At 47.6% G+C, this 144,179-nt stretch overlaps 1 protein-coding gene across 1 annotated transcript; it reads left to right on the forward strand.

Moving 5' to 3' along the window:
* The first annotated feature begins 2,404 nt into the window (after positions 1 to 2,404).
* LOC119392981 (uncharacterized) lies at positions 2,405 to 60,540 on the forward strand. Its single transcript, XM_049416058.1, has 4 exons — positions 2,405 to 2,461; positions 3,796 to 3,891; positions 5,253 to 5,445; positions 60,183 to 60,540. Exons 2-4 carry the CDS (start codon positions 3,834 to 3,836, stop codon positions 60,538 to 60,540), a joined length of 609 nt encoding a protein of 202 aa, XP_049272015.1. The 5' UTR covers positions 2,405 to 2,461; positions 3,796 to 3,833.
* The last annotated feature ends 83,639 nt before the right edge of the window (positions 60,541 to 144,179 follow it).

Genomic DNA, 144,179 nt, shown 5'->3' on the forward strand with positions numbered 1-144,179 from the left:
ATTCCCTAATGATCTATTCCGTCACGCTGATGATAACTTCCAGGCCGACTGCATCTTCATAGACTTTTGAAAAGCATTCGAACGTGGCGCCTTACAGAAAACCTTTCATGACGTAACGTAGATTCCTTGTCACCCATGGCTTGTCCTTTCGCAAACGGTCATCGACGACACTTCATATTCCGTTACTGGCGCTTCGTCCGGGTGGGTATTGCGTCCTCCATTACTTCTCATATTATTAAAGACTTGTCATCCCAGATGGCTGTGTGTTGTGCGGGAAAATCCATTCAACATAGCGCGCTTAAACGTGACCTCTACCGCATGGAAAATGAGTTTGAACAATAGCAAATACAAAACCGTGACTTTTAGCCGAAAGCTCCGAAACTCCATCTTCACATAGTCGAACGATGCACTCTCAACTACAAATTGCTACAGACAGCTTGGTATTAATTTAAAGCCTAACCTATCGTGGCCCGTGTACATATATAGAAAATATAAGCGCCAGAGCAGCGCAAGACATTGGACTATCTGAAACGTAATCTTCACAGCACAATTACTCGCAAGCTCACCTATACCAAACTTTCGTGCGCCCTCAGCTAGAAAGTGCATCTGCCATCTGGTCACCTCACCAGGATTATCTCACCGAATCGCTTTAATCTGTCCTGAATAGTGCCGCATGCTTCATTGCCCATAACTATAACAGATTATCTGGCATAACAAAAATAGAGCAATCACTTCCATATCTTCAGGCTCGTAGGGATACCGCTCTAATCAGCTTACTACACAATTATATCGTGAGTCCAACCGAGCTGGCCTGTCTCGTACAAGACTTCCATTGTGGTATCTCCTGCCATACTTCTCAGGATTGGCAACGTGCGTCAGTTATTCTGCGTGGTGCATGCCTGTGTTGAAAAGACGTTTTGCAACCATTCATCCGCTCGTCACATCAATTATTTCAGTCCATCTTTTTCCAAAATCAGTTTTACCGGCTATGCTTGAAAGTCCGCAGATTTCTTTCTTTCTTTTTTTTGCTGTTCACTGATCTCAAAAACATTTTCAACAAATCTTCTTTTCTGATATGTGCCAAGCGATACGAACGTAAATCATTCGGTTTTCCTGAAAATGAATTCTAAAGATTGTTAGCCGGAATCACGACTTTAAATGCAGGCCAGCCTGTTACCACACCGTTATTTCGCGCGTCGGTGGGTCAAAAAGCAAAGGGCGATCCTTCAACGCTGAAATTGTCGCTGTCTAATTCCGAAAAGCCGACGCAGCTCGATCCAGCGTCGGATTACTTGGCCAACTTTTCTTTTATAATGGCACAATTACACGTATTATTTAACACATTGTTTTCGGTCATTTAGAATTGTTGACGAGTCTCTAAGCAAACTGAACCACCCTAGCAGGACTATCAGTACAATTTGAAAACTACAATACGGTTAAAGCTCGATCTGACGAAACCCAATTTTACGAATTGCCCGATCTAACGAAGAAATTTCCATTCCCCGGCAGGGAGCCGTAGGGTTAAACGCTGTCATCAACTCGACTTAACGAATCTTTCGTTGCAGTCAACTCGATTTAACTAAGTTTTTCCGTAAATAAGTGAGCAGGAATGCAGTGATTTCTTTACAATTTTCACACAGCAGGCTTTTCTTTGGATGTGCGCTGTAACACTATAGCGTTTAAACATCTAGCCCACCAAGTCACGACACTAGTTTAAATTTGACGAGGCTGCAAGCCGCAGTCGGTAGAGCTTTTACATATCAAATGGCGCTGGGCGGTAGTGGTTTCTTGCCCCTGCCAATACTCTCACAGGAACACGGCGTTTGCTTTCGTTATTTAATGGTTTATGCCACATCTGGTACTGATCGTCTGCTTGGAACTTTCTTGCTCTGCCTGCTCGCACATTAACTGCATTCGTTCTCGCTGTGTTTGAATATCGGTAGCTTGTCGTAGCTTCGCGTGACCGTCTACCTCGCTTGTGTCGCCCGGACACGGGAAGAATTCATGCTGAGTTGCCCTCGCGGACATCTCAGACGCGCAGGCGCGTATTAGTGGGAAATAAAATGCCGCGGTAGCTTTCCGGTTATGCTACGTTACAATTTAATTCGAAGAACCCAAAAATCTCTCCCCCAATTTTACGAACTACCCGATGTAACGAAATAATCGAGCGCCTTCATCACTTCGTTAAATCTAGATTAAAACGCTATCCTAATATGACCAAAAATACGCCGGAGTTCTTCTCTAAATGCACGCGGTATACCGAATAGTAATCCTGTTACGAAGGCTGCAAAAATAAGGAACAACGAGAAAGAAGCGGCTTCCTCGACCGATAGCGGAACCGGATAGAGTGTAATTCACGCGACCTCCACGCTGTCTGGTGGCGCTGCGATCGCTCGCCTCCATCGGTCGAGGAGCGAAAGAATGCAGGCCGACGTCGTCGTGCGATGCAGGGCAGCGGTCCGTAAGTACGCTTGCTGTTGTCTACTGAGAATGCCAATTAATACTTGGCGTGCCACTGGAAAGCGAGCGAGTGATTTTTCTGGATTCAACTCCTGATGCTCCCCCCCCCCTCCCAACGTGTTCGTTACGTGCGGTATTTTCGTGAGTTACCTATATCCGTCAGGGGCGTAGCCAGAAATTTTTTTCGGGGGGGGTTCAACCATACTTTATGTATGTTCGTGCGTGCGTTTGTATGTGTGCGTGCCTATATACGCAAGCAAAACTGAAAAATTTCGGGGGGGGTTTGAACACCCCCAACCCCCCCCCCCCTTGGCTACGCCCCTGATATCCGTACCAGAACCGATGTTTCGTAATAACATTAAACTCAGTGGCGTAGCCAGAATATTTTTGCGGGATTGGGTGCGGGAGGGGGGGGGAGGGGTTTAAGCACTTTTTATGCAAGTTCGTGCGTGCGTTTTTATGTGTGTGCGTAGACATACACCTGCCCAATTAAAAAAATTCGGGGGGAGGGGAGGGTTGAATCAGAGCTTCCTGCAAGATTTCATAGAGGGAACTGTGGAGCTGCGATCATTCAGACACCATGAGAATTATGGGTAGTAGGTACATTAATTTGCCTAGTCTTCGTGCTTGCGGCTTCGAACACACTTGTGGATTTGTTTATTATTGTGTTTTTGCTTTTGTTTCTGAAAAAAGAATGACTCGTTGTGAACCTCGTGAGCTGATTGGAACTAGTGAGCCTAAAAGGGTCAATGCGGTGAAGTAGAACTGCTGAACACCTTCAATAATTACCAGTTTTAAAAGTCAAATAGCCTCACGGAGCCGGTGGAACGCAGCTTAGGCAAATCTAGGTATTATATAGCCATCATTCCCATGCGGGCTTAAGCGCCATGCGTTGCAGCTCTCATAGACACTAGCACCAGATTTCCCTCTAGTGTATCATTAGGTAACTCTTATGGTCTGGGCCCCAACCCCCCTCCCCCTGGCTATGCCAGTGATTGAAATGTCTAGTTGCATGAAATAATCAGGACGCCATGTCTTGTCGGTACAGAACTCTTTTTGGGCAGCCGACGTGTCCCGTTTCGTACGATTTCCCGGTGCCAACGTTCGCGATATCGTTATCAAACGGGTTAGTGAATTCGGTGTTTCCCCGGATAGCAAATTTTTCCCGCGTTTTTTTTTTTTTTTTTGCTGGCTCGTAAACGTATGAACGAGGTGTAAATGGCGTCTTCCCGAAAGCTCGAGCAGGCAGAAATTGTTCCCGCAATCGTCCGTGACGTAAAATAAACAGAAATGAACAAAGTGCGTATACTTGAGCGACTTTCTCTGTCTTTATAGGTGCTTGGGTGTGAGCATCGCAACTGCGTCAAGTGACGATGAAGCCCCACTCGAAGAGAGCCGCAACCTTGTGCTACGCATGCGTACTCGCCCTCGGTCTGTTCCAGAAACGTAACGTACTCGTTATTGCATGGAATGTGAACCTCTGCTTATTTCACTAGCTTGCTAACATCCCAAAGGTTGCGGGATCGAATCCCGTTCGTGACGGCTGCATTTGATCACAGTGTGTCTTAAAATTCCTGCCGTCACAGAAAAAAATTATTATGAATGCAGCGAGCAAATATCGCGTTTCCCTTGAGGATTTATGGACACATGACCAAGATTTTGGGACGTATGCACGTACAGCCATCTCTCGTCAGTGACTGCGGTGGCCTGCCGTAACTGAATGGGAAATAGGCGAAAAAAATGATATCTAATGAAAAAAGTTAGTTATCAAAAACGACTCCCGGTTCTATACAGTAGAGACCTATTTGAACATTCTGTTAAAATTACAGTGTCGCACTACAAACCGCGTGGCTTTCCAGAGTGTTCAAAATTTTACACTGGGGTTCCATGTGTTTCTTATGGGCGGTATTAAATTGTCCTGGGAAGCCACGCGCTTTGTAGTGCGACACTGCAATTTTACGGAAACGTTCCAGTAGGTATCTACTGCATAGAATCCCGAGTTGTTTTTGATAGCTTGCTTTTTTCAAGAGATATGGTTTTTTTTTCGCCCATTTTTCATTCAGTTATGAGTTCAGCCAAGAGATGGCGCCACGCACAAATGTCCCTAAATCCTGGGAATGTATTTTTTGAAGCACATTGTATGCATGCTGCTCGCTATTCGCATTGTTTCTAACACTGCTACTTTACAAATTTTATGACCGCCAAGAAAACCTGCAGACTTCAGTGATCCCCATAGGAGAAGTATTACATACATTTTACATATAGCATAACGTCAGTACATCATGACTGCGGTCATCCTTTGCCGCAGACAAGATATGCATTACACGCATAGCAACCAGACATCTCGGCTGCGGTCGTCTTTTGCCGCGAATTACCTGCAAGATAACAGCAGGAAACAGAAATACTGAAAATCATGTCGAAATATTTTACTTGCATCTGGCTCATCACAGCACACAACCAGTAAAGGGATACATATTAGCGCAAACTAGGACACAAAGACTTGCGAAAAAGGTAGGAGGAAGCAGAAAGGTCGGGCGCTAAACTTCAACTGTTTAGTCGAAAGATGAAGCCAGGAAAAGACATCAATTTTCAAATCAATTTGTGCAGCGGTTTGCTCAATTTGCGCATCAATATACCCCACTGTCACTGCTGTTCGCGATTCTTTGAAGACAACTAACCGTGCGCGTTGTGTTTGCAGTGTAATAGTTTGGGAAGGCTGGGTGATGGACGTATCCATGGAAACATAATGGCGACACGAAGGTAGTGAAAGAAATGACACTCGCGCTCTGCAGGAGTGACTGAGGCTAGCATCGTTCAGACGGTGCTGGACAAGAGCCATCGGCTACTGCTGAACATGGCGGCCAAGATGCCCAACCTGGTGCCCCGCATGGACGCCCAGGAGTGCCTCAAGAGGACCGTCTGCGAAGCACACAACAAGCCCGGACGGTACGGGCTGATCGGCATCGCGCTGCAGCTCTTCTTCCCGTGAGTCTATCTTCGTACAGTCACGTAGAAAAGGACAAGCCAAAATTTTATTCGTGATGTTCATGAGTATTAAAACACGCGGTGGTCCTGACACTCCCCTTTAAGCTTATGTGCACACGTCCAAGCCTTATCCTTCTTTCCAGTTTCGTTAATACAACGCTCACTGCGATGCTGATACATTTCTTCTTAACATTATTGACAGTGAGAGTGACCCCAGCAATCACCATTTTGAATATAGACCTGAAAGACACAAAAGAAACTGCGCGCGACTGATGTGTTTTTAGCGCCGCTACAAGACCCGTGAACGAAATAATGCCGAACCGCGGCGGAACGTTTGCAGAGCTGATGTTCGTGCTGGTCTCGGCCCCTTTCCTTTGCTCGGGAAGCCGCCGCTCCTGCAGTTAACGAGACACTGGTATAGAAACAGCCCTGGGTTTTTTCACGCTCGTGAATATAAGCGAAAGGGGAGAGAGTGATAAAGACTCGAGGGCTTGGCCGTTCCGTTCATGGATTTCACGCACGAGAGGTTTCTTCAATCGTGTGCAGTGACGTAGTTCTTGTGGTTACGCTTCTGGGGGCTCTCGGAAGCGCAATTGGTCCCTTTGTTACCCGGGAACCTGTTGTAGAAGGCTTCGACAGGTCGGACTTATCACTTGTTTCAAAAGATAACGCGAGGCGAATAAAGCAAGCAAAAAATCAAGTTTGCCAAACAAACATGCCTTGGCAGTTGGCACTATCTGCAATGTTCCAGTTTGCGGCAGTGATTGCGAGCTTTTTATAGCTCATTATTATCGCTGTGTGTCGTCATACATTTCTGTCTCGTGTCCATGTCCTTCGCCGCGCTACAACGAAGATTAAGAAAGGACCCACTACCAGCTAGCCTACGTATACAGCCTTACTAAGCTTATTAACGCGATAGCGTTAAAGAGCTCGTTTCGCAGAACCTCCTGTGTCGGCACCGTTGTTTGGGAGCGAAAAATCAGGATTGTCCATGGCCGAAAAATCAAGAAAGATGCAAATACCTCGGTTCTAGTAAGAATTGAACCCATGCCTTCTGTGTGGCAAACAGGTGTTCAACCACAGAGCCGCGCCATTACCCGAGACTGCTTCGAAAAAAAAAAAAAAACACTATATGGATGTCATGTAGTGGGAGGCGCGTCTCTTTGACGCATGTAATAGTGCGTGGCTGCAGAAGCGCAGAATCGCGCCAGGCGTCAAAACATGTGAACTGCGCAACGAGCGGGTGTTTTAAAGGTCTACCCATTACAAAGCCCTCAGGCATATTTAATAAGCAAGAGCAAATAGACAACCACTCATTCGTAGCACGAAGCCACAAAGAAATCCATAAGGATTTCTCAGAAATTAAGCCTCTTAGTCGACGAAAAACTCGTCCTGGTCCGGGGTTCGAACCCGGGACCAACGCTTTTCCCGGGCGGTCGCAGACATATTTTCAAGTATGAACTTGTCGGCTAGTTGGTTTAACATATCGTTAGGAAACCAGCGCGAAAGACCATGGACAGTAAACGTGTGGTTGTGTGTGTGTCTTTACTGTCCTTTTCGTTCGCGCTGTTTCCCCTACGACAGATGTATTTAATCATGATCATTAGCAAAAGCCTCAACAAAAGCAGCAGCTGCGTAGGTTCACGTGTTGCCTTACGGACGCGTAGTGCGCCCTTCGTTGATTCGCAAAACGAAGGATTATGGAGTAGTGGGCACTTCGCAACTGTACTTCCACTAGGCGTACTTGGACAATTTGAAACGGCCAATTTTACGGGCGCAGAGGTTCGTTTCCTTACGGCATGGTTGGGGCACCCACCGAAAACCCAATCGAGGCTAGCAGTTGAGAAAGCGATGGGCACGGGGCCCGATTACGCTATCGCGTTCTAATCTTGAAGGCTAAGCTCAAGCGTCCTCCAAGATTTTACTTAGTACAGCGTGCATAAGCGGTTGCGGCGACTAACCGCTACGCGAGCGTTGCTGGCGTAATTTGGGCGTACGTACGTATGCTGCTAAAGCTCATTTTGCGAGCGTTGCTACGCTATCCACTATTCCGCTGCGGCGTTGCGTATAGCGGAATACCGGACAGGCTCAACAATTCTATTGGGTGTCGGCCCCATTTTCTGAACGGCAAGAGAAACTTACAAAATGATATGACAACGCTTTAGAAGGCTGTGATCGAATGCACCTTTCAAATTATTTATAGCTAATAAACAAATTGTAAATGTGGCGAGCACTCCGTGCAGCACAACTTAACCAAGTGCCTTTACGTCGTGGTGATGAGCGAGACTCTGTTTGTAGAATGTGGTAGCTTTCTTTTTTTTATATATAGCAAAAAAACGTACAAAATTGGCTTGAGCACACCTAGATCTGCTGTCGGACTAAATTAACATGTCACAGTTATAGTTACTACCGCTATGAAGCCTATGAAGTGAAAGTCTGTGCACTACTGTCACGAAAAGGACACACCTAGGAAATCGAACGAGTAATTAAAACGCACATGAATTTGACTTATCCACAGCCACACTTCAAGATTTTACGTATTTCAAGCCGGAGCTTTAAAAAATTCACCGACGATTACGATACTCCCTAACGCGAATTCTGAGCGCCGCTTCGTTTTGGTGCAACGACAACTATGTTTGAACTTTTGACTATCCGCAATCGTAGAGAGGTAACATTCGTTACATATTGACACAGAAACTGCCAGTGCTGGAGTGCTACGCACACCACTCTGCATCACAGGCGTCGCGAACCAAGCGAAACGCCGACATTCTACGTTACGAAAAGCGAAGCCAGCCGCAGTGCACGTGCCAGCCGTGCATGCGCACGTGCTGCGACCGAGGGGCCAGCGCGCGTGGCGGAGGAAGAAAGCGAGGCTAGAGGCCAGTGGCTCGTAACATCGACAAACTCCGCGTTCGCTCTCTTTCGTCCTCGTTCGCTCCCTTTCGCACTCTTTCGTTCCATCGATTACGCCCACAACGCCAACGTCAACGGCGACGCCGCTCAGCGCAGGATTGGGCGCCTAAGCGCTGAGCTCTAAAAATAGCAGGGAGAAAACATATTTCAGCTTTCAAGCACAAGTATTTTGAAAAAGTAAATAACGCAATAACAATTATGTTATATATAAGACTTTTACTTATCCAGCATTGGCACAGGTTCGCAGCATGCCTCAACAGTTAATTTCGTGGGTTTTCGTTTGCATTAGAGTGCATAAGTTCTATCGACATGTCTATGCAATACAAAGATTGTGCTCATGGCTGAGAGGTCCTTTAGTGTTCTGTGCGAACACCGACAAAGATGTATAACGCATACCTACATGCATACAAAGAACTTTATTGAAAGACCAGAGGGACTAGTGTAAGGAAGTGCTAAGGCCCCCTCAACCAGTCGGCGGCGCCACCAGGTCGTCACCGGAAGGTGAAGACCCTCCGCGATAGCCCGGGCCCTCCGGACAGCCAGAAGTTGCAGACCCAGGTCCGAGCTGTGTAAACTCCGCCGCCACGAGTCCTCATCACATAAACCCGCCCCACATTCGCGGGGCACTGCCAAAGCATGTGAGTTAGCGAGCAACTCTCGAGGCCACAACGAAGACACTCGTCTGGAAAGTCCGGCTCTATCCTACGATACGTTCGCGGGCAGAGATATGTGCCCGTATGTAGGAGTCTAAAAGTGATTCCCTCGGCTCTGTTGAGCCTAGCATTGGGAAGGGGAAAACGCATACCTAAAGCTTATTTTCTAAAAATTGTGCTTCTTGAACCTGTAAGCATTCACCTTATATCTATGTTTCTTTATCATTCATCTTCGGTGCATACTTTACAGAATATCTTTTGTCAGTTATGTTGCCTTCATAACACAGTTCGTCTCGCCAGTTCAATTCCCGCTTGCGCCAGGAAATGCTAGCTGTAGAAATTGTGTATCTGAACTATAACGAGGAACAGAACAAGCCTTAAATATTCTCTTCCACCTATAACCTACATACCTAATACCTATGGGATGGGCTCCCGGCCGAGAATTAAAATTTCGCGCCTATCCTGTCGACAAAGCGCGATATTGCTTCAGTCTGCAACACATCCAAAGTGACATCGCAGAGGGACACAGACGCAGTACTTTTCGCATGCGCGATTATTTGCGCGAAAAATTTCGCGAAACTGCATTGATCTTACTGTGCCAGCTATCTGCCGGCATCAATTGCTTACATTTTATTTCGGATTCCACATTGTGCACACACTTCAACATCAACAGACCTGGAAAGCGCCAGAATAGCTAGCAGGAGACCGTAACGGCAGGATAAGGCCTTTGTCCTAAAGCTACGCTGTTAAAATCTGACGCCACAAAATAATGAGAGCAACGTTCGTTCAGCGATCTCGGTGTTCAGTTATGTGCACATATTTGGCAGCTTTCAGAGTGATTATACACGGGTTGAAAGCTTTCGATATGTATGAGTGACTTGTTCGGACCTGACTGTATACATTGCTTGTACCCGCTTGGGCACTCACAATAAACTATGCAAACCTTACTTGATTGACGTTGCTTTTGCCAGTCGAGGCCAGTTTGGTCACCTAGCGATAACTAGACACCCGAGCCGCGATTTAGCAACGAGCGCTACTCGATCACGGTGAGATTTTGTTTATTCTCGCTGCGATTTAGCAACGACGATAAACAAAATACCACAGGGAGCGAGAAGCGCCGTAGCCCGACCCGCGCGAACGAGTACGCCAGCCATAGGCGTGCGCAGGGGGGGGGGGGCAAGGGGGCGAGAAGGGGGGGGGCGCAAAGTCAGCCCTATACATTGTAGGGGGGGGGGGCGAGAAGAGGGGCGCAAAGGCAGCCGCATACATTGACATAATAGGGAAGGGGGCGCTGCGACGAACCTTCGCCCCCCCTGAAGGGGAACCCTGCGCACGCTTATGACGCCAGCAGCAAGAATGCGGTTTGGCTGGAGGAAACAACTTTATTAAGTAGTAGGGAAGGGGGGAAAGGGAGCCAGGACATGGGGGGATGCTAGGTCGGGGCCCAAGGGGCCGCGGCTGTCGCCGTCCATTCCGCCAGCCTGGACTGAGTGGCCTGCTCTGGACATCGCAACAATGATGATTATAGTACTTGCAGCGCCATCTCTCCTCGCGTTATTGCAGCTCAGTGCGCGGCCACTACCCTTTACATTGAAAGGTACAGTTTCCGATTTTGTAAGTGGTTGTAGATGTTTTGTGTGTTCAGAACAAATGCTCGACGATTTAGAATACGATTCAAGGAGGTTAAAGGGGTCATGAACCACTTTTCCAAGTAATGATCTAATGGCCTCAGTATCGGAGTGTACTGCCTCCCGAATCGATTGCCACAAAAATTTCTCGAATCCGTCAAGAATCAGCGGAGTTACGGGGGTTTGGCGCACGCTCCCAGCGCTTTCTCTCTTTTCTCGTGCCGACGAGCGCACTGGAAGCTAGACAGGGAGGGATGGCATGGGGGAAAGAAGTTACGCCAGCGCGAGTCATGAAACGCGATCGCTCTCCCGCTGTGATTCGCTTGGGCGAGTGCGGCTACCGTGTACGGAGGAGTGCGGCGCCGGCAAGTGGCGGCACCCCGCGGCAAGAAGCGCATCTGATCCGAACGCCGCTCTCGATTTACGTCGGCTATCGGCCAATAAGCATGCTATGTCTCTTGCGACGTACAGCGGACAGACTCCCCGCCCACCGACGAGAGTGAGAACCGGCCTCTGTTTGAAAAGAGGGTGCCTGGGGAAACGGCAACTTCGCGCTCCGCTTGTGGCCATTACGCGGCGCGCACGACTGTAATATTTGGCAGAGCAGTTCATAGCCGTGTCAGCTTTCCGCAGGATGTGTTTTTTCAATCAGCCCAAGGGGTGCTTCATGACCCCTTTAAAAGAAATTGCTGGAGTGGCAATCATTGCTCAAGAGTGAAGCCGTGCGTATTAAAAGATGGCGCCTGCGGCCGCCATCTTAGTAGGGTACGATAAACCATCGGCGTTTTGCGAAAGAAAGGTAGCGTTTTCCTCGCACGCCGGACGAGTTTAATATGGCAACTTTTACGGGTCACATACTGCTTCAAACTTTTTGTGTGTTAATAGTTTTCATTTGTAAGCCTCGAAGCCATGGCAAATTTTATTGCAGATCAGTCGCCAATCTCCTCTCGATGGGTTGTTTTCGTCAGCAACAACGATCTTTTATTTTATAATTAACGCAGTATTCACACTAACAGATCAAAGCCATTTGATCTCTAAGTAGGCACCACCAGAAAAGAGCATGTTTCCGTGATTTTTGGTGGGCAAAAGCTGGCTTCACTTTTGCTGGCAAGGCTTTGCGAGAGCTTCCACTCAAGATTTTTTTTAAAACCTCCTTGGTACAATGTACTCGACTATGGGAGAGCATTAAGCTGTCCCGACGAACATCACTGTACGGAGTCACTGTACGGAGTCGCAGTGTCGGTGGAGCCAAAGTTAATGGCAACACCTCGCTTAAGTGGCTCTCAAATGCCTCCCTGTTTGCTCTGGTTACATTTCAGAGTTCGGCTGCTTATCCGAATAGTTTTAGTGTAATCTAAACCATTAAACGTTTCGCAAAAAAAGAAATTAAGTTTTAATTTTATCCTTTAAGCAAACCACAAGATAAAAAAAATGCTTAGAATGGTGCTGTTTGAATGTCTGCCATGAATTCCTCACCAAGCAAAAAACCGTTTCAACGAAAACCTAGCGGTCGCCAGCGTCGCAAATTCCTGACACGGCTAGGTATACCACCATACCCCCAACACTTAGACGAGGAACTGATAGGCGTGCCAGAAATCATCCGTCGCATGATCTCGGTCGCGCCTTTACCGAAAAATATGACGAGAGAGGAAAACACAAGAAGGAGGGAAGAACGAGTCAAGTGGCTTAAGAAACAATTAACAGCAAAGACAAACGTCATATACGTTGACGCGGCCAGATACAACTGGGCGAAATGCGTAGCCACAGCAGTTGACTGGGATTTTAAGACGGTCACGAGTGCCTCTCTATGCACTTCCTCAATTGTCAAGGCGGAGTCCTTTGCCGTAGCCTTGGCCATTAGAGAGCAAGAACATAGAGAGGAAGAACAATCAATCATCATCTCAGACTCCCAAGAGGCGTGCCGACTTTATATGATCGGACGCTTACACGCAAACATAATTAAACTGATTGGACCTAACTTAACCAAGAGACACCGGCTAATCTGGTGCCCCGCACACGCTGGCCTAGATGGGAATGAGAGAGCGGACGCTTTAGCTCGAGATTTGACGAACCGAGCGGAGCATCAGCCCCCCGCAATCGAGCCCCATTTAATGGCCCCAAAAGACATTCTCGCTTACCACCGGAGCACACGGCAAAAATATAGTGCCCCCCATAAATCGCTTGAAGGGGAAGACGCTACGGATCTCCGCAAGGTGCAGACGGGAGTCTTTTCAAATTTATCGCGGCTCAGTAAAATACATCCCACGTTGTACCATAACACTTGTCCGTGGTGCGGCGGTTTGCCAACCTTATACCATATCTCGTGGGAGTGTGACCGAAAGCCAGCGAATTTAAACTCATTTTTAGGCAGCAACATTGTAGGACGTTCGGAGCAGTGGGAGGCACAACTTGCGAGCTCGGACCCAAAGGTGCAATTAGCGCTTCTGAGTCAGGCGAGCGGCGCAAGCCAGTGGGGCCCTGGACTTGGGGCCCCAACCAACAGTCTCCTGAGTACCCCCTTTTCTACCCATTCCCTCAAAATAAAGTTTTGTTCTTCTTCTTCGTATCGCGCGGATCCCGAGAAGCTGTATCTCGCGACCACCGAAACGCGAGTTTTGCATTAAATTTTCACAAAGTCAAATTTTTCTGATGTGTACAGTCATCCATGTCGGCTTTACATCTTGTCCTCGACGGGGCTTGTATTCCACTGCTGGGTGATTCCACGTAAATCGAACAAACGATGGCTGGTGAACCTCTTAAATTTATTTCAAAACGTTATCTAATATTGCCTGATGAGTGGAAAGAAGAGAGCCGCAATTTATTTTTTCGCCAAAAGTTTCTTCGAAGCACAGAAAATCAATAATGACGAAGAGGTGGAGTGGAGCGCTCATCCGCTTTTTTGTTTTGGCCAACTTTCGTTATGAATTGCACAAACTCTATTAAAGTTAGGTATCTGAAATTTCTTTAACTAAATATATGCATGTTTTTGCTTCTGCTCAGGTATTTTTAGTTTTTATGTGTAGTGTAGATGTTTTTATAAAAAACCTCAAAATTGGCCCAGCAAGCGTTATTTTCTTTACTTTGAGGGTCTTTATCTCAAAAAAGCCTTGTATCAAAGCGACAAAAATTCTGCATTACGTTCTGCGCATACTTATCTACCAAACTGCCGAATGTTATATTTATATAGCTTTTCACTAAAGAGATACGATCGGGCTAACTTCAAGAAAACACCAAACAATGGAAACTACTGACGACAATTAAAAAAAAAAGCATTTTTTTATATTTCTTAAGCTTTGGCCGCTTATTCTCCTCCACATCAGCTTTCACAATCATTGAAAACATATTGCATAATTTCGTTGCACTAATAGTTACAGCACCTCCTATGAGACCCTTAGGCAAGCCTCAGCGCACCATGCATGTCTGAAGATCCGATGCGTCCATGCTTAAAAAATAAGCTTCTTAATCTAATTTTTCGCTAGTGTGGATGCAAGAGAGTGAGGAGTTGACAGCGTTCTCGGGGTCCCGTCGTTGCTGCATGAACTTGTCGAAAGCTTTCGGTCCAATGCGCTCGGAACCAGCACTTTCCTTCAGCTGAATTTCCCGATGCATTTACGCCCGCCGTATCTTGCAGCGAACATTTTCGGCTACCACCGTCTGCCACCTTCTGCACTTCAGTTTGTTTTCTCTTGATGTAGGCTGGCCTGACCCGACTTGTAACTGTGCCAGGAGGTTTCAAAGAGGACACGCCGGTAGTCACAGTGATCTGGTTAATGACGTCGATTTCTTTTTCAGGGGGCATAAGAATGTCATTGTTCAACTGCGTGTTCGGTGAAGATCTTTCATTGCAGTCGTAGCAAAAGCACGCGTACCAGAAGTAGTCCGTCATACCACGGCCGCTAAATAAAAAAGAGGTGCGGCCTGCCGAATGGGTGCGTTTTCAATGGGGTAACGCGTGATATGCAGAGTTTTGAGACGCTACCGCGGGGGCGCTGTACATCGGTAAACAGCGGCCGCTAGTAAGCGAACGCTCGGGGCGTTGGCTCGGGTGAGCGCAAGCAAACGCTCTTGCTGGAAATGAGCAGCCGTACGCTTGCTTACGAGGTAGAAAAGGTGCGGGTTTTTTGTTGCGTTGGCTCTATCAGTGAGAGCTTATTGCGATTGGACATTTCACCATAACTGCAATGTCCAAGACCTGTCGCTTTGGTGGAGATCGGTAACTGCGAAGAAGTCGCACATTCACTTCGTTCACTTCAAGCAGTACGACTTCAAGGTAGTGCGCAGGGTGCTGCGACCCACAGCCGGGCCGACCATATTTTCATGTTTTCCAGCTTACAAGCTAGCCGCGTCCTCATTGAAAGGTAGACCACTTGTTCGTGTTTTGCCTACTCCTTCCATATCGAACAGCAAACAATATTACGAAGACGAGTGTCAAAGCTCAAAAGAAGTTGTCAATCCCTTGCGTGCAGAAGTTGCTGAAACAGAAAGCGTCGTGAGTGGCATGACGTCGAACGCGGAAGGATTCTCTGGACTGGACGGCCGCCTACACAGCCCTGCCGTGGAAGACCGCGTTAAAAGCGAGAGTTAAAACCCAATGAACCTCCAGTTCGGTGTGCAGCGCTGTGTGTCCTTCCGCCATTTCTCGTTTTCGTTTTTCATCTGCGCTGTTTCTTCAGGACGTGAGTACGCGCCAACTCGCCCAACTTGATATTTTGGTACAATATGTAGGCAAGTCGTTTGCATTTACTCTGCTTCAGTAATGTAGTTCAGTGGTAATAACTCATGTTTGACTCGGGTGTCATTTAAAAATGGCCCTTATTAGTGCAATGCGAAGCAGATATACATCGGATTCAGCCATTATATACGTGGGAGATATTCCATGTCACGCTAGTTTATTTTGAAGAGCAGAAAGTAATCACGCATCTCTAAAAAAGCCCCCGTAATGAGGAAGTCGTCCACGCAGATAACAGAAGTTAGAGCATTCAAACGACTGAGGACACCAACGAACAGCAGTGGACCACTTTTGTTCCCAGTAGAAGAAAAAAAAAGAATAATTGTTCAATAAAGTTTTACATCCATCCAGAGCCGCATATTACGCTCTGCATCCATCCATCTATATTTTGGCAGCGGCGCTCTACAGCACGCTTATAGGTGTGTCTTCATGGGAGCATGCCCTTCTCGCGTATAGTAGCAATAACCGCAAAGGAAACCATACTTATACGTCATCTGGCGTGTCTTGCGCATAAACAGCCGAAATTAAATCACAGGTCAACGTGAGGCCACTGTAATGACGACTAAAACGAATGCACGCAGCCGGCTGGCCGCCTGTTCGAGCGGGTTTTCTTTACCGTTGTGCAGCGCTGCGGCGGCGGGAGCAAGAACTAGCGCTGTCACCGGCGCAAAAGAGCGTTCGGCAGGCCGCACCTATTTTTTATTTAGCGGCCGTGGTCATACTAACAGTCACTGATTTTTCGTGTGTTAAACGTTCCTTCAAAGCATTGATGTCTAGGTCGGTAACTCTGCGAAATTTTGGCTTCTTTGCAATAAATAAGCTTCTTGTGCTTCGAAAGGTAGTCCCCACAATAAACTCATTCAGAGCTATACTTTCTCGCCATGAGACGCATAGGAGGAGTAGAGTAAGAGCATAGCGCAAGCACTATCGGCGTCGAATTAAGTGTGAATAGCGGACCGAACGCGCGGCCAGTTCAGGCCGTCTGCTGCCGACATCTAAGATAGGCAAGCGCATCCGGTTACCGAGTTTTGGTTTTCTTTCCTTTGACATTCCATATTTTGCTCTGCCACTGCAGCGCCACGTTCACCCTTTCCACTGATCGCAACTGGCACAGCGCAGTTTCTCTGGGAGCAGCGTACGTGCAGCGAGAGCTCATAGCACCCTTAAGGCCGAACCATATAGAGCGTTTTGGCCGGCGTTTTCTGACGTTACGTCCCTCGGCGTCGTCACATCAACGCCATCAGAGAAGGCGGCAAACCATATGAGGAGCGTTAACTCAGCGTTGCACAGTGTGACCAGAGGGAATGAACCTGACACCTCGTAAAGCAGTGTACAGTTTCCGTCAATGGACCAACAAGATATATTCTTGATTATAGCTTTTATGTCTCACTTGCAGTTCTGTGGTGCAAAAAAAACGAGTCACAGTGCCGCCGAAAAGTCTTTTTTTTTATTTGACTTGTAGCGCCAGCTATTGGCACTGAAAAGAACCACAAACCCGTAATATATGGCCTCTGAGCTTGAAGCTGCCGCGCATCTTTGAGGCCACGTATTTGGCCAATACACTCATTCCTGCTAAGCCTACCGATTAACTTGAGTACGGCTCTCAGAAAGAGTTCAAAGATATCACGAGCGCTTTGCTGTCGAAGCTTCTAGGGAACAAGCTAAGTCAAATGAAAGCATCCGTTGAGAACTTAAGGGCCACACAGCGCACGGCGACGACTAATTAGATTCGAGGCGGGCGGCAGCCATTTTGGCAGCAGCAACGACGCCGTTACGTAGCGGAAGTCGCTGCCAGCCGCACGCTGATTGGTTCTGCGTCCATCGAACTGCTTCCGGCGTCGACGCTGTCGTCCGTGATGTCTGGACCGTCCAGAGGTGGACGTTTCGGCCACCGTCACCGGTAGCGTCGACGTCGAGGTACGCCGGCGTACGAAACGCCGGGAAAACGCCGGCAATAACGCTCTATATGGTTCGGCCTTCATAGAGTTTTCATCTTGCTTCCATCTCCGCCGTGTTATCGGCGCCTAGCTGCGATGCGAACAGAGGGCGGATAGAATAGCGAAGCTCCAGTGCACGTGCGTTCAAGTCACCCGAGAGGTGTTGCTGTTTCGAACTCAATCGGTCTCAGGACGCGAAAACGAGCTCTCACTGCACCGTCTCTTACAACGAGCATCTCGGGTGCGCGCGCACCTGCTTGGTAGCTCCGCGCTCGTGGCCGCTGCAGTGACCAAATAATTTCAAAATTAACGTCTTCAGTGCCACCGACACCTCCTTCGGTACTGCTGGCCTTTTAATAAAAATAAATTCAATCCTGCCTGCATTTTATACACTTGCTGGGCAAGAAGTCGGAATTGCCAATCCTTGCCTAAGGGTCTCCTTGGAGGGGCCGTAACTATTAGTGCAACGAATTTATGCAATATGTTTTCAATGATTGTGAAAGCTGATGTGGAGGAGAATAAATGGACAAAGTGTAAGTAATATAAAAAATGTTTTTTCTAATTGTCGCCAGTAGTTTCCATTGTTCGGTGTTTTCTTGAAGTTAGCCCGATGGTATCTCTTTACTGAAAAGTTCTGTAAATATAAGATTCGGCAGTTTGGTAGATAAATACGCGAAGAACGTAATGCGGAATTTTTGTCGCTCTGCTACAAGACTTTTTTGAGATAAAGACCTTCAAAGTAAAGAAATAACGTTTCCTGGGCCGATTTTGAGGTTTTTTATAAAGACATCTACGCTACATATAAAAACTAAAAATACCTGAGCAGAAGCAAAAATATGCATATATTTAGCTAAAGAAATTTGAGATACCTAACTTTAATATATTTTGTGCAATTCACAACGAAAGTTGGCCAATACAGCAGAGCGGATGAGCGCTCCATTCCACCTCTTCGTCATTATTGATTTCCTGTGCATCGAAAAAATTTTTTGCGGCAAAACAAATTGTGGATCTCTTCTTTCCACTCATCAGGCAATAATATATTTTCTTTCTAAGTCTTCGTACATATCGCGCTTGTTTCATCATGAACCTATGCCAACACGCCCAACTGGCAGTCATCCTAAATATATAAAAATTTGAAATAAATTTAAGAGGTCGACCAGCCATCGTTTGTTCGATCTTACGTGGAATCACCCTGGTACCAAATTCGACAAACCCTTCATAAAAAGGTGTTCCCCCTTTACATTTGTTTTGAGCAGCGTGTACAGCGCATTCGTACGGTTCAGATATATTAAAGGTGACCTGTAACACTTTCCCAAGTATTCACAGAATGGCTTCGTTAAAGGAGTTTGTTGCCTCACGAATCCACTGCCGCAAATATTTTTAGAATCCATCAAGCAGGAGCGGGGTTAAAGCTGGATTTGTTGCATGCTTTAAAGGAGTCCTGACACAAAAATTTTCGCCCCGCGTTTTTTTGCTGCAATGTGTTGCTGGGGGCCTGTTAGTCATAACACGGCACATCGTTTGCTGCAGCGCGCGACAGGTAATTAACTATAAGCTCCTCATTACCGACACAGCCTCAGTTTCGGTTTGACAGAGCTCCAAAAACGACAAGCCACCGGTTGCAACTATCACCACCTAGCGAGTGAAACGCTCGGTCACGTGAACACACACAACAGTGACGCATTTCCGCGCGGTGTGTCGTCGTCGGGCTCATCGTCGTCTGATGGCGACGATTTTCTTGCGGCGGGGATGGAAGAAATTTTCGACGTGGCGAATCACTTCAGGTTTGACCCGCTGGCGAGGAGCGATTCCTCGGGAAGCGCGTCAAGACAGAAATGGCGGCTATGACGTCATCATAACTTGTACCGGCTGCAACGGTTACGTAGGGGAAGTAGGGGGGTCACCTCGGGTCACCTCCGAGGGTGTCAATGCACTAGGTGCGGCCTATAATGCTGGATCGCGCTCGCGAACTTCAAAATTCATATAAAATACCTTCCAAGCTTTATTCGCTGTCGATATTTTGCAGATGGTACACGCACGTACATGGGAATCGATCCAGCAGGCTATCTCGGCCGCGAAATTTTGTGTCAGTACCCCTTTAAGCGCTTTCTCCCTCTCCTTTCGTCCGGACGAGCGCGCTGGAAGCTGCGCACGGGAGAGGCGGGATGACAAGAAGGCAAGAAGTTACGTCCGTTCATCAGCGCGCTTCATGACCTTGAGCACTTTATTTTTTTTTGTTCGAACGCGTGGCTTACTTGCTTTCACTGTGATCGCGAGCGAGCGTGCGGGCACGTAGCAGCGTTGTTGGTGGCTATGTTGGTTTGTCCATATCAAGGAGGTTTTAAAAAAATTCTGGAGTGGAAGCTGTCGGAACGCCTTGCCAGCGAAAGTGAAGCCAGCTTTTGCCCACCAAAGCGCTCAGAAACATGCTCATTTCTGGTGGTGCCTACTTGGAGATCAAATGGCTTTGTTCTGTTAGTGTAAATGCTACGTTAATTATAAAATAAAAGGTCGCTGTTGCCGACAAAAGTAACTCGTCGAGAGGAGTATTGGCGATTGATATCCAATAAAATTTGCCATGACTTTGAGGCTTATTGGCCCATATGCAGAAAGAAGAGCGTCGGTGGAGGCGTTTCATTGTATTTCAGAAATACCATGCATTTCAATTTGTTAAAACGCATGTGTTCACTTCATACCGTATATGAACTGTTGAGGTGAACGGCATTCCAAAGTTACTGGTGCATTGAACCACCCCCCCCCCCTCCTCTGGCATCGTAAATAATTTTGTTGCGCATATCGATAGCATACTTGCTGATGTAACTGGAACGAAATACCTGTGGCAATAATTGGTGATTTAAATATCGATACGCAGACTAATTCTTCTTCAAAGAGAAGGCTTTTCGACGTAATGTCTAACCATGGTTGTGCTAAGACTAACGATGTTCCTATTCGAATTACTGCTGACGGTTCAAATGCAATAGATTCGTCTCTCGCTGATGTCTTGCCTTCTCATGTGCACTCTGGCGTCATGGTATCTGATTTAATGATCACTTACCTTTCTTTGTTTTTCTGCCGAATATTAACACAGTGCCACCTAAAAAAACGCCATTCTTATTTAGGAAAATTTATGACGATGCATTGCAAAGCTTCCGAAGTTTGTTACAACCGGGCAGACGTTTACAGTGAAAGTAACATTAGTTATAGCATTTTCATAGACAAAAACTTGGAGGACGCTTGAGCCTCGCTTTCTAGAGTAGAACGCGATAGCGTAATCGGACCGTGTTCATATCGCCTTCCCAATCGCTAGCCTGGCTTTGCTTCTCGGTGGAGACCTCAACCATGCCGCAAGTGCGGACGCCTTACTAAAAATTGGCCGCGTATCTGCGTGCTTCGCTGCAAATGTCGTCTAAAGACGATAGAAGAAGCGCTGCGTGAGATATGGACGCCATCTGGCAATACGTGGGGAAACATCTGTGCTGTGCTGCGGGCTGGTAGTCCCGGCGCAGCAGCAGGCGAAGACCGGCGGTGACGAACGCGACCGGCGGGGACGCCAGCCAGCCCGAACACGCGGTTTGGCGCGAAGCGCTGAAGCAGAAGAAACGTCCGCACTCAACGAGTACTCTCCACACACTCTTTTATTTACACGTCGCCTGGGTAAAACAGGAAGGCTAGAGCGGCGTCCAATGGCATTCGTACAGTGCAATACAGAACCGAAACCGAAACACAACGATGAGCTCGTGCAGAGGGCACGGAGGAAGGAAAGTTTCAGCGCAGCTTAAGAAACCAGGGTCTTTAGAATTACGTATGTATGTATTTCCTATTAAAGGAACACACCACCTAATACTTACCTAGTGATGTTGCGCCTCGGATATGCGTAATGTTCGCTTTTTGATCGACAATGTACACAAGTATGAACCTAGTCGGCCGTTCAAGATGGCTGGCCCTTGGGCAAGTGGTTCAACTTTGGCCGAGTGGCTGAATCGAGTGACGTGCCGACAAACAGAAAGACAGACCAAAATTTCTCCGTTTAAGTATCCCAAGAAAGACTATCGTCTTAAATATCCATGCATGCGGTGCGACGAAACATTCCCACATGGCGGGGCAATTCCATTTAAAAGTGCGGCCGTGGGCCCCTTGCGCGATCTCGCGGGTGTTGTGTCAAGCTGTTGAAGAACCTTCGAGATGGGCATACTACCAACGATTATTCACCATGTATGTATAAATAGCTGTATAAATAACTAATATAAATTGCCATGTGTGTATAAGTAACTCACTGTTAGTACAGGATGTATTGTGGTGGCCCAGCGGCTAGACGCATCGCGCCACGGCGCAAGGGGTCGCATGTTCGCATCCCCGGTCTCACTCGAACTGAAGAAATTGAAAGACGATAGTCTTTCTTGGGGAACTTAAACGCAGAAATTTTGGTCTGTCTTTCTGTCTTTCTGTTTGTCGGCATGTCACTCGATTCAGCCACCCGGCCAAAGTTGAACCACTTGCTGACCGCCCACCCATCTTGAACTGGTACGGCTGTTCATACTTGTGAACGTTGTCGATGAAAAAGTAAATATTACGCATATCTGAGGCGCAACATCATTAGGTAAATATTAGGTGGTGTGTTCCTTTATTAGAAAATACATAGGTACGCAATTTTAAAGACCCTACTTTCTTAAGCTGCGCTGAAAATGCGACTGCGCTGAAACTTGTCTTCCTCCGTGCCCTCTGCACAAGCTCATGTTGTGTTTCGGTTTCGGTTCAGTATTGCATTGTACGAATGACAGGGGGCGCCGCTCTGGCATTCCTGTTTTACCCAGGCGACGTGTAAATAAGAGAGTTTGTGGAGAGTACTCGTTGAGTGCGGACATTTCTTCTCCTTCGGCGCATCGCGCCAAACCGCGTGTTCGGGCTGGCCGGCGTCCCCGCCGGTCGCGTCGGTCACCGCCGGTCTTCACCTGCCGCTCCGCCGGGACTACCAGCCCGCAACACAGCACTAATGTTTCCCGACGTATTGGCAGATGGCGTCCATATCTCACGCAGCGCCTCTTCTATCGTCTTTAGACGACATTTGCAGCGAAGCACGCAGATACGCGGCCAATTTTTTATTCTTTCTTTATTTATAATCTACCTTGAATTTTCGCTCACTGACAACTCTGCTTTTTCGCTCACAACCAAAGACGCCGCCGCCGACGCCGTTGATGCCGGCACCAACAGCGGGCTTTCTGCGAAACGAGCTCTTTAACGCTGCCGCATTAAAAAGCGCTTGCGCACGGCAGCCTGAGAACGGCGCACGGCGAGCTGCCGTACCGCTAGCGTGGCCAGGCTGGCCAGGCCTTCACTCGGTCTTTACAGTTGCGCGTTCGGGTTCGATGCGCACCAGTGACGGGGGATGTACCCCATGCGAGCGCATCGGCCAACTATGGAATGCGTAAAGTACGCAAATGAAAGAAAGAACTTAGAGAACAAACCATCAAGTTTTCACAGATGGCCTCTCAGACTACAAAAATTATTTGGACCCTGGCCTGAAGAGCATCTTCAGCAAGAGGCGAACATCCTTGTAAAAGACTTCTTAGTTGACACTGGACTAGTTGAGCGCTTGTGATGAAGAGCTGCGTGTTGATATAAACGAAATGATGTGTTAGACCATGTAGTCTGGGTAGAACTAGTATAGAAATGTGTGCGTGTGAACGTTATATTGCAGCGTGAACTTTTGCAAGCGAACTGTACATTACCATGTTATTTTCTTCACTTGTTTCAGTTTGTTATATGTTTTTTCATTACTTGTTCATTTCAGTTTTTGGATAACCACTTCTTTTCTCCGCAGAACCTATACAAATGGAAATGGCCTCTCCGCAGCAATCCAGTTAAAACAAAACAGAACAAAAATATTGGAAACAATGGTTATCCTTTGCTTGCTATTTCATCCACAATGATCAGAAAAAATGATGGCTGATCCCTCCATCATAGGAATCGGTATAACACGAAAGTGACACGTGTCTTCACAGAAGTAGTGCTTATTGTGTGGTGATATATGAGGGCTTGTACAATGTCTATTGGTGTTTGGCAGCTTTAGCCCCGTTTGACGTGGATGCACCCACGTTGACGCCAAGTGGCACATCTCCATCGCGACGACTAACGCCCACAATGATGATTTAACCGTTGTGGTAGCTGAAATGTTAACATATACATGAACACAGCGTATCGTGAATCCTGCACAAAGATGACATCAAGAAGCACATAATAAACACTGGTACTCAATATGCACTTCTTCAAAGCGTCGTCAATTAAGGAGAGAAACAGCATGGTGCGCGCTCAATAAGGTAACCTACTCCTGTGCTCATGCATACGCTACCGGGTGATTCCACGAGAGATCGAACATGCCTGTCCGGTCGCATTTTTTGTTTTGCCTGGGTTTTTTATATGTTGTGTGGGCACATTCAAAGTGCACGGAACTGAAAATTTTATTTCCAAGAAACGCTCCCAGCGCGCCAAAAAAATATTTGAAGGTGGCGGCGCGTGCCTCCTGTTTTTGCTCACTGCAATGTTTTCGGATTTCACGGCCGAATTTAGCGCGAACTATAAATGATGTGTCGAAAATTTCTTTTGTTGGTTTTAATACGCATTACTGTGAATTACATCCATGCTTTTTTTATGCCGTCCTCAAAAAGAAGAAAATATGAAAAAAATGGCAAACACGGCCGAAATCAGAAAAGGGTCCTAAGTTTGAGGCGCCTTGGCGCCTTTACTATTTCAAACAGAAACTTGAAAACAGTGTCACCTATAGAAAAGAGCATTTGCAACATTTATACGGAAGATCATTTTCCTACAGGCAGCGCGAAAAAAGAAAAAAATAGTTAAAGAACCGAGTTTTTTCAAAAAAGTACATTTTCAAAAAACAAAATAAAAAAAACTCCGGTCTCAATTTTGACGGCAATTTTTTATCGAAGACCGCTTATGTCAATGAACACACGGTTTTAATATCATATGTCCTCATTTGCTTTGTTTACGAGATATAACTGGCCAAAATGACCCTTGCTGTGAGTGCTCACTTCAGTGCGACTGATGGTTGTTAATAGCTTGCATTGTGCGTAAATCGCAGTTTTATTTATTCTGCTGCAGCAAAACCTTGCTTTGGTGGCTTTTCGTCAAGAAAAATGTGTTCTCAGATTTTATTTGTGTCTAGCGTGTGCAAAAGTGGGCGGCTGCCGCCCTCTAAATGGCTCACGTGTAAACAGTTTGCAGCCTACAACCTCGCCTACAATCATCAGAGGAAAGATGGGCGCGCCTGTTCAAGATATCAACCGCTTCTTCTTCCTGAAGGAATGCCTGGTCTACCTCATCGCGGTTAGATGTAGACAGGTTTTCCTTAAGGAGCCTAAAGCAATGCAAGCAGACCTCGCAGGTGTCGCGAAGATCCTCAGCCTATGACAGTAGCTTCTAGAGGTAAGCAACAACAAAAAGAGCACAGAAGAAAAATTTGTGCAACGAAAACGTTTTCCTCAGCAATCTTCTTTTTGTGAACGCGTAAATAATCGGCACAGAACAATTGGACGTAGCCATGGGCCGCGCGCATCGCGTATAGTGAACAGCTAGACCTAGAGCAAGCCGAAACGTTTTATACTGAACGGCGCCGCACAAATTATCTCACACCTGCGCAGCTGTCATGAATGCCTTTCCAGAACTGCTTACGGTTTAAAATTTTATGACTAAGGGTTTCTAAGCGCTTTGGGCTGTAATATTTAATTTGTAGGCCGCACTCCTTGTCAAAATTAAGGGTAATGTCCGTCTGGTGCCACCAATGACATCTGCTGTCCTCGACGTGGGAAAGCACTTTAGTAAAGTGGCAACAAAACATCATAAATTGGGCAGCTTCGGACTCTCATGGCTTAATCATGCCGCACCGCACGTTTTCTGGCTGCTGAAACGCTGAGGTAAGGTCGAGATGATACAGGAAGACATTATCTGCGACGCCGAAAACATGTGATAGCGGGAAGTGAAATAAACGGCTCGGAAATCATTAAGCTAACTTTTTTACAAATGTTGTTTTGGCACAGTGTGCGTCGAATGGGGAAGATGGTTAGAGCGTACAATGCATGTAATGGAAGGGAAGCAAGCAGGCAGTGAGAAAACAACTGCATAACAGCGCGCCTGCTGATTGTGGCATTTAGTTACAGATTAAGTTGGCCTTCGCTGCATACAGATGCTTTATTCTGTGTGCAAGGAGAGTTTTGACAAAGTGACCTAAACCACGTGTTCGCGGTGTCTCGCGTGCTTCTGATTAACGAATACTGGCGGGGTAAGTTGAGGTTGTAAGCTGCAAACTGCGTACGCGTTCGGCATTTAGAGAGCGACAGCAGCCCACCCCCACACACGCTAGACACTATTAAAGTTTGAGAAGGCATTTTTCTTGACGACAACACACCAGAGCAAGGGTTTACTGCAGCAAAGTATTTAAAACTAGACTTAAGTGCAATGCAAGCTGATGACAACTATCGATCGCACTGAAGTGAGCACACACAGCAAGGGTAATTTTGGCCCGTTAAATCTCGTGTACAAAGCAAATGAGGACATACATATTAACACGGTGTTTTCACTGACATAAGCACTTTTCGACAAAAAGATGTCAAAATTGAGGCCTGAGTTGTTTTATTTTTTGAAAATGTACTTTTTTGAAAAAAAACTCGCTTCTTTAACTATTTTCTTCTTATTTCGCGCTGCCTGTAGTAAAACGATCTTCCGCATAAATGTTGCAAAGGCTCCTTGAAATACTTGGAAAAAAGCATGGATGTAATTCACAGTAATGCGTATTAAAACCAACAAGAAAATTTTCGACACATCGTTTATAGTTCGCGTTCAATTCGGCCTTGAAATCCCAAAACATTGCAGTGAACAAAAACAGGAGGTCTGCGCCGCCACCTTCAAATACTTTTTTGGCACGCTGGGAGCATTTCTTGGAAATATAATTTTGGGTTCCGTGCACTTTGAATGTGCCCACATAACATATAAAAAACCCAGGCAAAACAAAAATATCGACCGGACAGGCATGTTCGATCTCTCGTGGAATCACGCTTTAGGGCGGCAGCAGCCCACTTTCGCACACGGTAGAACCAAATAAAATCTGAGAACACATTTTTCTTGACGAAAAGCCACCAGAGCAAGGTTTTGCTGCAGCAGAATAAATAAAACTGCGATTTACGCACATGCAAGCTATTAACAACCATCAGTCGCACTGAAGTGAGCACTCACAGCAAGGGTCATTTTGGCCAGTTATATCTCGTAAACAAAGCAAATGAGGACATATGATATTAAAACCGTGTGTTAATTGACATAAGCGCTCTTCGATAAAAAATTGCCGTCAAAATTGAGACCGGGGTTTTTTTTATTTTATTTTTTGAAAATGTACTTTTTTGAAAAAACTCGGTTCTTTAACTATTTTTTTCTTTTTTTGCGCTGCCTGTAGGAAAATGATCTTCCGTATAAATGTTGCAGAGGCTCTTTTCTATAGGTGACACTGTTTTCAAGTTTCTGTTTGAAATAGTAAAGGCGCCAAGGCGCCTCAAACTTAGGACCCTTTTTTGATTTCGGCCGTGTTTGCCATTTTTTCACATTTTCTTCTTTTTGAGGACGGCATAAAAAAAGCATGGATGTAATTCACAGTAATGCGTATTAAAACCAGCAAAAGAAATTTTAGACACATCATTTATAGTTCGCGCTAAATTCGGCCGTGAAATCCGAAAACATTGCAGTGAGCAAAAACAGGAGGCACGCGCCGCCACCTTCAAATATTTTTTTTGCGCGCTGGGAGCGTTTCTTGGAAATAAAATTTTCAGTTCCGTGCACTTTGAATGTGCCCACACAACATATAAAAAACCCAGGCAAAACAAAAAATGCGACCGGACAGGCATGTTCGATCTCTCGTGGAATCACCCTACCACACTGCGCTTCAGCAACACGGGAGGCAGAGGTTCCTAGCTTGAGCCGCGAACGCATGTGGGCGTTCCACGTCCAGCTGGCCTCTGTCTCGCTCTACCAAGGCACGATATTCGCCAGTCTACATCGTCGCCTTTCTGCAGCGCTTATTGCAGCGGTTTTTTAGTAGGTGCTATCGCACTCGAAGCAGTCGGTGGCGGAGAAACACCGTTGGTGCATGTGGAAGCTCCACTACTCCGACAACGAGCCGTGACGCGCTAACACGAAGCGAAAGGCAAAGAACGTAACTGCGTCTAGGGCGGCTCCCCCAGCGCGGCCAGTGTTTCTCGCTGGTATCGAAACGCTTTAACCATGACCTCCGAAATTGCGCGCAATCTCGGAGGACATGCTTTAACTGCGTCGTCGCCGAATCTCTGCCTATGGGCATTGATGTCATGACGCATTACTTCATGTCACCGCTGAAAGACGGCGGCACCGCACCCCTTCTGGCCCCGCCTAGCTCTGGCAACCGAGAGCGCCGTGCCAGAGAGATTGTGTGAGAGATAGGCGCGTCTGTGGAGTGTCGTGTATGTAAGTGCAGATGGATGTACCGGAGTGGGTTTCCAGAGTGGAATCGTGGTTACACATGCCAAAGTTTTAACATGCAGTCAGCTAACAGCTGATAGCGTATCATTGTACCATTCCCTGGTTTACGATTAGTGTCTGAAAATACTTAAGTGAGGCAATGAAAAAAAGCCCACGTAGCTTAGTCGGTAGTGCGCCGGGCGCTTATCGTCGCGGACCGCGTGGTGGTATATTCGATTCCCGACGACAACACCTTTTTCTTATAGTTTTTTCTTTCTCTTTCGTTAACGTCCATTTTATTAACGTCACATTCGTGACGGAACACGTCACTGAAGTCTTGATGGACCCCGGCATAAAACACTTTCGTTTAAAATGTCTAGGCAATGCGCCAAATTGCAAGTTCACAGTAGCCACCAACAGCAACTCTGCGGGACGGGGGGACAATGGGCCTTGTACTAGCTTATATTCGAGATTACATCTTCTTTGTTTGATGCTAACAGTTTTCTTTTTTTAAGTGTTTGCAGCGCAAGCACTAAAGTGGTGAAGGGAAAGCGATGCAGTGAAGCCATGTGCGTCTTTGTTTGCTCTCCTTACTTCACTGTGTCGCTTTTCTTTCAGCACCTACGTGGTTGTGCTGCAAACTCTAATGTGTGCATTAACCAAACCGCCCACATCGCCGTTCTTTTTTGTTTGATGCAAGCAGGCCGTTTCGACCGGGTGACGCCGAAGGGATACCGTCGTCACCTTTGCAGCTGGCGGCGCGTTACGGCCGGGAGCCGAGCGCCGACTGCGGCAGACAGTACGACGGCTGCTTCCTGGACCCACTGCAGACGCTGCAGGCTGCTGTCAACTACTTCCTGCGCAGACCAGGTTCTTCAGCGGTGCTCAGCAGCACTGAAAAGCCCGGTATCGTCTGGGGCACACCGGTGGTCGAGCCCATCACTGCCGACAAGAGGAGAAACATAATAGGACAGCAACTCAGCGTGTTATTTGGGAGAAGACAAGGACTGACCCGTGGCATGAGTGATCGGCGCACGTCGCGACTGCACTGCACCCCGTGAACCACTGGTTACGCTAAAGCCATTTCTCTGCGTGACTTTCACGTGCGATCGATTTGCGACCAGCGTAGGGTGCCCTGTGGTTACAAAAGCCGTTTTCAGCTGGAACCGATGTCCCTTCCAATCTTGGTTTTACCCGCCACGGTAGTCGAGTGGTTATGATGCTAGACTACCGAACCAAAGGTCGCGGGATCGGTTGCCGGCCGCGGCGGCCGCATTCCGATGGAGGCGGAATGCTTGAGGCCCGTCTATTTATTTATTCATTTACTTATTTATTTATGCATTCATTCACTCAAATACCAACAGCACCCATGGAAATTATTGTAGAGGGAAAACAAAAAAGGATAGCATTACAGGTAGCCAACATCAAGAGCAACAATTATGCTAAGATTAAGGACAACATGACATCTACACTCTAAACATAACATGGCACTCTAAAAAATGCATAATATAGAAGGCATGAAGAGTGCATCAGAACATATTTATTAAAGGGGAAAAAATTAGCATATGGATAGAAACAGTTCGAATGTTGCGTAACGGACCGCTCACGCTAGCGGCACGGCAGCACGCCGTTTGCCGTTTGCCGTTCTAAGGCTGCCGTGCGCAAACGGTTTCGTTCGCGCACGTCAGCCGTTCTTTGTCGTTGGGAGAATAGGTCCGAGACCCATTTTCGCGCCGTTATTCGGCTGCCGGAGAGCGACGTGGCCAATCAGCGACGGAGGAGCGGCTGCGATGACTACGGCACGCCGCGTCGTCTGCGTCTGCCACGGGGCGCTTCGAGCTGCTTGCTTTTTGCTCAACGTTTTTCACGCTAGAAGTGCGGATGTCGTCCGTGTTGTTGCACCCATGGTTCCAGTAGTCAATAGAGCGTTTTAGTCTGTCCGGCCATAGAGAAAGAAGGTCCGGCATTAAAAAAAGCGCCGCGTAAAACCAAATAAAGTGTCCCCAAGATGGCACCCGATCAAGTGGCGCCATCTATGGAGGATTAGAAACAACTAACAAATGCGTAATCTATGCCCTCCGAGATTTCGCAAGAGCCCATCTCGACTCGCTAAGCCTACAGCATCTATTATTTGACTATGGCTCTCAAAAACGGCGCCGAATCGGGACGAATTTATTGCTGTCGAAGCTTAAGGACATGAATCTAAAGCAAATGGAAGCATCATTTCGGAGCTTACACGCTATAGACTATGTTACGTAAGGCATATGGGCGCCGCCATCATGGGCTGTTAAACGAATGTTTTCTTATTTTTGTATCCCGTGACGCGAGCTGATAAAGCCAGCAAACGCTGAATGCACCAACCCAACAGTTTTCATGTGTATACGCCCACCGTAGCGCTGTTCGCTTACTTGTTCAAGGTAAAACACGGCAAGCTTAACAGCCCAGCATGCCCGCACCGAAACCCGTCCGTAAATAGTCTACAGAGCGCACGGTGGCCACTTGATAGATTCGAGGTGGACCACAATTGCTTTTGGCAGCGCGGCCATGTTTTTCAGAGGCGCCAATGCCTCGCCGGCGAAGCTTGCCGTGCACGTTGGACAGCTCTCGCTCGGGCGCCGGCAGCCGACGTTCTACGGCACCGCGCCTTTGCGGCAGGCTTGCTGGTAGCGTGAGCGGGCCAGAAGTGCCATGCGATAGCTAACGAAAACAAATTCAGCAAGGGCACCATTAAATGAATTCGGTTACGACAACACAACGTCCTTCGCGAGACTATTCCACTCATGAACTGTTCTAGGAAAAACGAATGCTTATATATGTTAATACGACAACTATATTATCTAACTTTTAAGGAATGATCTACACGGGCTGATCTGTAGGCAGAATGATCTACACGAGCTGAGCTGCCTATATAACATCGATTTCATCGAAGTAGACAAGGCATTACGCCAACTTAAAAAAAAAAGTCATTTTCCTTTTTCTTTGTCGCGCCTGGTGGCGCACATGTCACCGCCCCGTTATAAAGGGGACGTTCATAGCATCCATCCACCCAGCAGCCGGCCTTCGGCCACGCCGCCTCATACATGCTTCTGTGGCTGCTATGCCCTTGTATTTCCCGCATCGTCTTGCATCCAAAGTCATCTTTATTGTGTACATAGGTGGAGAATTTCAAACACACGTCTTAATACGTCAACTATGGCACAGGAGGTACGATTTGATCAGAGGCGCTGATAATCTATGCCAACCAGGAAACTGAAACACGCGGCCCGCGGACCTCTCGCCGGCGGCCCGGCCCGCACATGACTAGCAATTATATGGACAGTCTCGGCTGATTATTGCCGTCCCCTTCGCCGCCGTCATGCACCATATATATATATATATATATATATATATATATATATATATAAGAATGCGCGAGTTTAACAACAAAACATGAGCAAACAGAGTATTAAAGCTAAAATGTCAAAACGCGGAGTAGTTCCATGTCACAAGGGCGCTCCGTAAAACCACTAAAACTTTCAAACCGAGTCCAGCAGTCCGGTGATATTAAACACAGCTCTGGCGGGCGAGGCTGGCTGTTCCACATTGGATGACATAAGCGTGCCCGGCTGGTGGACACTGATGATGACACGGTTCTTGGGAGGAACGAATAAGGTTGAGAGCCCTTGTAGTAGATGGTCGGCTATCGCATGAGTCGGATTCTGTGCCGTGGCTGGCACGGACACTTTGCTTCCAGTTTGCGTGTGCGATGATCAAGGCTGATAGGGTGATTTCTGTGTTCTTGCGTTATAGCTTCTGGCCACTTCCGTGGTTTTCTGTGGTTCCGTCTCAGGTGGTTCATTCGTAGGCACAGTCTTGATACCTGACATTGAAGGCGTCTCTGGCGACGTTCCTTTCGGCGAAGTTGTCTTGAATTTGATGTCCTCTTTGTCTTGAGCGAGGCGTCTTGAATTTTTCTTAAATTCAGTTGACTTGCATTCAGACGCCTTTCTTTAAGCTTCGATGGTTGTAGTTGTCCTTGTCGGAGAACATTTTGTTGCTTAAGTCGATCGATTTGCTTGTGCTGGCCTTGCTGATGTTTCTGCGGAAATTGCTGAGGTGGCAGCCCTTTTGGAACAGGACATTGATTTTCTTGGCAATGTGATGTGGTGTCCAGGAGGCAGCAGTTGCACTGTGGGCTGTTGTGATGCTTGCCGGGCAGTGAAGATAGTGGGCCAGAATTGCTGACACGCTCTTTAAGGGCCTCTGCGATGTCATTTGAGGACGCTTCTGATACACAGCAACATGCAAGGTCTGTTGCATTGGAAACGTTTGTATTAATACGAGGTTCTTGACAGCTAGTCTCCTGATGGGACCTTCTGTCATCAGACGTAACGGGTGGCCTTTCGTTTTCGTTGTTGGAGTTCGTGCTGAATATTGAGTCTGTAACGCTTCGACATTCAGGTAGTTGAGTACTGGAAATTACCGCAACAGGCATGGCTTGATCAGGTTCCAGTTTCAAATTTTGGCAAGGCTGCGGAACTACTGAAATAGAACCTTGCTGTAAAAAGCACCTCTTGGACTCGTCCTGACGTCGTTGGATAGTCTCCCGATGCTTCAGCTCGCTTATCATTAACGCAGCGACCTTATAAGGCAGGCGGTGAGCATTAGGAACAACTGAAGAGCCGCGTGATGGAAAACCCGGTGGTGGGCCGCGTACGCTAAACGAAGAATCAGGTGCATAGGGTGGGTCAGTAACACCTCGTGTCGTACACTGCTTTGAAGAGGTAGAAAATCCCGATTTTTGTGCCGAAGGAAAGCCTTGTGGAGGGTCGGTTCTTGTGGGAAAACGTCTTGGGTGACTTTCAGACAGCTGATGCTTCGCTTTGTCTTGTGGGAGTGGCCGATTCATGCTCGGTGTTCGAATGCATGAAGATTGTTTGTGAAAAGGACGACTGAGTTCGATTGTCCGCAGATGGTGCGTTATAAGCAAATCTTCATTGTAGTCTTTAAATCGAATGATCATTTCTTCTTTGATTTTTTTCCAAGATTCGTTGTTTTGGAAGATGTGCGTGAGGTAAAAGCGGAAGGCCTCACCGGTGACGTAGTCGTTGAAGTTTTTGACCATGTCCCGTTCTGTCCATGATGCAGCGGTAGCGTGGCGTTCGAAGAGGTTGAACCAGTCCTCGACGGCTCCATCGTCCGCTGATCCGGCGTACTGTGGGATGGCAAGGTCTGTCGATGATGCTGCCATGGTGGTGGTCGCCGTGTGCAGCTAGGACCTGCTTCGGCATTCCATGTGTGGTCAGGGCGTCTTCTTACTGCTCGTCGATGATGTGCGGCTGATGAAGTGGCTGCCAGGTCTTCATCCTGTCGACTTGTGTGAAGCTATGAATGGGAGACGTCCAGCGGCACAGACGCCATACTTTTATTCCATTCACGCGCTCACTTCTTCATCGTCGGCTTCTCCTGACTGGCCTCATACGTCACACACATATATATATATATAAATATATATATATATATATATATAATATATATATATATATATATATATATATATTGTAACGCAGAGAAACAAGAGACAACGCCCGTTCGTGGGCCGGCTGTCCTTATTCTCCACCTCGTTCTTCTCTTCTTCGCGCATCCTGCTCTCGCGCCAGCGCCCCGTTGTCGTTCTTCGTCATTACACTCGGCCACGACTGCGAGCGGCCGCAGCTGCCGACAGTGTCTCTGGTGGGCGGCACTGGCTGCATCGAGGTGGCCGATCTCGGCCACGCAGTGACTTGGTTTCATGAGGTGCCAAACGTAGTTCAGGCGGGCGGCATTGACTGTGTCGCGGTGGTCGGTGTTGTATACGCCGTGACTTGTCCTGCTGAGCTGCCGAGCATTCCGGAGGGCGACATTGGCTGTGCTGGGGTGGTCGTCGAAGGCCTTGGTCACGCTGTGACTTAACAGGCTGAGCGGCAGGAAATGACGCTAGTGGATGACCCTTGTTGCGCGACCTTGGGAGAAGGTTCAGCGCTGCCGAGTCATCAGTGTCCATAACTTTAGCGTCGCACAGAGTTGACAGATGTGTGTGCAAGGAAACGTCTTGCGCTGGCGTCGCGGGAGCGTAACACTTAGATAGCAGAGGCATGTCTTCAATGTCTGCAGCCGTGTTGGTCTCCCCAGCCTCCATGGGCCTCCCGGCCTCCGGGGGGTTTCCCGGGTTCCCATTCGGCGCAAGGTGACCATCTGCTGTCATGGGCTCGTTCGGCTTCTGAACTGCACGCGTGTCAGGCATTAGAGGAGCCGGAGTCTCCACGTTTCGAAGTGATGATGAGCTTGGGGTCCCCGTCATCGGCTTCGGTGGCCCACAGGTGGTCTTGGTCTGGAGCAAGGTATGTCGGGAGGTGTGTCCAGACGCGGAGTCTGAGGTCTGGACTGCGATTCCCGCCTTGCGAATTGCGTCAGTGTCTGTGGTGGTGCGTTCCGCAGAGCTTGCTGTGAATGAGGTGCCGGACACAGCTGTACCATCGCGGCAGTTCTCTTCAGGAACTCGGTACCTGAGAGAGCACGTCCGTGCAGGGCGCACCTGCACCGTCGGGATGATGCCCTTCAGGATCTCGGTCATTGAGGGAGGGCAGGGTGGTAGAGGCTTGAGCTGCACTGTCTAGGCTGTGGGTCTGACAGCTTCCATCCGGGGTTGACAGTGGATCTTGAGCTAGGTGGTCGCAGGCATGAGATAGCGGGCGAAAAAGACTCATCAGCTTGGCTGACCATTCCGGCCAAGGTCCTTGCCGGACGCCTTCGTAGGCATGCCATGCCTTGACGGCATCGCGAAGGTGGTCGATGGCCACCCACCATTTCTGCTGGTCTGTCCAGGCCTCGCGTGCTCCCACAGCGTTGACGGTCGCCACCCAATTTCCGACGTGGTCCTGAAATCCGCGGAACTCCGGTATTTCGCAGGCAGCCCGCGATGGTAACATGCCAGGCGAAAATCCAGAGTGAGCCGACGTTAAGCAGGCCAGTTGGTAAGAGAGCTGCGTAAGGGCATACCGCAGCTCTCTGCGGCTCTCGGGTGAGCTCTCTTCATGGTCTTGCGAGGCGGCGGTGGCCAACGCGGCATTGAGCGAGTGCAGTGCTGGCAAGGTGGTAGGACACAGCACGGAGATCGACGCTGCCAAGGCGTTCACCGTGGCTCGGAGTCGCGCGATGGTGGCGGAAAGCTCGGTGGCGGTCTCGGTTGATCCGCGCGTGGAGCCAGTGGTGGCGTCCGAGGAGTAGGACACAGCATTCCTGGGCAACAGTAGGCCGTGTACTATGTTGGCGGCGCCGGGGTAAGCTTGCCCTTGAGCCACCGAGGAGGCCTGGACGCCGTCCTTGAATGGTGGCACAGGTGCTTCCGGCAGTAGTAGCGAGACGGGCTGCATAATCGCTCCTTCGAGCGAAGGTCCGCAGCGCCGATGAGCCACGAGGACGCACTTACGGTTCATAGTTCGTAGACTGCGCCATTGTAACGCAGAGAAACAAGAGACAACGCCTGTTCGTGGGCCGGCTGTTCTTATTCTCCACCTCGTTCTTCTCTTCTTCGCGCATCCTGCTCTCGCGCCAGCGCCCCGTTGTCGTTCTTCGTCATTACAATATATATATATATATATATATATATATATATATATATATATATATATATATATACACTAAAGCCACAAAGAAAAATAATTCAGAAAAAATTTCCGACGCGCGGAATCGAACGGGCGACCTCTCGCTTCGCAGCGCGCGGCGTTAGACGGTTAGGCCACGAACAGTGCCGTCTTCCATCCTGCTAACGGCAAGGTATTTAATGCACCATTTACTTCAGCATGCCTTCTTAGTCACCACATAGATGGCAGGATGTGCGCGCTTTAAAGATCGTCGCCCCGCTCCTGCGAGCGCCGTTGCTCTTCTCCCTACAGGGAATGGTCACCTTCGTGCGCTTATCTCGAGGAAAGAAGGGGCGGCCGGTGGGGTGGAGCGGCGGGTACGAAGGTCACTTCGCTCGCTGCAGCGGCCGCGTTTGCGAAAGGAGCGCGCTGTTCAAAGAGAAATAAGTAACAACTGTGACAATTAGTTTGCGCTCGTCCTGTGTGTACCTGTTCGTTCGTTTCGTGCGTCCTGCTTTATGTTTGAGCAGTGCGCTTCAAGTGTCGAGCTGTGACGCGTGATAGTTCGCGCTCGTCCTGTGTGCGTTCTTTTCGTGCGTCCTTTGGGCGCGAGCTAGGCGCTGGCAATTTTGAGCTGCTTTCCGTTCTTCGCGTTATATTCCAATTTATTGCTATCGCATTCATTGCTTCGCCGTTGCGGCGAAACTGTGACTTTTCCTTTTGTTTTCTTTCACATCACGAGTGGCTACAGAAATGGACCACTTTGTCGTGCGTTTCTCAAGGGCACTTTTCAAATCGAAAGAAAATTAGGAGCGTTGCATGATAGAAAACACGCTCAAGCTCCTCCGAGATTTGCTTACCACCAGCGGTAAATGGTGTATATAAATAGCTCACCGTTATGTCGCCGGCGCATGCATGGGGCATGGTTGAGTTGTCTAATGCAGCGGGCTGGGGCGCGAGAGATCAATGGTTATAATCACCGTTCGGTGCTCCAGAATTTTTTTCTTCTGCTTTATTTTTCTTTGTGCCTTTTATATATATACATACATATACATACCTGGGACATTACGGCGACATCGACGAAAAAGATCAGCCGAGAGTGTCCATATAATTGCTATCGCAATAAAACGTATTCGCATATTGCTTCGCTGCGTCCGAAATCACTGTTCTCCGTCGCACACAAGTTGAACGCTAATAGTATTTTAGATGTTCTAGTTTTTGTCAAAGGAATGCAGCGACCGTACCTCGGCTGCTCCGATCCCAACGAATAATGGCAGCGTTCATTTTACTTCATTGTGCCAGCAGGCTTTAGTATTTATTAACTCGGCGCACCCAGATACCCGCCTTGGGAGATGCTCATTATTGTAGCAGAATGATGAAGTTGTTTTTGTAGTTATATTGTGGTGAAGGGTGTCGTTATGTGTGCTAGAAACTAATAGTAATGCTTCGGTGCAGGAACATAGCCAGAATTTCTTTTCGGGGGGGGGGGGGGGGTTGGAGGGTGAGGCATGAGGAGGAGGGGTTGAACCCCTTCCCTTGACTACGCCAACGCTTGATGTTCCACTGGTGAGCTTGCAGTATATTAGGTATGTAATTTACTTCTATATTTGTTTTTGCAGTCAGAATCTGTTTGGTTTCGTAGTTACCTGAAACCTGTGTAATGTTAGCAAACCAGGCTGGCTTCTTGGGATCTAGCTCGTTTATTTATTTCGCGATGGTAGTTGCGCATGGATGCTTGCTTCCGACACATTACGCGCACATAGAGTCACTGTATATGCTACCTTTAGGTAGCAGAGTAGCGCATAGGTCCGGCTAGCAACCACAGCTATGCGGTGAAGTCGCACTCCATTTTTGCACGCGACATGCCTACCGCGTCGCCGATACACATGTCTGGCGTGTCGAAGGCCGGCGATAAACATTGGCTGTTGATTACTAGTGTTAATTCAGTGAGCTGCAGCGGCGGCGTCGAGAAATACAAACATTGGCCCGAGCGTCAGCTTCTCCGCAGTGCATGGTTGCTAGCGGCGTTGGAAAACAGATGCGCAACTCTGCTACCTAAAGGTAGCATATACAGTAACTCTACGCGCGCACATTAACTTCGTGCTTGGCATATCGCCTGCATAGAGGACGCATTATCTTCTAAGAATACACTAACTGATAATATCTGGAGCCTCTAGTAATTAATTATTGTTTAAACATGTTATGCAGTGAAGCCCGACTATATCCAACTCGGGTAAATTAAGTTATTCTTTATATCGAATTATCTTTGAACACGACAGTGCTTGAACGTCAATGCAATGGAAAATTTACGGTGACATCGAACAAAAATAGCCGGAACACTTGATATATCGAACATCGGGCAGTGCGATACGCCCCAACAAGTTCGCTTTCCCTCACAATGATTGGCTTTTCCTCACAGACGTGGACTTTGCCTCATGCATTTGGGATGGTGCGCGGGTGGTGTGATTAGGAGGACGCTGCGCAGATCCAGTAGAAACTATCGCTTGTCATCGCTTGCTTTCTCCAATAATTCCTTGTCGCCGCGGCCGTCGTGCGTGGTTGCCGTTTGCTTCCCAACTCCCTTTGTTAACGCAATGGCCATAGGCGTGCGCAGGATTCACCATTTTTTTTTTTTTTGGGGGGGGGGGGAGTTTCACCGCAGAACACTCCCCCTCTCCTCTGGTCGAGTCGACGTTCCGAAAGAAACGAGCCAAACGAGCAATGCATGCAAGCACGAAAATGAAGCGCTTACGTGCTTCTCACAGAGGCCTGCTATTGGTCCACGGCCTCCCGGTGTAAAGGTGGGGACTAAACAGATCTTGGAATACATCATCAGGGGTCCTTGGTCGTTATTATTGTCAAAAAAAAACATGCGTTGATATAACCCTGCGCATTAAGAAATGATGTGAAAATTGAGGGACCCTTAAGCTTCGCCTTTAGGAGATGAACGCGATAGCGAAATCCGGCCCGTAGTGCGCACTTCAACCACTAAGTGCATACTTATTAATGTGTGTTGTTACACACACACACACACACACACACACACACACACACACACACACACACACACACACACACACACACACACACACACACACACACACACACACACACACACACACACACAAACAAGCGCGCGCGCGCGCGCGCGATGTATCTATAGTAATGGTACAGGCTTTCATTCTAAAGCACTTCCCTGTGCTAGAACGGGGGAACCATATAGGCTCTGCTGTAGTCGAGACATGTTTTCCACAATGCCTCACAGATGGCAGCACATTATCTAATGTTCGCTGTTTGCTTGATATGTTTTCCGCTAGTTGGACATGTCGTCCATTTTTGGAGCTGTTTGAAAGTTCGCGTGCGTTTGTTTTTAGCGGCGATTGGTGCACAATGCCGGCTTTTTTCGAAGCAAGGCGTCGCGCAAAAGACGTAGTTTAATTATGGCCTCGCCAATGCGCCTACAAATCGCCGAATGGGCTCATTTTCGTCGTGACACCTGCCGAACAAATGGCGTTAAGGAGACTCCTTCCACTACACGGCATTTATGTAGTGTTTTTTTCCGAAGCAGTTGCAAGTGGTAGGACACCTGCTTGCCACGCAAACGGCCCGGGTTCAATCCTGAATAGGACCGAAGGTTTTTATTATTTATTTTATTTCCATCTCTCAATTTTTCGGGCACGGACGAATTTTCGCTCACAACCAACGAAGCCGTCACCGACGCCGACGGCGGAATTTCTGAGAAACGAGCTCTCTAACGCTATCGCGTTAAACGTCCGACTGAGTAAAGGTGCGGGGCAGAATTGGCGCCCTACTTTCGGTGATTAGGGGGGGTCGGCCGCCTCCCTGCCCCACTCGTGCGCGCGCCGATGGCAATGGCTGCTGCAGAATGGAAGGACCTGATTGTTCTCCGCGAAGCTGGTGATGATGAACACAGTTGAACGTAGAGAAAAGAAGTCTGACCTCACCGCTGCGTACATCATCCCAAGAAGCACGCTCAGTATGATATTGTAAAACAACGCTAGTATATTAGAGCTAAGGCAGACTAGGGGTTTAAAGCACCCGACGAGCACGCGCAGCTGCGATTGAAGATCTTGAGTCGCTGTTTACATTGATACCGTATTTTCTAGCCTAAAAGCTGCCCCTGCATAGAACCAGCACCTCCAACTACAAACCGCGGAAAAATATAAAGTAAAAAAAATCACAGCATATCCACGGGGTGAATGATGATGAGTGGGGCGAAGCTACGGAGGGAATCATCTGTAAACCGTGAAACTCTTCCGTGAAATGCGCCCAGTACATAATATAAAGAGTGTGAAACATCGTGTATATATTAAACATCAAACTTTTATTGTACTGTTGGTTTACGTGGTCCCTTCATTATCACTTGTGATCGGTGAAATGCAAGGAAGAGGTCCGCTCCCGAGCGAAAGAGCGCCAAGAGCGACCGCATTCCCCGCTCGCCCTGTGCGAATTAAAGGCAAGGCTAGAGGGAAGACAGGACGCGCGTTCCACGACGCGAGGTCGGTAGCATGCCCAACGAAAGCCAACGGAACGCGATCGTGCAAGTGCTCCGGCTTCGCATTAAATCTATTTGATGCTGTGCTTTGCTGTTTTTTGCTAATTCCACCCACCTCCTCTGTAACGCCGTTATGGGCCCTTAGGGTAATGTAAATAATTAAATATTATACGTACGTATGCATAATTAATAAAGTTCTGACTAGCTAGAACATGAATGCGTTGTTCATATTGCGAACATGTACTGTAGTGTTCATTTATACTAGCGTCATTTCCATAGTACGCGGTTGAAGGAAGAAAGAACACCATTACGTCTTGTACATACTCGGTCATTCTGCGAAGGTACCAATTTAAGGTGCAGATACTGCGGGAACTGGATCGTCGGGAATAGGTTTGAGCATCTATGCGCTAATATAAGAGTTTACTTCTGTGGATTAACGTACAGAATGCCTGATTTAGGAACGCCTTAACGGGCGAGGCATGATTATTTTGACAAGTTGGGGTTCTTTGACGCGTACACAACGAACGGATATAAAGTGCGGCCGCCGAGACCGAGATCTGATGCCCCGCCCTCGGATTTAGCAGGAATACACCAATACCGCCAGATATATCGCCACGGCGTGTGATTATTTTTCCATCAGAACAAAAAAGAAATATCCGTATCGTAATAAGCACGTCATCAAAATCAAATTATAAAATCGCACCACAGGAGCAAACCGTGCCTAGATAGCACGCCTCGGAACATCAGATATATTAAAAGGTACCAGTAATGGGAAAACTTTATTATTCAGGGGAAGGGGTAGAATGGGAAAGAGCGAGTAAGTGGGTCCCTATTCCAGGATTCGAGTGATCCTGGCTACACCCTCCGCCTGGTCCAAGAGGCCTAATCGGCAGCTTGGGCAAGCGATACCCACGAACGCACACAGCTTAACGAGATCAATGCGCTGGGCTGAAACAAGCAACGGACGCTCTTCTAGCCCACGATGTTGCACATATTAGGGCATCGAGCCTCGAGGTGGTGGCCACGGGGATTCTTAATACCGCATTTTGTTAAATACAGCCACATTCTGTAATAATGAGAACAGTTATCTTTGAAAAGAACGCCTAGAAATGCGAGCGGTCACAAAACCAGCTGCTATGACAGCAGCCGTCCTTCTGGAAAATGTCGCCGTCGCGACACCTGGTGCCGTCAACGACAAGAGGCACGCGCGCTCGCGCCACTAAGAAAGTATCCTAAAACCCTACAGACATTTTCACAGGAGAGAAAGTACGCCGCCATGCTAGGCTGTGGCACTGGAGTACAAAGACTGACGTCACGGCCTCGGCAGTGCATATTTGGGGGGCCACGACTCTTTAGCGCAGCCCAGAGAGGATTATGGCGTGGCATGTACATCGTGCCGTACATGGCATGCATGTCATTATTTTCATGTTATCACCTGTAATTTATATTCGTCATGCAGTCATGTTATGCCATAACAAATTTGGTGTACATCCCATTAACGAAACGGCCATGAGAGCACAAAGTCGTGGGCGGCTAGATAGATAGATAGATAGATAGATAGATAGATAGATAGATAGATAGATAGATAGATAGATAGATAGATAGATAGATAGATAGATAGATAGATAGATAGATAGATAGATAGATAGATAGATAGATAGATGCGTTCAAAGTCGCAGAAGTTTGGTATGAAATGTGTCGGATTTAATAAATGCCGACAGCCGAGCGCTTGCCGCGCAGTTCGCATTTCTTTATCGCGTTAGTACGCGTGCGTGCGCGTGCAAGTGAAAACGGCCACTATTTCTTTCCTAATCAGTTAGAGAACAACGTTATGCTTCATTTGGGCTCCAAAAGCGCACGCAATGCGTAAAACATGCGTTACTCCGCGTGAAAACAACACCGCGCCGCCGCAGCTTCAGCCGCGCTGGACCAAATATGGCGGCGGGCAGGACGGTCGTGGTACTTTTCCCGTTCCAGTGACTTTAGGGAAGGGGAAACGGGTGCGGGCGGCTCCGTTGGGGCAGCAGCGGCAGCAAATTAGTTGGTGGTGGTCACCAACAGCGATCTCACTCATTCTATCTCATCTATCGCAGTCATGGCATATCATGCATTCAGTTGAGTTGGTTCGCGTAATCTGGTTAAATAGCCACTTAGGTTTCGTGTACGTGCCGAGCTCATGGCATTTTTTCCATTACTAACTTTTTGCTTTGTGCCTGAAAGAATATTCCACAATGCGCGTAGCAACATTACATGGTGCTGAATGCGTGAAAAAGTGTTGTTATATTAATGTGCGTGTAATGAATGCATCCTTAGTAGTTCTTTAACATATTGATTTTCGTGACATTTCTTCAGCACCTTTGAGTTTTCTTAGCTGAAAATCCTTGACAGGTATTTATTTGAAACATCTGACAATACACGTTCATGTTCTTTATACACAGGAAGTGCATGTAAAAACATACGTTGAATCTTTTTCATGATGTCTGATACATGATACTGTGCCGAAAAGTAATTCAGCTTCGGATGCTTGATACTGGCGGATTCTACAAATATAGTGACGCACTCCTCACAACATTGTTAAAAAGGCTGCGGAATTATATATTCATTAGAAGTGGCTTGCAATTTTCTTGATAGTTCTTAGCAGGGCAATGCCATCAAATTGACAAATTGATGTATATATAAGACCGATCACTGGAGTGACTATCTCGAAGAATGAAGCTACAACGGAAGTTTTCTTTAACTCAAGAAACCAAACCACGAAGTGGCGGGGATCAACTCAAGCTATTTATATATATATATATATATATATATATATGAATGAGAACTAACAGACAATAACGCCAAGGAAAGTATAGGGGGCGTTATCTGTAGTATTTAGAATATAAATGTGAAGAAAGTAAAGTGGACGAAAAGATGATTTGCCGCCGGCAGGGACCGAACCTGCGACCTTCGAATAACGCGTCCGATGCTCTACCACTGAGCTACGGCGGCGGTCATCCTCCCGTCCACTTTATGGGGTATATATGTGCATTTTAAACCTTGGAGTGTTAGTCAGCGCCAATCGCAGCCATGGCGGCGAGTGTGGAACACTCTTTTTCTGCCTTTCTGGCGTCACGTAGCACGTGATCTTTTTACGAGCTGGCAGCTGACCAATAATCCCTCGCATACTACCTGAAGGCCAGAACGAGACCCTAGCTATGAATGAAGGAAAGAAGATGACTCTCAAGGGTTCGTTTTTCTTTGTTAGACACAATATTAATGAGAACTATATATGTATATATATATATATATATATATATATATATATATATATATATATATATATATATATATATATATATATATATATATATATATATATATATATATATATACATGCCTTGCACGTGACGTTACAGACAGGTGCTCTGCGCTGGAGCCCCAACATGGCGGCCACCGAAACTTTTTATCTCATTAGAGTGTGTCAGTGCAAAGGAGGACACCCAGGTGTTCGGTCCCCGCGTTCTTTTGTGCTCTCCCCGCTTTCTTTTGTTCGCCTGCCGCGCGAAGGGGGAACATGAAGGAGCGCGGGGGTTTTGGTGTGAAGGATGCTTGGTGCACCGGCACTAATCTGATGGCGAGGCGTCACCATTTCTTGCTCGGCGCGTTCGAACAAAAGCTCACGGAGCGTCTCAACCCGCTGGTCCCCCAAGATGGCGGCCACGGTGACGTCAGTGCAAGCTATGTATATATATATATTTATGCGTGACAATCGCTTACCTGGTTTTTTTCGAGGCGGCCGGGTCAAGTGACAACCACGTTTTTATATTTGTACAAGTATACTACAGTAGCACGCAAAACCACGGCTACTGTAGGAAAGTCAAGTACGTACCTTTGGTGGAGCGAGCACGGGTGCCTTTGTAGACAATATATATAGAAAAAATAAACAGTAATAGATGACAGAACCGCATGACGGAGAATGCCAGAAGACAATCACGTTGGTGTGCAACGAAGATTCGCCAGTGCCTTTACAGCGGCTAACATCAAAGGACCAAAACGAAAGGTTTTATGGTCTGCACAGAGTGGAAGTAGACAGGGAAGCCAAATTTTGGGCTCACAAGCTGGAGGCATAACAAAACAATAATAAAAAATAAGAAGAAAACAGAGACGAGTATAAGAAAAGCGTTTACCCCCCCCCCCTTTTTTTTGTTGTTTACCGCATAGCTGTCAAAAGCAACCCACTTTAACTTTATCCCTGTGAGTCGCTCGTAATATGTGTTGGCTGCCACGTATATTTGTTTGAAATGAAATCTTGTCATCGCCCACCAGCCGCTTTTCTGCACTTTTTTGTCTTCGCATGTTTTGCTGAGATAAGTTTGAATCTGTGCCCCGTACCGCTAATGGCCACAGACAACCCAACTCTCTGAATAAAAGGGATACACATGCTTTGCACGGCAACCAACATCAGTACCACATGGCATTGCGGGGCAACGCACGCCACCACAACGCGACAGCGTTCGGAAACAACCGGAACCGATGAAAAAGGTGCCGCGGACTGAAAGGTGAGAACTAGAAAAAAAAAACAAAAGATAAGAGAAAACGGGAAGGTGGTGTCACGGCGCTGAATTTCAACTAATTTTGCAACCAGCCACCGTTTGCAGCTGGCAGGGATGAGCCCTGAATTGATAATAAATAAAGTAACTTCTCACATTTTGTCCAGATTTTATGTTCACTGTTGAATTCGTGACACGATCATGAAAACCGCGTAACGAGAAGGGACAGAAATACTGAAAAGCGCAGGAATGCAAGCAGTTGTGTTCGTGTGTTTTTCAGCCTTTTCATCACTCTTTCCGTCAGACCGTTTTCATATTAATTAATCCGTAACAGCTCGCCCAATTGTCAGTACTGAAGATATTGTCACTGAAATTTCGAAGTGATTCGGATCTCCTTCTATGAGATGGTCGCACATATGATAAGCATTATCTCATCGCAGTTGCATGCGATACCGTATATATTGTACGTGTACTATAAATATGTTTGGAGCAAGGAAGAAGTTTATCTTATTTTGTGTAAAATAAACTGGCCGTTGTAATTTCTGAGATCGCTTTTTCGAAATGAATGATTAAACCTGAAGCAACATACTCAGAGGCAAAATAAAGAATTTCGATGCATTAGAAAAGGTGCAGCGCCTCCAGGTTCGTTCGTTGTGGTCTTCTAGGATAGCAGAAAAATATGCCCATGCGATTACTTCTGCAAAAAGCGATCGGTGCGCGAAGTTGCATCTTGGGCAAGGCAAGAACAAAAATTCCCAATAGCTGCAAGTATGTACAAGAAATATCGGTAATTAACTTATGTGTACACGCTAGATGAATTTTAGAAGATTTCGGGCGTCACATGAAGACGCACGCGCTCAAGCATAACTGCCGCAAACGCGCCGCGCATGTGATCCCGCGGCCGTCCACGAAACCCTCCCCCCCTAGAGTTACTGTATCTCTACCCCCCCCCCCCCCCCTAGAGTCACTGGAAAAATTTCAGAGTATCGCATCTGTTTTCCGCGCGCCGCCGCCGACGCGATTGGCTTACTCGCATCACGTGACCTCTCGCCGCCATATCCCTTCCAAGCGCTTTGGGTGCAGGCGCGTTCAGTGCAGAGCGTGGCCGAACATTTAGCAGTACCACGGTCCCCAGAAGTACCTCGTCGCTTTTATAACGCGTCATGCAGACAGGGGCGTAAGCAGACATTTTTTTCGCGAGGGTGGAGGGGGGGCACGGGCCCGGTGTGCCACCCCCTGGCTACGCCACTGCATGCAAATGCCAGAAGAGAGTAGCTCACCATCAATCAAACGTTACTGGTGAGCTACTCTGGGAATATCGTTTGCCGTGTGGGAAAAATTAATGTCAAAGAGCGCCGTTCTACGTGGCTGCATAGTTGGCCTGAAAGAATTCGCCCCCCTCGAACAACACTCCTTCCTGCAGTGAACTACACTAACATTGCTGGAAAAGTCTTACGCGACAGGATACTTCACCTCTTCGGTTCGGTATGGTGAGCAATATTGAAAACTACATACCTTTCTATTTGCTCGGCTCTTTATATCTCGATCTGTTGAACAGATTACGCATGCTATCCGAGTTATAAGCGTGTCACGCACGAGAGCGAAATCAAAGATTTATTAAAATAATAACTGTTTACTGGTATACCTTGAAGGCAATTGTGGCATGATCTTTGGCATTGCACAAAACAGAAGCGCGGAACTTTGTTGATAAACTTGGTATAAGGCAATGTTATCAAGCGTATTTTTAAACTTGTTGCAAAAAAATGCTCCTAATGCTGCACTGCACCGAGCGTACCCTTAAAATACTGTACAACTGGTGAGAAATGGTCACAGCAAAAAAAAAGCAGATCCCACGCATTGAGGGAGTCGATTTTATGCGAGCCCTAGGTCTATATACATACTGTGTTGCAGTAGCATGCGCTTTAAAAATTCCGGGATGCGCTATTTTTGATCAAAAGAACATAAAGCACCGTGTCGAGGAAGTTTTAATAAGAGTGCATTATGAAAAAAAGTGCAGCAGTGAAAAAACCAAACCCCAGCTGTTTACGCGCTGGCAACGCCAAAAAAAAAAAAAAAAGAACTGTTTGTCGGAACACAGCAAAATATTTGCAAATTCCAACGTTGGGAATATTAAGGAGACAACACATGGGAAATGAAAAAATTAGTAGGTAGTGATGTCAATCATTTTTGATGGCCTATTTTCTACTTATCGCAAGATAAGATGCGCCTTACCTACCGCACGCCGATTCGCCCGTGCGTTCGGCTGCTGGCGTTCCGAATCAAGACGTCGCGCACAACTTCCAATTACCGTACACACACAACTTCTATTACACATATCAACCATTTGAACAGCAAGCACGGTGCGCAAGCAAGCTATGCGTCAGCGATCAGTCGAAGGACGCAATGTTGAATCGGTTGAATGTTCTCGATGTTGTTCGATAACGTTCTCGAGTGCAGTGAACCTGAACACCGACTGCAACGCTAGCGCAAACAGTCAAGATTCACCAAATGTCGAAGTAAATGGCATCTCGCACGATGTCACTTCGCTAATGCAACTATGTTTACGGATCCGGACCTAGCGAACACACCCGGGCGTGACACGAAAAGAGACCGATGAAGCCATCAAGAGAGTTCGAGAGCACATGGCAACATTCGCCGTACGTTTCATTAGTTACACCGCTAACCGCGCAGTCGATCTATACCTGTAGATAACTGGAAATCACTTCTAATATCATCTTGAAGAAGCACACACACATAATGCCGTTCTGCCGAGCGTAACACGGCACTGAGGCTAAAAGATCGGTCACTTCTCAACACATGCTAGCAAAGCGCCGGACGGCCTGGAAGGGACATGGCCGCCGCCACCCAATGTTGCCCGCGTGCAGCCTACCTTTGCGGTACTCTGATTCTCCAGTGACTCTACCCCCCGCCCCCCGGATGGCGCCGCGGCGGTGGTCCGGGAAACTAGGCCCGTCACGCCGGTTTCAGAGCACGCGGCAGGCCGTACTTGTGCGCTTTTTCATCCAGGGGGTAGAAATTTGCAGCGGGGGTAGAAATTTGTACTAGCGGGGAAGTCCTTTTTTTAAAAGTTCCTTTTGAAAGAATATTACTGTGCGCATTGCACAAATATTCAATAGACCTTTTTCAAGTACACGAGCACCACCAACGGGCGCGCAAGCGCTCATGGGAAAAGTGTGTACGCAGCAGCAGTCCCCGCACCGAGCGCGCGGGCCTCACGCTTCTGCGCGAAACACCATGCACCATGCGCGAAACAGACGGTACGATTTTGCCTCCGATCCCGCGTGCGGCGTCGGATGTCCGGCATGCGGCGTACGACGATTCAGCACACACGGGGCGAACGTGCGATCGGCCGTACGCTCCGCCCACATACGGTGTCTCGTCATGCACACTCGGAGGAATTCGTATCCTCGTGATGAAGCCCAAAACAAACAACTTTGCACAGCCACGTTTCGTTTTATTTGAAAATAATCACTAAAACTACGCCTTCGCGAACGACAAGCACATCGAAACAGCTCGCCGTCACTCACGACACCGAGAGGTAGGCCTAGCATGGCGGACGCCGGCCGTCGCCTACGCCGCTTGCGATCACACGTGAGCTCGTCATAGAGCGCTTGTTTTTGCCAACACGATTAAGCTTTGTACTCGCATGTAACGCGTTAGCATACGCTATTAACTTTCTCGATGTCATCGATGTGAAGAGCAAAGATGGAAGCGAAGCGAGCCGGCTCGCCGAGACGACGGTGTCGCTGTGTTTACCTGCGAAATGGCAATCTCGCTAGTGGTTTGGAAACGGGCACTGTCTTGCAGAAATGGCACACTTCAAACATCACTTTATTCAATCAGGAATTATTTCACGTCACAAACAAAATGTACTCGATGTTTATCACGCCGCCGCGAGCGGCGATCGCGGCACTTGCTCCGAGGCTCGACTCCACCGACGCGCCTTGCCTTGGCCACGGTGACCGGAGCGGCGCCATGGAGAGGGCGCCACCAGCGGCGTGAGGACACACGTCTCCCGAGCTGTCATTGGCTACGGCCTTCCGACGGTCCGATGCGGCGTCGAAAATATCTGCCCGGTTGGATATAGAGTCACTGGAAAATTTCAGAGTACCGCAAAGGTAGGCTGCACGCGGGCAACATTGGGCGGCGGCGGCCATTTCCCTTCCGGACCGTCCGGCGCCTTGGTAGCGTGTGTTGAGAAGTGACCGATCTTTTCTCCTCGATGCCGTGTTACGCTCCGCGTAACTGCAATATGTGTGTGTGTGTTTCTTCAAAAGGATATCAGAAGTGATTTCGAGTCATCGACAGTCATGAATCGAATGTGCGGTAAGCGGTGTAGCTAATAGAAACGTGCGGCGAATGTTGCCATGTGCTCGCGAACTATCTTCGTGGCTTCATCGGTCTCTTTTTGTTTCACGGCCGGGTGTGTTCGCAAGGTCCGGAGTTGTAGACATTAGCGTAATGACCGTGCGAGATGCCATTTACTTCGACACTTGGTGAATGCTGACTGTTTACGCTAGCTTTGCAGTCAGTGTTCAGGTTCACTTCATAGCGCATTCGAGAACATTATCAAACATCGAAAACATTCAGCATTGCGTCCTTCGACTGATCGCTGACGCATACCTTACTTGCGCACCATGCTTGCTGTTCAGCTGGGTGTTATCTGTAATATAAGTGGTGTGTGTACGGTAAGTGGAAGTTGTGCGTGAAGTATGTGTCTCGGTTCGGAACGCCAGCAACATAACGCACGGGCGAATCGGCGTGCGGTAGGTAAGGTGCATCTTATTGTGCGAATACGTTGTCATTTCCTAACAGATACGTAGAAAATAGGCCATCAAAAATTATTGACGTCACTACTCAGTTGTTTCATTTCCTATTTTTTGTCTCCTTAATATTCCCAACGTTGCAGTGAATTTTCAAATATTTTGCTGTGTTCCGACAGTTTATTTATTTTTTTTGGCGTTGCCAGCGCGTAAACAGCTGCGCTTCGGTTTCTGCACTGCTTTTACTTTCAACCTTCTTTTTTTTGTAGTGCACTTTCGTTAAAACTTCCTCGGCGCAGTGCTTTATGTTATTTTGATCAGAAATAGCACATCCCGAAAATTTGTAACGCGCATGCTACTGCAACACACTACTTAGATAGATCTAGGGCTCCCATGAAATCGATTCTTTCAATGCGCGAGAAGATAAGCCGATTTGTTTTTTTTTTTTGTTTTTTTGTCTTTTTTTTTTGCTGTGACCATTTCTCACCCACTAAACAGTATTGTAAGGGTACGCTCGGCGCAATTCGGCATTAGTAACATTTTAAAAAAGTAAAATACGCTTAATAACATTGCCTTATACCAAGTTTATCAATAGAGTTCCACGCTTCATTTTTGCGCATTGGCAAATGATCATGCGACAATTGCCTTCAAGGTATACAGTAAACAGTTATTGTTTTAATAAGTCTTCGATTTCGCTCTCGTGCGTGACACCCTTATAACTCGAAATGCGTGCACAATCTGTTCAACAGATTGAGATATAAAATATAAACAGGCGAGCAAATAGAAAGGTATGTAGTTTTCAATATCGCTGAACATAGCGAACCGGAAAGGTGAAGTATCCCGTTGCATGAGAGCTTTTCCAGCAAAGTTTGTGTAGTTCACTGCAGAAAGGAGTGTTCTTCGAGGGGGGCGAATTCATTCCGCGGCCAACTATGCAGCCACGTACAACGACGCTTTTTGACGTTAATGTTTCCCACACGGAATGCAAAAATATACGAGATTCCCGGAGTAGCTCACCAGCAACGTTCGGTTATTGGTGAGCTACTCTCTGGCATCTGCATGGCGCGTTTAAAAAAGCGACGAAGTACTTCTAGGGACCGTGGTACTGCTAAATGTCCGGCCGCGATCTGCATTCAACGCGCCTGCACCCAAAGCGCTTGGAAGGGATATGGCGGCGAGAGGTCACGTGATGCGAGTAAGCCAATGGCGTCGGCGGCGGCGCGCGGAAAACAAATGCGATACTCTGAAATTTTTCTAGTGACTCTAGTTGGATACACTATCTAGCCACCATAGATACACGCCGGACATGCGATGCGGCGATCCGATGCGATGAAACGTCACGAAACGTCACCATTCCGGCTGCCGCATCGCCGCGCCGGACGTCGCATCGGATGGAAAATCGTACCGTCTGTCTCGGCCTTTTAGCTTTCCACTGACGCCGTGCCAGCACTTGTCAGATCAAGTGAATGCGACAAGGTGTAACATATTACTGCGTAATCAGCCGTGAACTTCTTCTGTGTTTAACTACGACGGCCTCTCTACAATTTTCATCTGTCTAGCGTTCCCGCGTGCCACTGTCGGACCACCTGAGCGGTTCCGAAGCGTCATTATTATGATGATGATTATTATTTTGGCGCCAGCATGCCCTACGGCACAAATTAAACAAAAAGATGCAACTCGGTTTCCTAGACGAATTTCGCGAGCGGTCATTACAATTCGTGAATCGTGGATCCATTCGAAATCAACGCCCACCGACACTGCTGACGATCACAAGGTCAGGCTCTAATATTTAAAGATTACGCAAGACAGTATGCGCTTAGCAAAGTAAGATACATTGATTAGACAAGTGCGCGTCGCTCGTACCGCAGGTAACAAACCTATGGTGATACGCTTTTATCACCATTCGTTGACACCTACGGCAAATGCTATATTTTACAAACGCCGGTTGCGTTGTCGCGTGTTGCCTCACATGTGACCACACTATGGATATGTATAGTCGTGCTCGGGACCAATACGAAATTACCTTTTTAAGGCCATAGCGACTAAGTGCAGTCGGCAAGCGCAAGAGTGTTCATGAATGCTCAAGCGAAAAAACTGTCTCTGGCAATACGATGCGTCTCGCTAATATCAGTACATTATAACTAATCGTTGAATAAGCATGAGTTTGGATAGATGGCCGACATCTACATCTTTCAGATGTAGGTTATCCTCGCGCTGCAGTGGCCACTGTGGCTGAGCGTTTAAAGAAGTCGGTTTTGTGAAGTCCGAGCATGGCTGTAGAAATTGGATAGGAAAAATGTGTCGTATAAGTATTCCTTACATTCATTGCCTATCTCACAGGCTAGGTAAGATCTGTGCCGCTGTGCAGAGAAAGAATGAGCGAGTAATAGACAAGATGCGGTGTTGTAGGCGTGTTGTAGGCGTTACTGTGAAGAAGTAACTAAATACGTTACTCGTTACACTATACAAAACGGAACGCGTTACCGCCCTACGTTACCTACAAAACAATCTAACGCGTTACCGTAACCGAAATAAAGTAACGCACGTTACCTCTGCCGTCACTCCGCATCATAATTTTAATCCACGTGCAGGAACCCACAGTAAGAATTTTTTAAACCTCAAATTTATGTTTCACATAAAACTTCTAAACCAAACAACGATTATACCCAAAATGCTGATTTAACGAGAGAGAGAGAATAAACATCTTTATTTCGGTAATATTTAAGCGTCGTTTTCGGGGTGGTCTCCCCCTTCTATTAAACCGTAGGCTTTCGCCGCGTCGACGGCCCTCGCTATCAGCTGGCGCTGGTCTTCGAGGGTAAGGCTGGCTAATGGCTCGCTCCCACAGCTCAGGCGTGTAGTACTGGGTTGGATTATTTCCACAATGTACCAGATCTTAGCATTATATAGAGGCTTATAGTTGCCTCTACAGTTTTTGTGCCATGGCTTTTGATTCTGGCACATGGTGAATCCATTTTTCTCCATGTGAGATTATACAATTTATGAGATTTCTTCTTCAACGCTATCCGCAAAGAAATCATCAATTAACTCTCAAGAAATTTACAGTAATTCTAACGGACGTGCTTCTAGTAGCAAAATAGATAAGCCTGCTTTTTAGTAGTAAAAGAATGCTTAATGACCTCGTCACGGAAAAATATTTGTGCATAAATATTTTTGTTCACTTGACCCTGTATAATTACCGCAAAGAATTGTGAGCGTTTATGTGAAGGGTGTCAAGATCAGCCTCGCTCGCAAAACTTAGCTCTGCACTTGCGGATAGAAAGAAGCAAAACTTATTTTGAAAAACACAGTTTTTAAGCCTTATCAACTTTGTAGCAACTTTCATAAAATTTCGCCTATCTGGACATTTTTCAAAATAGTTTTTTTTTTCCCTCTACAAGTTTCAACAATGTACTTTACTATTTGTTGCGCACACATTTCATACACAAGATTGTCTTCTTAACGGCGATATTTCGTGTTTTGCCTCGGCCGTTGAACTTTCGAGATACGACAGGTAATCAAATTCATCCCAATATGTCGATATTTTCTCCTTCGTAAATTATGCAGTTAATAAGAAAACCAAATCCCTTTCCGTGCTGTGGGTGTGGTATGTGCGCAAGACGTTAACATCCCAATCAAATCTAAAATATCCCTTTTCGGATCCGTGTCGATCTCTCGTGGAATCACTCGTTTGCGATAACCATGATTAGAAGTCTAACTGCGGTTATGGCTGCCGTGTAGCTACCTGTAACCGTGCTTAGCCCATACCCGTAGTTAGCTTAACCGCGGTTAAGGCTGTTCGTGTGACAGCGGTATTAATGTGTTTGGTTGAAACAGAGGGACGGCACCAAGGTAATGAGTAAAAAGATTTATTTTTTTTTGTGTGTAACAAGAAAAAATCCGACGTTTCGCGTCCCACTCGCATTCTTTTTCAGGGTTTTCTTCTTCGTGCCATGGGGTCACGCCTATTCTCCATGGTGTGCAGAGTTCCGTTGAGGCAGACTCTCGATCGGCAGCGCACCTGTAGACCAGCTGACGTTACCGGCTGTCTCCTGGATGGGCCAGGATTCTACAAAAAGCCGCTTGTAGTAATTGGCCGCCAAAGGGCGAGACAGACGGTACGATTTTCATGCGATTCGACGTCCGACACGGCGGAGGGGAAACCGGTATGGTGACCTTTCATAGCATCGTACAGCCACCATTCCCTCTCCCCCACCGCCACGTCGGCCGTCGGATCGCATGGAAAATCGGACCGTCGGGCGGCCTGTCTTTCGGGCATGAAAAGGCGCAGGTGCCAGCAATCCACCTGCTACAATACACTTCCACGAAAAGCATGTCCGTACAGTTTCTCATGGAGGATTCCACGGCTTTCTTCAAGCTTTGCGTGGCGACAAGCGATTCCGCCAGGGCTTTCTTTGCCAATGCCTGGCAGGCCGACAGCAGTCCGACGCTGCGACAAAAGAATTCGTCGGGGAGCTCTGGGGAAATGGCGCCTGCAGGATGAAAAAGTAACGAGTAACGTGACACCACACGTTACCGAAAATGTTAACGTAAGCAAATACGTTACTAAGTTACCGAAAAAAGTAACGCGTTACCGGTAACGCCGTTACTTGTAACTCGTTACCGCCAACACTGCGTAAAACACACCAACAAATTAACAGCTGCGGCCGCTTCCCTGTAGGACAGACGGCCGCTGTGTGAGAGATTATGGGAACATAAGGGATCGCTAACTCACCTCCTGATCTTTCTTTACATTGCCGAGAATGTAAGTGCACGTCGAAGTTCGATGATGCGCAGTTTTGTAGCGGCACAGGAATGAAGAAACGCGTTCAACACTCTAAGAAAAAAAAAAGAGTATGCGTGACTCTTTTCGGAGAGTTCTGACTGCCACGTATAGGACTCTCTTTAAATAGTCACGGTGACCTCTGGTGGGTCAGGGTCGGCTCGCTCTAGAGAGTCCCCTGACCCTCTAGGAAGAGTGCAAAGACTCTCATCGGGAAGATCACGTTACCACTTATAGGGAGCTTGCACGAACGGCGGCGACGCTATGCACTCTGGGTAGGCAGCCATTTTTTTGTCAGAGCCGACCGCGGAGTGCAGTGGCGCAGTCGTGTTTGCGAGCGTTGGCGTAGCTTGCAGGTGTCTTACTTGAGTGACGACGATCACGGTGTCGGCGGCGACTTTCTTCGCCCACGGCTCCCAGCCACTCGTAACTGTGGCCCTCGAGGGCCTTTCCCGACTTCAGCTGTTCCCGGTAATAAAACTCGTCCTCAAAACGAGAAATTCGTGAATATCGGCGATGTCGACGCGCGGCCACAAGTCCACATCGCTTACACTGTCGTCCGACGGAGCGTGAATGGGTGCAGCCCGTAGGGTCTCGTCTTTTCTTCGTAACGGTCGCGGTCTTTTCGGCACAGCGTTGGGGTGTAGTCTTCCAGTGTAGCTGACATCGTGCACGACGCTTCTTGGAGTTGAATTTGCGTCGCGCTCGCTCTTGATCACGCCTGCTAGCTACGCCAACGCTCGCAAACACGACTGCGCCATTGCACTCCGCGGTCGGCTCTGACAAAAAAATGGCTGCCTACCCAGAGTGCATAGCGTCGCCGCCGTTCGTGAAAGCTCCCTATTCAATTTAAGCAAGTCCAATAATACTTGCCGTTCTGCCCAGCGACTGTAAAAAAGAATAGTTCAGTTTTAGCATTATTTTAATAAAACTCGTCAAAACAACACATATTTTCCAGCAAAGTTATATAGAAAGCGGGAAAAGATGGTCTGTGTGTATTTCCAATTAAGAAGTTTGGGTATTCCTCATTTACATGCTTCTATGAGTATAGCAAACAAAAATGTGTGACTGTGATGTGCACAGTGTCATATGGTGCTAAATGAACAGCAGAAATCGCCATCATGTTTCCATATTTATTCCTTTTGTTAAGAATAAATCAAGAAGTAGTGACGGCTTGAGGCATCAGACTTGTCGGCTTGCTAGGTTGTCGATCCTGTCCAGCGTGAGCACCATGAAAAACGGTATCTGAAAAGCAGAACGTGATATTATGATGAGAAAATGAAATTGCAGTAAAGGTTTGCAAAACCTACACAATAAGTGGTTCACACAGACATAATAAAGGCTAACAACAAAACAACCAAAGCACATCCTCCGGCAGCCAGGGGCATGCCCGTGAGCGGTTATTGACCGCATGCTTTACAAACGTAACCCATCCTTAAATACTCAGATAAACAGATGCGAGTACTAGGGCCCGAACAACACCCAGCGCGTGCGTACGCCGTCTACGTCGAGATCAGACACGTCATATGCTAGAATTAGCGCACATAGCTCCCACAATCACGTACTCGATTCTGTTATAGCGCCCCAACGTCATCGCAGTGTATGCAAACCACTAAAACAGCAAACAGAAACGAGGGAAAAAGAGTGCACGGCGGCGGCCCGCAACAACGCGCGCCGTCGAAAGTCTAGAGCTTTTTCACTTTACCGGCGAGGCGTGTCCAACTTGAACGACTACGGCGTACATTCTGGAAGCCACCGTACTATATCTTCACCTTAAACTACCGTCTTTAAGCCAACAAAAACCATTACATATAGTGCGTCTGAGCGTTCTGTACACAGGCTTTTTTTTTTTTTCACGTTCCCACGCGTGGAAGCACGCTGCACACTCAAGGTCGATGGAAATGTTATCATGAAGTAGACTAAAGTGCATCTCAAAACGACATCTTGCACCTTCAGTAGTGCCGACACGACGTGCGATCAGCGAGAAATGACCCTCGATTATTGTTCGCATCGCTCACTTATGGGAGCTTGTACCAGCAACGCGCAATAACGGTGGCAACTCGTTAACTGACAGCTTTAGTTGGGCATCCGCAACAGCCCCGCGGATACAGGCTACTGTTGGAAATGGCTGGCAGATTCCGCATGAGCTGCTGCAGACACCCAGCTAAAGCTGTATAATTAGTACCTACGAAAGCAGTACCTCACCGTTAACTGGCGCCCGTTGTCCGTATCCGCAGCCTCCATGAATATTCCGCCGCTCCAAGCGTCACTTCATGCACGGAGCCGGCGTCAACACCACCGAAGACGAGCTCATGAACATGAAACTCATGAAACTTCAAGACACGCAACCCCGCGCCTACCAACGCACCACGCAACGCATTCGACTGAGGACTGACTGAGGACGACTGAGGAGAAGGCAAGAAGCGGCGCGCCACCCCGGCGCCAAAACCCATCTCGTCGGCGAGCAACGCGCCACAACGGCGCCAAAGGGACAATGCGCGCGATATGTATTATACCGGCGGCTCTTTCATGACGGAAGCCAATCGAAACGCGCTTCAGGAGGGTCCAGTGACTCCCTTCCCAAATGCGACTCTTTTTCTCTGCCTGTTACCCTTCCAAAAGGGGTCAGATGGACACCCGAAAGAGAGTCACGGTTACATGACCCTCTTTTGACTCTCTTTTTTTCTTAGGAGTGAATGTACTGAGGCATGGCATATCGATTGCAGTCGATAGCGCATGCGTGAGTTAATCGTCGATTAACTTGCATAAGAAGAAATCAAATGCCTTAACAGTTATCTGTCATGTAGACCCCCAATGTGTGCCGGAATTGATTAGGTTCGCCTATTGCACGGGCATGCGCACATAAGATCTGGTGTTTTTTTTTTCGCCGTTGTGCGCCTAGCAGTTGTTAGTCGGCGTCTGTGGTGTCTTGACTCTTCCTGTGTCCGTGTTTCCATGCCCTGTGTTTAGAAGGAATTGGTGTTCCAGCTCGTATTTAATATATCTTGATGATATCGGCACGCGATAATATACATCGCTGCTTAACTGCTACAGCCTATGCATCTCCGTTCGGTAATACCGGCACTGCACTGTGTTAATCCCTTTCGCCTTTCATGCGTAGAGATACATGCAGATGCGTCCGGATGTGTGCAGCATTTACGGCGTAAGAATAGTCAAGAAGCGGCGACGTGTTTCTTTTTCGTTTCGTGGTCCCACCGATATCACGACGCCAACGAGCAGCAGGCGAGCGAACAGCAGGCCGCTCGGCGTACACAGTTTTTCCCATAGTGCTCGCGCGCCCCACGCGGCGCTCTGGGTATTGCTTGAAAAATGTCTATTCTCTTTCTATTTCGTTCTCGCTCATATAATATTTTTGTCAGTGCTGCCGAAAACACCAGTGCGAGCCGACAACAGCGTAAACGTGCTGTAAAAGAAAAATGAGAGTTTATTTTGATGTCGGAGTCCTATCTATTATTAATCCTATCACATACCTGCGCCATTGGTCGGAATCATTTCATTTCACATAGTAGTTGCTGTGACATAAATGATCTATGCCTGTGTAACGTTTTTGTGCGTTTTCCTGCAATAAATAAGGTGCGTAATACTATAATTACTGGCTGAAACTTATCCTCTGTGAAAAACACATTTGATTAACATGAAAGAAACGCGCAGTCAACGCATACACGGAATAATATAAACTTTTCTCGAACGCTGCTTTAACACCTAAACTTGCGGTTTGATTGTTTGCGGCAGATAATATTATGCATGGAATTTATCGTACCAATCCTCAAAATTGCAAACTGCGCAACGAGTCGGTTGTTGAATGCTTCCAACCCATTAAAAAGAGCTCAGCCATAATTCTTCAGCGTCATCAACCGTCGGATCAACGAAGTGCACATAATGCCGTACAGATGGTACCTCGCTTCTCCGCATAATGACGAATAATGTGGTGGGTGCTTCCCAACTTCACAAAAATTATGATTTGTGGCGTAATGGGTACGTTGCTAGCGTACTTGTATTAGTAGCCACAAGAGAGTTTATAACGATCTCTAGAAATGCCGCTCGTTCAGCTTTCGCTGTGACTGTGCTTTGCGCGCAGGCCTGGCGTTTTGTTTCTTACAGATAGTTCGTAAGAAGAAGAGAGAAAAAAAAAAACGAACAAGGATTGCTGCACGCTAAATACAAAAAGATGCCCCCTCCCCCATGTTGGCGCCGGCGTAACTGTCACTCTGACATTAATAACAATTTATGTCAGAGTGAAAGCTCAAGGTATGACAACTTCTAAAACGGCAGTATTATCAAGCAGCGCCCTACTTAGCGAGAAATTAAGCTAAATGTATCACATGATGGGCGCCACGAGAGGGACATTTTAGAAGTGATCCCGATGACGTATGAGAGTCTGTCTAAAATAAATCACTAGTAATCAAACTCTCAGCAATAAAAAAAGAACCTTCCGTGCATCAAAAGACGTAATAAAATGCTGTTTGTTCGTTTCCGTTTGATTCATGGAAATAAGAGCCTCTGTGGCGTGGCCATGGGGAACGGCGCGCGTGGTTCAAAGGTTTCGTTTCGCCGAACTGCGCTTCGCCCGGCGCCCTGCTTCGCTCACGCGGTCGCGTCTCAGGTAGTTTCGGAATCGCGTACTGCCGCGTGTTTTGTGCGCTCGTGAAAGTCGCTCTGACAGAAAGCTTGACAAAATGCCGCATGCAACGACGCCGGCGCTACGAGCCCTCAGCAGCATACCGCGTTCATCGGGCCTCAAGTCGCTGAATTGGAGCCCAGCGTCCCGAGCCAATGTCTCGTTGTCAAGTTCTCCGTCCACATCCGTTGCGGCGATTGCGGCAAGCTTCGATGGCCGTTGTTGCTGCTGTGGGTCCCGCTACTTTCGCTCTGCTGCTGCTAGGGTCGGCGGCCGCGCAGTAAAGGCGGGCAACGTTGGGCACGGCAGCAGTGACGTATGAAAGTCTGATTTCAGGCGGGTGATTTGAAGTGCGCTAACGCGATGCGGACCGCTAAAACGTGATTTTATTTCAAAATAAGCACTTCCTTGGCATAAAGTAGCACGAGGTTTCTGGTCCGCTATTTCAACAATCAACGTCGACTTAATATTTGCCTTTAGTGTCCCTTTAAGAAAGCTGGCATTCATGACCCTTTACGTGTCATGAAAGCTGCTTTCACAATGATGAGGGTGCCCGTGAGTTGTCCGTGTCCGAGAAAATCACCTTAGCTTGGTGGAACACGGACGTGCATACACATGCGCTACAATGCATGGCTAGAAGCATTCCTTTCGTTTCTAACACTTTGCATGCTTTTGCTGGTGATCATATCTCTGCCTATGGGCATTGATGTCATGACGCATTACTTCATGTCACCGCTGAAAGACGGCGGCACCGCACCCTTCTGGCCCCGCCTAGCTCTGGCAACCGAGAGCGCCGTGCCAGAGAGATTGTGTGAGAGATAGGCGGTCTGTGGAGTGTCGTGTATGTAAGTGCAGATGGATGTACCGGAGTGGGTTTCCAGAGTGGAATCGTGGTTACACATGCCAAAGTTTTAACATGCAGTCAGCTAACAGCTGATAGCGTATCATTGTACCATTCCCTGGTTTACGATTAGTGTCTGAAAATACTTAAGTGAGGCAATGAAAAAAAGCCCACGTAGCTTAGTCGGTAGTGCGCCGGGCGCTTATCGTCGCGGACCGCGTGGTGGTATATTCGATTCCCGACGACAACACCTTTTTCTTATAGTTTTTCTTTCTCTTTCGTTAACGTCCATTTTATTAACGTCACATTCGTGACGGAACACGTCACTGAAGTCTTGATGGACCCCGGCAAAAACACTTTCGTTTAAAATGTCTAGGCAATGCGCCAAATTGCAAGTTCACAGTAGCCACCAACAGCAACTCTGCGGGACGGGGGACAATGGGCCTTGTACTAGCTTATATTCGAGATTACATCTTCTTTGTTTGATGCTAACAGTTTTTTTTTTTAAGTGTTTGCAGCGCAAGCACTAAAGTGGTGAAGGGAAAGCGATGCAGTGAAGCCATGTGCGTCTTTGTTTGCTCTCCTTACTTCACTGTGTCGCTTTTCTTTCAGCACCTACGTGGTTGTGCTGCAAACTCTAATGTGTGCATTAACCAAACCGCCCACATCGCCGTTCTTTTTGTTTGATGCAAGCAGGCCGTTTCGACCGGGTGACGCCGAAGGGATACCGTCGTCACCTTTGCAGCTGGCGGCGCGTTACGGCCGGGAGCCGAGCGCCGACTGCGGCAGACAGTACGACGGCTGCTTCCTGGACCCACTGCAGACGCTGCAGGCTGCTGTCAACTACTTCCTGCGCAGACCAGGTTCTTCAGCGGTGCTCAGCAGCACTGAAAAGCCCGGTATCGTCTGGGGCACACCGGTGGTCGAGCCCATCACTGCCGACAAGAGGAGAAACATAATAGGACAGCAACTCAGCGTGTTATTTGGGAGAAGACAAGGACTGACCCGTGGCATGAGTGATCGGCGCACGTCGCGACTGCACTGCACCCCGTGAACCACTGGTTACGCTAAAGCCATTTCTCTGCGTGACTTTCACGTGCGATCGATTTGCGACCAGCGTAGGGTGCCCTGTGGTTACAAAAGCCGTTTTCAGCTGGAACCGATGTCCCTTCCAATCTTGGTTTTACCCGCCACGGTAGTCGAGTGGTTATGATGCTAGACTACCGAACCAAAGGTCGCGGGATCGGTTGCCGGCCGCGGCGGCCGCATTCCGATGGAGGCGGAATGCTTGAGGCCCGTCTATTTATTTATTCATTTACTTATTATTTATGCATTCATTCACTCAAATACCAACAGCACCCATGGAAATTATTGTAGAGGGAAAACAAAAAAGGATAGCATTACAGGTAGCCAACATCAAGAGCAACAATTATGCTAAGATTAAGGACAACATGACATCTACACTCTAAACATAACATGGCACTCTAAAAAATGCATAATATAGAAGGCATGAAGAGTGCATCAGAACATATTATTAAAGGGGAAAAAATTAGCATATGGATAGAAACAGTTCGAATGTTGCGTAACGGACCGCTCACGCTAGCGGCACGGCAGCACGCCGTTTGCCGTTTGCCGTTCTAAGGCTGCCGTGCGCAAACGGTTTCGTTCGCGCACGTCAGCCGTTCTTTGTCGTTGGGAGAATAGGTCCGAGACCCATTTTCGCGCCGTTATTCGGCTGCCGGAGAGCGACGTGGCCAATCAGCGACGGAGGAGCGGCTGCGATGACTACGGCACGCCGCGTCGTCTGCGTCTGCCACGGGGCGCTTCGAGCTGCTTGCTTTTTGCTCAACGTTTTTCACGCTAGAAGTGCGGATGTCGTCCGTGTTGTTGCACCCATGGTTCCAGTAGTCAATAGAGCGTTTTAGTCTGTCCGGCCATAGAGAAAGAAGGTCCGGCATTAAAAAAAGCGCCGCGTAAAACCAAATAAAGTGTCCCCAAGATGGCACCCGATCAAGTGGCGCCATCTATGGAGGATTAGAAACAACTAACAAATGCGTATCTATGCCCTCCGAGATTCGCAAGAGCCCATCTCGACTCGCTAAGCCTACAGCATCTATTATTTGACTATGGCTCTCAAAAACGGCGCCGAATCGGGACGAATTTATTGCTGTCGAAGCTTAAGGACATGAATCTAAAGCAATGGAAGCATCATTTCGGAGCTTACACGCTATAGACTATGTTACGTAAGGCATATGGGCGCCGCCATCATGGGCTGTTAAACGAATGTTTTCTTATTTTTGTATCCCGTGACGCGAGCTGATAAAGCCAGCAAACGCTGAATGCACCAACCCAACAGTTTTCATGTGTATACGCCCACCGTAGCGCTGTTCGCTTACTTGTTCAAGGTAAAACACGGCAAGCTTAACAGCCCAGCATGCCCGCACCGAAACCCGTCCGTAAATAGTCTACAGAGCGCACGGTGGCCACTTGATAGATTCGAGGTGGACCACAATTGCTTTTGGCAGCGCGGCCATGTTTTTCAGAGGCGCCAATGCCTCGCCGGCGAAGCTTGCCGTGCACGTTGGACAGCTCTCGCTCGGGCGCCGGCAGCCGACGTTCTACGGCACCGCGCCTTTGCGGCAGGCTTGCTGGTAGCGTGAGCGGGCCAGAAGTGCCATGCGATAGCTAACGAAAACAAATTCAGCAAGGGCACCATTAAATGAATTCGGTTACGACAACACAACGTCCTTCGCGAGACTATTCCACTCATGAACTGTTCTAGGAAAAACGAATGCTTATATATGTTAATACGACAACTATATTATCTAACTTTTAAGGAATGATCTACACGAGCTGATCTGTAGGCAGAATGATCTACACGAGCTGAGCTGCCTATATAACATCGATTTCATCGAAGTAGACAAGGCATTACGCCAACTTAAAAAAAAAGTCATTTCCTTTTCTTTGTCGCGCCTGGTGGCGCACATGTCACCGCCCCGTTATAAAGGGGACGTTCATAGCATCCATCCACCCAGCAGCCGGCCTTCGGCCACGCCGCCTCATACATGCTTCTGTGGCTGCTATGCCCTTGTATTTCCCGCATCGTCTTGCATCCAAAGTCATCTTTATTGTGTACATAGGTGGAGAATTTCAAACACACGTCTTAATACGTCAACTATGGCACAGGAGGTACGATTTGATCAGAGGCGCTGATAATCTATGCCAACCAGGAAACTGAAACACGCGGCCCGCGGACCTCTCGCCGGCGGCCCGGCCCGCACATGACTAGCAATTATATGGACAGTCTCGGCTGATTATTGCCGTCCCCTTCGCCGCCGTCATGCACCATATATATATATAATATTTATATATATATATATATAAGAATGCGCGAGTTTAACAACAAAACATGAGCAAACAGAGTATTAAAGCTAAAATGTCAAAACGCGGAGTAGTTCCATGTCACAAGGGCGCTCCGTAAAACCACTAAAACTTTCAAACCGAGTCCAGCAGTCCGGTGATATTAAACACAGCTCTGGCGGGCGAGGCTGGCTGTTCCACATGGATGACATAAGCGTGCCCGGCTGGTGGACACTGATGATGACACGGTTCTTGGGAGGAACGAATAAGGTTGAGAGCCCTTGTAGTAGATGGTCGGCTATCGCATGAGTCGGATTCTGTGCCGTGGCTGGCACGGACACTTTGCTTCCAGTTTGCGTGTGCGATGATCAAGGCTGATAGGGTGATTTCTGTGTTCTTGCGTTATAGCTTCTGGCCACTTCCGTGGTTTTCTGTGGTTCCGTCTCAGGTGGTTCATTCGTAGGCACAGTCTTGATACCTGACATTGAAGGCGTCTCTGGCGACGTTCCTTTCGGCGAAGTTGTCTTGAATTTGATGTCCTCTTTGTCTTGAGCGAGGCGTCTTGAATTTTTCTAAATTCAGTTGACTTGCATTCAGACGCCTTTCTTTAAGCTTCGATGGTTGTAGTTGTCCTTGTCGGAGAACATTTTGTTGCTTAAGTCGATCGATTTGCTTGTGCTGGCCTTGCTGATGTTTCTGCGGAAATTGCTGAGGTGGCAGCCCTTTTGGAACAGGACATTGATTTTCTTGGCAATGTGATGTGGTGTCCAGGAGGCAGCAGTTGCACTGTGGGCTGTTGTGATGCTTGCCGGGCAGTGAAGATAGTGGGCCAGAATTGCTGACACGCTCTTTAAGGGCCTCTGCGATGTCATTTGAGGACGCTTCTGATACACAGCAACATGCAAGGTCTGTTGCATTGGAAACGTTTGTATTAATACGAGGTTCTTGACAGCTAGTCTCCTGATGGGACCTTCTGTCATCAGACGTAACGGGTGGCCTTTCGTTTTCGTTGTTGGAGTTCGTGCTGAATATTGAGTCTGTAACGCTTCGACATTCAGGTAGTTGAGTACTGGAAATTACCGCAACAGGCATGGCTTGATCAGGTTCCAGTTTCAAATTTTGGCAAGGCTGCGGAACTACTGAAATAGAACCTTGCTGAAAAAGCACCTCTTGGACTCGTCCTGACGTCGTTGGATAGTCTCCCGATGCTTCAGCTCGCTTATCATTAACGCAGCGACCTTATAAGGCAGGCGGTGAGCATTAGGAACAACTGAAGAGCCGCGTGATGGAAAACCCGGTGGTGGGCCGCGTACGCTAAACGAAGAATCAGGTGCATAGGGTGGGTCAGTAACATCGTGTCGTACAACTGCTTTGAAGAGGTAGAAAATCCGATTTTTGTGCCGAAGGAAGCCTTGTGGAGGGTCGGTCTTGTGGGAAAAAGTCTTGGTGACTTTCAGACAGCTGATGCTTCGCTTTGTCTTGTGGGAGTGGCCGATTCATGCCGGTGTCGAATGCATGAAGATTGTTTGTGAAAAGGACACTGAGTTCGATTTCCGCAGATGGTGCGTTATAAGCAAATCTTCATGTAGTCTTTAAATCGAATGGATCATTTCTTCTTTTTTTTTTCCAAGATTCGTTGTTTTGGAAGATGGTGCTGAGGTAAAAGCGGAAGGCTCACCGGTGACGTATCGTTGAAGTTTTTGACCATGTCCCGTTCTGTCCATGATGCAGCGGTAGCGTGGCGTTCGAAGGTTGAACCAGTCCTCGACGGCTCCATCGTCCGCTGATCCGGCGTACTGTGGGATGGCAAGGTCTGTCGATGATCTGCATGGTGGTGGTCGCCGTGTGCAGCTAGGACCTCTTCGGCATTCCATGTGTGGTCAGGGCTTCGTTCTTACTGCTCGTCGATGATGCGGCTGATGAAGTGGCTGCCAGGTCTTCATCCTGTCGACTTGTGTGAATATGAATGGGAGACGTCCAGCGGCACAGACGCCATACTTTTATTCCATTCACGCGCTCCACTTCTCATCGTCGGCTTCTCCTGACTGGCCTCATACGTCACACACATAATATATATATAATATATATATATATATATATATATAATATATATTATAATATATATTAATCTAAGATATGTAACGCAGAGAAACCAGAGACAACGCCCGTTCGTGGGCCGGCTGTCCTTATTCGCACATCGTTCTTCTCTCTTCGCGCATCTGCTCTCGCGCCAGCGCCCCGTTGTCGTTTCTTCGTCATTACACTCGGCCACGACTGCGAGCGGCCGCAGCTGCCGACAGTGTCTCTGGTGGGCGGCACTGGCTGCATCGAGGTGGCCGATCTCGGCCACGCAGTGACTTGGTTTCATGAGGTGCCAAACGTAGTTCAGGCGGGCGGCATTGACTGTGTCGCGGTGGTCGGTGTTGTATACGCCGTGACTGGTCCTGCTGAGCGCCGAGCATGTCCGGAGGGCGACATTGGCTGTGCTGGGGTTTCGTCGAAGGCCTTGGTCAGCGTGACTGTGACTTACGGCTGAGCGGCAGGAAATGCGCTAGTGGATGACCCTTGTTGCGCGACCTTGGGAGAAGGTTCAGCGCTGCCGAGTCATCAGTGTCCATAACTTTAGCGTCGCACAGAGTTGACAGATGTGTGTGCAAGGAAACGTCTTGCGCTGGCGTCGCGGGAGCGTAACACTTAGATAGCAGAGGCATGTCTTCAATGTCTGCAGCCGTGTTGGTCTCCCCAGCCTCCATGGGCCTCCCGGCCTCCGGGGGGTTTCCCGGGTTCCCATTCGGCGCAAGGTGACCATCTGCTGTCATGGGCTCGTTCGGCTTCTGAACTGCACGCGTGTCAGGCATTAGAGGAGCCGGAGTCTCCACGTTTCGAAGTGATGATGAGCTTGGGGTCCCCGTCATCGGCTTCGGTGGCCCACAGGTGGTCTTGGTCTGGAGCAAGGTATGTCGGGAGGTGTGTCCAGACGCGGAGTCTGAGGTCTGGACTGCGATTCCCGCCTTGCGAATTGCGTCAGTGTCTGTGGTGGTGCGTTCCGCAGAGCTTGCTGTGAATGAGGTGCCGGACACAGCTGTACCATCGCGGCAGTTCTCTTCAGGAACTCGGTACCTGAGAGAGCACGTCCGTGCAGGGCGCACCTGCACCGTCGGGATGATGCCCTTCAGGATCTCGGTCATTGAGGAGGGCAGGGTGGTAGAGGCTTGAGCTGCACTGTCTAGGCTGTGGGTCTGACAGCTTCCATCCGGGGTTGACAGTGGATCTTGAGCTAGGTGGTCGCAGGCATGAGATAGCGGGCGAAAAAGACTCATCAGCTGGCTGACCATTCCGGCCAAGGTCCTTGCCGGACGCCTTCGTAGCATGCCATGCCTTGACGGCATCGCGAAGGTGGTCGATGGCCACCCACCATTTCTGCTGGTCTGTCCAGGCCTCGCGTGCTCCCACAGCGTTGACGGTCGCCACCCAATTTCCGACGTGGTCCTGAAATCCGCGGAACTCCGGTATTTCGCAGGCAGCCCGCGATGGTAACATGCCAGGCGAAAATCCAGAGTGAGCCGACGTTAAGCAGGCCAGTTGGTAAGAGAGCTGCGTAAGGGCATACCGCAGCTCTCTGCTCTCGGGTGAGCTCTCTTCATGGTCTTGCGAGGCGGCGGTGGCCAACGCGGCATTGAGCGAGTGCAGTGCTGGCAAGGTGGTAGGACACAGCACGGAGATCGACGCTGCCAAGGCGTTCACCGTGGCTCGGAGTCGCGCGATGGTGGCGGAAAGCTCGGTGGCGGTCTCGGTTGATCCGCGCGTGGAGCCAGTGGTGGCGTCCGAGGAGTAGGACACAGCATTCCTGGGCAACAGTAGGCCGTGTACTATGTTGGCGGCGCCGGGTAGCTTGCCCTTGAGCCACCGAGGAGGCCTGGACGCCGTCCTTGAATGGTGGCACAGGTGCTTCCGGCAGTAGTAGCGAGACGGGCTGCATAATCGCTCCTTCGAGCGAAGGTCCGCAGCGCCGATGAGCCACGAGGACGCACTTACGGTTCATAGTTCGTAGACTGCGCCATTGTAACGCAGAGAAACAAGAGACAACGCCTGTTCGTGGGCCGGCTGTTCTTATTCTCCACCTCGTTCTTCTCTTCTTCGCGCATCCTGCTCTCGCGCCAGCGCCCCGTTGTCGTTCTTCGTCATTACAATATATATATATATATATATATATATATATATATATATATATATACACTAAAGCCACAAAGAAAAATAATTCAGAAAAAATTTCCGACGCGCGGAATCGAACGGGCGACCTCTCGCTTCGCAGCGCGCGGCGTTAGACGGTTAGGCCACGAACAGTGCCGTCTTCCATCCTGCTAACGGCAAGGTATTTAATGCACCATTTACTTCAGCATGCCTTCTTAGTCACCACATAGATGGCAGGATGTGCGCGCTTTAAAGATCGTCGCCCCGCTCCTGCGAGCGCCGTTGCTCTTCTCCCACGGGAATGGTCACCTTCGTGCGCTTATCTCGAGGAAAGAAGGGGCGGCCTGGGGTGGAGCGGCGGGTACGAAGGTCACTTCGCTCGCTGCAGCGGCCGCGTTTGCGAAAGGAGCGCGCTGTTCAAAGAGAAATAAGTAACAACTGTGACAATTAGTTTGCGCTCGTCCTGTGTGTACCTGTTCGTTCGTTTCGTGCGTCCTGCTTTATGTTTGAGCAGTGCGCTTCAAGTGTCGAGCTGTGACGCGTGATAGTTCGCGCTCGTCCTGTGTGCGTTCTTTTCGTGCGTCCTTTGGGCGCGAGCTAGGCGCTGGCAATTTTGAGCTGCTTTCCGTTCTTCGCGTTATATTCCAATTTATTGCTATCGCATTCATTGCTTCGCCGTTGCGGCGAAACTGTGACTTTTCCTTTTGTTTTCTTTCACATCACGAGTGGCTACAGAAATGGACCACTTTGTCGTGCGTTTCTCAAGGGCACTTTCAAATCGAAGAAAATTAGGAGCGTTGCATGATAGAAAACACGCTCAAGCTCCTCCGAGATTTGCTTACCACCAGCGGTAAATGGTGTATATAAATAGCTCACCGTTATGTCGCCGGCGCATGCATGGGGCATGGTTGAGTTGTCTAATGCAGCGGGCTGGGCGCGAGAGATCAATGGTTATAATCACCGTTCGGTGCTCCAGAATTTTTTTCTTCTGCTTTATTTTTCTTGTGCCTTTTATATATATACATACATACATACCTGGGACATTACGGCGACATCGACGAAAAAGATCAGCCGAGAGTGTCCATATAATTGCTATCGCAATAAAACGTATTCGCATATTGCTTCGCTGCGTCCGAAATCACTGTTCTCCGTCGCACACAAGTTGAACGCTAATAGTATTTTAGATGTTCTAGTTTTTGTCAAAGGAATGCAGCGACCGTACCTCGGCTGCTCCGATCCCAACGAATAATGGCAGCGTTCATTTTACTTCATTGTGCCAGCAGGCTTTAGTATTTATTAACTCGGCGCACCCAGATACCCGCCTTGGGAGATCTCATTATTGTAGCAGAATGAAGTTGTTTTTAGTTATATTGTGGTGAAGGGTGTCGTTATGTGTGCTAGAAACTAATAGTAATGCTTCGGTGCAGGAACATAGCCAGAATTTCTTTTCGGGGGGGGGGGGGGGTTGGAGGGTGAGGCATGAGGAGGAGGGGTTGAACCCCTTCCCTTGACTACGCCAACGCTTGATGTTCCACTGGTGAGCTTGCAGTATATTAGGTATGTAATTTACTTCTATATTTTTTTTGCAGTCAGAATCTGTTTGGTTTCGTAGTTACCTGAAACCTGTGTAATGTTAGCAACCAGGCTGGCTTCTTGGGATCTAGCTCGTTTATTTATTTCGCGATGGTAGTTGCGCATGGATGCTTGCTTCCGACACATTACGCGCACATAGAGTCACTGTATATGCTACCTTTAGGTAGCAGAGTAGCGCATAGGTCCGGCTAGCAACCACAGCTATGCGGTGAAGTCGCACTCCATTTTTGCACGCGACATGCCTACCGCGTCGCCGATACACATGTCTGGCGTGTCGAAGGCCGGCGATAAACATTGGCTGTTGATTACTAGTGTTAATTCAGTGAGCTGCAGCGGCGGGCGTCGAGAAATACAAACATTGGCCCGAGCGTCAGCTTCTCCGCAGTGCATGGTTGCTAGCGGCGTTGGAAAACAGATGCGCAACTCTGCTACCTAAAGGTAGCATATACAGTAACTCTACGCGCGCACATTAACTTCGGCTTGGCATATCGCCTGCATAGAGGACGCATTATCTTCTAAGAATACACTAACTGATAATATCTGGAGCCTCTAGTAATTAATTATTGTTTAAACATGTTATGCAGTGAAGCCCGACTATATCCAACTCGGGTAAATTAAGTTATTCTTTATATCGAATTATCTTTGAACACGACAGTGCTTGAACGTCAATGCAATGGAAAATTTACGGTGACATCGAACAAAAATAGCCGGAACACTTGATATATCGAACATCGGGCAGTGCGATACGCCCCAACAAGTTCGCTTTCCCTCACAATGATTGGCTTTTCCTCACAGACGTGGACTTTGCCTCATGCATTTGGGATGGTGCGCGGGTGGTGTGATTAGGAGGACGCTGCGCAGATCCAGTAGAAACTATCGCTTGTCATCGCTTGCTTTCTCCAATAATTCCTTGTCGCCGCGGCCGTCGTGCGTGGTTGCCGTTTGCTTCCCAACTCCCTTTGTTAACGCAATGGCCATAGGCGTGCGCAGGATTCACCATTTTTTTTTTTTTTGGGGGGGGGGGGAGTTTCACCGCAGAACACTCCCCCTCTCCTCTGGTCGAGTCGACGTTCCGAAAGAAAACGAGCCAAACGAGCAATGCATGCAAGCACGAAAATGAAGCGCTTACGTGCTTCTCACAGAGGCCTGCTATTGGTCCACGGCCTCCCGGTGTAAAGGTGGGGACTAAACAGATCTTGGAATACATCATCAGGGGTCCTTGGTCGTTATTATTGTCAAAAAAAAACATGCGTTGATATAACCCTGCGCATTAAGAAATGATGTGAAAATTGAGGGACCCTTAAGCTTCGCCTTTAGGAGATGAACGCGATAGCGAAATCCGGCCCGTAGTGCGCACTTCAACCACTAAGTGCATACTTATTAATGTGTGTTGTTACACACACACACACACACACACACACACACACACACAACACACACACACACACACACCACACACACACACACACACACCACACACACACCACACCACACACACAAACAAGCGCGCGCGCGCGCGCGCGATGTATCTATAGTAATGGTACAGGCTTTCATTCTAAAGCACTTCCCTGTGCTAGAACGGGGGAACCATATAGGCTCTGCTGTAGTCGAGACATGTTTTCCACAATGCCTCACAGATGGCAGCACATTATCTAATGTTCGCTGTTTGCTTGATATGTTTTCCGCTAGTTGGACATGTCGTCCATTTTTGGAGCTGTTTGAAAGTTCGCGTGCGTTTGTTTTTAGCGGCGATTGGTGCACAATGCCGGCTTTTTTCGAAGCAAGGCGTCGCGCAAAAGACGTAGTTTAATTATGGCCTCGCCAATGCGCCTACAAATCGCCGAATGGGCTCATTTTCGTCGTGACACCTGCCGAACAAATGGCGTTAAGGAGACTCCTTCCACTACACGGCATTTATGTAGTGTTTTTTTCCGAAGCAGTTGCAAGTGGTAGGACACCTGCTTGCCACGCAAACGGCCCGGGTTCAATCCTGAATAGGACCGAAGGTTTTTATTATTATTTTATTTCCATCTCTCAATTTTTCGGGCACGGACGAATTTTCGCTCACAACCAACGAAGCCGTCACCGACGCCGACGGCGGAATTTCTGAGAAACGAGCTCTCTAACGCTATCGCGTTAAACGTCCGACTGAGTAAAGGTGCGGGGCAGAATTGGCGCCCTACTTTCGGTGATTAGGGGGGTCGGCCGCCTCCCTGCCCCACTCGTGCGCGCGCCGATGGCAATGGCTGCTGCAGAATGGAAGGACCTGATTGTTCTCCGCGAAGCTGGTGATGATGAACACAGTTGAACGTAGAGAAAAGAAGTCTGACCTCACCGCTGCGTACATCATCCCAAGAAGCACGCTCAGTATGATATTGTAAAACAACGCTAGTAATTAGAGCTAAGGCAGACTAGGGGTTTAAAGCACCCGACGAGCACGCGCAGCTGCGATTGAAGATCTTGAGTCGCTGTTTACATTGATACCGTATTTTCTAGCCTAAAAGCTGCCCCTGCATAGAACCAGCACCTCCAACTACAAACCGCGGAAAAATATAAAGTAAAAAAAATCACAGCATATCCACGGGGTGAATGATGATGAGTGGGGCGAAGCTACGGAGGGAATCATCTGTAAACCGTGAAACTCTTCCGTGAAATGCGCCCAGTACATAATATAAAGAGTGTGAAACATCGTGTATATATTAAACATCAAACTTTTATTGTACTGTTGGTTTACGTGGTCCCTTCATTATCACTTGTGATCGGTGAAATGCAAGGAAGAGGTCCGCTCCCGAGCGAAAGAGCGCCAAGAGCGACCGCATTCCCCGCTCGCCCTGTGCGAATTAAAGGCAAGGCTAGAGGGAAGACAGGACGCGCGTTCCACGACGCGAGGTCGGTAGCATGCCCAACGAAAGCCAACGGAACGCGATCGTGCAAGTGCTCCGGCTTCGCATTAAATCTATTTGATGCTGTGCTTTGCTGTTTTTTGCTAATTCCACCCACCTCCTCTGTAACGCCGTTATGGGCCCTTAGGGTAATGTAAATAATTAAATATTATACGTACGTATGCATAATTAATAAAGTTCTGACTAGCTAGAACATGAATGCGTTGTTCATATTGCGAACATGTACTGTAGTGTTCATTTATACTAGCGTCATTTCCATAGTACGCGGTTGAAGGAAGAAAGAACACCATTACGTCTTGTACATACTCGGTCATTCTGCGAAGGTACCAATTTAAGGTGCAGATACTGCGGGAACTGGATCGTCGGGAATAGGTTTGAGCATCTATGCGCTAATATAAGAGTTTACTTCTGTGGATTAACGTACAGAATGCCTGATTTAGGAACGCCTTAACGGGCGAGGCATGATTATTTTGACAAGTTGGGGTTCTTTGACGCGTACACAACGAACGGATATAAAGTGCGGCCGCCGAGACCGAGATCTGATGCCCCGCCCTCGGATTTAGCAGGAATACACCAATACCGCCAGATATATCGCCACGGCGTGTGATTATTTTTCCATCAGAACAAAAAAGAAATATCCGTATCGTAATAAGCACGTCATCAAAATCAAATTATAAAATCGCACCACAGGAGCAAACCGTGCCTAGATAGCACGCCTCGGAACATCAGATATATTAAAAGGTACCAGTAATGGGAAAACTTTATTATTCAGGGGAAGGGGTAGAATGGGAAAGAGCGAGTAAGTGGGTCCCTATTCCAGGATTCGAGTGCCTGGCTACACCCTCCGCTGGTCCAAGAGGCCTAATCGGCAGCTTGGGCAAGCGATACCCACGAACGCACACAGCTTAACGAGATCAATGCGCTGGGCTGAAACAAGCAACGGACGCTCTTCTAGCCCACGATGTTGCACATATTAGGGCATCGAGCCTCGAGGTGGTGGCCACGGGGATTCTTAATACCGCATTTTGTTAAATACAGCCACATTCTGTAATAATGAGAACAGTTATCTTTGAAAAGAACGCCTAGAAATGCGAGCGGTCACAAAACCAGCTGCTATGACAGCAGCCGTCCTTCTGGAAAATGTCGCCGTCGCGACACCTGGTGCCGTCAACGACAAGAGGCACGCGCGCTCGCGCCACTAAGAAAGTATCCTAAAACCCTACAGACATTTTCACAGGAGAGAAAGTACGCCGCCATGCTAGGCTGTGGCACTGGAGTACAAAGACTGACGTCACGGCCTCGGCAGTGCATATTTGGGGGGCCACGACTCTTTAGCGCAGCCCAGAGAGGATTATGGCGTGGCATGTACATCGTGCCGTACATGGCATGCATGTCATTATTTCATGTTATCACCTGTAATTTATATTCGTCATGCAGTCATGTTATGCCATAACAAATTTGGTGTACATCCCATTAACGAAACGGCCATGAGAGCACAAAGTCGTGGGCGGCTAGATAGATAGATAGATAGAAGATAGATAGAGATAGATAGATAGATAGATAGATAGATAGATAGATAGATAGATAGATAGATAGATAGATAGATAGATAGATAGATAGATAGATAGATGAGTTCAAAGGTCGCAGAAGTTTGGTATGAAATGTGTCGGATTTAATAAATGCCGACAGCCGAGCGCTTGCGCGCAGTTCGCTTTCTTTATCCGTTAGTACGCGTGGTGCGCGTGCAAGTGAAAACGGCCACTATTTCTTCCTAATCAGTTAGAGAACAACGTTATGCTTCTTTTGGGCTCCAAAAGCGCACGCAATGCGTAAAAAACATGCGTTACTCCGCGTGGAAAACAACACCGCGGCCGCCGCAGCTTCAGCCGCGTGGACCAAATAGCGGCGGGCAGGACGGTCGTGGTACTTTTCCCGTTCCAGTGACTTTAGGAAGGGGAAACGGGTGCGGGGCGGCTCCGTTGGGGCAGCAGCGGCAGCAAATTAGTTGGTGGTGGTCACCAACAGCGATCTCACTCATTCTATCTCATCTATCGCAGTCATGGCATATCATGCATTCAGTTGAGTTGGTTCGCGTAATCTGGTTAAATAGCCACTTAGGTTTCGTGTACGTGCCGAGCTCATGGCATTTTTCCATTACTAACTTTTTGCTTTGTGCCTGAAAGATATTCCACATGCGCGTAGCAACATTACATGGTGCTGATGCGTGAAAAGTGTTGTTATTAATTGTGCGTGTAATGAATGCATCCTAGTATTCTTTACATATGATTTTCGTGACAGTTTCAGCACCTTTGAGTTTTATTAGTGAAAATCCTTGACAGGTTATTTGAAACATCGACAATACACGTTCAGTGTCTTTATACACAGGAAGTGCATGTAAAAACATGTACGTTGAATCTTTTTCATGATGTCTGATACATGATACTGTGCGAAAAGTAATTCAGCTTCGGAGCGTGATACTGGCGGATTCTACAAATATAGTGACGCACTCCTCACAACATTGTTAAAAGGCTGCGGAATATATATCATTAGAAGTGGCTTGCAATTTCTTGATAGTTCTAGCAGGGCAATGCCATCAAATTGACAAATTGTGTATATATAAGACCGATCACTGGAGTGACTATCTCGAAGAATGAAGCTACAACGGAATTTTCTTTAACTCAAGAAACCAAACCACGAAGTGGGGGGGATCACTGAAGTTTTCTTTAAACTCAAGAAACCAACCCACGAAGTGCGGGGATCAACTCAAGCTATTTATATATATAATATATATAATATATATATATTATATGAATGACTAACAGACAATAACGCCAAGGAAGTATAGGGGGCGTATCTGTAGTATTTAGAATATAAATTGAAGAAAGTAAAGTGGACGAAAAGTGATTTGCCGCCGGCAGGGACCGAACCTGCGACCTTCGAATAACGCGTCCGATGCTCTACCACTGAGCTACGGCGGCGGTCATCCTCCCGTCCACTTTTGGGGTATATATGTGCATTTTAAACCTTGGAGTGTTAGTCAGCGCCAATCGCAGCCATGGCGGCGAGTGTGGAACACTCTTTTTCTGCCTTTCTGGCGTCACGTAGCACGTGATCTTTTTACGAGCTGGCAGCTGACCAATACCCTCGCACTACTGAAGGCCAAACGAGACCCTAGCTATGAATGAAGGAAAGAAGATGACTCTCAAGGGTTCGTTTTTCTTGTTAACACAATATTAATGAGAACTATATATCTATATATATATATATATATATATATAATATCTATATATATAATTATATTATATATAATATATATATCATATATATATATATATATATATATATATACATGCCTGCACGTGACGTTACAGACAGGTGCTCTGCGCTGGAGCCCCAACATGGCGGCCACCGAAACTTTTTATCTCATTAGAGTGTGTCAGTGCAAAGGAGGACACCCAGGTGTTCGGTCCCCGCGTTCTTTTGTGCTCTCCCGCTTTCTTTTGTTCGCCTGCCGCGCGAAGGGGGAACATGAAGGAGCGCGGGGGTTTTGGTGTGAAGGATGCTTGGTGCACCGGCACTAATCTGATGGCGAGGCGTCACCATTTCTTGCTCGGCGCGTTCGAACAAAAGCTCACGGAGCGTCTCAACCCGCTGGTCCCCCAAGATGGCGGCCACGGTGACGTCAGTGCAAGCTATGTATATATATATATTTATGCGTGACAATCGCTTACCTGGTTTTTTTTCGAGGCGGCCGGGTCAAGTGACAACCACGTTTTTATTTGTACAAGTACTACAGTAGCACGCAAAACCACGGCTACTGTAGGAAAGTCAAGTACGTACCTTTGGTGGAGCGAGCACGGGTGCCTTTGTAGACAATATATATAGAAAAATAACAGATGACAGAACCGCATGACGGAGAATGCCAGAAGACAATCACGTTGGTGTGCAACGAAGATTCGCCAGTGCCTTTACAGCGGCTAACATCAAAGGACCAAAACGAAAGGTTTTATGGTCTGCACAGAGTGGAAGTAGACAGGGAAGCCAAATTTTGGGCTCACAAGCTGGAGGCATAACAAAACAATAATAAAAATAAGAAGAAAACAGAGACGAGTATAAGAAAAGCGTTTACCCCCCCCCCCTTTTTTTTTGTTGTTTACCGCATAGCTGTCAAAAGCAACCCACTTTAACTTTATCCCTGTGAGTCGCTCGTAATATGTGTTGGCTGCCACGTATATTTGTTTGAAATGAAATCTTGTCATCGCCCACCAGCCGCTTTTCTGCACTTTTTTGTCTTCGCATGTTTTGCTGAGATAAGTTTGAATCTGTGCCCCGTACCGCTAATGGCCACAGACAACCCAACTCTCTGAATAAAAGGGATACACATGCTTTGCACGGCAACCAACATCAGTACCACATGGCATTGCGGGGCAACGCACGCCACCACAACGCGACAGCGTTCGGAAACAACCGGAACCGATGAAAAAGGTGCCGCGGACTGAAAGGTGAGAACTAGAAAAAAAAAACAAAAGATAAGAAAAACGGGAAGGTGGTGTACGGCGCTGAATTTCAACTAATTTTGCAACCAGCCACCGTTTGCAGCTGGCAGGGATGAGCCCTGAATTGATAATAAATAAAGTAACTTCTCACATTTTGTCCAGATTTTATGTTCACTGTTGAATTCGTGACACGATCATGAAAACCGCGTAACGAGAAGGGACAGAAATACTGAAAAGCGCAGGAATGCAAGCAGTTGTGTTCGTGTGTTTTTCAGCCTTTTCATCACTCTTTCCGTCAGACCGTTTCATATAATTAATCCGTAACAGCTCGCCCAATGTCAGTACTGAAGATATTGTCACTGAAATTTCGAAGTGATTCGGATCTCCTTCTATGAGATGGTCGCACATATAAGCATTATCTCATCGCAGTTGCATGCGATACCGTATATATTGTACGTGTACTATAAATATGTTTGGAGCAAGGAAGAAGTTTATCTTATTTTGTGTAAAATAAACTGGCCGTTGTAATTTCTGAGATCGCTTTTTCGAAATGAATGATTAAACCTGAAGCAACATACTCAGAGGCAAAATAAAGAATTTCGATGCATTAGAAAAGGTGCAGCGCCTCCAGGTTCGTTCGTTGTGGTCTTCTAGGATAGCAGAAAATATGCCCATGCGATTACTTCTGCAAAAAGCGATCGGTGCGCGAAGTTGCATCTTGGGCAAGGCAAGAACAAAAATTCCCAATAGCTGCAAGTATGTACAAGAAATCGGTAATTAACTTATGTGTACACGCTAGATGAATTTTAGAAGATTTCGGGCGTCACATGAAGACGCACGCGCTCAAGCATAACTGCCGCAAACGCCGCCGCGCATGTGATCCCGCGGCCTCCACGAAACCCTCCCCCCCTAGAGTTACTGTATCTCTACCCCCCCCCCCCCCCCTAGAGTCACTGGAAAAATTTCAGAGTATCGCATCTGTTTTCCGCGCGCCGCCGCCGACGCGATTGGCTTACTCGCATCACGTGACCTCTCGCCGCCATATCCCTTCCAAGCGCTTTGGGTGCAGGCGCGTTCAGTGCAGAGCGTGGCCGAACATTTAGCAGTACCACGGTCCCCAGAAGTACCTCGTCGCTTTTATAACGCGTCATGCAGACAGGGGCGTAAGCAGACATTTTTTTCGCGAGGGTGGAGGGGGGGCACGGGCCCGGTGTGCCACCCCCTGGCTACGCCACTGCATGCAAATGCCAGAAGAGAGTAGCTCACCATCAATCAAACGTTACTGGTGAGCTACTCTGGGAATATCGTTTGCCGTGTGGGAAAAAATTAATGTCAAAGAGCGCCGTTCTACGTGGCTGCATAGTTGGCCTGAAAGAATTCGCCCCCCTCGAACAACACTCCTTCCTGCAGTGAACTACACTAACATTGCTGGAAAAGTCTTACGCGACAGGATACTTCACCTCTTCGGTTCGGTATGGTGAGCAATATTGAAAACTACATACCTTTCTATTTGCTCGGCTCTTTATATCTCGATCTGTTGAACAGATTACGCATGCTATCCGAGTTATAAGCGTGTCACGCACGAGAGCGAAATCAAAGATTTATTAAAATAATAACTGTTTACTGGTATACCTTGAAGGCAATTGTGGCATGATCTTTGGCATTGCACAAAACAGAAGCGCGGAACTTGTTGATAAACTTGGTATAAGGCAATGTTATCAAGCGTATTTTTAAACTTGTTGCAAAAAAATGCTCCTAATGCTGCACTGCACCGAGCGTACCCTTAAAATACTGTACAACTGGTGAGAAATGGTCACAGCAAAAAAAAAGCAGATCCCACGCATTGAGGGAGTCGATTTTATGCGAGCCCTAGGTCTATATACATACTGTGTTGCAGTAGCATGCGCTTTAAAAATTCCGGGATGCGCTATTTTGATCAAAAAGAACATAAAGCACCGTGTCGAGGAATTTTTAAATAAGAGTGCATTATGAAAAAAAGTGCAGCAGTGAAAAAACCAAACCCCAGCTGTTTACGCGCTGGCAACGCCAAAAAAAAAAAAAAAAAGAACTGTTTGTCGGAACACAGCAAAATATTTGCAAATTCCAACGTTGGGAATATTAAGGAGACAACACATGGAAATGAAAAAATTAGTAGGTAGTGATGTCATCATTTTTGATGGCCTATTTTCTACTTATCGCAAGATAAGATGCGCCTTACCTACCGCACGCCGATTCGCCCGTGCGTTCGGCTGCTGGCGTTCCGAATCAAGACGTCGCGCACAACTTCCAATTACCGTACACACACAACTTCTATTACACATATCAACCATTTGAACAGCAAGCACGGTGCGCAAGCAAGCTATGCGTCAGCGATCAGTCGAAGGACGCAATGTTGAATCGGTTTGAATGTTCTCGATGTGGTTCGATAACGTTCTCGAGTGCAGTGAACCTGAACACCGACTGCAACGCTAGCGCAAACAGTCAGATTCACCAAATGTCGAAGTAAATGGCATCTCGCACGATGTCATTCGCTAATGCAACTATGTTACGGATCCGGACCTAGCGAACACACCCTGGCGTGACACGAAAAGAGACCGATGAAGCCATCAAGAGAGTTCGAGAGCACATGGCAACATTCGCCGTACCGTTTCATTAGTTACACCGCTAACCGCGCAGTCGATCTATACCTTAGATAACTGGAAATCACTTCTAATATCATCTTGAAGAAGCACACACACATAATGCCGTTCTGCCGAGCGTAACACGGCACTGAGGCTAAAAGATCGGTCACTTCTCAACCACATGCTAGCAAAGCGCCGGACGGCCTGGAAGGGACATGGGCCGCCGCCACCCAATGTTGCCCGCGTGCAGCCATACCTTTGCGGTACTCTGATTCTCCAGTGACTCTACCCCCCGCCCCCCGGATGGCGCCGCGGCGGTGGTCCGGGAAACTAGGCCCGTCACGCCGGTTTCAGAGCACGCGGCAGGCCGTACTTGTGCGCTTTTTCATCCAGGGGGTAGAAATTTGCAGCGGGGGTAGAAATTTGTACTAGCGGGGAAGGTCCTTTTTTAAAAGTTCCTTTTGAAAGAATATTACTGTGCGCATTGCACAAATATTCAATAGACCTTTTTCAAGTACACGAGCACCACCAACGGGCGCGCAAGCGCTCATGGGAAAAGTGTGTACGCAGCAGCAGTCCCCGCACCGAGCGCGCGGGCCTCACGCTTCTGCGCGAAACACCATGCACCATGCGCGAAACAGACGGTACGATTTTGCCTCCGATCCCGCGTGCGGCGTCGTATGTCCGGCATGCGGCGTACGACGATTCAGCACACACGGGGCGAACGTGCGATCGGCCGTACGCTCCGCCCACATACGGTGTCTCGTCATGCACACTCGGAGGAATTCGTATCCTCGTGATGAAGCCCAAAACAAACAACTTTGCACAGCCACGTTTCGTTTTATTTGAAAATAATCACTAAAACTACGCCTTCGCGAACGACAAGCACATCGAAACAGCTCGCCGTCACTCACGACACCGAGAGGTAGGCCTAGCATGGCGGACGCCGGCCGTCGCCTACGCCGCTTGCGATCACACGTGAGCTCGTCATAGAGCGCTTGTTTTTGCCAACACGATTAAGCTTTGTACTCGCATGTAACGCGTTAGCATACGCTATTAACTTTCTCGATGTCATCGATGTGAAGAGCAAAGATGGAGCGAAGCGAGCCGGCTCGCCGAGACGACGGTGTCGCTGTGTTTACCTGCGAAATGGCAATCTCGCTAGTGGTTTGGGAAACGGGCACTGTCTGCAGAAATGGCACACTTCAAACATCACTTTATTCAATCAGAATTATTTCACGTCACAAACAAAATGTACTCGATGTTTATCACGCCGCCGCGAGCGGCGATCGCGGCACTTGCTCCGAGGCTCGACTCCACCGACGCGCCTTGCCTTGGCCACGGTGACCGGAGCGGCGCCATGGAGAGGGCGCCACCAGCGGCGTGAGGACACACGTCTCCCGAGCTGTCATTGGCTACGGCCTTCCGACGGTCCGATGCGGCGTCGAAAATATCTGCCCGGTTGGATATAGAGTCACTGGAAAATTCAGAGTACCGCAAAGGTAGGCTGCACGCGGGCACATTGGGCGGCGGCGGCCATTTCCCTTTCCGGACCGTCCGGCGCCTTGGTAGCGTGTGTTGAGAAGTGACCGATCTTTTCTCCTCGATGCCGTGTTACGCTCCGCGTAACTGCAATATGTGTGTGGTGTGTTTCTTCAAAAGGATATCAGAAGTGATTTCGAGTCATCGACAGTCATGAATCGAATGTGCGGTAAGCGGTGTAGCTAATAGAAACGTGCGGCGAATGTTGCCATGTGCTCGCGAACTATCTTCGTGGCTTCATCGGTCTCTTTTTGTTTCACGGCCGGGTGTGTTCGCAAGGTCCGGAGTTGTAGACATTAGCGTAATGACCGTGCGAGATGCCATTTACTTCGACACTTGGTGAATGCTGACTGTTTACGCTAGCTTTGCAGTCAGTGTTCAGGTTCACTTCATAGCGCATTCGAGAACATTATCAAACATCGAAAAACATTCAGCATTGCGTCCTTCGACTGATCGCTGACGCATACCTTACTTGCGCACCATGCTTGCTGTTCAGCTGGGTGTTATCTGTAATATAAGTGGTGTGTGTACGGTAAGTGGAAGTTGTGCGTGAAGTATGTGTCTCGGTTCGGAACGCCAGCAACATAACGCACGGGCGAATCGGCGTGCGGTAGGTAAGGTGCATCTTATTGTGCGAATACGTTGTCATTTCCTAACAGATACGTAGAAAATAGGCCATCAAAAATTATTGACGTCACTACTCAGTTGTTTCATTTCCTATTTTTTGTCTCCTTAATATTCCCAACGTTGCAGTGAATTTTCAAATATTTTGCTGTGTTCCGACAGTTTATTTATTTGTTTTTGGCGTTGCCAGCGCGTAAACAGCTGCGCTTCGGTTTCTGCACTGCTTTTACTTTCAACCTTCTTTTTTTTGTAGTGCACTTTCGTTAAAACTTCCTCGGCGCAGTGCTTTATGTTATTTTGATCAGAAATAGCACATCCCGAAAATTTGTAACGCGCATGCTACTGCAACACACTACTTAGATAGATCTAGGGCTCCCATGAAATCGATTCTTTCAATGCGCGAGAAGATAAGCCGATTTGTTTTTTTTTTTGTTTTTTTTGTCTTTTTTTTTGCTGTGACCATTTCTCACCCACTAAACAGTATTGTAAGGGTACGCTCGGCGCAATTCGGCATTAGTAACATTTTAAAAAAGTAAAATACGCTTAATAACATTGCCTTATACCAAGTTTATCAATAGAGTTCCACGCTTCATTTTTGCGCATTGGCAAATGATCATGCGACAATTGCCTTCAAGGTATACAGTAAACAGTTATTGTTTTAATAAGTCTTCGATTTCGCTCTCGTGCGTGACACCCTTATAACTCGAAATGCGTGCACAATCTGTTCAACAGATTGAGATATAAAATATAAACAGGCGAGCAAATAGAAAGGTATGTAGTTTTCAATATCGCTGAACATAGCGAACCGGAAAGGTGAAGTATCCCGTTGCATGAGAGCTTTTCCAGCAAAGTTTGTGTAGTTCACTGCAGAAAGGAGTGTTCTTCGAGGGGGGCGAATTCATTCCGCGGCCAACTATGCAGCCACGTACAACGACGCTTTTTGACGTTAATGTTTCCCACACGGAATGCAAAAATATACGAGATTCCCGGAGTAGCTCACCAGCAACGTTCGGTTATTGGTGAGCTACTCTCTGGCATCTGCATGGCGCGTTTAAAAAAGCGACGAAGTACTTCTAGGGACCGTGGTACTGCTAAATGTCCGGCCGCGATCTGCATTCAACGCGCCTGCACCCAAAGCGCTTGGAAGGGATATGGCGGCGAGAGGTCACGTGATGCGAGTAAGCCAATGGCGTCGGCGGCGGCGCGCGGAAAACAAATGCGATACTCTGAAATTTTTCTAGTGACTCTAGTTGGATACACTATCTAGCCACCATAGATACACGCCGGACATGCGATGCGGCGATCCGATGCGATGAAACGTCACGAAACGTCACCATTCCGGCTGCCGCATCGCCGCGCCGGACGTCGCATCGGATGGAAAATCGTACCGTCTGTCTCGGCCTTTTAGCTTTCCACTGACGCCGTGCCAGCACTTGTCAGATCAAGTGAATGCGACAAGGTGTAACATATTACTGCGTAAATCAGCCGTGAACTTCTTCTGTGTTTAACTACGACGGCCTCTCTACAATTTTCATCTGTCTAGCGTTCCCGCGTGCCACTGTCGGACCACCTGAGCGGTTCCGAAGCGTCATTATTATGATGATGATTATTATTTTGGCGCCAGCATGCCCTACGGCACAAATTAAACAAAAAGATGCAACTCGGTTTCCTAGACGAATTTCGCGAGCGGTCATTACAATTCGTGAATCGTGGATCCATTCGAAATCAACGCCCACCGACACTGCTGACGATCACAAGGTCAGGCTCTAATATTTAAAGATTACGCAAGACAGTATGCGCTTAGCAAAGTAAGATACATTGATTAGACAAGTGCGCGTCGCTCGTACCGCAGGTAACAAACCTATGGTGATACGCTTTTATCACCATTCGTTGACACCTACGGCAAATGCTATATTTTACAAACGCCGGTTGCGTTGTCGCGTGTTGCCTCACATGTGACCACACTATGGATATGTATAGTCGTGCTCGGGACCAATACGAAATTACCTTTTTAAGGCCATAGCGACTAAGTGCAGTCGGCAAGCGCAAGAGTGTTCATGAATGCTCAAGCGAAAAACTGTCTCTGGCAATACGATGCGTCTCGCTAATATCAGTACATTATAACTAATCGTTGAATAAGCATGAGTTTGGATAGATGGCCGACATCTACATCTTTCAGATGTAGGTTATCCTCGCGCTGCAGTGGCCACTGTGGCTGAGCGTTTAAAGAAGTCGGTTTTGTGAAGTCCGAGCATGGCTGTAGAAATTGGATAGGAAAAATGTGTCGTATAAGTATTCCTTACATTCATTGCCTATCTCACAGGCTAGGTAAGATCTGTGCCGCTGTGCAGAGAAAGAATGAGCGAGTAATAGACAAGATGCGGTGTTGTAGGCGTGTTGTAGGCGTTACTGTGAAGAAGTAACTAAATACGTTACTCGTTACACTATACAAAACGGAACGCGTTACCGCCCTACGTTACCTACAAAACAATCTAACGCGTTACCGTAACCGAAATAAAGTAACGCACGTTACCTCTGCCGTCACTCCGCATCATAAATTTTAATCCACGTGCAGGAACCCACAGTAAGAATTTTTTAAACCTCAAATTTATGTTTCACATAAAACTTCTAAACCAAACAACGATTATACCCAAAATGCTGATTTAACGAGAGAGAGAGAATAAACATCTTTATTTCGGTAATATTTAAGCGTCGTTTTCGGGGTGGTCTCCCCCTTCTATTAAACCGTAGGCTTTCGCCGCGTCGACGGCCCTCGCTATCAGCTGGCGCTGGTCTTCGAGGGTAAGGCTGGCTAAGGCTCGCTCCCACAGCTCAGGCGTGTAGTATGGGTTGGATTATTTCCACAAATGTACCAGATCTTAGCAATTATATAGAGGCTTATAGTTGCCTCTACAGTTTTGTGCCATGGCTTTTGATTCTGGCACATGGTGAATCCATTTTTCTCCATGTGAGATTATACAATTTATGAGATTTCTTCTTCAACGCTATCCGCAAAGAAATCATCAATTAACTCTCAAGAAATTTACAGTAATTCTAACGACGTGCTTCTAGTAGCAAAATAGATAAGCATGCTTTTTAGTAGTAAAAGAATGCTTTAATGACCTAGTCACGGAAAAATATTTGTGCATAAATATTTTTTGTTCACTTGAACCTGTATAATTACCGCAAGAATTGTGAGCGTTTATGTGAAGGTGTTCAAGATCAGCCTCGCTCGCAAAACTTAGCTGCACTTGCGGATAGAAAGAAGCAAAACTTATTTTGAAAACAAAGTTTTTAAGCCTTATCAACTTTGTAGCAACTTTAATAAAATTTCGCATATCTGGACATTTTTCAAAAATAGTTTTTTTTTCCCTCTACAAGTTTCAAACAATGTTACTTTACTATTTGTTGCGCACACATTTCATACACAAGATGTCTTCTTAACGGCGATATTCGTGTTTTGCATCGCCGTGAACTTTCGAGAACGACAGGTAATCAAATTCATCCCAATATGTTCGATATTTTCTCCTTCGTAAATTATGCAGTTAATAAGAAAACCAAATCCCTTTCCGTGCTGTTGGGTGGTATGTGCGCAAGACGTTAAATTCCCAATCAAATCTAAAATATCCCTTTTTCGGATCCGTGTCGATCTCTCGTGGAATCACTCGTTTGCGATAACCATGATTAGAAGTCTAACTGCGGTTATGGCTGCCGTGTAGCTACCTGTAACCGTGCTTAGCCCATACCCGTAGTTAGCTTAACCGCGGTTAAGGCTGTTCGTGTGACAGCGGTATTAATGTGTTTTGGTTGAAACAGAGGGACGGCAACCAAGGTAATGAGTAAAAAGATTTATTTTTTTTTGTGTGTAACAAGAAAAAATCCGACGTTTCGCGTCCCACTCGCATTCTTTTTCAGGGTTTTCTTCGTGCCATGGGGTCACGCCTATTCTCCATGGTGTGCAGAGTTCCGTTGAGGCAGACTCTCGATCGGCAGCGCACCTGTAGACCAGCTGACGTTACCGGCTGTCTCCTGGATGGGCCAGGATTCTACAAAAAGCCGCTTGTAGTAATTGGCCGCCAAAGGGCGAGACAGACGGTACGATTTTTCATGCGATTCGACGTCCGACACGGCGGAGGGGAAACCGGTATGGTGACCTTTCATAGCATCGTACAGCCACCATTCCCTCTCCCCCACCGCCACGTCGGCCGTCGGATCGCATGGAAAATCGGACCGTCGGGCGGCCTGTCTTTCGGGCATGAAAAGGCGCAGGTGCCAGCAATCCACCTGCTACAATACACTTCCACGAAAAGCATGTCCGTACAGTTTCTCATGGAGGATTCCACGGCTTTCTTCAAGCTTTGCGTGGCGACAAGCGATTCCGCCAGGGCTTTCTTTGCCAATGCCTGGCAGGCCGACAGCAGTCCGACGCTGCGACAAAAGAATTCGTCGGGGCGAGCTCTGGGGAAATGGCGCCTGCAGGATGAAAAAGTAACGAGTAACGTGACACCACACGTTACCGAAAAATGTTAACGTAAGCAAATACGTTACTAAGTTACCGAAAAAAGTAACGCGTTACCGGTAACGCCGTTACTTGTAACTCGTTACCGCCAACACTGCGTAAAACACACCAACAAATTAACAGCTGCGGCCGCTTCCCTGTAGGACAGACGGCCGCTGTGTGAGAGATTATGGGAACATAAGGGATCGCTAACTCACCTCCTGATCTTTCTTTACATTGCCGAGAATGTAAGTGCACGTCGAAGTTCGATGATGCGCAGTTTTGTAGCGGCACAGGAATGAAGAAACGCGTTCAACACTCTAAGAAAAAAAAAAGAGTATGCGTGACTCTTTTCGGAGAGTTCTGACTTGCCACGTATAGGACTCTCTTTAAATAGTCACGGTGACTCTCTTGGTGGGTCAGGGTCGGCTCGCTCTAGGAGAGTCCCCTGACCCTCTAGGAAGAGTGCAAAGACTCTCATCGGGAAGATCACGTTACCACTTATAGGGAGCTTGCACGAACGGCGGCGACGCTATGCACTCTGGGTAGGCAGCCATTTTTTTGTCAGAGCCGACCGCGGAGTGCAGTGGCGCAGTCGTGTTTGCGAGCGTTGGCGTAGCTTGCAGGTGTCTTACTTGAGTGACGACGATCACGGTGTCGGCGGCGACTTTCTTCGCCCACGGCTCCCAGCCACTCGTAACTGTGGCCCTCGAGGGCCTTTCCCGACTTCAGCTGTTCCCCGGTAATAAAACTCGTCCTCAAAACGAGAAATTCGTGAATATCGGCGATGTCGACGCGCGGCCACAAGTCCACATCGCTTACACTGTCGTCCGACGGAGCGTGAATGGGTGCAGCCCGTAGGGTCTCGTCTTTTCTTCGTAACGGTCGCGGTCTTTTCGGCACAGCGTTGGGGTGTAGTCTTCCAGTGTAGCTGACATCGTGCACGACGCTTCTTGGAGTTGAATTTGCGTCGCGCTCGCTCTTGATCACGCCTGCTAGCTACGCCAACGCTCGCAAACACGACTGCGCCATTGCACTCCGCGGTCGGCTCTGACAAAAAAATGGCTGCCTACCCAGAGTGCATAGCGTCGCCGCCGTTCGTGAAAGCTCCCTATTCAATTTAAGCAAGTCCAATAATACTTGCCGTTCTGCCCAGCGACTGTAAAAAAAGAATAGTTCAGTTTTAGCATTATTTTAATAAAACTCGTCAAAACAACACATATTTTCCAGCAAAGTTATATAGAAAGCGGGAAAAGATGGTCTGTGATTTCCAATTAAGAAGTTTGGGTATTCCTCATTTACATGCTTCTATGAGTATAGCAAACAAAAATGTGTGACTGTGATGTGCACAGTGTCATATGGTGCTAAATGAACAGCAGAAATCGCCATCATGTTTCCATATTTATTCCTTTTGTTTAAGAATAAATCAAGAAGTAGTGACGGCTTGAGGCATCAGACTTGTGGCTTGCTAGGTTGTCGCTCCTGTCCAGCGTGAGCACCATGAAAAACGGTATCTGAAAAGCAGAACGTGATATTATGATGAGAAAATGAAATTGCAGTAAAGGTTTGCAAAACCTACACAATAAGTGGTTCACACAGACATAATAAAGGCTAACAACAAAACAACAAAGCACATCCTCCGGCAGCCAGGGGCATGCCGTGAGCGGTTATTGACCGCATGCTTTACAAACGTAACCCATCCTTAAATACTCAGATAAACAGATGCGAGTACTAGGGCCCGAACAACACCCAGCGCGTGCGTACGCCGTCTACGTCGAGATCAGACACGTCATATGCTAGAATTAGCGCACATAGCTCCCACAATCACGTACTCGATTCTGTTATAGCGCCCAACGTCATCGCAGTGTATGCAAACCACTAAAACAGCAAACAGAAACGAGGGAAAAGAGTGCACGGCGGCGGCCGCAACAACGCGCGCCGTCGAAAGTCTAGAGCTTTTTCACTTTACCGGCGAGGCGTGTCCAACTTGAACGACTACGGCGTACATTCTGGAAGCCACCGTACTATATCTTCACCTTAAACTACCGTCTTTAAGCCAACAAAAACCATTACATATAGTGCGTCTGAGCGTTCTGTACACAGGCTTTTTTTTTTTTTCACGTTCCCACGCGTGGAAGCACGCTGCACACTCAAGGTCGATGGAAATGTTATCATGAAGTAGACTAAAGTGCATCTCAAAACGACATCTTGCACCTTCAGTAGTGCCGACACGACGTGCGATCAGCGAGAAATGACCCTCGATTATTGTTCGCATCGCTCACTTTATGGGAGCTTGTACAGCAACGCGCATAACGGTGGCAACTCGTTAACTGACAGCTTTAGTTGGGCATCCGCAACAGCCCCGCGGATACAGGCTACTGTTGGAAATGGCTGGCAGATTCCGCAGAGCTGCTGCAGACACCCAGCTAAAGCTGTATAATTAGTACCTACGAAAGCAGTACACTCACCGTTAACTGGCGCCCGTTGTCCGTATCCGCAGCTCCATGAATATTCCGCCCTCCAAGCGTCACTTCATGCACGGAGCCGGCGTCAACACCACCGAAGACGAGCATGAACATGAAACTCATGAAACTTCAAGACACGCAACCCGCGCTACCAACGCAACCACGCAACGCATTCGACTGAGACTGACTGAGACGACTGAGAGAAGGCAGAAGCGGCGCGCCACCCCGGCGCCAAACCCATCTCCGTCGGCGAGCAACGCGCCACAACGGCGCCAAAGGACAAGCGCGCGATATGTATTATACGGCGGCTCTTTCATGACGGAAGCCAATCGAAACGCGCTTCAGGAGGGTCCAGTGACTCCTTCCCAAATGCGAACTCTTTTTCTCTGCCTGTACCTTCCAAAAGGGGTCAGATGGACACCCGAAGAGAGTCACGGTTACATGACCCTCTTTTGACTCTCTTTTTTCTTAGAGTGAATGACTGAGGCATGGCATATCGATTGCAGTGATAGCGCATGCGTGAGTTAATCGTCGATTAACTTGCATAAGAAGAAATCAAATGCCTTAACAGTTATCTGTCATGTAGACCCCCATGTGTGCCGGATTGATAGGTTCGCCTATTGCACGGGCATGCGCACATAAGATCTGGTGTTTTTTTTCGCCGTTGTGCGCCTTAGCAGTTGTTAGTCGGCGTCTGTGGTGTCTTGACTTCTTCCTTGTGTCCGTGTTTCCATGCCCTGTGTTTTAGAAGGAATTTGGTGTTCCAGCTCGTATTTAATATATCTTGATGATATCGGCACGCGATAATATACACGCTGCTTAACTGCTACAGCCTATGCATCTCCGTTCGGTAATACCGGCACTGCACTGTGTTAATCCTTTCGCATTTCATGCGTAGAGATACATGCAGATGCGTCCGGATGTGTGCAGCATTTACGGCGTAAGAATAGTCAAGAAGCGGCGACGTGTTCTTTTTCGTTTCGTGGTCCCACCGATATCACGACGCCAACGAGCAGCAGGCGAGCGAACAGCAGGCTCGCTCGGCGTACACAGTTTTCCCATAGTGCTCCGCGCGCCCACGCGGCGCTCTGGGATTGCTTGAAAAATGTCTATTCTCTTTCTATTTCGTTCTCGCTCATATAATATTTTTGTCAGTGCTGCCGAAAACACCAGTGCGAGCCGACAACAGCGTAAACGTGCTGTAAAAGAAAAATGAGAGTTTATTTTGATGTCGGAGTCCTATCTATTATTAATCCTATCACATACCTGCGCCATTGGTCGGAATCATTTCATTTCACATAGTAGTTGCTGTGACATAAATGATCTATGCCTGTGTAACGTTTTTGTGCGTTTTCCTGCAATAAATAAGGTGCGTAATACTATAATTACTGGCTGAAACTTATCCTCTGTGAAAAACACATTTGATTAACATGAAAGAAACGCGCAGTCAACGCATACACGGAATAATATAAACTTTTCTCGAACGCTGCTTTAACACCTAAACTTGCGGTTTGATTGTTTGCGGCAGATAATATTATGCATGGAATTTATCGTACCAATCCTCAAAATTGCAAACTGCGCAACGAGTCGGTTGTTGAATGCTTCCAACCCATTAAAAAGAGCTCAGCCATAATTCTTCAGCGTCATCAACCGTCGGATCAACGAAGTGCACATAATGCCGTACAGATGGTACCTCGCTTCTCCGCATAATGACGAATAATGTTGTGGTGGGTGCTTCCCAACTTCACAAAAATTATGATTTGTGGCGTAATGGGTACGTTGCTAGCGTACTTGTATTAGTAGCCACAAGAGAGTTTATAACGATCTCTAGAAATGCCGCTCGTTCAGCTTTCGCTGTGACTGTGCTTTGCGCGCAGGCCTGGCGTTTTGTTTCTTACAGATAGTTCGTAAGAAGAAGAGAGAGAGAAAAAAAAAACGAACAAGGATTGCTGCACGCTAAATACAAAAAGATGCCCCCTCCCCCATGTTGGCGCCGGCGTAACTGTCACTCTGACATTAATAACAATTTATGTCAGAGTGAAAGCTCAAGGTATGACAACTTCTAAAACGGCAGTATTATCAACAGCAGCGCCCTACTTAGCGAGAAATTAAGCTAAATGTATCACATGATGGGCGCCACGAGAGGGACATTTTAGAAGTGATCCCGATGACGTATGAGAGTCTGTCTAAAATAAATCACTAGTAATCAAACTCTCAGCAATAAAAAAAGAACCTTCCGTGCATCAAAAGACGTAATAAAATGCTGTTTGTTCGTTTCCGTTTGATTCATGGAAATAAGAGCCTCTGTGGCGTGGCCATGGGGAACGGCGCGCGTGGTTCAAAGGTTTCGTTTCGCCGAACTGCGCTTCGCCCGGCGCCCTGCTTCGCTCACGCGGTCGCGTCTCAGGTAGTTTCGGAATCGCGTACTGCCGCGTGTTTTGTGCGCTCGTGAAAGTCGCTCTGACAGAAAGCTTGACAAAATGCCGCATGCAACGACGCCGGCGCTACGAGCCCTCAGCAGCATACCGCGTTCATCGGGCCTCAAGTCGCTGAATTGGAGCCCAGCGTCCCGAGCCAATGTCTCGTTGTCAAGTTCTCCGTCCACATCCGTTGCGGCGATTGCGGCAAGCTTCGATGGCCGTTGTTGCTGCTGTGGGTCCCGCTACTTTCGCTCTGCTGCTGCTAGGGTCGGCGGCCGCGCAGTAAAGGCGGGCAACGTTGGGCACGGCAGCAGTGACGTATGAAAGTCTGATTTCAGGCGGGTGATTTGAAGTGCGCTAACGCGATGCGGACCGCTAAAACGTGATTTTATTTCAAAATAAGCACTTCCTTGGCATAAAAGTAGCACTACGAGGTTTCTGGTCCGCTATTTCAACAATCAACGTCGACTTAATATTTGCCTTTAGTGTCCCTTTAAGAAAGCTGGCATTCATGACCCTTTACGTGTCATGAAAGCTGCTTTCACAATGATGAGGGTGCCCGTGAGGGTTGTCCGTGTCCGAGAAAATCACCTTAGCTTGGTGGAACACGGACGTGCATACACATGCGCTACAATGCATGGCTAGAAGCATTCCTTTCGTTTCTAACACTTTGCATGCTTTTGCTGGTGATCATTCAGACATCTGCCGGTTTGACACTCGTAGCAACCACGTCAGTTCAAAGGGATTATATACACGACGCCTCGCGCACAATCCACAAATCCGTCGCGGTGCTTTCCGCCACGATCGGGTTCTTGTTTCTTTGTAGGAATGATTTTCTGACAAAATAGCCGGCGCGCAGGCACTGACGGGGTCCGGTCATCGTGCGTTGTGCTCCGGCTTAGGAGTGATCACAATCCACTGCACATGTTCGAAAATTGGGTTTAGGATACTTACATAAGCTCCAAATCAAGGGCAACACCGAAATTCACACGGACTTCGTTCGCTGCCACTACCACCAACTGACGGTCGGGGCCATCTTGTCTGTTTTGCTCTCGGCAGGTCGAGATCTCGCGAGAGAGCCACCGGTAAGGTACGCGACGGCTGTGGCGCCAAGGAGGGCTCCCAGCCCCCCCCCCCACCCACCCACCCCTCCTTCCCGTAACTCTGATTGAGGTGGGTGTTTTGCCGAACAGAATAATAAAGACACGTGTTTTTCAAGGCTTTCAGCAAGAGCACCCCCTCCCCTTCCCCCGAAAAAAAATTCCTGCCTACGGGCCTGCCAGACACAATGTCCGCATCCGGAGACGCGACAATACGCGTGAACGACCCGCAAAGCCCGCAACAAACGCTACGCAGCTTTTGAAAACCGGCGGACGACCGCAAGAAATCGTGCGGTCTCCTGTGTACTGGACATACGCAATGTCACCTAAGTGTGTTTCCTGCGTACGCAGAGCTGCCGCGAACGCCCGAGCATAGCTATGGCCCAACATAGTGCGTTTGACCAAACTTTCGTACTGCTGCTCCTCCGAACTCGGGAGCAGCCTACCCAACGCAGCTTGGTTGAGGAGTCTGAAAAGAGCACCGCTCTCGGAACACAAGGAGACAGTTCACGATGTCGCGCGACAAACACTGTACTTATCAACGACAAGCTCGCCAGCACGTAACTAGTAACATGCTTACATAATGCCAATACAATACATAGAAATCATAACAAACCCAAACAACATAACGTATATGCAAGGTACCTCGAATGTCTCGTCGCTGACGTTCGACCCACCGCGAGCGGTCCACGGAAAACGAGCCGCGGTATCGTCCCCACGGAGCTACTGCGGGAGACGTCCGCCTATTCTCGCCCTCGCCAGGCGGCGCTGCTGGTGCCACCGCGCGATCCCATGCAGCGCCACCTCTCGCTCCGCAGCTGTTAAACCTAACTACGGTCCCTAGAATACGCCTCTTGCCTTCAATATGGTGCACCGTTCGGATTTTCTCATGCTCATGCCTTTGCCCACGCAGTATCTCCTTGCTAGGAAGGCCATCTGTTGAACGCGCGCACAACCACCATAACTATGTCACGGCCGCCTGGATCATCGGTCGCCCCGATCCAGGCGGCCGTGACTATGTAGATTCGGTGTGATGTGTTCCTTCTAGATATGATTTCCCGCTGACTCTTAGTTTTGGGCCTGATTATTGCGGGGGTCATGCCCTTTCCTGCTCTTGTGCTATGAATATATTCCCGTAAGTTTCTTCAATAAACATTTTGAAGTTAGCGCTAGTCTCGTGTTATTTGTCGGCCCTTGTGTTGTTTTGCACTACAATTTTCCTACAGAAGTCGTGAACCAACTAGCCGAAGAAAACGTTTTGCGAAGAGACATTCCTTGCCTCGTCGCCTTCTGTCATCGCATCGCGTGCGGTGCGTCGGTTGAAGCGCTCGCCTGAAACGCGGCAGAGAGGAATCACGGTTGATTACAAAGCACTCTGCTGAAACGTATTTCCAGGAGCAGTAAATCTTCGGGAATGGAAAGATAATCGTGAACAATGAAGATTTCACTGTAACTGCTGTCGCCAGTTTCAAGGTTGCGCTTTCATTGTTATCAAAACCATCCGAGAAAATGGAGCCGATAATGTCACGTTGCTTTTTGCTGCGTTCAACTTAGACATCAGTATCAAGCAGTACCAAGCCTCAGCTTTGTGTAAAATACTTCGAAAAGCAAGTGTACGCGAAACAAGTTTAGTAATGATTGGCAAACTTCTTCGTCCCGATACGACGCAGCCATGTCCCTCGCCTTTTAATATTGTCTTTTCCTCGTGGAACGACAAAAAATGCTTGTCTCCTTTTGCAACGTCGTTTGAGCAGCCAGCAGCATAACAAGCCGGTATCGCGCTGCAGCTGATTCCACATTGCAAAAGGTAAAGAACATTGTTTCACGGCCAGTGGCTGTGCATGCCTGTGGCTCTACGCTCCCTAACGGTGTCGTTTTCCAACAAATGAAATTCGCGAGGTCACCGGAGGGCATTACTGTAAGGTATTTGCTTCCTCTATTGACACATCACCAGCGAGAACTGGTGACAAGTGGCCATCATTCTTGCCATGCGTCCTCCATGAACTATTTTTTCCAACTTATTTCTGCAAAGGGTCCTTTGCAGAGGGTTGCAGAGAGGGTTTACTGCAATGTACTTTACTTTCGTCCATGTGTCGTGGTGGGTATTACAAGCCGTCTTGAAACATCTTTAGGGTTCCTCTCTTTACTTCTCTCCTTTCCTGCTCCTTTGCATTCCCGTGAAAAGCAAGGGGAGAGGGGGAGGGAAGGGGCCTTCTGGCAGAGTCTGTGGTACCAGATTATGCAAGAAAGGCCACGGGCGAAAAAAAAGAGACACACGTCAGTTTCGAGCTCCGAGTGGCTGGGATGCGATACCAACTACGAGAAGCCCATGAGGGCCAACGTGATGCGATGACAGTGCGCTGGTGTGTCACGTTTCGCGATTAAAACGAAAGAAGGGAAAGGGATCGAGGGCTATATATAGTTTTCTTTGTTACATGCTACTTCAACGAAACCAACACACAGTGAAGCCACGGAAGTTCTGGTGAACTGCCGCAGGTTTGGTGAGAATGAATGGCTCAAGACCTCGACCTCGCTTTCTTGTGCTTGTAGGGGAAGTAAGCTCGCAGGAGCCAGATGGGCCCGCATGGGGCTCAGGAAAACGCGTGACACACTGCGCGAGAGATAAAGCAATGGGGAAACAGAAGCGTGGCCATGTAGCTTCACAAGAGCCATTTCACCATCGGAAGACAGTCATGGTTCCACGCATCCTTTCTCGAGATACGCTGCGCCTTCTTTTGTATCTCTGAGATTGCCGGTATCTCTGAGGATAAGCCCTCGAGCACGTGCTTCGGCACCTGCATTAGAAACTCGCCATCATATATACTAGTGTGCTTCGGTATCAGCCATTTCAATCATTTTTTTATTTATTAATAATAAGACAAAATACCAATTCAAGATTTGTATAATAAAGAAGGAGGTCCCAAGGTAGAGATGGCGAGGAGGACTTCCCGCTAGTGCACACTTGTGGGAATCACCCAGTCGGCCTCTCAGTTGTCGTTTTTCAGAAATATGCAAATACCGACGCCTTAATGATACGAAACACTCATTGCTAGGTCCTTGTGCTATAATTCAAGAATGAACAGAACTTGTAGCTAACCTGAGGTAGCAGCTGCGGGAGAGACCGCTCTTGACAAGTATGATTCCGGCTGTACATGTATAAGAAATGTAGAACAATAGATTGGCAACTAAGTTAAAAACAGAGAGCGTGTAAAAAATCAGCATATTAAGAGTAATTATTGATGTTGTTCTGGTAGTTTGAAATTATACGTGTGAGTAGAAAGACACCAGAAATAGAACAGGAATGTAATCAATTAAATGACATCACTATAGCATCATAACACACACATAACACGTTAGAAAGCTTTCTTACGCAAAGACACGTGTCTCAAAAAAAAAAAGGAAGATTGCCCTTTTCTTTTGTAGACATCTGAACACCATGACGTAGCGCCTGTTGAATGTATGGCTGTTCTAGGTATTTTATATGCGTGTGTTTCGCCAATACGCGCTTGCTCGTTTGGTGTAATGGCACGCAATCTTGACAAAGTAGGAGCTGCAGTGATTCACTAAACGCGTAGCACATGGCACAAACGAAACTAATAAGAATTGTGAAACCACGACAATGGAGGGGTGGGGGATATGACCATCAGTTCTTTATTCACTTTATTAGACAACATAACTATACCGTAATCTAGACTTGTTGTCCCTCGTATGGAATAAATTACAAATGCAATTACTGAAAAGTTTAACTTATTCGTTCATTAGTGGCATGCGTAGACGAAAAGAGTACTCGTAAGAAAACTGTGTCACGCTGCTTGTAATGATGTCTAGACATTTCTTTTGTTGTCGTGGCTGCTAAGAGCCCCTGTGCTGTGCGATGTCAGTGCACGTTGAAGAGCACCATAGGGTCAAATTTTTGGTGCCCGTCACTACGGCGTTCCTTATAATCATGACGCGGTTCTGGCACGTAAAACCCGAGGTTATATTATTAAATATGAGATTGCGTTAAAATGGTCCACTGAAGGCTATCACATACATTGAAAACGAGCTCCTGCGAAAAATAAACGTCGGCGGTAAATAGACGAGTTGATATGTTATAATCATAAGAGACCTGATACAGCAAGGACGTTATATTTTGATACATTTTTTTTTCATTGCAGGCTATAGCGGTACCGATATTCGCTTTTCATTCTAGGAATGCAAACGAAAATAATATCTTTTGAAGTGCCTGAATTACACGATTTCCCGCTCTTTTGTTGGTTAATATTTCTTCACGACGGTAACTCAAATTTGTACTCTATATTCTGAAGCTCAGCGCTTAATTCGGTCGTCATCTGTGTAGTGCTAAGTGGAGGGCACTTGGTTTTTCCGCATATCCAAAACAGCGACGTCGGTATTGCATTTTTGACAAATTCCTGCAAGTTTCCTACGCGCTTAAAAAGAATCTGGATTGAGCTGAAAAGTGAACAAATGGCGATTAGTAATAGTAATGTGGGAAGCATACGTGAATACCGCTGCATAACCTGCACGTATGAGATACGCATTTTGAGACATCGAGGCACTTTCGTGATGATCGAGGAAGGTGTCGGTTGTTGTCCTGATCAACGGGTTTTCAAGCATCCTAGAAACATCTTTAGGATGCATTTGGCTGAATCTAGGTGCCAGTATGTGAACCAAATAAAGAAAGGCCAAACAACATCAGATGAGACAAGAACGGATTCTCAAAAGACTTCTTTGAAAGGGTTGCACGCCGCCAAGCAAGAGGACACTGATCCGCCATTTCCCAAGCATGTACGGGTCTGCATTCCCCACGTTCAGGGCACCAGAGAAGCGCTCGCACCTGCTCTGTCGGAGCAGGGAATAAGCCAATTCCCACACTCGACCGCTTCTTTCCGCGCCCAAAAGACAGACCGCCCAGAGAGAAAGCGCAGGGTGTGATTTACTCAATTCCTTGTGCGGACTTTGGCGCTTTATACGTGGGGGAGGACGACGTCCTCAAGTTCGACAGACAGAGACGTCCACAAGCTGCGCACAGCGAGGTGAACGACCACCGCATCGCATTCGGGGAACACCCGTTAACGTGAACCGGTATGCAGGTGCGCTGCCGTGAGCGTGAGTCTATTTCAATGGACTTCGGCACGTCACTCAGAACAAGCGGGACCCCCCCCCCCCTCCCTGCTGACTTGAAGACAAGAAGGCTATGTAAATTATGCTGCTCTCTTGTGCCCCGCAGTCGCCTCTGAAGAAAGTCAGAGTCGGACCCGAAACGTCGTTTTTTTTTTCTTTCTGGTAATGTAACAGAAGTTTTCGCTTTTAATGAATACCTTGGTTGGTGTCACTTTTTCACCGATAAGGAAAATGAAGGCCCATGGTTTTGGAGGGGGTTCGATGTAGAAGCCGCTGCGGAGAGACAGACAAAAGAAAAGAGGGGGATGGAAAAACGTGTTTAATTTTGTCAAGCACGCGAAAAACCACACCAGGGTGATGGTCGGGCGGTGGCCAAAGGGCATGATCTCATTGTGAAGATAGAGATGCCAGGAGTCACTTTAGCGGCGGCTCAGAAATGCAGTCAGGGTGAGAGGTGAACCGTAGTGCAGATAAGTTTGCTTCGAACCTTGACGGTATTTAAAAGAGCACGCGGGTACTCCTGGCCTCTCTATTCTTACAATGGTATTGTTCTCCGAGCAACAGCTAGGCTGGTATCCATTGTTCGCAGAAAAACGGCAAACATTTTGGCACCGAGCGATATGGCATGAGCATCCTTAGAGGTGAAGGAAGCGCGATTTAAAATATCTCACGAGGAAACATTGAGACAATGTGGGTAGACTGTGTACGGGCAGTTTTTTTTCTGTATTATTATCGTAGAAAAAGCTAAACCATTTCGCTTTCCCTGTAGCATTAAAGACTTCATGCATAAATCATTTCCGTGTTTCAGGACCTATCACGTCAAATCAAACGATTTTGACAATTGGTACGACAAATTGCTTCAATAATGCCAGCGCAAACAGCGCTAAACACGGGACGGAGAAGAACGACAGACACCAGCGTACGTTCTTCTTCTCCGTCCCGTGTTTAGCGCTGTTTGCCCTCGCCTTAATCATGTACCAACCAGCCCAGGTAAGCACACTCCTGCTTGAATAATACTAATTTCCGCAAACAATGTAACCTCGAGTTTAGGTATTCAAGCAGCGTTCGAGAATAGCTTATATATTCAGTGTTTGCGTTGAGTGAGCTTTTTTCATGTGGATCAAACGTTTTTTTTAGAGGATAAGTTTCAGTCACTAATTATAGTATTAAGTATCCTTATTATTGCTAGAAAACGCACAACACCGTCATACAGGCATGGATCATTTATGTCACAGCAACTACTAAGAGAAGTGAAATGAATCGGACCAATGGCGCACGAATGTTATATGTTTAATAATAGACAGAACTTCGACATCAAAATGAATGTTCATTTTGCTTTTACAACACTTTTACGCTGTTGTCGGCACGCACTGACACAAATATGATGTGAGCCAGAACAAAATAGAAAGAGAATTGGATATTTGTGCAACGCGCACAGTAATATTCTTTTAAAAATAACTTAAAAACAAAGGACTTCCCCGCAAGCACAAATTTCTACCACAGCTGCGGTGGCTGCGGCAGAGAGGACATTTCAAGATCCGCGACCAGAATCCGCGATCCTCTACCGCGAAGATGCAACTGCGCATGCCTGACTCCGCCTACGGCTGCAGCCGCACGAGTTGGTTGGCTCGGAGCGGCGGGCCTGTAAGGGCGCTAAGGGCGAAGGCGGAGTCGCGCATGCGCAGACGCCCCGTTTGAAGCGCCCCGCGGGTAGCATCTGTGCTGCCTCTGCAGTCGGCAGATTCTCTCGTCTGCGCATGGAGAGAGCCATCTTGCGAGTGTTGCTCTAAAAGTGGCCTCACTGATAGACAGTCCGTGCACATGTAAACGGTTTGTCGCATCCGTGAAGGGAAGCAAGGACTTCCAATGGCTCGCTCACTCGTCATGCCCAAGCGTAAGCGTGCCACTGCGGACCAAGGTGGTGGTTCTCGCAGAAAACCGAGGTCACTGACGTCAGATTTCGTCTTCGAGAACAGTCGTTTCTCCGGCTCCAGCATAAACTACCGGACTCCGTGCACGAGCAGCGAGGGTCAGCTCTGCGACATCTTCAGAGAGCTTACTATCTGGAACGAATTCTTCTGGGAGGTGGGTCTGGAGCTGAGGGAGCTTTCTCCGGGCCAAATTTCTCTCGTCAAAGTGGACGGAACGCTCGTTACTTCGGAGATACCACGCAAGCACGAGGCCGCTATGCTTCTGCACCGCCTGCTGATGTGTCACCGCTGTTTGTTTTCCGTGGTCTTGAACTCCTATATTCTCGTGCACCACGACGAAATGCTATGCGACGAGTTGCCCCGGAGTGTGAGCCTTAGGCAGCTCCAAGTGTCCCTGCAGGGCAGGGATATGTGTGCGTTGCGTACCTTCGCTGCAGTGTTGCCACTCCTGAACAATCTGCAAGAGATCGACTGCCGGCTGCCGATCTTAGAGCGGACATTCTGCGAGGGCCTTTCGAAGTTGCTGAGGAGCACCGCATCGTTGACGACGCTCAAACTGAGCGCGCCTGACGCGGAGCCCAAGGAGGGAATGGTCATCCTTCACGGACTCGAGCGGAACACAACAGTTACGACGCTCTCGGTAACCATGTGTATGAAACTGTTCTTGTTCCAGTGCGGTGTCGTGTTCGCTGACTACCTGAGCGAAAACCAGACGCTTCGTACCCTGATGGTGACTTCGGACTGCGCGTATGATGACAACGTACCGAATCTGATCATTCGCTCTCTGTTCCGAAACACCACCATCTCTGAAGTGAAGCTTATCGGCTTCAATCTGGACGTCAAGAACAGCTACCTCGTTGCCAAGCTGCTCAGTGAAAACCGGTCGCTGAGGAACTTCCACATGGTAAAAAGTAGTTTGTACGGGAGTGGCAGAATTCCCGAAACTGACGGCGTGTCCGGACGGATCCGTCCCTGGATAGTAGCTCTCGGCAAGAACAGGACGCTAGAGAGGTTGACCATGGAGCTTTCCTGTTTCAGCCTGAAGGAGTGCAAGTCGTTGTTCAAGGTGCTCGCGTCCAACAAATCCCTGAAGAACATCGCCGTGGAGCGTGTCAGACCGACGGACGAGGCCGAGATATGTCGGCTCTTGCTAGAGACTGGAGTGCGGGAGCGCTTCTTTCTTCCCAGACCTCATGTTGTCGAAGACCCCGCCGTGACCCTCACGGAGTGCAAGGAGCTGTCCGGCGTCACCATCAACACGGACACCCCCCGTGGGCTCGACTCATTGCATACAGCCCTGTGCCTGTTGCCTTCGTGCAGTCACGTGACGTCGCTGACCCTCGATCTTCAGCAGCAGTGTCTGAACGGCGATGTCATATCCCTGATGGCCCAGTACTTTACGAGCACGACAGTGCTCAGAGATCTCCAAGTGATCTTATTCTCCGAGGTGAACACCATGGACCGCGCTGAGAGGGTGCTGATGCAGGCACTGTTCTTCAACAAGAGCATACGCAAGCTGTGCATGACGGGAGTCGACTTCGACGAGACCGAGATTCAGATGCTCGTGGACAAGTTAGAGGCTAGTCGGACGCTTTACGAGTTGTCATTCTACCCGCACGACTCGATGTCGACCGTGTTGCTGATTCGGAAGCTGTCGCCGAACGTCTCGAGGAACTACACGCTCCTCAGCATGCAGGTGCACGGGTACTTGGTTGACTGGGTGCCGAGCCGCGAATTGTTCACCGTCAACGACGTCGTCGGCCGCAACTTATCGCTCGTGACGCGAGCGGCGCACTTCGTCATGGGAACAAGAAACAGATACTGCGCGGCAGCTGCCGAACTGGTGCACTCGAACCCCGGGCTGGTGGCTAAAGTGCAGGTGCTCGCATCCGTCGACGAAAACGAGGCCTCGTCGCGCATCGAGACCAGCATGAAGAGCTTTTCCGAGTTGGATGACTTCATGCGCATGGCCGGTGTCGTCAAGCACAGTGTGACTTGCCACAGACGCAACGACGGTCAGCTGCAACTGACCGACCTTAATCGAGACTGCTGGTTGTACGTACGGCAGCATCTGAAAATCGGCGACATCCCTAATGCGCAGTAGGCGGAGCTTTTTTTTTTCTACGCATTGGCTAAGTGCAATGTATCGGAGCTCACGCGCATTCAAGCTGTGCCATTTTTGCACGCCAACACTGCACAACCTCCTGTGGGCGCCGACTGCTGCGGTAGCTGCTGTATGGCGAGTTTATCCGCATGCTTTGCTACTGCAAATATTAGTTCCTCACTTGTGACTCCTTATTTAGACATGGTATGAACTTAAAGAACTTCTCATGTTTTCACTGTTCCATTAAATAACTGCTGCGTAAACTAGCGACCATTTGTGTGATTTCTTCGAGCCATCGATATCTTGCACGCGATAGTGTTGGGTGAATAGGTCTATTTGTTTAAATGTTGGGGCAGCAGCCGCAATGACTGTGCACTGCCGTTCCTTGTAGTTCCTAATTGGCTGCAGTCTCGAGAAGCATGCGTGTAGACATATGCCCGCGCAGGGACATTGCTCGCAATTCCATTTCACTCAGTACGCATTCTTTTGATGTAGTCGTTGGGTAACGTTTTAATGAGACTGACAGCCTATTTTCAAGCGAACCTTTTCATGTTTCACAGGTTTCCGTGGCGGCGGCGTACGCAAACAACCCGGAGCTGCCGAACGTGGAAACATAATTGTCGCCAATGATGTTTAAAAGATAATTGTCGCCCCTTCTCAAGCTCTAGTGAAAAAAAAAAAAAACAGTATTGTACCTTCTCAATTTACGTGGCGGGTCGTCCAATCTTTTTATATTAAAACTGGCGAACGGAAAAACAACCTTGATTAACGATCTCTCTGTGGCGACAGAGAACTAAAAAAAAAAACTGTATCTTCTCTGGCAAGAAATTGATCGCGCATTCGCCACCCATTTGAAATAAATTCGCACCGTGAAGCAAGCGACCGACGCGACATTCGCTGTCAGTCACACTATCGCTGTCGGTTACCGCGCCCCCCTCCCAACCACACAAAGCCACTAACTAGTTCAACCCCCCTCCCGCCCCTTTTTGACAACAATTTTCCGGCAAGAAAAATTTTTTGGCCGCTTCGGCGACCTTCGCTGTCCGCAACGACAAATCCACCCCACTTCTACCGTTCTGCAAAGGGCGCGAAAAGCGCTAGCTAACCCCTGCCTTTGAGGAAGCGAGCTATTCACTTGCTACGCGCATCCCATCTGCGCCAATTCAAACTGAACTGCAAGCATGGGTGGGTTTTCAAGCCATTCATTAGGGTCTTTCAGCCAGTTACGGTTAGGGCTGTGCGCCGCCGCCTGTTTTTGTTCACGCCGCTCGCGCCGCTGCCGAAGTCCTCAGAGAGATGACGCCGCCGCCGCTCTATGATAGCGGGGGGCCGCCGTTTGTCTCTTCTTTTATTATGAACGGGGAATCTATACTCGGATGCAACTTATGGCGGATTCCACTGGTCGAGCCGGAGCAAGTTTTCTTGCTCCGCGTTCCGGTATCTGCGTTTCACTGGTCGATTCGGAGCAAGTTCGCGTTTTCACTGGCAGATCCGGAGCAACCCACTCCGCGACGGAGCGTTCCGAGTTGCTCCGTCGTGCAGAGGTGGATTTCGCCGAAACTCCGGCAACGCGGTGACGTCATTTCCGGTACAGTCGGGCAACTCAGTTGTTTTCAGCGTGTTTAAAGCGGGGTCTGATCACCCTGTGCACTTGTTTACATTCCTAAAATGGCGCTGTTTGACTCTGCTGGGCGAGCTTCTGGTTTGCTTCTTGCTCTGAGCGGCAGCGAGAGCACGAGTTCTGACGGTAGTATAGCACCAGCGATGACGACGAACCGTACGCGCTCTACGAAATGATGCTTAAAGAAATGTTCCCTGACCCGCTGTGCGCACGCCCGAAGATCATCGGCTACATCGAAGAAGAGATTTCCATGTGCTCGTCCATATTTGTCAGCGCAATACAAGAAAATGGCACGGCTGCTTTACGCCACTGCGGGGTCGAAATGCGTGCTTTGCAGCGGCGACCCATGGAAACCCACAGAGCGGAAGCAGAAATAGTTCCCGGAGCCAATTTACGTGACGTATGCATAAACAACTTCCGGAGCGACCTCACGCGGAGCATTCACGTGTTCCACTGGCAGATTTGGCTTGGTACAATTATGGTCTATAGGGACCCTAGTACAATCCGAGTGCTCGCTCCAGGATTTCGGCGGCCGCTCCGGATCTCCCAGTGGAATTCTCCATTAAAAAGACAGGAGAGGCCCCACCTAGACGACCGAAGAGTGGCAACCGATCGTCTCCGCGACTAAATAAATAGTCCCGCTCATGCACCCACCGATGTTCTCCGAAGGCGGAGCCACTGGCCGTCCCGCTCATGACGTCAGTCCCAAGTGCGCGCCCATTGGTGCAGGCTTGTGTTCATCCGCCTTTGAGGAGGAAATGCCGCTGCCTTCTAAAGCTGTATTCGATTATAGACATGAAATACAACACATCACCAGGGGAGCTCTTCTCGATGTGTCTATGTAATGGATTGTCCACAGTCGCCGCTGAGTGGCGGGGAGCTGCGAGCAGCGCGCCCTCTGTTTCGAGTTCTTTTCTAATTTTGACGTCACAAAGCTTTCACAACTCCCAACATAAGTTAGAGGAACAGTACGCATTTAGAGCTTGCGCTATAACCTTGCAGAAAAAAAAATAGGAAAAAAGGCCACCTTTCATCTCTGCTTTAGCCATGTTCCTCGCCAGCGCACGCGAGTTTTATTCTCGGGTACAACATACAATGCGCGCAGCGATGTTGTCGATTTGGACATTATACGGAACAGTACGGCGACGGTGAGAAGCTGTCCAGAGTGTTCATATTAGAGGACCCCAAAACAGCCTCTCAAAATACAAACTCGAGCGCGTTATTCTCTCCTGGAGTTTCTCGCCGCGCACTTTGTGACGCCGCAACAGTGATTTACGTGAGATCATTAGGGTACGCACTCTCTATTGTTTAATATACGAGAAATATCAACTGTGAATTGCCTCCCACCCTGCTTTGCCTTGCAGTCACCCGCCCTTTCTTCATGTCTCACGTGACTATGTATCATGCGCAATGAACTGATTTCGCTTCATTTTGCGTGTTTCCAACTGCGCATGCGGAGATAACAGGGTGTAGCTGACAAGCGCAAAATCCTGATAGGCTGAACGCTTAGTAATTACACTGTACGCGTATTTTATGAAGAAATATGTGGCGAGGAGATATCACCTGTAAGAAGGGTATGGCAAGAACGAAACCAATGGAAAAGGCGTCGGATTATTTGAGTCTTCCAACGGACGAAAACTTTACAGCGGAGACGATGCAGCTCTCCAGAAAAAAGGCGAGCCCTCTTCCACTGTTTTTGTATATTTCTTGATTGCGATAACAATTATATGCACACTCTTGACAGCTTTTCAACGTCGCGGTACTGTTCCGCATAAAGTCTGAATCGACAGCACCGCTGCGCGCATCGTATATGTTGTACCCGCGAGTAAAAGGTCGCGTGCGCTGGCGAGGAACATGGCTGAAGCAGAGATGAAACAAGCTGGCCTTCTCAGTCGCACGGAGGGCGCATGCGATAACATCACATCATAACAGCAGCCTTTCCTTTATAGCCAGAGCGCGGCCGGTCTGGAGCGCGCGCCTCCAGACCGGCCAATAGATGTGGAAACCATTCAGTGTTTTTCGAACTCTGGTTTTTTGTCGTACAAAGCGTAATCGAAAAGAGGGCAGCACACATCACTTATACCAGTGCTATTTAGTATTTTATACAAGGAAATTGGCGGTGTTGCGAATTCTATTCGCCGAGCAAGCCTCCGAGAGCAAATGAGCGTTCTGTTATGACCGAATCGGTTGCGTTCGGCATTAGGGCCGAAGACGGAGCGGCCACAGCTTGGTTCCTTCAGATAATTCGCAGAAAGAAGGATAAACTTTGTGACTGACCTGAAGTGAAGTAGAGGAGGGTGTTCGCACTAATGGCACGCCCACCACTTTCTTGGACAACGTCTCATGGCTCTGTCACCATGCGTCTGGGAGAACGTCGGCGATGTTGCATTGGCGCCGCCACTACAAAGAAGATAATGATCATCTCCATCGAGCAATCCTCCCGGATGCTTGCGGCTTCGCCCTTTTCTGCTTCCATATATCTACATTTCCAACGAAGGCTTCCTTGCGCCGCCAAAATCGCCTCTGGGCTGATGTAAATGTGCGTGGCCCTCACTGCCAAGTCAGCGCAACACCCTCTAGACTATAGTCTGGGGGTGTTGGTCAGCGACGTCAGCCTTTGTGCTCCCGCGCAAGTCCAGAAATGAGGTGCTCCTTCTGACAAGGCTAGACTATATAAGATCCGTTTAGATTTTTTTAAATGCGAAGCATTTCTTAGCGATCTTCTGCGACTTTGAGCGTATCTATCTATCTATCTATCTATCTATCTATCTATCTATCTATCTATCTATCTATCTATCTATCTATCTATCTATCTATCTATCTATCTATCTATCTATCTATCTATCTATCTATCTATCTATCTATCTATCTATCTATCTATCTATCTATCTATCTATCTATCTATCTATCTACCTATCTATCTATCTATCTATCTAGCCGCCTACGACTTCGTGCTCTCCTGGCGGTTTTGTTAATGGGATGTATACCAAAGTTGCTATGGCATAACATGACTGTATGACGAACATAAAGTTCATGTCATAACTAGGGGTGTGCGAATATTCGAAATTTTCGAATATTCGTCGAATATTACATTCGAAATATTCGTATTCGATTCGAAAATCGTGTATTCGAAAAGTTTCGAATATTCGATAACTTCGCTTATTCGAAAAATTCGCATATGCGATTCGATTATCATGCATAAAATAACTCGTCTTCCACATTTCTGCTGCGTTCATATCGCTAAAAACGTTGCCGAGGGGAGCGATAAACATCGTAAGTACACGGAGGCACGATATCTGCCTGCGACGAGCGCCCCAATATGTATGATTTATTGCTGGTGTATCTCAGACGTGCAGCGCTGTTGGCGATCATGTAAAAGTACATTTTCAATGTTGTGCGGCCGTAACGTGCCGCACTACCACTCGTTCATTATGCGGGACCACTTCTGAAGAAAGAAAGTGACCCACGGGACTGGTGGCGGACTGTAGGCACCTTCAGATACCCCAGTCTGGCAAAGCTTTGCCGCATGTACCTCCCTATACCAGTCACTTCTGTTCCAAGCGAGCGTGCCTTTTCAGTGGCAGGCGGGGGGGGGGGGGGGGGGGGGGGGGGGGGGGGGCGTTGTCTCTGTTACAAGGGAGCGCCTGCTGCCTGATCATGTGGAGCAACTCAAATTTCTTCATGACAACATGTAGTCATTACTTTCATTGTGCCGTGATATTTGCTTGTGTTGTGATGTGCATTGTGCTAGCCTGGACATTGTGTTCTGGAGATAGCAGTGTATGTTGTGTTGCCTGTCCGGCTGTTAATGTTTTTCTTTTTCAAATAGCTACATGTTAAATAAAATATTGTTACTGTGGGGGGATTTTTCCTTTGATATTCGATATTCGATTCGATATTCGAAGGCGGATATTCGTATTCGATTTGTATTCGAAAAATTTGATATTCGCACACCCCTAGTCATAACATGAAAATCGCGATATGAATGTCATGACCGGCATGATTTACATGCCATGGTGTTGGCGCTCTTGCGGCCGTTTCGTTAACTTGATATATACCAAAATTGGTATGGCGTGACAAGATTGTCTGACAAGCATAGTTCATGGCACGCATATCATGTACAGCGCATGATTTACATGACATGGTCTCGGGGTACTCGCGACCGTTTAATTACATGGGTATATACCAAAATTGGTACGACGAAGCATTTCTGTATGGCGAACATAAATGACAGGTGGTAACATGAAATCATGCCATGCTTGTCATGTATGCTATGACATACATGCCCCGCTCATAGTGGACTTGCGGCCCTTTCGCTATCTTGCCATGTACCAAATAATTCGGTATTGCGTGACGTGACTGTATAAAGAATATAAATCACAAGTGCTAACATGAAAATCATGACATACAGGTATGTACACTCACAGATGGAGAGGGAGTACTGCGAGGGTAGAGCGACTGTATTACTCTCGCCAGAGTTCTTTAACGCCGTGGGGGAGTAGTGGAGAGTTAGCCGCGGAACTTACTCTTTCCTTGAAGGCAGAGTAAAAGAGACCGCGAACTCTCTGCTACTCAGATAGAGTTCCCAATCCACGGAACTCCCGCCCCGACGTAGCGTGAACATGGTCGGGAACTCCCTCAAGCAGGCGGAGTACAAACTAGCGCGAGCTTCTCGCCGACGCCGCACAGCGATATATAGCTGTCTCTTAACCATAATCCTCCGAGCGTAAACGCCACAGATGTCACATTAATGTGCAAGTTATAGGATAGCTTTCAGTAGTAAAAAAAGAAAGTGTTTGTCATCGTAAACCTTTGGCTTCTGTAATGCCAACAGAGGCATGCTTCGAAGCCTCGAACATCGGCAACTTCTAACGCATCGCCAACTTAATTTACGACACAAACTAATTGCCACTGGAATAAGGTAGACACTAAAGCATTATTGCAATAAAAAAAAGAGCAGTGAGAAAAAAAAAAACATTCGGCAGGAGGAATCGAACCTGCCACCATCAAATTCTCAACCGAGGTCTCTACCACTGCGCCACGCTCCAACGCAGCGCCCTTGCCGTAAAAAGACTAGTCAAGACAGAGCTCTCTGCTCGACTTCATCTTTACTGGTCGCATGCTGAAGATAGACGCGATCTTCCTTTTCAAATAAAATTCGCGTCTTCATAACACACAAAACAGCTGACGACCACGAATGACATTCAATAACGTGTATTTTCTAGCGCTATCGACGATACACCCGCACAGCGCCCGTGTCAGTGTACTGATTTGCATCTGAATCGATAGGTGCAACTACATACATAACCGATCGCCAAACACCAAATTGAACGTGCAAGAAAGTATGCCATCATGTCAATCAGTTCAACAAGGCGTTCTAACTGACAAGTCTGTGTCTGCGAAGTGCCGGCGTGTGCGCTCGGCGGCTTTCGGTGGCTGCCGGGGTGCGTTTGCTGAAAGCGGCGTCGTAACGATGCCCATCGCTTCTTGTACGAACACCGTACGCAAGAAAAAATGGTTCATTCAGGTTAACCGATACTAAAGCTCTACTGTACACTCATTTTTACACGTCGGAATTGCGTATCCTTAAACCCAGAAGCGCCGACAGCATGTACACACGGACTCGGCAGGTGCGCTAGGCCTACCTTCGCTGGGAGTCGTACGGGTCATATTGAGTGCTACCGATCTCGGCGCAAGTGGCTGACGAAGGTTGAAGAATGCGCATTTTATCGTCGAAAGCTTTTCACTGTTACATTAAAATGCAACCGAGGTTGAGCGAAAGTGCGAGAATCGCCAGAGATGCGCTTGCATTGTGGTTATGTTGACCGGCGTTGCTTTTCTGGCGTACGTGCCGCGCCTGCCGCGGCACCGCATGTCCGATCGAACGCCAGATCGTAACGTCGTAAAGTATTCATAAGCCAGCCATGGTAAAAGTCGTCGCAAGTGTATTTGTAAGCGCGTGGCTACAACTCAGGCACGTAGCCAGGATTTTTTTTCGGGGGGGGGGGCCCAAGGCCTAATTGTTCGAAAGTAGGGGTGTGCGAATATCAAATTTTTCGAATACGAATCGAATACGAATATCCACCTTCGAATATTGAATCGAATATCGAATATCAAAAGGAAAAATGCCTCCACAGTAACAATATTTTATTTAACATGTAGCTATTTAAAAAAAAAACATTAACAGCCTGACTGGCTACACAACATACGCTGCTATCTCCAGAGCACAATGTCCAGGCTAGCACAATGCACATCAGAACACAGGAAAATATCACGGCACAATGAAAGTAATGACTAGATGTTATCATGAAGAAATAGTGGCTGGTATAGGGAGTTACATGGGGCAAAGCTTTGCCAGACTGGGGTATCTGAAGGTGCCTACAGTCTGCCACCAGTCACGTGGGTCACTGTCTTTCTTCAGAAGTGGTCCCGCATAGTGAACGAGTGGTAGTGCGGCACGTTACGGCCGCATAATATTGAAAATGTATGGTTACATGATCGCCAACAGCGCTGCACGTCGGAGATGTACCAGCAATAAATCATACGTATTGGGGCGCTCGTCGCCGGCAGATATCTTGCCTCCGTGTACTTGCGATGTTTATCGCTGCTCTCGGCAACGTTTTTAGCTATACGAACGCAGCAGAAATGTGGAAGACGAGTTATTTTGTGCATGATAATCGAATCGCATATTCGAATTTTGCGAATATTCGAAGTTATCGAATATTCGAAACTTTTCGAATACACGATTTTCGAATCGAATACGAATATTTCGAATGTAATATTCGACGAATATTCGAAACTTTCGAATATTCGCACACCCCTATTCGAAAGAAAGTCTTTCCATGCCAAAAATAAAACAAAAGTTGCCCGGGAATATAGAAGGCCGGACGAATTTCGGGGGGGGGGGGGGGCGCCCCCTCCCCCCCCTTGCCTACGTGCCTGCTACAACTCTCAGACTTGGGCGTGAGCGGCTGTACGGCATTGAGCCGATATCAGAGTCCCAGCTGATATTTAGAATTTACAAATGAAAACAGTGTTGAATATTATGCTGTTTTATAGTAAAAGGTCGATGTGCCAACAGTATCCCAATAGATCATTAGATATTTACACGTGTTCCGTGCATATCTGTTGTGTAAATACGCACAGCAGAGCTGTTGCCACTGGCACTGGAAGGGGGGCAGAACATCATGGATATATATACCGGTTACCGGGTGTATGGTTGTGTGCAGCGCCAGTAGTGCATATGTTCAGTGTTGCTGTGTTGTATATGAATGAGTGTGCGGATGTGAGTTCTGTGTATGTGTGAGGTAAGCTTGAGGCATTTCAGCCAGGTTCACTGTTACATTGTAGAAAACGTACAAAGGATTTCTTTTTTTTTCTTTCTTTTTAAACGTTAGTCCTAGCAGCAAGAGTGATTCTACTCTGGGAGGGAGTTCGTGCACTCTAGCCCAACCAGCACTGTGAAACCCTGCGAGGGAGTAGCGTAATTCCAGTCGAGAGTGCATGTACTCCACTTCAAAAGCGTGACTTTACTCTGGCGATGGAGCTTGTTCACTCTCGTTCAGCCAGAGTACCAGAACTCTGTCGAGAGAGCGTGCCTACTCTGTGCAGCAGAGAGTTCCCAGCACTCCTGAAAAGGGAGTGAAATATGGGACAAGCGTGTACTCTCGCAGAGTTGCTAGCACTCTCTTGCCGCTGTGAGTGTACAGCATGATTTACATGCCACGCTCATGGTGCGCTCGCGGCCGGTTCGGTAGCTTGGTATCCCAAAATTGGTATTTCGTGGCGTGCCTGTATGACGAACACAAATGGTAGGTGGAAACATGAAAATCATGACATGCATGTCGTGTAGAGTAGGATTTACATGGCACGCTCATGGTGCGCTCGCGGCTGTTTCGCTAGCTTGATATACACCAAAATTGGTATTGAATGACGTGACTGTACGACGAACACAAAGGACAGGTGTTAATATGACAATTATTGTATGCATGTCGTATAGGGCACGATTTACATGGCACGCTCATGGTGCGCTCGTGGCCGTTTCCCCAGCTTGATATACACCAAAACTGGCATTGCGCGACATGACTGTATGACGAACATAAATGAGAGTTGGTAACATGAAAATCATGACATGCATGTTGTGTAGGGCTTGATTAACATTCGACGCTCACTGTTCGCTCGCGGCCGTTTCTCTAGCTTGACATACACAAAAACTGTTATTGCGCGACGTGGCTGTATGGCGAACATAAATGACAGGTCCGAACACGCAAATCATAATATGCATGTCATGTACGATGTGATTTACGTGACACTGTCTTGGTGCGCTTCCGGCCGTTTTGTTAACTCGATACGCACCAAATTTGGCATGGCATGACATGAGTGCCTGACGAACCTAAATGACAAGTCAAGCATTGTATATATCAAAATACACGTTTCATTGTATAAAAGATTGTACATGCATGCATGCATGACAAACATGGGATATATAGGGAACTAGATGTCATGACCATGAATGATTTCAGTTTTCTCAAAGAGAAACAAGGCGATGTATCTCGCTCTCTGCTGGCTCCAATTCGCATTACATCGATTCCCAGAGTGCGTGGGATCTGCCGGATTTTTTTTAGATAATTTTCAGCGAAAAGAAGTCATTTAAGAAGTGTTTTTCTCCCTCCAAGTGCGTTAATTAATCCCCTCCACATGTCCAACCCAGCTGCACGAGCAGCACGTATATAGGATTTAAAAGAGATTCTGGACTATCTCGCCTCATAGCAGCAAGTTGTCGTAGTGTAAGAGAGAAGGGGAGGAAGGAAAACAAGATAGAAGAAGTGACCAACGTTGAAAAAGAAATTCGCGGTGCTTCGCAGAGGCATGCGAATTATTTGGCCGGGAAGTAAATCTTCCTGCGCATGCGCAGTGCGAGTGATGTAAAGCGTGCTTCGTCGTAAACCGTCTAAATAGAAGTTTAGATATCGTAGCAGGTGTCCAGGTATGATTCATATTATTCGACGTTCGTTTTGGTGATATTCGCTTGTAGTTCCAATTTATTTTTTTCACTTCAATATGTACGTTGAGTTTACTCATAGCCAGAGAAAGCATTGCACAGCGTTTTGCAAGACCTGGCCACTATTCTGCTACTACGTACAATTTGTTTCAGAAGAAGCATATTTACGGTCTCATTCACAATGGGGAAACCGTCGTACACAGCGAGCGGAATTCTCGCGCCGCTGGAATTCTGCATCGTTCATGGATGGATGGATGGATGCTATGAGCGTCCCCTTTATAACGGGGCGGTGACATGTCTGCCACCAGGCTCGAAGGATAAAAAAGAAAAAAAAGAAAAAAAAAACTTCCTTGTTTCATGTTGTCCTAATGCCTTATCTACATTGATTAAATCTATGTTATTATAACAAAAAATATAAATTCACGGTCCATCTCTCTGCCTCTAAAGGCAGAATAACCTTTTTCTTCGTCTCGTAGGCGCCACAATCCTTCACACTGCTTAATACAGCGCCATCTTCCATGTAAAGCTGTAACCAAAAAGCAGTGTTGGCGGTAACACGTTACAAGTAACGTCGTTACCGGTATCGCGTTAACTTTTTCGGTAATTTATTAACGTACTCGTTACCATTTCCTAAGTGTAACGAGTAACGTAACTACGTTAACATTTTTCGGTGACGTGAGGTGTCACGTTACTCGTTACTTTTTATTGCAATTATCCCGGAAGTCTTCTCCTTCGTCTCGTAGGCGCCACAATCCTAGAGCTACCCCTTATGTTGCAGCGGCGGACAGCCATCGGCTTTACAGGCATTGACAATATAGCAATATCAACTAATGCGTCCGTCGCGCGCCTATTTGTCGTAGCATGCGAACGCAAATCACTAAGAAGCGAAGCATGCTGTCCGACGACAGCTTAGAAATGTAGCTATTGCTTAATTTCTACAAGTTGTAGTTGTCAGCAAGTTGTCCCTGCAATACTATAGCGCTGTTTATCAGTTCTGTTTTCAATATAAAATTTGCTTCTACGTGCTTCTAACTGCGGTTACGTACATTTCTGGTTGTTGAATTTCTGAGCGAGTGAGGCTGTTTATGCCTTCGCATAAACACTCGCAATTTTCGCGGCAATTATATTGGTTAAAGGAGGCAAAAACGATTAATGCTGCAAATATTTTTTACGCGACTATGTAATTAGGGATGTACTTATTCCGACAAGATCTGCGCATATGTTTTGTACACACGTACACTCTTAAAAAAAAAAAGGTAGTAGTACTTGCTAACTTTGGGGTTGTAACGGCTTGTCACATATGTTACAAGTTGCAACCCTGTTAGTAAATGCACTTAGTAACGGCAAGGGTGTTAACTGCCACTACCTTTGCCCTTACTAACAGCGATTAGTAACTGTTACTACCCTAGCTGTTACTAACCATAGGTAGTAAAATAAAGGTTGTACAAAAAAGTAGTAACTGATACTAACGTGTTCATTTTGCCACATTATTAACAGTGACCAAATTCATAATGCCACACTACGAAACAACTTCGGCTAATCTTGCGTGGAGTGTCATGAACTAGAAGAATACACAGACGCAGCAAGTTCACTACGTTACAGCACTTACTAAGCGACTCCCGGAGTATTTATAGCCCCTACATTGGAGATACAAGACTGGCACCGGTGAGCACCTGTGTTCCACGATGAATTATCAAAAAATGTGATCCTAAAGTACCCTACCCTACTACCGGATTATGTGCGCTTGTGGACGTAGCACAAGACTTTTAATCAACCGTATTAAAAGAAACAATATGTCATGTCTATTTGATATAAAACCGCCGCAAAAAGCATTATGTACAGCGGCCGACACAAGGTACTAAGCCCACTAGCATAGCCTCAGTGCATTTCAATGAATTCATGTGCTAGTACATAGACAGTAAAAAGATAATAATAATAATTTCTGGGATTTTGACGTGCCAAAAGCACAATATGATTATGAGACGCGCCGTATAGTGAGGGTCTCCGGATTAATTTTAACCACCTGTGGTTCTTTCACATCCCCCTGTCATGCTATCTTGTTGGTATTTATATTGTGTACTAAAACGCATATAGCACTTGTTTACACTTCATTAACTTTCGCTCCTCCGTTTTCAGAATAGGAGAATGATGCTTAGAAATCGCGGTTGCGTAATTTTAAAAAGAAAATTTATATTTTTTTCTTGATCCATGGACATTTTCTTCACCAGTTTTCGATTTAAAATGATGTGATGCCAGTTATAAATAACACAATAGGTATTAACTACAATTTTAGATTAAGTATACACTCTAAGCCAAAAATGGGAAAAATGAGAGTAACTGCGGGTTTTAGTCCTAAAGACCAACTGTTACTCCCCAAAAAGACCAACTGGAACAAGATGGCTGACATGTCTGAAGTTGGGGGAGTAACCGTTTGAGGGGTATTCAGACGGAGGAGAAATGCTCGGGGGGTAAAGGCGGAGCCTAGTGACATCAGCTCGCGAGGAGAAGTCTCCACAAATGCCCCCCACTCACACGGACGAGGCAAACGGAGGGGGAGACCAGTGTTACTAGACTATTCTGGTGGCTTGCACCACCCGTTTGACGAGCTGCTGACGACGAGCTGCAGACGACCATCCAGCTGCAGACTGGACACCCACTGCCACTCTCTGCAGGAGCAAGTGCAACAATGTGGCCAAACAAGAGCCCGAAATTCCGCCACATCCCCCACCGCAGGGGGATCGTTTGTTCTTTCGGGGAAAACGTCCCCGTCTCCTCCGAGGAGGCGCGGGGGGTCACGCCCACTCGCTAATCCGTGACGTCGCGGTCACGTGATACGCAATCCCCCCGTCTCCCCCGAGCATTCCTCCCCCGTCTGAATACCCCTTTAGGGTTAGGTTGGAAGGGAGCAACAGAAGGACGAACGGCAACATTAGAGAGTTTTAGCACTGGGGACCCCAAGACACCTGCGTACGCACGCTCTTGCGTTCCTTTGTACTCCCAGCCGCATCCACTGAGAATAGACCTCTACCGGCCTACGTCACTCACTCCCCGTGACGTCAGGTCACGTGACCTCTCGGCGCACGTGCAACGGAGGGTGGTTGGCAAAACACTCCCGCTGCCGGCTCAGCGTGGTACAGTCGCACGGTGTTTGGCGCACGTTTTTTTTTTCTTTTGAACCTTTTTCTTAATCTTTCGGTTCCAAGATTATTTGTGGTATGTGTCAAAGAACATATAAATGTGTCGTGGACTGCGTGACGAAAAATTTGCCACGCTGCTGGCTGTTTAACTTGGAGAAGTGAACTCACGTGGTGATCTGTGCGAGGAACAGCGGCATCGTGGCATCGTCTTCGAAAATGTGCCGCGTTTGCTGTGGCGTGTAGTGTGCGTTGAAAGGCAGCGACGATATCGGTTCACAGTTGCGGACGTTGAAACTGACAATATTGTGTGTGGTGTGTGCTGTGTGAATAACGATGCATCTTGTTTGCGATGTAAGGAAGAAGAAGATCATATGCGGCAGTGGGCCACGACATTAGCTGAGAGAGCCGAGCGCGAGCTGTTGGTGTTTGGACTGTGATTCTTGTGTTGGTTTTCGCCGCCCGCCTTCAGCGTCCGTGAGCCTGCTTCTCAAGTGCTACTTGTCGCCAATAAACCTCGTTCCAGAGACTTGGACGACAGGCCAGGGGAGTGAAAGGGCAGTCGAAGCCAGACGAGCGAGCCGACGGCGAAAGCGAAAACATTGGCGCGCGTTGTATCTAACAGGGCAATTTGCAGTGACCGGTTGTCGACGGAACATCAGGATTGGACATTTTATTTGACGCGATGATCTGCGAGTGCACATCTCAGTGTTTGTGCGGGGTGCACAAAACAACAAAAAAAAAAAAGTGCATGATGTCCGGGCTGAAAGGTGAGACTACGCATGAGCTACCAGCGTGTTTTAGCATTGCCGAACATGCACGTATGGTTTACCACGGCGAATATCCAGAAGCATACGCATATCGCATTTTATTTTATCTCAGTGTTTGTGCGGGGTGCACAAAACAACAAACAAAAAAAAAAGTGCATGATGTCCGAGCTGAAAGGTGAGACTACGCATGAGCTACCAGCGTGTTTTAGCATTGCCGAACATGCACGTATGGTTTACCACGGCGAATATCCAGAAGCATACGCATATCGCATTTTATTGAAGATGTACGTCTTAATGGAAGCAGTGGAGATTCTTGTTTGTCATATTCTAGTTAGCTTATCTTTACGGCTCGATTTTTATGAAGTGACATTCCGACTTTGTGTACAAAGTCTAAAGGAGAGGAGTAAGTATGGAAACACGTTGTAGGCATCAGATACAGCGAAGTAACCGCGCAAGAGATTATTTATAACTAAATTATTGTGTTTAACATCTCAAAACTGCTCAGTGGATTATGAAGAACGCCGTAGGGGAAAACTTCGTTTTAATTTTCACTGAGATTTGTTAACCGAACTCAGGCTAATGAAATGAGCGTTTCCTTCGTTTTCTTTTTTTTCTTTCAGTCATCTCTGATCAGAATTTTGCGCCGTGAGTGCGAATCTAATCCGTGACCTCGCGCACAGTAGCCGCCAATGCTGTACATCGTTTAAAACTGCAGTGCAGATTTCGCGACGGAAATTGAGTACGTCCACATCCATGCCATGCTAATATTTCTCCAAACACCAGTCGCCGTGAAAATGTACAACGTTCGCTTTCGAGCAGCATAAGATTTTTTTATGGCTATCATCCACGACGAGCAAATCATATGTTGATCTAACAGACTCGTTCACTGCAGGCAGTCTTCCTTCTAACATCTGTGAGTTCAGAAAATAGCAATTTGCAAAAACTTCTATCGAAGTAAAGCACACACGCAGTGCTGCTATGCAGAGAGATCCCGCCGGCGGAACTTTCTTGCCAACCAGCACCTGCTCCGAAGGCGGGACTTGGGGGCGGGACACTGCCAGTGACGTCACACTGTTTGCAAACAGGGAGAGGTCTATACAAAAGAGCGCAAGGGCCCGCGCGCCCCCAAGCCCGCGGGAACCCAGCACTAAAACTCTCTATTTGCTCTCGGCGCGCAACCGTTGCTCTCGTGCAGGACGCACCCTGTATCGGTCGATGCATGAGCCACATTTCCTTGCGGGCTGGCGTAAGGAAACTACTTTTTGTAAACTGAACAGAGAGATACGCACGCTAATAGGGACATTTAGCTTGTACGTATACTTTTTAACCTTGCCGTGTTACCGGAACACATGTTTTAGAAAAGTTTTAGCTCCCCGTATGTAAACGTTTACGTAAGTACGTAAACGGATACCTTTACGTCTGAATAAACCATGAAATGGTGATGATAACTGCACTTCAATTATGTTTAATTTAAATAAGATTGTATCACCGCGGCGGCAAAATCACGAGGTGTTTTTAGCGTGTACAGTATCCCGGTATACGCAAAGGGGTGTAGAATACCGAGTTATCCGAGGATGGTGTCGCCATCTTGTGACGCTTCGTGCAACCATAGTATGGGCACGTTTGTTTCCGCCTAGTGTTTTTGAGGAAAAAAACGATTGAAAAAATAACTCATTCGTAATTATGCCGCGGCAAGGCATTTACACCAGAAGTAGAACGCACGATGTTTCTGCAATAACAATTTTTTGCTTGCCTGGTTCATCTTGTTCCCGCTAGATGGCGCCACCTATTCAGCCTGTCGGGGTATTTATGTCGAGGCTTCTCACGTGCTTACAGCTTCGGTATTCTATTTCTAGCTCACTCTAGTGAGTTTAGCCGCTGAAACAAGGTGATCGCAATTGGCGCTCGCACTTCGGCTTATTTTTACTAGGCGGCTGAAGCCTCGGTAAAGCGGGTATCGCGAGCAGCCGCGAACGAAGGTGGATTTGCGAGATAGGGCCGTCTACATGTAAAGCCAATCCGGCGAGTAGTTCACGTTCCGTAAAGGTATGTAAAGGCCCGCGCATGCACAGATTCCTTCCGGCAACTCGTAACACGGGAACGTAAAGCTAAAAGCCCCTAATACAAGCCAAACGTTCCTAATAAAAGGCATGGTTGCACTAGAACGCCAGCACCTGAAGCTGCTGTCGTCGCAAGCTAACTGGTGTGTTTGCGTATAACACTTGCCATAAATATATAGCCTGAGAATGTGGAAATAAAATGCGAAGCTTCGCGAGACTCCGTATATACTTCACGACAAAGAAGCGGTTGAGAGAAGCACACAGTTGATAGACTTTACATTTGCGGTTTTTTGCTGAACGGCCGTCTCCAGTACAAATCAGCAAAAGCCCCGACTGCAGGGTTGCAGCAGAGATCACGCAACGAACACTTTTATTGCGATGCGCAGAAAGACTGACAGCGAGCTAATGCCGCTGCCCCCCCCCCCTCATCTCTACCTTGTCACTTGCTGATTTTGCTGGAGAGCAGCTTCGCAATCGGGTCCGGTAGTTTGACTTTGTGTTTAATCTAGGAGCAAATGGACGTTATCAGCTCACGCTGTGTTGTCTTTTCAAAGGGGAGGTGACTCTTCCGCAAAAAAAAAATTATTAATATTGATATTAATTAATAATAATAATGATAATAAAGAAGAAAACACTCCTCCGGGCAAAAAAAAAAAAGATATTGCTGGCCTTTTAGCTAGCGCAAAAAGGGAGCTCTGGCAAAGCCTGTGTTTTCGCGAGAGACTCATTACCCTGACGTTTTCAGATGTTTACACTGTTACTTTCGATTCTGTTTTGAACATAACCAATGGTTCTGCACGCTGTTATGACCGGCTGTCGGTGGCGAAGCACTGACCAAGAGAATCGGCGGACGAGGTGTTCTCCCGCTGCTAGAACACCTGTATCCTTCCTGGAAACGAAATTCCTGGGACGGTGAGTGACCAACAATGGGCAGAATCTCGGCCTCAAAGTCTGGGATGGCGATGCCGGAGACAATGGACCACCTGGGCTTGGCTTGGTACGCTGCCGAAGCCACCTGACGGGTATGTTTGGACGGGAGTCTCCGCAACCCTTTCGCTGCGTCGGGAAAAGATCTGCATGGGCAGGCACGAGGAACCTGTTCTGCTTCTCCCCCACCTGCGTGTCGACAACCGCAGGACTCTTGCCGCTTCAAGTGTGCCATGACCCCTCCGCGACAGTGAAATGGACTGTGCCATGGTGGGAGGTGTCATGTGTGTGATTGGTGGTCATCAAGAGGGAGGAGCCAAACTGAGGGGTTAAAACGACGGTGCTGAGTGAGAAATGGAGCTCTGAGCCCTCGGTAACAGGCTCATCCAATTCGCTCGTCACTGAACTCTTCCTTGTAACGATGTAATTGAGTGTTCAAAAAGTGCCAGTAAACTTGTTATTGTTTTCCCAACTTGCTAGTATCAGTTCCTCAACCCGGAGACTCGACTACGCTACCAAACGGAGTCCGGGTACGACGCTGCCCTCTCGTAGCAACAGCATGGTTGCCGATGAGGGACGGATCTAAATACACCGGCACGACAACAGGAGTCAGCGGTAGGATTGATCCAAATACCCGGTCACAACAACGCCTATGCTCATTTCCTTAACGTGTCAGAACGCGCAACAACCCGTCGGTACATACATAACCCCGTTTCCTTTCAAACGGGGCCGTAGCGTGTGGTGGCTTAGTGGTTAGCGTACGCGCATGGAGATTTAGGGGTCGCGAGTTCGAATCCTGTGTGTTTGTTGCAAATTTTCTGAAATTTATTTCTGAGTGAGATGTCTGTATATCGTTTGTGCATCCAAACAAATATCTGTATAAACCTCAATATGCTCTATAAGTCAATCAAAAACGAATTTTTTTTTGGCCCCAGAAGAAATTAAGGAGTAACGGGAAGGAGCATCCGTTGCTCCCTTGAGGAGCATCAGGAAGGAGTAACAGTTGGTCTTGAGGGAGCAAGTGGGGGGACTAACCATTCATCCCCTGAAGGAGCAACTGAAAGGAGAGCAACGGTTCATCCCCTTGCCGTTGCTCCTTTTAGGAGAGTAATGGGAGTGGCAATGCACTTGCTCCCTCAAAGGAGGAACCCCTATACCCCCGTTGCTCTCTTTTGGCTTAGAGTGTAGTTTACGGCCAGGTAGGAAAAAGGTAGTAGCGGTACATGAAAGTTAGTAACGGCTGCAGTTACTACCTATTTGCTTGCAGTTACTAACGTAGGTAGTAAACAGGTAGGAAAAAGTTAGCAACGGTTGCAGGTAGTAACTGTTTACTAACGTTGGTAGTAAACAGGTAGCGAAAGGTTAGTAACGGTCCAAGAAAGTTAGTAACCGCTGCAGTTACTACCTATTTGCTTGCAGTTACAACCTTTTTACTAACTTTTTTTAAGAGTGTAGAAGCACGCCGTCGGAATTACTGTAAATTTGTTGAGAGATGCAGTGATGTTTTCTTTCGGGAGAGCGTTGATGATGAAATATCATTTGTTGTTCACTTCGAGAAATGGCTACCATGTGCCACAAAGTTATAAGCCATCACATGCAACCCTGCAGTAAACATTAGGCCACCATAACATTGCTAATGTCCGGCACACTTCCGCAAAGTTTTCTATATTTACATCAGTAATTCACCTAAAATCGTTGTTTTGGTTAGAGGTTTTATGTGAAATATAAATATGAGGTTTATTAAACTGTTATTCTGGTTCCTGCAACCAGGGCGCAATGATTCAAATTTCTGGCTCTGGAGTAACGGCAGAAGTAACGTGCGTTACTTTTTTCGGTAACGGTGATGCTAACACGTTACCTTTTTTTGTAGGTAACGTAGGGCGGTAACGCGTTCCTTTTTTGTTAGCGTAATCAGTAACATGTTTAGTTACTTTTTTTTCGGTAACGCATGCAACACTGCGAAAAAGCAGGAGCCGTATATCCAGGATGTATACCCGCGGCCCTCCGGCTCTCCGCTCGCGTTGTGTTCGCATGTCGTTATGGCGAATCAAGTAAAGAGGAGCAAGGTCGCGGAACTGCTGGGCCTCCTGGCAATGAACTTTATGGCGGTGTCTGAGGAGCAGAAACATGCATTCGCCGAATAAGAAACGACGCAAGCAAGCAGTGCTGGTTGTTTCGTCCTTCATGATTTGCGAAACACGAGAAGCTTGGTCGCGCTGAGAAAATGCTACCATTTGCGCGAGGTCGCGCGACATGGTGTACTTGAATGAAATATTGAATAAAACATTTATTGCGGAGAGAGAGAGATAATAAAACGAGAGAAAGGCAGGGAGGTCAACCAGAATTGCAGCATCCGGTTTGCTACCCTACATAAGGGGAGGAGAAAGGGAAAGAAACATGGAAAAGAAAGCGGAGAGAAGAGCAGGCGCGCGATAAAAAAATATAAACAAAAGGAAGGTGTAGAGCGGGAGTACTAAAGCCTATTCAATATGCCACTGGTACGCAAAAAGTTCATTAATGCCTTAATTGATTTTCGGTGTGCAGACAGTTCGGGTCGGCATTACAACACTGACTGTTCCGACAGGGGTCTGTCGTCAAGGCGGGCCAACACAGCGGCTAGCGACAGTCTGTGCGAGTTGTAGTGAGGCCAGCGACAAAGAACGTGGTCTATTGTTTCTTCGCTGTCACACTGGCTGCAAGCAGCACTGTCTGCCATGGCAATTCGGGAGGCAAAAAATTTAGTGAACGCAACACCAAGCCACGGTCGGCAAAACTGCGTTGCCTCGAGTCGAGAGAGTCCGGACGGAGGCCGAGGTCGACGACACGGGTCCGTCTATGCAGTCGTTTGTGCTGTAAACTTGGTGTGTTCCAAAAGTATTTTATGTCTTCATTGGCAATCTTTCGAATTTTCATTGCAGCATCCGTTCTCGATAACGGGATGGATTCTTGTACGCACCGTCTTCGTGTGCAGTTCGAGCAGCTGCGTCGGCATGTTCGTTGCCCAACATGCCGAAGTGACATGGAAGCCACTGAAAGATGATGTCATGTCCTTGCATGAAGAGGTGATGGAGCAGCTCCCTAATTTCTTACGAGAACGGAAATCTGGGCGTGAGGTCCTCGGCGTAAGGCGAATATCAGGCACTGTAGAGCTGTCTTGGAGTCCGTGAGCACGCTCCATTTCTTGGTTGGTCATGAATTATAAGTGCGCTACGCAGAGCAGCAAGTTCCGCAGCTGTCGATGTAGTCTGGTGGGATAGCCTAATCTTCACGGTGGTTGTTCTAGCAGGAAAGATTACTGACCCTGCAGACCTATCCACGGTGGTTGAGGCGTCAGTGTATAGATGGCTATACAGGGTGTCCCAGCTATCACGCAGCACGATTTTAAAAAAGAGGAACGGCGTTACGCGAAGCAAACGTACTGCATATTGCTCCTAGTACACTGGAGTAGCCATTGCTATTTTTTTCGTTAATGAGGTTTAATTAATTAGTCATAACTACATTTGTAACTCGACAAGTACTCACCTAATTGTCAGAATGTCAAAGAGGCGTATGTAGGCATGTTCAAAGGACATCTAACTGCGCAATTTTTAACAACGTACTAATTACGTGCTTATTTTTTCCGGCTGATAAAGAAAGCCCGCGAAATATAAAAAATAGCACGTGACTACGCTCCCACCCGCAAAGGAAACCAGCGCCCTCAAATAAGCTTACTACAAACAACCGTTTTGCCTGTTGTTCGTTGCGAGAGACAGCGTTCCGCAGTTTGGCAAGGGTACAGATCGGGCGCCAACGATATGCGTGCAATTTCGCTGGGATTCATTCCGTTCGATAGTATGCCGCAATCATCCATATCTCACGGCAGACTGTTCTCATTGATAACGCGGCAGGTGTTCTGATTACGGCCTTACTCTGTAAAACCAAGCGGTGCATTTCTTAGGCCAGGGAGTGGCAGATAGGGCGACGCGTTCTTTTTTTCTGCATTTTTTACTTGATACTGTCTACCTCATAGGAATCCTGTTTGAGGGCGCTGGTTCCCGACACGCGCGGCAGTCTAGTCACGTGCACTTTTCATATTTCGCGGGCTTTCTGGATCAAGCGGAAAAAATGAACTCGCAATTAGCACGTTGTTGAAAGTAGCGCAGTTAGATGCCATTTGAACATGCCTACATACGCCTCATTGACATTTTGACAATTAGGTGAGTAGTTCTCTAGTTACAAATATAATTATAAGTAATTAATTAAACCTCATTAACGAAAAAATTAGCAGTGGCTACTCCAGTGTACTAGGAGCAATATGCAGTATGTTTGCTTCGCGTAGCGCCGTTCCTCTTTTTTTTAATCGTGCTGCGTGATAGCTGGGACACCCTGTATATGCTCGCTGTACGTCTCATACAACAAAAGAAGAGAAAGCTTCATGAGCGCTGGAGACGAAAGCTGTGCTTTTCACCTTATACTTAGAACCGTGAGTCGAACTTATGTATGAGTCATACACCATGGGGGAGTTGGAACTCTTGCCGGAGCTGTATATCCTGTTGGTATACAGGCGTGTACGGTAACAGGATCTGACAAAATGAGGCACGAGGTAGGTCTTCAGGCAGAGAGGCTAAATGGTGGGCAGTACCTGCAAAACCAATATTCGCACCATAGGCGTGCGCAGGGTTCCCCATAGGGCGGGGCGAAGGTTCATCGCAGCGCCCCCCCCCCCCCACCCTATACTAATCCATGTAAGGGGCAGATTTTGCGCCCCCCCCCCCCTCTCTTAGATGACTAGAAGGGTCAATGTACGGAGCGGATTTTGCGCCCCCCTTCATAGATGATTAGGGATGGCGGCCGCCCCCCCTGCCCCCCTGTGCGCACGCCTATGATTCGCACACTCGAAAACGTTCAGGCTATGGCTCTTAGAGTTTGTCTGGGGCTACCGCGATGTTCGTAGACCATTGCGATTGCAAACGGCTACCCGGCCAAGACGCATAATATAATGGAAGCGCTCAGAGCACACGTGAGGCATCTTGCTCGCGCCCCTACCCATCGTTTATTGGGGAAAATCGTAATATGCTATTAGTGCTAGAGAGAATTGAGCGGTTCTCTATTCCGGAACTGCGATCACTCTTAGAAAAAAAGGTCGGCATATTCACTCACTAAACACTAACAGTTTACTTCTCACAAAATATACAAGCCTCTTAGTAAGTGAAGGTAGTAAAATGCAGGTTAGTGAAATTTGCTACTTAGTTAGTGAGTGAATAGTGCTGACTCGAATAGCTAGTCTATTACTAAGTTGTTGGTAACCGCGCTAGCAACTTAGTAACCGTATTAACTCTAGTGGACTACATTTAGCCAATTAGAGGTTTACGCTTATTTTGTTTGTATGTGCGTGTGCATGCCATATCAAGATGATTCTATTACAAAAGTATCTATAGGATAAAAAAACGAAGTGGCATTGCCCTCGCACCTTAACTAATGGCCGCTAATTACTTCATGTAATTACCATGGTAAGTACGCATCACAGCAACATACATAGATGCATGAATGGATCACTAACCAGAACACACACGCAAACGCACACACAGAATATTAAGACTTATACGTAGCCGACACCTGCTTTCGCAGCAGCTTGAAGACTATTTATGCTCCTACTTTGGGATAGCTCGCCGTGTACTGGTTAGCAGCCATAGAACTTAGAAGAATAATTGGTGTTTTCTACACACTATCATGTGCTTTTATATTTGCTTATATGTGGCATCACGTAGCACGAAACTTTTATTCCAAGGTAATCAATAAAATTAAAGTTTGTTTAAATTTTGCTAAAACCGTCACGATTACGGCAAGGTATACTGCGGCATCTACGAAAGATCAGACAACGTGGGTGGCTTAGTAGTTACTTAGTTAAAAACACGAAGAAAGCTTCCGTGGTTAGTAACGACAAAAGTTACGACCTTTACTAGCTGCTGGCTAGTAAAGACATGCCGCGAAGGTAGTAAAATGCGCTCGAAACTAGTAAATACATCCGTTTACTAACTGTTTACTAACTTTTCTTCTAAGAGTGTTGGAATGAGCTGCAACCCGCGCCATCTCCACAAGACTCCGCTGATCCTCGAGAGCTGGGCTGTACTAAGCCGCCTCCCACCCCTCCCACGTCGGCTGCGTAATTTGCGCGATGCTTCTGTTAGACTGACAGGATCCAAGCACGTGAAACAGGTCAACGCGGCTGCCACAGAATTCACACACTGCGCTAAATTATTCTGGGTACAGTTTGGACATCATGGCTCGGCTGCTATACGACATGGTTTGGAGCCTGCGCAGAAGGGTCTCCTCGGCTTTAGTAAGTCCCTTATGGCGTATTCGGTTGGTCGCTCCGATCCTCTGGATCGGAGTCGGCAGATGCGGAGGCAGCCCGCAATCGGAGCGCGAGAGGTAGCGTACCAACCGAATGGATCGATGATCTCAGAGCAGCGCGCCTGTAGCGCCACCGTGCAACCAGCGCGAGAAGCCGCCGGGTAAACATCGACAAATGGGTTCGACCATCCGAGCTGGCGTCATCGTCTGAGCTGCTCGTTTAAGGGCGAGACGGATGGTACTATTTTGCCTCCGATCCGGCGTGCGGCGTCGGATGTCCGGCATGCGGCGCATGGCGATTCAGCACACACGGGGCGAACGAGCGATCAGCCGTAGGCTCCGCCCACATAGGGCGCCTCGGCATGCACACTTGGAGGACTTCGTATCCTCGTAATAAAGCAGAAAACAAACAATTTTGCACAGTCACGCTTCGTTATATAAGAAAATAATCACTACAACTACGCCTTCGCGAACGACGAGCACATCGCAACAGCTCGCCGTCACTCACGATTCCGAGAGGTAGGCCTAGCATGGCGGACGCCGGCCGTCGCCTACGCCGTTCACGATCACACGCGAGCTCGGCATAGAGCGCTTGTTTTTGCCAACACGATTAAGCTTTGTACTCGCATGTAATGCGTTATATACGCTATTAAGTTGCTCGGCGTCATCGATGTGAAGGCATTCGTCTGCGAGCTGCTGTAACACCATTTACGTTTAGTCCGCCTTGAGTAGCCGCCTCCTTTTCGATATGGTGCAGTTATGGCTTGGTACATGTGAACTCACCGCACAAACGCTCAAAAACGCCACGAACACAATTCAACACACGTGTACGAAGTATTACGCGTCCGATTCTCTTCCCTTCTGAAATGCGCGCTCGCGCTGTCACCCTGTCACCTGCCGGTAAACGCGGCGTCTAGTGCCACGTGAGCCCCCCTCCCGGCCAGATCGCACCACGCTCTCACTTCGAAGTCAGAGCGGTCGGGAGCGCTCCGAGTCGGAGGCTGGCGCTCCGAAAGAACCAACCGAAGGTAGTTCGAGCGCTCGGATTTTGCCAACCGAACGCGCGACCACTTTTCAGAGCGCTCTAGAGCGCTCAAAATCGCCCAACCGAATACGCCATTAGAAAGAGCAAGTCGAGATATATTGCTACTCGTGGCAACACTCACTGTGCTTCATTCGGTGCTTGTCGAAAAGGAGTTATTACGGAGGACTTCGGCTTCGCTACGGGCTTCGACGACGGCGATATGACAAGCGCGCCGCCTTTTTTCGAATATTCGACTCGCGCTCTCATTGGTTCGCCGTGATAGAATCCGGAGGCAGCTGCCACAAAAATCAGTCCGGGATCGATTGGTGCGGAAAGGGCTGTTGCGGCGCATCTCGCTGCCGCGGAAGCGGATTCCGTGCCGCTGAATGTCTCAGTGTGAACGCGGCGTTAGCTCGTATTTCAGCGTGGTGGTGCAAGTTTTCGAGCTTCTCTATCTCGCCGAAGTTGGGACATTTTCGCCAAGAACGAATTTCCTCGCGTCCGTATTCTGAAACGCTCCTTACCTCAATGAGGGGGCCTTGACTGTTTGAGGACGCCTTGTCACGTATTAACACGAAAGTGTTTTATGCCGGGGTCCACCAAGTACATCCGTCACGGATATGACGTTGATAAAATGGACGCCAACGGGCGAGAAAGAAAAAAACCAAGAAAAAGGTACCCCGCTGGCAATCGAACCCACGATGTTGCGGCCGCGACGGCAACCGCCCGACGCCATACCGACTAAGCTAACTCGGGAGATGCTAGACACGGCGCGAACGCGCCTTATATCTTTCACACATTCTCATTCGCGGCGGGCGGAGCGGGGCGGTGCCGCCGTCTGTGAGATGTCAAAAGAAGTAATGCTTCACGATCGACACTTACTGGCACTTACTCCGAGATTGCACGCGATATCGGAGGTCATGGTTAAAGCGTCTCGATACCAGAGAGGTAAGTCTGGCGTCGCCGAGGGTGCCTCGTCGCTGGCGTCGCCGAGGCACCCTTGACGCAGTTACGTTCTTTGCCTTTGGCTTCGTGTTAGCGTGCGTCAGCTCATCGGAGTAGTGCAGCTTCCACGTGCACCAACGGGATTTCTCCGCCACCGACTGCTTCAATTACGATGGCACCGACTAACAAAACTGCTGCGATATGCGTTGCAGAAAGGACGCGATTTCGACGGGCAAATGTCGTGCCTTGGTGGAGCGAGAGCAGTGCCTGCGAGACAGAGGCCAGCGGGACGCACGCGTTCGCGGCTCAGGCTACGATCCTCTACCTCCCGTGTTGATGAAGCGCAGTGTGTGATAGTGTATGCATGAGCGCAGGCGTCGGCTACCCATTACTAGAAAGCGCACACCGTGCGTTTCTCTCCTTAATTGACGACGCTTTGAAGAAGTGCGTACCGGGTAACAGTGTTGATTATGAGCTTGTTGATATCATCCTTACGCGGGATTCACGATGCGGTGTGTCCAAATATATGTGACGGGTGCATCCCCGTCAAACGGTGCTATAGCTGCCAAACACGAATAGACATTGTACAAGCTCTCATATATCACTGCACAATAAGCACTACTTCTGTGAAGAGACGTTTCACTTTCGTGTTATACCGATTCCTATGACGGAGGGATCAGCCATATTTTTTGGAACGCTCCTTACGAAGGTTCCCTCACTGAGGCCTTCCGAGGTGCTCCCTTGAGCTTAGGCAGCGCTAAAGGCACGTTCCACATCTAACTTCGCGCCGCCGCGAGCCCCTCTGGCGGCAGCGGGCGCGTCCTCGTCGGTAGGTAGATAGAGCGGCAAGCAGTCGTGCACCTGCTTGCTCTTGGTGACTACGGCTGCTAAGCGTCGGTTGCATCGCTGTGCACAAGAGCGAAATCTTAATGCAGTGCGTCAGAATGGTCTTCAGTTTAAATAACACTCACGTTGCTGGATGTAGCATGTCTCGTATAAGGCCTAAACACCGGTCGAAGGAAACGGGAGGATGGGTGCTGTTTCTTTTCTTTGTCCCCTGTTAGCGCCGTTAATCCGCTTTCTGAAAGATGGTAAGCTAGCCCCCCTTTCGACGCTTGCTCAGTCCATGACGGGAACACTTACGGGAACTCGGCGGGCACAAATGTTTACACTTTGACAACGCAGCACTGAGGGACGTCGCGCTAAGCTATCAATAGCGTCAGCTTTCGTTTGAGATATAATGCTTTCTATTGTATGTGTAATATATATATATATATATATATATATATATATATATATATATATATATATATATATATATATATATATATATATATATATATATATATATATATATATATATATATAATATATACATACACCCTAGTAGCACCAAATGTAGACACAACGTTGCCGCCACATTGAGAAAGTTGCTTCAACCTTGTGGCAACATTGCGTGCTCCTAGGGTATATATATATAACACATACAATAGAAAGCAGCACACGGCGACTGGGGCCGCGTATTTTCGTTTGCATTTGCCGGTGACGCTGGCTAGGCTGTCCCTTTGGCGCCTACTACTTGTCTAATTGCCAAGGATAACTGCGTCTGCATTCGAAAATAACTAACACGAACTTAAAGGAGTACTGACACGAATTTGAGACATCGCAAAAGGGGCATTGTTCTTTTCCTTGGTGTGCAGTGTCAACGCTCTCCACACACCGGAGTCGGAGAACACGTATAAAATATTTTAATCTGATTTGGAAGTTTTCGTCGCAGAGAATCTGCAAGCCAGCCCCACTGCAAGTGACGTTATTCCGAGGAGTCAACACAGTTCCCTCGAGTTTGCGAGCTCTGCGTCCTGCATGCAGCCTAAATCGCAGAAATCACTGTCAGGGACACTGGACGACAATTCACTCACCATTGCTTATGTGCACCACGAGCAGATGACGGATTTGCCGCTAGTACGTCGCGAATTTCCATATCCCCGTGACGTCACACTGATATGCAACGTCACTGAGAAGCCACCCCCTCGATATCGAAACCGAAAGTGTCTTTTTAAGGTAGCGGAAATTAGAATATATTCGGTGCATTCCCAGTCACCACAATAGTTGTTTTAGGTTTCTGGATACCAGTATTTTTATTTAATGCAACCATCCGAAAATTTTTAACATTCGTGTGAGTACTCCTTTAATCACAGTGTAGAAATGTGGTACTAAAATCGTCGAATCGTGGAACGGTCTCTCAAACGGGAGCTGTCCGCCAACTTGGCGCTGCTTTTCTTTTTTTAATTGACCTCGTTCCTTACTTCATTGTCGCACTTTACTTCGCAACAAAAATGATCTTATGATAACAGCTGACAAACAAGTGGCGCATTCAAATAATAAAAAAGGGCCAACTTGTAGTCAGCTATGGGCGTTCTTCCGGGAGTTTTTATCTGCATTTGCTCATATCGATTACGACGCCAGCATCCGGGATTTCACCTTGCACACATACGAAATTATCAGGAAAGGCCAATTGCTGTATGAATCAAGCTAAGAAAAAGTGGCAGCTACTGTCCAAAAGAAGGAATAATGACAACACGAGCGGCCGTATTGTGTCTTTCTTCTAAATTGCATACGTCCCTTTATTGTACAGGGACCTTAAGCGCGATAGTGGAGGCTCCTGGCGGGTGCAACGTGCCTATACTTTAGTGCGCGCCTAAGACTATATGTTCATTTTACCTTATGTGTGTTTCTTGTACAATTTATTATTATTATTATTATTATTATTATCATTATTATTATTATTATTATTATTATTATTATTATTATTATTATTATTATTATTATTATTATTATTCCACTACTGTGATTGCGACTCACGGCTATTGCGGAAAACAGTGGCCGTCCTCATTGCGTAGTCACTTCCACCACAGAAAACTAAAAAAAGAAAAAGGTATTTTTATAAGGAACGGTTCGCTCGTTTGAACAACCGCGTCGATGACCTCCCGTGCAAAAGAAGCGGCCTGATCGCGGATTGTGCCTCCCCTCCCGAAAAGCAGAAATGACCAAAGTTATCCCATGTGTTTGCTATCATGTCCCCATCGCATCGGTACCATTCATATCATATAAAGTAACTTCAGAAAGGGCCACTGGCAAGTCTAAAGCCAAGCATTTCCTGCGCGCGAGCCTCCGCAACGGCCGGGAGAGGGTTGGCTCGGATCGCTCCCAGGAAGTTTCGGCGATAGATGTAAGGAAACGAGAATCCATTCTGACGTGAACTACCCTAACAAATTTAAGGCACGTGCGAAGGACGTGGTGTACAGAATCCCCCTGAGCTGTGGTGCTTGCTACGTGAGTCGAACTGGCAAAATTTGGAACGATCGGCTGCGCCGCTGCACCCCTGTGTTCGCTCAGACCTCAGACCAAGGTGATTTTCTCCTACACGGACTCTGACCGCACCTGCATCACCATGGAAGCAGCTCGCATGGCATGACAAGAATGCCCATGCATAAGAAGCCATCCTTAGCCCTATCCAAACCAGAGTTCTAATTCCTGGAAGAAGCCGGCACGAATGGTGGGCGATGAGGAGCCTTGTACCGTGTCACATGCGTTGTGTCTCTTCCTGGCTTTTTTTCCCCCATTCCTATTTAAATGCAAGAAAAAAGCAGCGAAAACCAAAAACAAGGAAGAAGGAGAAGGCACACTCACTCACACACCGCCACCGGGCCTACAGCTGATTTATGCACTTTATCCCACGCAAGCGCATAAATGTACGATCAGAGGTCTATCATCCGCCTGATAGTTGGCCATGCCCTGAAAGAAACAGCGACTCTTTTTCTGTGATATGCACAGAAGGCTGACGTTAATACAAACCCTCCGGTTCTTTTCGATGCGGTACGCCTCAAGCACTTCGCGCTCACTCTTTGAGCTCCCCCTGTATAGAATGGCTCGCAACCATTGGTGAAACAGAGGCTCGCAACCACTGTTTTCAAAAAAAGAAAAAAAGAAAAAAGAATGGAAGGGCCTTCCGTAAGACACACACGTTTATACAACATGCAGGTGCTGCCGCGTCCCCTGGAATTAGCGGAATTCCACACTAGATTTAATGTCGAGGGGTGTTCTTTTTCAAATGCCCGCAGCTTCTTGTACAAGCACCCCCTCCTCCCGCTGTTAGTGCATAGTATCACTGTCTTTTTGCTACCTTTGTTGCTTGACGTTTTTCTTGCTGCTGCGCAAGCATCTTTCCCACCTCTTTCTGCTAGTGAGCATTTTTTTTTCTGTGGGTGCAGCGGTCACTTCCTTGCTACTGTAACGGAACTCTCTCCTCGCACCTCTCTCAGAGCGAACGTGTATAAATTCAGTGACTGTTATACCTCTGAAATGCACTCTTGAAAAAGACCGATTCCCGATCAAAACGTGGAATAAATTTAAACTTTTTGTTTAAACAGCGAAGCTGTTGTAGGTCGCCGTTGTTTGTGCGGTTGGTTGGTTGGCTGTAAAACTTTACTGAGGTCCTGCAAGGCGCGCGACTCACGGTAGTTTGTGCGGTGTCATCAGAAAACTCCTCGGGTGGGTCACAGGAATTGGGCAAGCCCCACTGCCGTGTACAGCAAGTGCGAGTGTCAAACGAAAACGAACATGTGAAAGAGAGAGAAAGAAACAGATAGAAAAGAGAGAAAGAGGAAGAGAATATAGAGAGAAATAAAGGGAATAAAGGCATAAAAGATTAGAGAGACAGAGAAAAAGATAGAAAGAGACAGAACAAAGAAAAAGAGAGAGCAAGACAGAAAGAGAAAGCGAGAAAGAAACAGAGAGAGAGAGAAAAAAAGAAAGGGAAGAAAGAGAAATGAAGATAGAACGAGCGACAAAGAAAGAAATAGAAAAAAAGAAATAAAAAGAAACAGATACACACAAAAAAAAAACATGGCTGATCCCTCCGTCATAGGAATCGGTATAACACGAAAGTGAAACGCGTCTTCACAGAAGTAGTGCTTATTGTGTAGTGATATATGAGAGCTTGTACAATGTTTATTCGTGTTTTGCAGCTACAGCACCATTTTGACGTGGATGCACCCATGTTGACAGCATGTCTCTATCGCGACGACTAACGCCCACGATCGTGATTAAACCGTTGTGGTAGCTGACGTTGTGAACATATATTTGGACACAGCAAATTGTGAATCCCGCGTAAGGATGATATCAACAAGCTCATAATCAACATTGGTACCCGGTATGCACATCTTCAAAGCGTCGTCAATTAAGGAGAGAAACGTCACGGTGTGCGCTTTCTAGCAATGGGTGACCGACGCCTGCGTTCATGCATACATAACACACATTGAGCTTCAGCAACACGGGAGGTAGAGGTTCGTAGCCTGAGCCATAAACACGTGCGTCCCGCCGTGCTCTGTCTCGCAGGCGCTAGTCTCGCTCCGCCAAGGCACGACATTCGCCCGTCGAAATCGCGTCCTTTCTGCAACGCGTATTGCAGCAGTTTTGTTAGTCGGTGCTCTCGCAATCGAAGCAGTCGGCGGCGAAGAAATCCCGTTGGTGCATGTGGAAGCTGCACTACTCCGATGAGCCGACGCACGCTAACACGAAGCGAAAGGCAAAGAAACAACGTAACCAACGTAACTGCGTCAAGGGTGCCTCGACGACGCCAGCGCGGCCAGTGTACCTCGGTGGTATCGAGACGCTGTAACCATGGCCTCCGATATCGCGCGCAATCTCGGAGTAAGCGCTAGTAAGTGTCGATCGTGAAGCATTACTTCTTTTCACCTCTCACACATGGCGGCACCGCCCCGCTCCGCGCCGCCTACCTACACCGCCAGCAGAGAGCACCGTGCGAAAGAGAATGTGTGAAATATATAAGGCGCGTTCGCGCCGTGTCCAGCATCTGCCGACTTAGCTTAGTCGGTAGGGTGTCGGGCGCTTGCCGTCGCGGCCGCAAGATCGTGGGTTCGATTCCCAGCGGGGGATCTTTTTCTTGGATCTTTTTCTTGGTTTCCCCAGACCACTCGCGGACCAGCCGCGAGCATGCATGGAGCTTTTTTAGGTGACCATTTACAACCGTCTCATAAAAGTACCTAGGACGACCTGCCTGCTCAGGCAACACCACCTAGACGCTCAGGCTGCAAAGCATGTCCGCTGTCCTTCTGTCCCCTTCCCCTCTTTTTCCCCACAATGTGCTTCTCGTTCTCTTTTCTCGCTTTTATTTCGAACTTTTTGCATAAACAGGGACACAAAGACCTGTATTCATATTACCGTTAAAGGCCGCACCACCGGTCGAACCGTCGAGAAAATATAACGTCTGCCGTTTTCCAAGAGGATCTCCTTCGCTTCGATATATACCGTTAAATCCAGAGCAAGCCCTCCCCCCCCCCCTCACATACGGTGAAAAATTTTCCGACAAGATTTGGAGAGGGGCCCTTCTTCGGTCACGGATCAAAATTCAAGATGGCGGCGGAAGAGCCTATAAGAATAAAGACTGCGCTCTAGTGATGCAGAACTATCGATGGTACTATCGATACGATCGATAGCGGAGTCACTATCGCACTGTCGATGGTATAGCGCTATCGATACTATCGATAGCGCTATCGATAGTAAGTACTATCGATAGTACAAAAACAACAGCGCGAACTCATTGCAGCATAAACTTGGTTCCCCGCGCGCGTGGCACACAGTGAAGCCGGAGGAGCAGGCTGAAGGTTAAGAAAGTTGACATGATAATGTTCTTCACCAGAGTGCTTCGCTGACACGTGATCATAAGGTCAAACCGTTCAGCTGTAGCGGAAAGGAAGCCGTTACATGTGGTGGAACTGCGCGGCTTCAAATTTATATTGCATTTTATGATTCCAAAATAAAAAAATTGTCAAGAACTAAGTTTGTTAATCGTACGGTGTAACTGGTTGCTTTTGCATATGAATTTATTTATGGACATACTCCACAATTTTCACTGCGAATATAATTTATTTCTCTCGCCGAAAATTGCTCATAAATTAAGCGAAGTTGATAGCAGGCTATCGCAAATATTTTGGCAATATGGGCAGCCAGCAACAACATCATTATTCGCGCCACTATGGATAGTTTGTCACGTGGTTGCAAGCCCGTACCCAGGAATTTTTCTTTTTCTTTTGGGGTGGGGAGGGGGGGCACTTGCTGAAAGCCTTGACTATTTGAGAAAAAGGCCTATTTTCATTATTTATTTTCGGTAAAACACCATGTATCATAAAAATTTCGGGGGGGGGGGGGTGCGCCCCACCCCCCCTGGCTACGGGACTGCGTGGTTGTGAGGGTGAAGAATGCTGCAGAAAGACTGGGAAATACGAAGCTCCTTATTTGGGCGAACTTGAGCCCCGAAAATAAAAACTGAACATGCAAGCGATACACGCTGCACACTGATAGCGGCGAGTAGTCTGATGATCGGTGGAACGCTTCGTCTTTTATATACATCAGTCATCGAACCTCCAGCGTTATCGCTGGTGCTCGCGTAAGCTCTCGAATAAACTTGACTATTCGCGTCCAGCGCGTAATCTTAAGAAAATTATCTCAAACAATTGCGAAGCTTCTCAAACATTGCGGCGTGGTCTGCGTCAAGCGCTCTGAACAGTCTTTGTTGGTGAAACCCGAATACATCAAAACAAATAAATAAATACGCGTGCTAGTAATATGGCTAGTAATATTACTGATAGTACTACCGACTGGACTATCGATAGTTTGTCGATAGTAGTACTATCGATAGTTTGATTATACTGTCGATAGTTAAAAAAAAACTATCAATATCTATCGATAGTCAATTTACCGATAGTTCTGCATCACTACTGCACACCCGTGCTTCCAATGAAGTGCGTTCTTGAATACGCATGCATTCGCTGTTGTTATTCGGCCGATGAGGGCGAATAAAAACAGTAATTGTTGTTCTTGTTGTCGTTGATTTGGGTTTTGTGGCGCAAGAGCGACTAAGGCTATGCTGCGCCAGACACATGGTAGGGGAAGGGAAAAAAAAAAACCTATGTGAACAACACTATGGCCCCGACTATGAAATGTGTGCTCGGCGATGGCAAATGGGACCTACTCAATGGTGTAGCTTGGATGTAGAGAGGCCTAAGAGAGCTAGTTGCGTAAACGCGTAAAACATATATATATACTCTAAAATTGTGAACGTGATGCGCGGGGTGGTCGATGCGTATGGTTGGTGCGCGAGGTTATCTTGTTACGACCGTGAAGGCGTTTACCTAGCACTATTATCCTGCGAGCGCCCCTATATGCCTAACGGCTGGGAGGTAAGTGCCTTATTTCAAGTTCCTGCTGCAGCAAGCGTCTCTCCGGAGAGGCCGTGCTACAGGTCGCATTAGCTAGGTTTTGCTAGTCTAGTATAGGTAGCATAGTTTGTCCTAGTTAGAGCTTATTTAGCAATTCTGCTTGCTCTAAAAGCTGAGTACATCAGCCAGGGGTATTAACGGGTCATCTCCTAAGATTAACATTGGATGAAATGGAATTTTTAACTTATAAAACATACGAAAATGCTATTGTCTTAACGGTTCCATATGTGGGCATGCTAATAAAATGAGTCATACTGTTAGTCGCTCATTGCATTTATCGCACGTTGCCGGCTCTTCACCTGCCAGTAGATAATTATGTGTGGCGTGTGTACAGCCTATTCGAAGTCGGCACAGTACTACTTCGATAAATCGTTCTTGATGGAAACAAATCTTCCATTCACCAAGGACAGGTTTAATTATGTGAATTTTGTGGTTTTGTTGCGATTTCCATCCAAGCTGCCAATAAGAGGTGGTGGCCCGGCGAACAGCTTTAATCCCATCCCTAACAGGTGCGTTCATTTTTGAAACACGCAGATCTTTTGCCGTTGCTGCTAGTTGGTCCGCCCTTTTGTTACCTGGGATCCCAACGTGACTCGGGACCCAACAGAAGTGTATGGCGTGGTCGTAATTGAGGTGAGATAACATGTTTAAAATATCACCTATAAAAGGCTCATACGGAGATATTAAATTTAAGCCTCTGAGAGCACTTCAAGAGTCTGTAAAAATTACAGATTTATTATGTTTTGTGTTTATGATATCCCGTACTGTCATCCACAAGGCATAGCACTCCGCGGTGTAGATAGACACAAAATGTGGTAGTCTTGCTACCTGCTCGCAGATTCCTCCTACCACGCTGCTTCCAACATACGGAGACGTCTTCGAGCCATCAATATCAAATTCTTTGTAAGTGTGGTACGTTTCTTGTAGTGTGCGGAATTCCTGCAGTATATATTCACGTGGGGTGTGTTGTTTTTTCATATGTGTGAGGGAGAAATCAAGGTATTTGGAGAAGTCACTCCAGGGAGCTAATCTGGCCGGTCTTCTGGCGACGGAGAGTGCTTCATCAGGGACATTCAGGGCGCGAAATGTTTCTTCAAATATCAGTATTAGTGGTCTAATGGCGTTTGGCTTGTTCGTGGAGTGTAGTCATTGGTCAGAGCGTGTGATATTGTTGTAGCATATATGGTCTGGTGAAAAACGAACTCTAAGGACATATGTAAACATCAATTGTATTCTCCTGTATTCCAAGGACAGTTCGTTACGTTCGGAGAACAAGCTAGGAATGGGCGAGGTCCGGTAGGCACCTGTAGCCAACGTTTCTAAAACTACTTCAGTTTGAAAACTCGGCTCTGTTGCGCGGCTCCGCCGCGAGCGGAGGCGGCGAGTGGCGCTGTAGTCGCGTCAGGCTTCAGCGAGGTGTGCCGGTGCGGCCGCTGCTACGGCTGCTACCGTATCGGCGCGCCGGATCAGATGCGCCACTGCGTTGTATTGACGCACAGAGATTCCGGATTTTGTAATACGCAGCAAAAGATGTTACACGTGTTACGCGTCCTCAATGCCGACATGTTTTGCGCCGGGCTGTACAGCGGCAATAGAACAAACAAATGACCGCGGAACTTTTGGGCTCAGCATGATCAGGCGGGATAAAAGGCTGCCAGACAAATCACGAATAATGAACGATTGTGCTGTAGAAGTGCTGCTTGCTGGGTCAGTTCTTCATACTAAACTTCAGAAAACCCGCGAAAACAGATGCAAACATTAAGTTAGGGCAAATATGGTGTTTTATCTTTTTTTTCTTTGTACTTTGCTGAGAGCATGGTGCATGTGTTGGCTGTCTTGGTTGTTTCAGGCCATTGTGGTTTTCACGTATATGTCAGTTGTGAGTCCAGCCTGGTGTTGTGATTCCTTCCTTCGTGTGTGCGTCTTTTTTCGCTGGTTTTCAAAAGAATCATTAATGAGCAATTCATGAAAGCCAGGATAGAAATGCCTCAATTTTCCTGAAAATCTTCAGAGGTTGGTGTGTAATTGTAAATACTGAAGTAACCCGCAAACATTTCAATTAAACACGCGATTTAGGCGTATTTTTGACATGCACTGTTGTACTCTATAAATGTACCACTTATCACTTTTATTAACTGATTTTTTTATATAATAGTATTCAGCTAATTCCGAAGCACCGAGATCGGGAAAGCTGATTTATTGAAAGCAGGGGCTTGGCGAGAAGTTTAATTTCCGGAAGGAGGGTGGGCATAGAATTACCGAACGCACCCTTGGCTACGCCGCCGATTACAGTCAAGGTACATGTAATAATTGCGGGAAATGTTTATTCATTGGTTTATGGGGTTTAACGTCCCAAATCGATTCAGGTTGTATGAGAGACGCCGTAGTGGAGGGCTTCGGATAATTTAATTCGACAACCTGGGGTTGCTTAACGGCCGCCGGTAAAGCACAGTACACGGGCACCTAGCATTTCGCCTGTATCGAAGTGCGAAGACCGCGACCATAATCAAACCTACGTCTTTCGGGTCAGCAGCCGAACAGCTTTAACCATCAGGAGCATAGCCAAAAAAATTTTTTTTGGTAGGAAGGGTTCAATCATACTTTATGTATGTTCCCGCGTGTTTATATTCGCAAGTAAAACAGAAAAATTTCGAAAGTCAGAACCCCCCCCCCCCCTCCCCGGTTACGCCAGTATTAACCACTGTTATCTCGGCGACTTCACTGAAGGGAAAGGTTAAAAGTTCTAGGTCATAACGAAGAACGTGCTTTACGTTAAGCATCCTATGACAAGGAAAAAAAGTAGCAAAATTATATGAAAGGTTGTAGTTTCAAAACAGTAAACATATAATTAAGCTAGAACATAACGGTGCAACTTTAATGTTTAATGCTTTAAAGAGAATAAGATTGTTTGAAAAAAAAAAAACAGTAAGTGCACGAAAGTTTCAAAAGTATTTTAATGAAGGATTAAGTTATACGCAACATTCGGCACTTAAGTGCGAATTACGTCGTGTGAGCTGAGGACAGAATCGTACATGTTAAGGCCATTCTCGATCTCAGATGGTCGCAGCCGGTCGGAACGTAGTTCATATCGAGCGCGACTGGCTCCTTTCCGCAATTTGCACGAGTGAGTCGGTCATGACCGAAAGATTTGATCCTGGTCACACTTTATCGCGATCAAATTTCATCGAGTGACACATCAATAACTTTCCGTATCACGAACTTGCGAGACTGAAATTCTACAAACGTGCCCTACAATTACGGTGGCTACTACATTGCTTTATATTGATATGAATAACGACAATGTACAGTGGCCTTTCGTGGTATTCTTGCCGTTCCTTGGGCACTTCACATAAGCAGTAATCCGAATTCCAATAAAACCTGTAATTGGGCAAGGCGAAGGCTGTCAGAGGAGGGACATCACGAAAGGATTCCCTCGAGCCTCCAACGAAATTATGCAATGACCTATTTGTTTCCAAATGCCTACGAAAACATTTACAGACTCTTCTGATATATAGTTAGGCAAAAAAGGTTTGTGAAATCAGCTCTACTGGTATTTCAATATTGCACTTAGCCAGTAAGTAACGCTAATGTCTGTAGCAATGAACATGACGAGAGTAGCAGCGACGGCCGTGCTCACGGTGCCTGCTGTCATTCGCGTGACACTGAACACGTGCAGACCCGGTCTCAAATATTGCTGCACACAATCGTGCTTTTAACGCGATTACCTAAACGGAAAAGCAAGTCGTTTTCGTAACTCTGTTGATAAGCCATTCAATATTCGCGAACACAATCGCAGCTGTCCGCAGCCTTCACTCGCGCTTCGCCGTCTGCTACGTAGAGCTAAAGTCCCTAGATTTTTCCCTGTTCTTTCTTAAAACGAAAAATCTAGGGACTTTACGTAGAGCCTGTTGCTGCAGTAGCGCCACCTGCACCGGAAGTCGGTTGCGCGCCGCTTTCAGAGCACGGCGGAGGCGGGGAGTTTGGCAACTGAAGCAAGTTCTATAAACGTTGCCTGTAGCTATAGCGTAGCCCTTTGTTATGGACAGGATCTAGACGCTTGAGGTACGATCGTCTCTCCGAACCATAGACTATACTATCATAGTCTAGTTTGCTCCGTACCAACGAACGATAGATGTGTAGGAGGCATTTACGGTCGGAGCCCCAGCGCTTCCGGGACAAGACTTTGAGGACATTGAGAGCCTTGTTGGCTTTAACCTTCAGATTATTAATGTGTGAAAGAAAGTTAAGCTTCTTATTAAATACGACCCCGAAAAACTTTTGTTCCTGTTTTACTGGCAATAATGTTTCGTTCAGTTTAAGGACGGGGTCTGGTTGCAAGCCTCGTTGGTGAGAGAAAGCGACGGCAAGTCTTTTCCTCTGAAAAGCGGAAGCCATTTTTGTTAGCCCATTGGGTTAGCTTGTTTAATGTGATTTGAGTCTGCCGTTCACACGTCGTCATGTTAGATGACCGGCATGCTATTTGAAGATCATCAACGTAGTACAGAGAGTGCATAAGAGTGGATGGTATGACCTGGTTCAGAGAGTTCATTTTGACGACAAAGAGGGTTGTGCTTAAGACACAGCCTTGAGGCACACCGTTTTCTTGAGTAAATGGACGGGAAAGTGTTCAGCCTAAACGAACTGGAAACGTTCGGCCTGATAGAAAGTCGGACAGGCATTTCAGCATCCTTCCGCGGATTCCTAGATCCGCCAGGTCTCATAAGATACCATATTTCTAAGTTGTGTCATATGCCTTTTCAAGAAAGAAAAATACTGCTAAGCAGTGCTGCTTGTACAAAAAAGCTTTTCGTACTATGTGCTCAAGGCGAACGAGGTGGTTTGTAGTCGAGCATCCTTTCTTATAAACACACTGATGGACATTTATTAAGTTATCGGTTTCGAGGACCTATGTTAGCCTAACGTTAATGATGCTCTCATAGGATTTTGCTGTAAGTGCTATGGGCCTGTAGCTGGTTTGTAAGGTAGGACCTTTTCCAGGTTTCAGAAATTGAATGATAATAGCTTTCTCCAGTTTGTTGGCATTATTCTGGTTTCCCAGATGACGTTAAAGAAGTGCAACAACGTGTCCACCGCTGTTACGAATGAGGTAGGTCCCCTCTGGTGCGCAGCGTAGAATACGGGGTCGTGGCATCCCACCGCTGCCACCACTGTTAGGCATGAGGTTAGGCCCTTCGGGTGCGCTGTCGTCCCTCAGGCTCGCTTCTGGGAATACGCGTCGTTGTATCCCACCTCTGGAACCGCTGTTGGGACTCGGGTTGCGTGGCCGGTGCGAACGCTGGTGTGCATCGTGCTCGGAGTAGTCAGGAAGGACAAGATGAAGAAGGAAATTCGCAACTTTCAACTACGGTGGCGCCGCCACGCGGCAACCGGTGAAAACCGCGTTCCGGTGATAGAACGAAAACTTGCCTGGCGACAACGTGCGGGCTGTGCTTCGTCGTCGCTGTGTCCTGCAACTTGTTGTGCGTGTGGCCAGTGAATTACGATGGATTTTGTTGGTGCAATATTGTGGAAGCTTTGCGGTTCAGTAATCGGTAAACAGCACAAGAGAAATCGCGTGTACTGCGTGCCAAAATGCTCAAACCGTAGACTGTGAAAGGCGTCGTAAACGTGGCTGGTTTTCCCTTGGACCGGCGGCAGAAAAGACAATAGGCAGTTTTAGAATAGCGTACGCAAAGCTTTGCGTTGGCTTTTCGCGCGACTGCGCATGCGTCGTACGCTAATCGCTTGCGGGCTCCCGTTAAGTGACGAAAATAGCGGGCCGCGCAAAGGCTAACGCTAACTTAGCGTACGCTATTCTAAAACTGTCTAATGGGATATCCACTTGCGCATCGGGAAGCTTGTCATACGAGAAAATGATGGTTTCCATCGTGCTTCTCAAATCGGCTGAATTTTGGGACACAACTGAATTCCTCGGATATTACGTGCCAATACCACGATACGATTATGGGACGCGCTGTAGTTAGGAGCTCCGGGTGAATTTCGACCACCTGGGGTTCTTTAATGTGCTCCTAAATCTAAGCACACAGGTCATCTTTTGCATTTTTCCTCCATCGAAATGCGGCCGCTGTGGCCGGGAATCGAAACCGCGTGAACATGCATCGCAACACCTTACGTACTGCGCTACCACGGTCCTGGGAGACAGCAGGCGAGGGCTCTTTTTTTTTTGCTTAACTTAAAGACGACGGTCAATAAAACTATGCCTTCGCGAGCGAAAGCCACATCAAAACAGCCTGTCGCAACTGACACCGGCGAGCGGCGGCTAGGCAGACGCCGCTGCCGTCCGCAATCGAGCACGAGCACGCCGTAGAGTGAGCAAATTTTGCTAACCCGATTGATATTGTACTCTTATGTCAGGCGTCGACATACGCAATACGTTTTCTCGACACCCTCAATATTAAGAGCAGTGTTGTAGGCGTTACTGAAAAAAAGTAACTAAATACGTTACGCGTTACACTAGAAAAAAAGGAAGGCGTTGCCGCCCTACGTTACTTACAAAAAAATGTAACGCGTCACCATTACCGTTACCGAAAAAAAGTAACGGACGTTACCTCTGCCGTTACTCCGCAGTCATAAATTATAATCGATGTGTCCTTGCTGCACGAACCCACAATAGCAGTAATTTAAATATGAAATTTGTTTCACATAAAACTTCTAACCCAAACAACGAATATACCCAAAATTCTGATCTAATGAGTATTACTTGCACAAATGTACCGGACCTCAACAATGGTACAGGGGCTTAAAGTTGCCCTTAGAGTTACGTGTGATGGCTTCTGACTCTGACACATGGTGAAGCCGTTTTTGTCAATGTGACATTACACAGAATATGAGTCAATCATGAACGCTATTCGCAAATAAAGCATCAATGAAATCTCAAGAAATTTACAATAATTCTGATGGTGTGCTTCTGCTAGCAAAATAAATGCGCGAATTTTGTAGTAATGAAGAAATGCTTAAACGGGCTAGTTACGTAAAAAATATCTGCGCATAAACATTTTTTGTTCACTTTAACCTGTATATCTACCGCAAAAATTGCGAGCGTTTATGTGAGGGTGTTCAAGATCAGCCTCACTCGCTCAGGAGTTCAATAACCAGAAACTTCGCTGCAGTTGCAGATAGAAAAAGCAAAATTTATTTTTTAAAACAAAGTTGATAGGCCTTATCAACTTTGTAGCTACTATAAAACGTCGCATATTTAGACATTTTTCAACAAACAGTTTCCTTAGCTCTACAAGTTTCAAACAATGTTAGTTTACTCTTTGTTGCGCATACATTTCATACACAAAATATCTTGTTTGTAATGATAATATTTCTGTTTACAACGTCGTGAACTTTCGAGAACGACAGGTAATGAAATTAGTCCCTCCGGATTGAATGTGTTTGATATTTTTCCCTCGTAAATTATGCAGTTAATAAGGAAATTAAGTTCCTTTTCGGGCTACTGGCATGGGACATGCATAAAATATAAAATACTCAATTAAACTTAAAATATTTGTTTTCGGATCCGTGTCGATCTCTCGTGGAATCACCCGTTTGCAATAACCACGATTAGTACACTAACTGCGGTAATGTCTGCCGTGTAGCTACCTGTAACCGTGGTTAGCCGTAACCGTAGTTAACTTAACCGCGGTTAAGGCTGTTCGTGTGACAGCGGTATTAAGGTAGTGAGTAAAAAAAAAAGATTTTTTTTGCGTTACAAGAAAAAGTTCTACGTTTCGCGTCCCGCTCGTACTCTTTTTCAGGGTTTTCTTCCAGCCGGGGGTCACGCCGATTCTCCACAATAAGGCAGACTCTTGATCGGCAGCGCACCTGTAGACCGGTTGACGTTACCGGCTGTCGCCTGGATCGGCCAGAATTCCACAGAAGGCCGCTTAAGTCGACGACGTGGGAGTTGTCGAATTCGATGCGGTGGTCGTTTACCATGCTATGCTCAGCAAGTGTACTCCTTTGTCACGCGAACTTGCGGGCATCGTTTTTATGTTGTCGCAGCCTTTCGGGGAAGTTATTTGTTTCCCCCACGGTACAAAATTTCACGACCAGCACGTGGTATGGAGTAAACCAGCCCCTGCGCTTTCTCTTCGGCCAGCCTGTCATTTGGGCACGAAAAGGCACAGGTGCCAGCAATCCACCTGCTACATCCACTTCCACGAGAAGCATGTCCGTACAGTTTCTTATGGCGAATTATGCGGCTTTCATCAAGCTTTGTGTGGCGATGCCCAAAACCTCCACACAAGGAGTCGGCGCGTCTTAAGAAATTGGTCCCAACAATTTCCACAAAAAAGAAAAGCGATCCCGCCTGCGCTTTCTTGGTCAATGCCTGGCAGGCCGACAGCAGTCCGACGCTGCGACAAAAGAATTTGTCGGATCGAGCTCTGAGAAGACTGCACCCCCAGGATGAAAAAGTAACGAGTAACGTGACACCACACGTTACCGAAAATTGTTAACGTAAGTACGTTACCCGTTACAGTTTCTTAATTGTAACGAGTACGTTACTAAGTTACCGAAAAATGTAACGCGTTACCGGTAACGCCGTTACTTGTAACGCGTTACCGCCAACACTGATTAAGAGCAAAGGTGCAAGCGAAGCAAGCTGGTTAAGTAAGACGGCCTGCAGTGTCACTGCCTATCTGCGAATGCATCGCAGGTGCCTTCGCATCGTGGTTCCCGATCTCGCGAGTGGTGTGGACGCCGCTGCTTTTTTTTATTAGTGCCACACTGGAAGCACCGCATTATTTAATTACGAATTAGTTTGCATGATAAAATAATTGTAGCACATCTTTTTCACGCCACCGATAGCGACGATACCGGCAAATACTTCGGCATCCTCGGACATGATGATGGGAGCGGTAAGAAACCAAGCTGCGGCACGACGTTGCCCGCCGGACCGGGCGGATGAGAAAAATCTGCCGAGTTTAGCGGGGGACAGACGGTCCGATTTTCCATGCGATCCGACGGCCGACGCGGCGGTGGGGGAGAGGGAATGGTGGCTGTACGATGCTATGAAAGGTCACCATTCCGGTTTCCCCTCCGCCGTGTCGGACGTCGAATCGCATAGAAAATCGTACCGTCTGTCTCGGCCTTTTAACGCACGCCGGACGCCCGATCCGGCGACCCCGTACGGCGAAACATCACCATTCCGGCTGCTACACAAGCGCGTAGGACGTCAAGTCGGATGCAAAATCGTGCCGTGTGTCTCGCAATTTATGCTCTCAAGCGTGAGCCACTCCATGCATGGGAAGTTCAATGCGGTGGAAAATTATCCTAGCCGGCAAGCGGCAGCAACCAGCGACAACACATGCGGTGATCACTCCGTGTGTACGGGTGATCACCGCATCGACAGCCATATTGGATTTTTTGTGGCGCCCCCTATAGTTGCTGAAAGTTGCGAATAGTTTATGTACAGACTAAACATGTTTTCGCTCTCAGTCAACATAACTGCCAGCCCGACGACGTCGGCTGATTCGACTCGGTTCCACGGTCGGGGACGGCCTTAAATCGTGTAGCCGTCCATTGTCTTGTTGACCCGCCTTCGGTCGCAGGTGTTGACTCCCCTCCATGTTCTCCGAATTGGGATGCGCTGGCATG

Source organism: Rhipicephalus sanguineus, chromosome 5 (genome assembly GCF_013339695.2).
Source record: "Rhipicephalus sanguineus isolate Rsan-2018 chromosome 5, BIME_Rsan_1.4, whole genome shotgun sequence".
Classification (NCBI taxonomy): Eukaryota; Metazoa; Arthropoda; class Arachnida; order Ixodida; family Ixodidae; genus Rhipicephalus; species Rhipicephalus sanguineus.

Coding starts and splice junctions, on each gene's coding strand:
- LOC119392981 (XM_049416058.1), top strand. CDS start 3,834: ATGAAGCCCCACTCGAAGAGAGCCGCAACCTTGTGCTACGCATGCGTA. Junction 3,892..5,252: donor CGCATGCGTACTCGCCCTCG/GTCTGTTCCAGA, acceptor CGCGCTCTGCAG/GAGTGACTGAGGCTAGCATC. Junction 5,446..60,182: donor GCGCTGCAGCTCTTCTTCCC/GTGAGTCTATCT, acceptor TGATGCAAGCAG/GCCGTTTCGACCGGGTGACG.